Source organism: Ochotona curzoniae, unplaced genomic scaffold (genome assembly GCF_017591425.1).
Source record: "Ochotona curzoniae isolate NIBS_2020 unplaced genomic scaffold, NIBS_Ocur_1.0 contig_2688, whole genome shotgun sequence".
Lineage (NCBI taxonomy): Eukaryota > Metazoa > Chordata > Mammalia > Lagomorpha > Ochotonidae > Ochotona > Ochotona curzoniae.
The window spans coordinates 6,249,445-6,364,967 of record NW_024465553.1 but is presented as its reverse complement, the minus strand read 5'-3'; the positions used below and the strand labels follow the sequence as shown (position 1 = coordinate 6,364,967).

General features: G+C 46.6%; 4 protein-coding genes and 1 long non-coding RNA gene across 8 annotated transcripts; 3 read left to right on the top strand and 2 right to left on the bottom strand.

The window, feature by feature from the left end:
* The first annotated feature begins 19,251 nt into the window (after positions 1-19,251).
* Positions 19,252-20,588, top strand: TMEM251 (transmembrane protein 251). 2 transcript variants are annotated; one of them, XM_040975576.1, is made up of 2 exons: positions 19,252-19,295; positions 19,891-20,588. In XM_040975576.1, exon 2 carries the CDS (start codon positions 19,907-19,909, stop codon positions 20,300-20,302), a length of 396 nt encoding a protein of 131 aa, XP_040831510.1. In that variant the 5' UTR covers positions 19,252-19,295; positions 19,891-19,906; the 3' UTR covers positions 20,303-20,588. The 2 variants fall into 2 exon arrangements, with proteins under 2 accessions (XP_040831510.1, XP_040831509.1); XM_040975575.1 differs by lacking the exon at positions 19,252-19,295 and adding an exon at positions 19,373-19,552.
* Positions 20,589-31,689: 11,101 nt separating this feature from the next.
* Positions 31,690-34,107, bottom strand: GON7 (GON7 subunit of KEOPS complex). Of its 2 annotated transcripts, XR_005883323.1 has the most exons (3): positions 33,886-34,107; positions 32,125-32,785; positions 31,690-32,072 (listed from the first exon to the last, which is right to left on the bottom strand). XR_005883323.1 is itself a non-coding variant. In XM_040975126.1 (2 exons), the coding sequence occupies exons 1-2, from the start codon at positions 34,082-34,084 to the stop codon at positions 32,682-32,684; spliced, it is 303 nt and encodes a 100-aa protein (XP_040831060.1). In that variant the 5' UTR covers positions 34,085-34,107; the 3' UTR covers positions 31,690-32,681. The 2 variants fall into 2 exon arrangements, 1 of the variants encoding a protein (XP_040831060.1); XM_040975126.1 differs by having other exon boundaries at positions 31,690-32,785.
* Positions 34,108-34,301: 194 nt separating this feature from the next.
* Positions 34,302-54,795, top strand: UBR7 (ubiquitin protein ligase E3 component n-recognin 7). Its single transcript, XM_040975125.1, has 11 exons — positions 34,302-34,474; positions 37,404-37,537; positions 37,977-38,037; positions 39,173-39,268; positions 44,159-44,212; positions 44,382-44,487; positions 46,791-46,978; positions 47,125-47,274; positions 47,736-47,898; positions 48,842-48,903; positions 52,820-54,795. Exons 1-11 carry the CDS (start codon positions 34,325-34,327, stop codon positions 52,910-52,912), a joined length of 1,257 nt encoding a protein of 418 aa, XP_040831059.1. The 5' UTR covers positions 34,302-34,324; the 3' UTR covers positions 52,913-54,795.
* Positions 54,796-58,332: 3,537 nt separating this feature from the next.
* On the bottom strand, positions 58,333-112,384 carry BTBD7 (BTB domain containing 7). Of its 2 annotated transcripts, XM_040975123.1 has the most exons (11): positions 112,162-112,210; positions 98,016-98,203; positions 95,684-96,763; positions 78,092-78,300; positions 76,372-76,447; positions 73,889-74,049; positions 71,424-71,567; positions 69,770-69,959; positions 66,199-66,377; positions 64,573-65,019; positions 58,333-63,354 (listed from the first exon to the last, which is right to left on the bottom strand). In XM_040975123.1, the coding sequence occupies exons 2-11, from the start codon at positions 98,095-98,097 to the stop codon at positions 62,536-62,538; spliced, it is 3,387 nt and encodes a 1,128-aa protein (XP_040831057.1). In that variant the 5' UTR covers positions 98,098-98,203; positions 112,162-112,210; the 3' UTR covers positions 58,333-62,535. The 2 variants fall into 2 exon arrangements, with proteins under 2 accessions (XP_040831057.1, XP_040831058.1); XM_040975124.1 differs by lacking the exons at positions 95,684-96,763; positions 98,016-98,203 and having other exon boundaries at positions 112,162-112,384.
* Positions 105,378-110,734, top strand: LOC121152888. The gene is made up of 2 exons (XR_005883322.1): positions 105,378-105,665; positions 110,217-110,734. It is a non-coding gene; the product is annotated as an uncharacterized LOC121152888 (long non-coding RNA).
* Positions 112,385-115,523: the final 3,139 nt, after the last annotated feature.

Sequence of the window (115,523 nt, the reverse complement as noted above, 5' to 3'; positions counted from 1 at the left end):
AGAAGGAGAGACAGAGACACTCCATCTCCTGGGTCACTTCCCAAATGGCCAAAGAGCCAGAGCTCAACCAAGCCTCCTCCAGGTCTCTCACATGGGTGCAGGGGCCCAAGGACTTGAGCCACTTGCCACTACCTTCCCAGGCACATTAGCAAAGAGCTGGATAGAAGCAGAGCAGTCGGGACATGAACTGGTGCCCATATGGGATACCAGAGCTACAGGTGGAAGACTAACCAACTGAGCCATCACGCCAGTCCCAGACACTCCCTTCTATCTGAAGGGATAACTCTTCCCTCTAGTGGATGATGAGGGTACTTCTTGTTCAGAAGGTTCTTTTCAAGAAAACAGCCCAGGGACTGTGGCACTTTGACATTTGCCTAATTCTACACCTCCAAGTGCTGGGATCCCATATGGATCTCAGCTTGGACACGAGTTTGTGTCCCAGTTGCTCCACTGCCCTGCCCATCCAGCTCCCTGCTTGTGGCCTGGGAAAGCAGCAGAGGATGGCCCAAAGCCTTGGGACCCTGCACCCACATGGGAGACCTGGAAGGAACTCCTGGCTCCTGGTTGCAGATTGGCCTGCACTTTCCTCTCTTTCTACTCTAGACACGAACAACTGTTATCTACTTTCAGAATTCTTGCACATCAACAGTGAGTCCTTTACTCCCCTTCCAAATGGACTGCCGGCTCTTGCTCAGGCCACAGCTGAGCTGAGCGGGTGCAGAGCTGGGCACGCAGGCACTTACCATGTAGATGATGACGAACACGCGGGCAGTGGGGTACCTCCGCAGGAAGATGCCCAGGCGGATGCTGCGCAGGTGGCCGGGGGGAGAGAAGAGAGTCAGAGGCCACACAGCCTCCCCACGGGCCTCGACGCTAGCTCCTCCCCCCACTCAACATTCAGAGGAGCTCTGGCAAAGTGTGCTTTTTCTAGAACGCTGTCAAGTGCTACCTTGAAACAACCATGTGGAAATGTTGGAGGGATTGGCAAAGCCCTTCCTCGTGGCTGGAGAAACACGGGGCGGCTCTGGGCAGCGAGAGGGGAAGCGGGTGCACGTCCTGACCTCACGGCCACGCCTCCTGGTGACATGTCTCTTCCCACGAGGACACGCACCTTCTGCTGCTTTCACGGCCGCTGACAAGGGCCTGCCTCACACGTGGGCTCTCCAGCGACAAACTGGGCCGTGTGGTGAGCACGACTGCCCGACACGCAGAGCACGCAGGGGCTTGTGCAACTGGGATCGGGAACTTCAGGGGTCTCAATGCCTCAGCCTCCAGCTGCTGAACGCCTCAGTTCTGATGCTCAGCGGTAAGAAAAGATTCCTGCTCCGTGCTAGTTCATTACAACCTTGCTGAATTACAAACCCCAGGAGGAAGAGGGGTACAGCAGGTTGTTTAAACATGGACTTTATCAAGGGTACATGTAAACTGTTCAAATACTTTCATGATAAGGAAAATTCCTGCTAACTTGAAATGAATTATATAAACGTACACAATGATTACACTATTTATGATTTGTGTGGTATCTATAAAAGATACAGTAGAGCCTGGCACAGTGGCCTAGTGGCTAGAATTCTCGCCTTGAACGCACTGGGATCCCATATGGGCACCAGTTCTAATCCCGGCAGCTCCACTTCACATCCAGCTCTCTGCTTGTAGCCTGGGAAATCAGTCGAGGACTGCCCAAAGCCTTGGGACCCTGCACCTACGTGGGAGACCCAGAAGAGCTTCTGTCAGAGCAAAGGCATGTTCCTGAGCTGAGCCAGGCGAGGGTTCGAACCCTGGCTCTGCCCCTGCCCGACCTGGGGTAAGGAACCATCCACAACTATCGAATGAGGACCCAGGTGCTCCCTCACAGGGTTACTGCAAGGAATACACTTCATCATTCGAAAGATAGAGCAGGTAGGAACAAGTTTAGCATCTACCTAATTTTCTGTTCATAGGACTAAATGCATAGGCACTCGAGAGATTCACAGATTTAGAAAATGCTACTTCAGGGGCTTGTGTTGTGACACGGTGGGCTGAGCCGTCACTTGCCATGCTGGCATCCCATGTGGATGTGCTAGCTGGAGTCCCAGCTGCTGTGCTTCCAATCTCTTTCCTCCTGCTAGTGGGGAAGCAGCAGCAGAAGGTCCGAGAGCTTGGGCCCCTGCTGCCCACGTGGGAGGCCAGGATGCAGCTCCCCACTGCTGGCATCAGCCGAGCCCATCCTGGCTGCTGTGACCATCTGGAGAATGAATCAGGGGATGGAAGCTCCCCCTGCCCTTTTTCTTTGATACCCAGCCATATAAATAAATAATTAAAAATTACTAATAACTGAAACTAAAAAATAAGAAAAAAACAACCCAGGGATAAGAGGAGCTATGGTTTGCTGAGGTGCCAACCTACGTCAGGAACAAGGTGAGCCCGTCACTCAGCAGCCAAGAGGGATGGAGAGCCTGTGCTCACCGCACCGTACGGACAGGACCACTCAGGCTCCGGTGAGGGGGAAGTTGCCCTGGGTGGGCAGCATCTCCCTAGCATGTCCCAAAGGCAGGCTCCGTGCCCAGGTCTGTCTGCTAGCAACAGCAGGTAGGCAGAGCTGCCCACTGTGCTGGGTTCTCTCAGCTCTGGTCCCAGCACCTCAAGAATAGTGGGGTGCTCAAGGGGCACCTTCTTCAATGAAGCAACACTCTGTTGTGGGTGACACAACAGTAAGAGCAGACATGGTGTGATAAAAGCTGGGAGTGGGGGGCTAAAGGGACACAGTGAACAATGGCTGTGGGGGTGGGGTGGACATTTGGTGCAGCCGGTTAAGCCACTGCTAGGGACACCAGGCATCCCACAAGAGTGCAGGTTTGAGTCCTGGCTGCTCTGCTTCCAATCCTGCTCCCCATCAAAGTGTGTGGGAAAGCAGATGATGGCCCACGTGCGTGGGCTCCTGCCACCCGAGTGGACACCTCCATGGTGTGCCCAGCTCCCAGCTTCAGCTGGCTACATCATTTGGGGACTGAACCAGCGGGTGGAAGATCTGTCCCTCTTTCTCTCTGTGTCACTCTGCCTTTCAATTAAATCTTTGAAAAAAAAGAAAAAGGAAAAAAACCATTTTGGGGTTTCAAGCTTAATTCACAAAAACATAAAATTCACTCTTTTATAGTTTAACATTATAGTAAATACACAGTTACATGCACACCATCAGCCGCTAGGCCACCGCGCCGGGCCCTGGTAAATACTTTTGTCATCTGCTAGTCAATCTTAAGTGAAAAGCCATGTTTTAAATTCTTGGGAGGAGTGAATTAATTGTTGATGATTTTTGATTAAAAACTGAATCTTCAGTTGGAGGGGTCTGAAGACACTTTCCACAGTGAGTCGTTTATTTTATCTGTGCCCTAATGAAATTAGAAATCTATCCTTAATTAAGAAAAATCAGATTGGATCAACTAATCATTTTAGCACTGTAAATATTTTTTTCATATTCAAAAATTTTTGTTCATTCTAGTTCCTGTTTAACTAGTGTCATTGGCTGAAGGAATGAACTGGCTTTGCATTTTTAAAGTTAGTCTGATATGTAATAAAAAAAGACAATTTTCTACTTTAATGGAAAAAGTTTGGTTCTTCAAATTTTTCCTAAGTTGAAAAATTCTGTTCTTATTCAGAAATGGTTTGGCATTTGAGAGTTAATGCAAATAACTTCTAATCTCATGTTTACTAATTGGCATGTTTAATCATGTACCAATTAATATTTTAAGATGGGGTTCCTAGACAAACAGCAGGAAGCCTGTCCAGGCAGGAATTCCTGATTTATGGAGGAGGTCCCTGGTGTAATTCAAAGGTAAATGATGCCTTTTTTTAAAAAAGAGGAAAATACACATTTGAAATGTGATTGTTAATTTCCACAGCACTGGGCTACTAGGAATACCTGTTTATTTGTTGGTTTTTGTTTTTTTTTTTTTTTACTATCATGTATAAATATTTGAAGTATGAAAACTCTCCCAGCCAGTGGGTCACTCCCCACGTGGCCCCAACAACCAGAGCTGAGCCAGGAGTTGGGAGCCTCTTTGTGGTCTCCCACGTGGGTGCAGGGTCCCAAGGCTTTGGGCCAACCTCTACTGCTTTCCCAGGCCACAAGCAGGGAGCTGGATGCTAACATACACTGGCTTGACCATGAGAGATGGGCTTTTGGTAAACAGGGGTAAGCTCCTCCCAGTTGGGGACCACTGTCCTCATAATATGACAGGTCACAAGCTTGCCCTCTGAAATGAGCCTCTTGAGAAAAAGATTACTCGTTTCAGAGATTAGATAAGGAACAAAGGCTTGGGCTGAGAGATGATGTATGCACAGCCATCCAAGGTGAATGGACCTGGTGGCTTCAGAGTAATATGGCAGGTGTTCCTCTGGACCGCTCTGCAGATTTCAGAAGCGAGGATGCCTTGCCCATAAAAAACACGCAAAGCATGTAACAAACACTTCCAGAACAGGGTGCGAATTTCTTTTAAAAGGCATCCACCCTGCAGAGAGGGCAGTTACGGTCTGTGTCTCTATGATCCCCGCCACTTGGAGAGCGAGTGTCACGGCGGCCGGCGTCGAGTTGGCAATAGTGTCCCGCGGAACTGGGCAAAGTCATTAAAGCCAGGGCAGAAGGACGTGTGCCTGCTCGGACGGTGGGACGTCTTGGGAAGGAGCAGAAGCAGCTCGCGGTGACGCCGTCACGAGGGACTGGGTCACGGGGCAGTTGGTGGGCCCCCCTCGCGCCGGCGTTGCTTAGGAACTCCACATTATGCTGTCACCTCCGGAACCCCAAGTTCTGGATTAGTTCCACCAAGATCGCGGTTGGAGAAGGTTCAGGGGGATGGCGGGGACGCAGACTATGGCAACTTGATGTTATAAAATCGGTTCTCAGAAACCCGCAGCGATGTCTTCCTGGCTAGGGGGCATCAGCTCTGGTCTAGGCAGCATCAGCTCTGGCCTAGGCCATTCTTTGGGCCAAGTGGGGGGCAGCTTGGCGTCCCTCACTGGCCACATATCAAATTTTGCAAAGGACGTGCTGCTGGAAGGAGCGGAGGAAGTAGCAGGTAACAGCTGGAGGGAGGGAAAGCAGGGAGGGCCGGTTCCCACGGGCGTCGGTCGGGACACGGTGCCCCTCCGTCCTTTCCCCTTCGTGCTCCTCTTGCCTCCTGCCCAGCCCCTTCTCTCCGGGGCGCAGGACGTGTGTGTGTGTGTGTGTGTGTGAGAGAGAGAGAGAGAGAGAGAGAGATCTGATCCTGTAAAGTGTTGGGTGCCTCTGTGGAGAGAGAGAGAGATATCAAGAGTTCGCATTTTTAATCTGCATGGAGTATCTCCCTCGTAAAAGGGCCAGGAGTTGGGAGATTTAAGGGAAGGGAGGGAGGGGCAGGTGGTGGACATCCGCATAATCCTTTAAATTGCTCTTGGAAATAATTGTAGCTTTGAACAGTTACCTTCCTAAGCAGGTTATACTTTGTCCTCTTCAGAAGCAATTAGACCTCTCAGGGCTTAAAGGGAGATGTACAAACCACAGAAGCAAACCTACCTGGTCATTTTCAAAACAAGACATGCAGGTGGCTGCGATTCTTACATGCCGCTTGAATTTTCTTTGATTTAAACCGTAAGGTGTTTTTGTTTTGTTTTTTATTTATTCATTTATTTGTTTTTGATTATTTATTTGAGAGGCAGAATTGCAGAGAGGGAAAGACAGAGAGACAAAAATCTCCCATTTGCTGGTTTACTCCCCACATGGTTACGTCAGCTGGAAGTGGGCCAGGCCAAAGGTCAGAGCCAGGTATCCCATGAGGGTACTGGAGCTCAGGAATGTGGGCCGTCTGCACGGCTTTCTGAGGAACATTAGCAGGGAGCTGGATCTGAAGTGGAGCAGCAAAGACTCAAACCACCACCCATCAGTCAGAGGTTTATCTTTCCACACCACAACCTGTTACTGGAAGTTTTTTTATAATATTAAAATCCTGGCTGGCACTTGGTAACTTGGGGCTGGCACAGTGGTTCAGCTAGCTAAACCTCTGCCTACAAATGCTGGCATCCTCTATGGGTACCTGTTTGTGTCCCAGCTGCTCCACTGCTGATCCAGCTCCCTGCTTACAGCCTGGGAAAGCAGTGGAGGGTGGCTCAAGTCTTTGAGGTCCTGCGTTCAATCAGAGACTTGGAAGAAGCACCTGGCCCCTGACCTCAGATTGGTCGTTGTAGCCATTTTAGGAGTGAATCGTAGATGGAAGATTTTTCTTTCTCTCTCTCCTCTGTTTCTCTCTCTGTAAATCTGCCTTTCCAATAAGAATAAAAATAGCTACAATGTTATGTAAGTAGTTTAAAACATGCTAGTACCTAGGGGGAAAAAATCTCCTGACTCTGGATGAGGGCTTTCTGACAGCTTCGAGGATGTCATTTTAGTGTTAGTACGCTCTGACTCTAGCTTGCCTACTTTTAAATGTTCATAACCTTAAATAAAAATGCATAAAACTATGCAAAATGAATAAATTACCATTTTAAATCATTTGTGTCTGTTACTGTCTTTTATTGCATGTTTAGAACATTATTTGATAGTGCTGGAAACAGTTGAGTAAGTTAAGTCTCATCTAAGAATGCAACATATGCCAGCAGAGAAAGTTTCAATTGGAAAACCTAATTTCCACAACAATGCTGTGTTTTTTTTTTAAGTATTTGTTTGAAAAGCAGAATTATAGAGAAGGAGAAAGGCAGAGAGAAGTGTTGGTTCACACTGCAAATGGCTACAGTTGCTGGGCCTGAGCCAGATTGAAGCCAGGAGCCAGGAACTCCTTCTGGTTCTCTCACGTTGAGTTACAGGAGCCCAAGAAGTTTGGCTGTCCTCTGCTGCTTTCTCAGACTCATTAGCAGGAATTGTTTGGATAGAAACAGAGTACCAAGGACTTGAACAGCAACCTGGTAAAGGATGCTGCCAGGACAAGCAGTAGCTAAATGGGCTGTTCCACAGTGCTGGCTCAGCAACTAACAACAGAGGTTTAGGGACACTTCCAAGGGGCCAGGGAAGCTGGAAGCTGCAGGGCTTAGAGGACACGAGCGATTCCTGTGACCGGTGATTAGTAGCAATGGAAAGTTGTGATGAAAATCCGGTAAAGTGTGCTGTGAATTTACTTTCATGCAAGCCTACCAGTCTGTCGAAACTCAATGAAAGTTATTTTCCGCAAAACGCCTGTTATTACTTCAAATGGCATTGATCAGATTTGCTCAGGGATTCTGTTTCTTTCATAACAGAATTATCAACTACTAGAAAAAGTGATGTTAAAGCCCTTCATTCAAAATTAAAGTCAGAGGTAAGGAAAATTTAAAGCCACACTGGCACTTTATTTCAGTCCTCTCTTTTTAAAATGCAGTGTTCTCTACTTTTTATTTCCTCTTATTTGTCTTGTTTCCCCCACCCAGAGCTTTTTATCACTCTTCCTTGATGAAGAAAATATTTACATTTTACTGCAGTTCGCTATTTTTTAAATAAATGCCCATCTGTATTTCTGTATCCTGGAAAGTAGAAAGACTGCCACATTTTTAAATAATATTAGCAGCAAATTATTATTAAGAATCACTATGTTTGAACAGTACGTGGAGCTGTAGAAGTGCATTTATGTATAATGTGAAGAATGCAATCCTGTTTAATCTGCAACTCTCGAATTCTCTAACTTTAAAATACCGATAATATTTGTGTGCAAAGAATTTAAGATTATAGGAATAGCAAATTAACTTTTTTTTTTTGTAAAGATTTATTTTTATTATTTTTTTATTGGAAAGGCGGATATACAGAGAGGAGAGACAGAGAGGAAGATCTTCCGTCCGATGATTCACTCCCCAAGTGAGCGCAACGTCCGATACTATGCCGATCCGAAGCCAGGAGCCTCTTCCGGGTCTCCCATGCGGGTGCAGGGTCCCAAAGCTTTGGGCCGTCCTCGACTGCCTTCCCAGGCCACAGGCAGGGAGCTGGAAAGGAAGCGGGGCTGCCGGGATTAGTACCGGCGCCCATATGGGATCCCGGGCGTGCAAGGCGAGGACCTTTAACCACTTGCGCCACGGCGCTGGGCCCAGCAAATTAACTTTTAAAGGACAGAATTTTTTTTACCTTGCTTTTTTTGTGAAGATCAATGTTTTTTTATAATGCCAGATATATAACTATTACTTTCAGTCCTTTTGTTGAAAATAGTATTTTCTTTGCTTCTAGAATGAAAGGCTCAAAAAACTATGTACTGATCTTGAAGAGAAACATGAAATATCAGTGCTTCAAATACAAGAACAGTTAGCAAATTACAGAAGCGAGTTTCAGGAGAAAGAGGTAAGGTCATTGCATTAGCACGTAGATCTGCCATCTTCCATCTGTGGTTCACTCCCCACGTGGCCGCGATGACCGGAGCTGAGCCGATCCGAAACCAGGAGCCAGGAGCTCCTTCTGGCCAAGGCTAAGGCCAGGATCTCTGACATCATTTCTCTTTGAGATCCTAATCGTGGCCCCTTGTGTTTTCTTATCTAAAAAGATTGAATTTACAGACCAAAGCATTCTTCTAGCTGTGTTTACAGCCTTGTGCAAAGTTACCTGTCACTGACAGTGGATGAAGTGGGACTCCAACGATGGTCAGCCATAAGACTCCCACACCAGAAGTGTTCCATGGATACAGACTGACGCAGCTTTTACTTTTCTTCTCATCCTATGAGATTGATAGGAAACAGAACACTAAGAAATTGCTGGCTCTTTCTCTCTGCTTTTGCCTTTCCCTATAAATTCCACCTATAAATTGTATTCATTCATTTGAAAGTGTTACAGAGAAAAGGGGCCTGGGGAGAGATCTTCTGTCTGCTGGTTCACTCCCCAAATGACTCTGATTGCTGGGACTGGGCCAAGCCAGAGCCAGGAGCTTCATCTGGGTCTCTTACATGGGTGTAGGGACCCAAAGGTCTTACACCATCCTCCACTGCTTTCCCAGGTGTGTGGGCAGTGAGCTGGAGCAAGGTGGGGCAGCTGGGACTCCATCAGCACCGGATGGGATACCTATGTCACCGGTGGCGGTTTTACCTGCTACACCATGGTGCTGGCCCCTTGCATTTACTTTTTAAAAGCCATTTTTAAAAACTGCTTGCATTCTATGTGAAATGTAGAGAGAAAAAGAAAGAGATCCTGTATCTGCTGGTTCACTCTCTAAATACCTACATCATCCAGGACTACCAGGCTGTAGCCAGGAGCTGGGGACTCCATCTGGTCTCCCCTGTAGGTGGCAGGTACCCAACTCCATAGGCTGCCTCTGGGACCTCCCAGGATGTGCCTTAACAAGAAAGCGGAAGAGAAGCAGGGCTACAACTCTGATGTGGATTGTGGGCGTTCCACACAGTGAGTTGACCACTGTGCCCAATGCCTGTCTCTCATATTTAGTTTCAATAAAAATATGATTAGGATATTACAAATTCAACTAATAGAGTATCATTACTGCATATCTTGGACAAATTACTATTATCCCTTTTAGTATTACTTAATTAATTTAAAAAAGTCAATAGTGGTAAGTAAGTGATCTCAAATATGAATTATAAATACGCAGGTGGAAATCAGCCACCTTAAAGCCAGACAGACAGCGCTGCAGGACCAGGTACGAAAGCTGCAGGACCAGCTACTAAAGCTGCAGTCGGTCCTCTCGGGAGCTAGCAGCGTCCCTGCCACATCATCCGCGTTCAGCTACGGGGCCAGTCATCACACGTCAGCATTCCACAGTGACGACATGGAGTTCATTGACTTAATTTCCTCACAAGAAATTAGCCGGTTGTCCAGTGAAGTTTCGAGGCTGGAGTCTGAGGTTGGCCACTGGAAAAACATAGCCGAGGTAGGTGGAAATTTTCAAGAGCTTTTGAAAACTACAATAAAAATATGGTGCTGCCTTGACAGCTGTCTGCAGAGCTCCCCTGGAGGAGGAAACAGAAAGCCTGTGTTTCAGTGCTCAATCCATCAGGGACTGGGAGGGCTTTGCCCAGGTCGTTTTCCTTTCTGTTCAGGATTTGGGGACATTTTTGGTTGAATTTTTTCTTTAAAATTGTTGCAATTCCAGGACTCTGACCCGACATCTTTCGCCTAGAGTCTCTGAGGATTCTCCCGTGGAGACCACAGGTCCCCCAGGCACTGTGCTTGAAGCTGCTGCTGGGCTGTTGGTGGGGGTTCTGTCAGCTGGGATAAGATGAAATGGAAAATTTTGATAAAAGCTGCTCTAGGATGTATTAAGCTACTTTGGTCATTTCTCACGCATTAGAACGAAATCATCGTGGAGTATGCCTTTGGCACAGCAGTTGAGGTGTCTCCTGGAACACCTCATCCCATATTCAACTGCCCAGGCATTGCTGTCTGTTCCACCTTTCTACGAATGTGCACCCTCCGAGGCAGCAGGTGAAGACCACGTGTCTGGGTCCCTGCTTCCAATTGGGAGATCCAAGTTGAGTTCTAGGACACTGGCCTCGGCCTGACCCAGCTCTGGTTGTTACGGGCATTTGGGAAGTGAAGCGGTGGGTGGGCGATCTCTCGCTCTTACTCACTTTGTCTGTCTTTGAAGCGAAGAAGCTTTCTTTTCAATAAGACTGTTTATGTATTTCAAAACCAATTGCAGAGAAGAGAAACAGATCTTCTATTTACTGGTCTACTCCCTAAATGGCCACAATAGCTGATGCCTGGCCAGGCAAAGCATGGAGCCTGGAGCTTTTCATGGGTACCCTACAAGGGGGCAGAGGTCACTCGAAGTGACATATCTATTGTTAAGAGTTGCAGTTCATGTACATGTGTTTTTTACTCCAAATTTTGTGGTCTTTCTGCTAGACCTTGTTCTTTCAGCCCTGGTGCAGCTTTTGACCCACTAACCTGATTATATAGTCATTGGTAATTAAGACCACCATATGAGTGGTGACCAGGGTCTTGGGTGAGGGAAAAGGTTGGTCAGCAAGTATAAGAAGGTGAAAGTTAAGACATGAAGTTACGCTGTTCTGTGGCCCAATAGGGCAACCATGATAACAATGGATTCTGTATTTCAGAATAGCTACAACAAAGAATGTTGAATATCTTTACCACTAAGAAGTGATAAAGGGTTAATTTGGTAGATAGTGCCAATGACCATGAATTAAACATTACACAAAGGTATTGAATCATCACATTATACTCCATATACTCCAATCTGTCCCACATCCTGTTAAGCTCTCATATATGTTAATGGGCATTGAAACTTAGTTCAACCCTACCAGCCCCACTACCCAGCCCACACATCTGGCAGCAGGTGGCATTCTCTGTCTAGCCATGCCTGGCCCAGTCCTGGTTCTCATGCTCACCAGTCAGAGTGGCAACCAACAGGGAAGTGCCCACTGTTTTTCTAATGGGCCCACTCCCATTTCTGGATCTTGCACTGTCCAGGTGGCTCTGAAGTTTAGCTTGACAAAATTTGTCCCCTGTGCCAGCATCTGCCAGCTGATTTATTTATATATTATATATAATTAAGATTTTATATGTTTATGTGTGTGATAAATATATATTTATATGATCTGATTTATTATATATTTATGTATCATTAAGGCATATATATCTTAATTGTAGATTACTCTCTACTGAACTAGATTCTTTAAAAGATATTTGCCTTTCTATAATTAGAATCTGTTCAAGAAATATCCATTTAAAAAATATTTTTTTTTGGAAAATCTTTACATAGTTTATTAGGGTAAAAAGGTTCAAGGGCTGTAGGGAAGTGGGTAAGACTACCTTTTCCATATTGATTATTTCCTTCATGTATCTGAGGTAAAAGCAGTTTTAAGGGAGAAGCCCCACTCAGTTTCCCACCCACCCCAGGTCCCAGATGTGGGGCATGCTCCGAGGGTCTTGCTCAAGTGGCTATGATAGTTCACCAGTAATGAATCACTGCCAGTCTCGCGATGAGGTTGTTGAAGAATCCACTGACTGACATGGGTCCATCATAGAGCCTCCGTTTGCCCAGTATTTCGCTGCCAACATATAGCTGAGGTGGTTGATTGACTTGTTCTATCTTCTGTCTTCTCTTGGTTAGGGTTCTGAGTCCAGCATTTAGATTAGGAAGATCTCCAAAGAAACTTTGTCTGAGGTGTTCTCAAACCATATTCTTGTATGTGCTAACAAGTACAGGGCCTGACACAGTCCATCGCCCTGATCAGCTGGTGGTTGTAATTCCTGGGTCGGTTCTGTTTTTAGCTCTGACTTCCACTGGAACCAATGGGTGTTGCAGTCCAGTCTGGTTCTGGACTTAGTTTGTGCATTTCTATTTTATAAAAGAGATGGTTTTCTTGTTTGTTTTTAAAGATTTATTTTTATTTTTATTTTTATTTTTATTTGGAAAGGCGGGTATACAGAGAGGAGAGACAGAGAGGAAGATCTTCCCTCCAATGATTCACTCCCCAAGTGAGCAAAGGCCGGTGCTATGCCAATCCGAAGCCAGGCACCTCTTCTGGGTCTCCCACACGGGTGCAGGTTCCCAAAGCTTTGGGCCGTCCTCGACTGCTTTCCCGGGCCACAGGCAGGGAGCTGGAAGGGAAGCGGGGCTGCCAGGATTAGAACCGGCGCCCATATGGGATCCCGGGCTTGCAAGGCGAGGACCTTAACCACTGTGCCATCGCGCCGGGCCCAAAAGAGATGTTTTATTTTCTAATTCTCTTTTTCTGATCAAAATGAAGTCTATAAACTTCAGTGTATCATTAATGTAAGTCAGCTGGTTGATAATGGTTACTCTGCATATAAAAATCTGTGTATTAAAAGCATGCTGGGACAGACATTTGGTGCAGTGTTAAGATACTGCCTTCACAAGGCTCAAACCCCTACTGAGCCAAGTGTGAGCCATATGTGGGTATGGACAAATCATGGCTGGGCTGAAACATCCAACAGTAAGAACCAAATTGGGTTGAAGGCCAGTCAGGAAAAGCCACAGTTCCTGCTATGACAGGAGATGGACTGAGTAGGGCTGGCTCATGGACCCACTGGTAAGCGTGAAACCTGGCATTGGGAGAGGTTCTGATGGAGGAGCCTGGGCAACTCCTCTGGCAGGACACAGACCCGGCAGGTAAGCGCAAGAAACATGATAGGAAACAGCCCAGAAAAAGTCATGGAAAACTACCCACTGGCATACAATTGGCAGACGTGGGGGCAAGACCAGGCTGAATCTGTCCACGTCATCCACTGGCAAATCCAGGCACCAGTGTGGGTCGACCCAGGTTCGGTCGCAACAAAGACTAGTGCACATTATGGAATGCCGAGGTGAGGTTGCCTGTACCGGAAGGGACCGCAGCGCCCAACCAGCCTGAGAACAAGAAAGGAAGTGGGCAGAGCTGGCAGGGGAATAAGGGAGGGTTCCTTTGCTGGACAGCTACTTCCACAGGAGAGCATGGGCTGGGATGGGGGCAGACCAGACTAGGCAGAGCTACCACACCTGTGCGCCTCATGTGGACTAGATCAGGGAAAGGCCAGGCTGGGCGGATTATTCCTACTGGTGCAAACAAAATTAAAGTGGGCGAGGTTTGTTTGGGCAGCATCAACTGGAATCTGGGAGTGGGAGAGGCCTGGGAGGGAAATAGTGGGCTCATCCCTCTTGGGTTACCACTTCCATGGGAGGACATAAAACTAAGACAGCGGCTGGGGTGGAATGGGATGTGGGACAGACTGGATTACTGCTACACTTACTGGCAAACCAGGGTAGGGGGTGGGCCTGGTTGGGGTTATTGTGGGTCGCTCCAACCTAGGCTACAGCTCCCGCTGGTTTATGTGAGGGCCAAGTATGTGCTGGGCAGAACCAGGCTGGACTGCAGCACCCATTGGTTCCAGTGGAAGTCGGGAGTGAAAACAGAACCAACCCAGGAATTGCAACCACCAGCTGATTGGAGCGATGGACGGTGCCAGGCCCTGTACTTGTTAGCACATACAAGAAGTTTCTTTGGAGATCTTCCTAATCTAAATGCTGGACTCAGAACCCTAACGAAGAAAAGAGAGAAGACAGAACAGGTCAACCAACCATCTCAGCTATGATGGACTATGTCAATCAGTGGATTTTTCAAAGATCTCATAGTGCTTGGAGTGGCAAGATTGACAGTGATTCATAACTGTGGCAATATCAAGACCACTTGAGCAAGAACCTCAGAGCATGCCCTATATCCGGGACCTGGGGAGGGTGGGAAATTGGGTGGGCTTCTCCCTTAAATACCCCCCTTTGAATATGAAGCTAACAATATGGAAAACATACTAGTATTATCCACTTTCCTGTAGCCCTTGAACCTTCTTACCCTAATTAACTATGTAAAGAATGTCAAAATAAAATTTATTAATAAGAAAAAAAAAATAAAAATACAAAAAAAAAAAAAACAAAAAACGAACATTTTATTTAGGCAGAGCTTTAGACTTACAGAGGCTCCGTGCTTTCCTCTTTTAATTACAGTACACTTCCTGTGTACTTAACTTTGCCCTGGCCACGGTGTGCATAGCACATCCAGGATTCTGACACAGAAACATTACTATGAATTCAACTCCTTAGTGTTTCTGGGTCTCACTTTCCCATCAATGCCGACTGTTCCAGAATCCGCTCCCCCTCAAGTCATCACTCTTAGGTTCTCAGGGTTTCTCATTTGTTTGTTTGTTTTTTCCACAATCTCAGTAGTATTGGCCACTCCTGGGCAGGTACTTTGCATAATATTCCTCGCATTGGGCTTTTCTGGCTTCTTTCTCACTGATGAGACTGGGGTTAGGGGTTTTAAGGTGGAACATATTCACCTTCTCACCCTTCACGAGAGCTGTGCTGTCAGCATGAGTCACCGGTGCCTGCTGTGCTTCTCCGCTCAGAACGCACTGTGTCCCCTCCTCAGTGCCCTCATCTGGGAGTCACTAAGTTGCCAGCTCCAGGCCCTTTTCGGAGGGAAAGGGAATGCATACCCCTGGTTGGGGAGTCCCCCTAAGTTATCCGGAATGAAATTCTTCAGTAAGAAAGGTCTGTCTCTTTGCCTGTACCTCTTTATTTGCTCTTTGTTTATATCAGCACGAAGTCACAGGCATTTGCTTTACTCTGAGACTGTGGTGGCTTTTGCCTTTAAGAACTTTCAGGCTGGCTCCTGTGGTCACAGCAGGCTGGCAGAGGCCGAGATGTCCTGGTCTGCTGGTGCTACGAGGAGCTTTCGCCTGCTGCCTCCCACAGTGTGCACTGATGGGAAGCTAGAAGCAAGCCCCTCCATAGGAGATGCAGGTGTTCCAGGCAGTGTCCTGACGGTGGTGCTCCACACCCACCCTGCGCCCCTGCTTTAACAATTACGTGCTGTTCACGAGATGTGTGTCATCAGAAAAGTTCTACAAAATCAAAATGTGCACGGAATCTTTCCAAGCCTCAGGCTTCCCCTCCGTGAAACACGGGAAATGATGGTCTGTTCCTGACAGGCTTCAGGAGGCCCGGGGCATAGCCACAGAATAGATGGAGGATTCTGGAAACCGCCTGTAGTTGCTTCTCTGTGCTTCAGCCTCACCAGTAAACGGGGGAGAGGTAAGACAAGGGCTGCTCTGGGATCAAATGTGTCCAACGGTGCTCAGCGTCTGGCCAACACCAGTACCCGACACCAGCCAGCGCTGTGGGCCCTGAGTGGGTCCGCAAGGCAGAGATCGCACCCTTTGGGTGTACACACTCAAACGGCAGCTGAACACACTAGGGCTTCTTCCGACGAATGGCCGACCTGTGTGATGGGGACTTGTAAGCTCTGAATGGTGACACAGGCAGAAGCAGAAGCAGACTGGGGCCAGTGCCTTGACATTTTCGGGCAAGCTTCTGCATTCTTTCCACCAGCATCCCATAAGGGTACCTGTTTGACTCCTGGCTGCTCCACTTCCATTCCAGTTCCCTGCACACGGCCTGGGAAAGCAGCAAAAGATGGCTCAAGTCCTTGGGCCCATGTACCCATGTGGGAGATCAGGAAGAACCTCCTGGCTCCTGCCTTTGGCTTCTCTTTCTCTTTGTCTCTTCTCCCTGTAACTCTGCCTTTCAAATAAAAATAAATCTTTAAAACAAAACAAACAAACCATGAAGCAAGAGCAAACTCATATATATATATTATATATATATATATATTTGCAAAGTCAGATATATAGAGAAGAGGAGAGACAGAGAGGAAGATCTTCCATCCTATGATTCACTCCCCAAGTGACCGCTATGGCCGGTACTGTGCCAATCCAAAGCCAGGAACCAGGAACTTCTTCCACGTATCCCACACAGGTGCAGGGTCCCAAGGTATTGGGCCGTCCTTGACCGCTTTCCCAGGCCACAAGCAGGGAGCTGGATGGGAACTGGGACCATCAGGATTAGAACTGGCACCCATATGGGATCCAAGTGCATTCAAGGCGAGGACTTTAGCTGCTAGGTCACCGCACCAGGCCCAGACTCCCATCTTTTAATTTATCCTGAGTCCATGCCATCATCTTTCACTATGGAGAGCAGGGGAAGTTAAATGAACGCAGTCATGACATTCTGTCCTAGCAGAAACAGACTAAGTTTTTTAATCTAAAATGGAAGTTGCACATTCCAATTAGGTTCTTTTATTAGACTTTACCCTACATTTCAGCAACTTTCCAACTTTCCTCATGCCATCACTTCTGTTCTTTTTCCCCAAATTTTTATCTATTTCAAAGGCAGAGACAGAGATACAACCCTCCCATCTGCTGGTTTGCTCCTCAAATGCCTGCAACAGCAGGGCTGGGCCAGGCCACAGCCAGGAGCCCCGGTTGCCCACGTGGAGCGAGGGGTCCCAGTGCTTGTTCTTTCAACTAACGAGGTGTGCCTGAGAAGGAAGTTGCAATAGGGAGTAGAACCAGGACTTGGACCGAGTACTCTAGCAGGGAATGTGTGTGCTCCAAGCTGAGCCCTAAGTGCTGCACCCAACATACACCCCACTTCCATTCATTTTACAGAGTACCCTCCCAGCTGCCCTGGGACCCCCTGGGTTCTCTTCCCCTGCTACCAGGTGTGGTCTGTGACGGGGCTCTGCTGCATTGGAGCACATGGGGATGGAACATGGTCCACACCTTCCCATGGGAGGCTCTGGGTAGAGCAGCCCTCAGGGTCAGTGACAATGAAGGCCCTGGAGTAAGAGGGAGGACAGGTGGGCCCGGTGCAGTAGCCTAATGGCTAAAGTCCTTGCCTTGCGTGCACTGGGATCACATATGGTCAATGGTTCTAATCCCAGTGGCCTCTCTTTTCATCAGCTCCCTGCTTGTGGCTTGGGAAAGCAGCAGAGGACAGTTCAAAGCCTTGGGACCCTGCACCTGTGTGGGAGACCTGGAGGAGCTCCTGGCTTCAGATCAGCTGAGCACCGGCCATTGCAGCCCTATGTGGAATGAACCATTGGACGGAAGATCTTCCTCTCCATCTCTCCTCCTCTCTGTATATCTGACTTTCCAATAAAAATAAACAAATCTTAAAAAAAAAAAAAAAAGAATAGAGGACAGGGGTCTGGCCCAGCTACTCACTCTGCTTTTCCACCTTGAACAAGTTTTTCCTAATCTGTGCATTTTCACACACATGCTTCTGAGTTTTCCTTTAACAGAATTTTAACGGGAGGATGACGGGAGAAAGTGTCCTGACAGGCTCTCTGCCTGGCGTGCCCTGGTGCGTGCCCGTCATCTTTCCTGCACTTCTCCACGCTCAGCACGCTGACATGTCTGCACTGCTGCGTGTACTACTCGGGAAGCGTCTTGTTTCACTTCATGGTTTTATTGCTTCAAAAGACTCCTCCTGCCGCGTCACTCAGCCTACTTCCTGCTCATGGGCTGCAGGACGAAGCAGGCCAAAGAACTGTGTGGGGAGCTCGGTGATTTCCAGACCCAGGCTTAAGGAAACCTTTGTTGCAATGACATCTTGCTTGACACCTGACATAAGCAAAAACAGACAAGTTCCTTTTACTATCCATTTTTAATTTTATAACTTCAGTTACAATTTTTCAGTTATAATTTTATAGTATTATGCAGATGGTTTAAGAACTACAGACATTAGCTAAACATGTCAAAAATGTAGGGCTAAAGATGGCAGTTGCAAATTTATCAATCTCAGTACTCAATTCTGTATTTTTAAAAACGAATGAGAGGAGATGGGGGAGGTGAGAGAGAGGGTAAAGGAGAGAGAAGCACAGGTCTCCCATCATTGGTTCACTCCTCAAATGCTCTTGACAGTCGGTCCTGGGCCAGGAACTGCAGCAGTCTCCCATCTGGGCAACAGGAACCCAAGTCCTTGAGCATCGTCTGCTGCCTCCCAGCACATTAAGAGGAAGCCAGATTGAAGCTGAGTAGCCACAACCTGAACTGACACTGATGTGGAATGGGGGTGTCGCAAGCTGTGGGGTAACCTGCAGTACCACAACATCTGCCCTCTATCTGCCTTCTTTTCTGATTAAACAAAACACAGGTCTGAGTTATGCAGAAAATAATATATATTTTAAATAAAGATTTACTTATTTATCTGAAAACCAGAAAGAGAGAGAAATCTTTCATATACTCATTCACTCTCCATATGGCACCAATGGCCAGAGCTGAGTGGATCTGAAGCCAGGAGCTAAGAGCTTCTTCCAGGTCTCCCAAATGGATGCAAGGGCCCAGGCACTTGGACCATATCATCTTCTGCTGCTTTCCCAGGCACACTGGCAGGGAGCTGGATTGGAGGTGGAGCAGCCATGACTTGAGTTGATACCCATATGGAATGCCAGTGCCATGGGCATAGCTTTACCTGATATGCCATGATGCCAGCCCCCTTAATATCTTTACCACTCATGGTCACCATCAAATATGGGGCAATACGAACCTCAAAACTACGGACGGCACAAGAGCAAATGTGATATGCCACATGTGCACCTGTTATCAAACTAGCCAACTCAATCAGCTCTGGGCGGAATAACCACCTACGCCTTGTCTGACCTTGGGGGCTATGCACACAAGTGAGCGATAACAATGTTGTATGACAGAAAACAAATCATAGGCAGTGACTGTAAGTTATCAGTGTAGAACTACTTTCCTAGTCAATGAGCTTTAAGGACAAGGGCTCAGACTGAGAATGGCACAAAAATGTGATTTGGTACCACAAGGCAGAGGATGGCCGAGGTCCGTGCGTCGTGGGTTCGGGTCTCCGTGCCAGTTGCCTGCAGGGAGCTCGCTTCCGGGCCAGGCCAGGTGGCCGGCGGGGCGCGCTGACGTCACGAGGGGGCGGGCACTGCAGGGCGGGGCGCGAGCGCTTCCGGCCTGACCCGGAAGTCTCGGCTGCGGCGGCATCCGGGCCCCTCGGGACAGGAAGGTGAGCGGTGGGAGTCGCTGGCGACGGGCGGGCTCGGGGTGCAGCGCTCCGGGCGGCGGCGAGGCCGGGCGCTCGGCCGGAGGCCCCGGCCCGGGGCGCGTGGCCGCCGTGCTGGGTCAGGCTCGCCTGCTCCGAGCCATTGACCCGGGCCGTTGGTGGACGGTGGCTCTCCGTGAAATGCCCACGTCACCCGAGTACTCGGAGCCGGGCGATGCTTGGGCGCTGGCCGTGGGGCCGGCACGGTTTTCGGGACCACTGTAAGTTGAGGGGTGCCTGCCTTCCCCGGGGGGCGCCTGCCCAGGGGTCCTGCCACGTCAGGGGAGCCTCCAGGGTGCAAGTGAAAGGTCCCACGGGAAACCAACTAGTTTGGTTGCAGTTTCGAACGGAACGTGGTCGGGCTTCCTTAAGTGGGATGTAACGGTTAATTACCCTGTGGGAGTCACATACAAAGCAGAACTCTGTACCCCGAAGCCCTTGATACTCTTTTGTGACATTACATAAAACATGCTTGCAGACACAGGCAGCGTGGGGGTGGCTGAGGGCCCGGGAGCTGTCGGACAGTCAACCAGACCCTAACCTGTTGGTTTCATCCAAGGCACAGAGCATGGAGAATGATGAACTTCCGCCAGCGGATGGGATGGGTTGGAGTGGGACTGTACCTGCTGGCCAGCGCAGCCGCCTTTTACTACGTCTTTGAAATCAACGAGACCTACAACAGGCTGGCCCTGGAGCACATCCAGCAGCACCCGGAGGAGCCCCTCGGAGGAGCCACGTGGACACACTCCTTGAAGGCGCGGTTGCTCTCCCTGCCTTTCTGGCTGTGGACAGTTATTTTTCTGATCCCTTACTTACAGATGTTTTTGTTTCTTTACTCCTGCACGAGAGCTGACCCCAAGACTGTGGGTTACTGCATCATCCCGGTCTGCCTGGCAGTGCTGTGCAATCGGCACCAGGCGTTTGTCAAAGCGTCGAACCAGATCAGCAGGCTGCAGTTGATCGACACGTGAACTGGGCGCTCACTGGCCCAGGAAGCTGCGCTGGGCGGAGGCTGTGCAGCAGTGTGACTGCAGCCTGACACAGGACAACACAATCATGCTGATGACTTCAGACTCTGGAAGTAAAATTGTGTCTGTTATTTGCATTCTTTAGAAACTTGAACTGAGATTTCTATTCTGTACAACAAAAGTGATGACTCAAAATTTTCCTTTAGGGAGGAAAAATGAATATGAACATTTCCATTGTGTTAAGTGTGTAAAGGTCCAAACATGGTCATAAAATTTAAATTTTATACAACTACTTGGTTTGCTTTAAAATTTCTCAAAAACCAGTTTGTCCTGTTGCAGCTCGGCCAGCCATTGCTGGTCCTTCCCCAGCAGCCCAGGGGACACGGGTGTGACTGATGGCTGTTTTGGTAAGCGGAGTTTGTTCTTAGCAATGGCTGATCACCGACACTGTCAAAGCTGATGAGTAATTTATACAGAGGACAGGAAGGAGGTGGCTCATCTTATTTTCTTCTTTACTTAGAGATAATCTAACCCAAGTTGTTATCAGAAGCATATCTGTCTAAAATACTTCATCTTGGGCTGAGGTCAGACTGCCAGATGTCATATTTGTGCCTCTTCCTTAGTGTTGTTCTAGCTGTGTGTAGCACCCAGGTAGACAGTGGGGAGGCTGGGGTCGGGGAGAAAGGGGAGGTGAGATTCAAGATATCCCCTCTTTTTTTAAAGGTTTATTTTTTATTGGAGAGTCAGATATACATAGAGGAGGAGAGGCAGAGAGGAAGATCTTCCGTTTACTGATTCACTTCCCAAGAGGGCGCAGTGGCGGGAGCTGAGCTGATCAGGATCCAGGAGCTTCTTCTGGGTCCGCCACTGCTTTCCCAGGCCACAAGCAGAGAGCTGGATGGGAAGCAGGGCCACCAGGACACGAACCAGTGCCTATACGGGTTCCTGGTGCATGCAAGGCGAAGACGTTAGGCACTAGGCTACCGTGCAGGGCCCATGACTTAAGATATACTTTTTAAAAAGTAATATTGTTGGGCCCGGCAGTGTGGCCTAGCGGCTAAAGTCCTCACCTTGAACGCGCCGGGATCCCATATGGGTGCCATTTCTAATCCCGGCAGCTCCACTTCCCATCTAGCTCCCTGCTTGTGGCCTGGGAAAGCAGTCGAGGACGGCCCAAAGCTTTGGGACCCTGCACAGGTGTGGGAGACCTGGAAGAGGTTCCAGGTTCCTGGTTTTGGATCAGCATAGCATCGGCCGTTGTGCTCACTTAGGGAGTGAATCATCGGAGGGAAGCTCTTCCTCTCTGTCTCTCCTCTTTGTATTTCTGACTTTGTAGTAAAAATTAAATCTTTAAGAAAAGAAGTAATATTGTTAATACTAGGAAATCTTTGATACTGCTTTAATCAGCATAAGTTGTGTTACTCTGTTGGGCGCTGAATTAAGTTAGTAATGCAATGACTCCATGAGGTAGCAATTAGGCAGATTCTGACAGATAAGGAGGGTGAGGTAGAGCTGGTAAGCAATCTGCCAGTGGTCACACATCCAATGAAACGGCAGAGGTCAGCACATGCTTGGGCACCTTGATGCCTTTGCTCCTAACCACTGAGCTACTCAGGTCAGCACTGGACACCATTGGCCTGGATGTGCCAAAGAATGGAAATGGCAGTATTAGAGAAAGGTTTTTCTCAGTTTCTATGAGGGACTGCAAATCTATTTCTTAGTAATGTCACCTTTTACTCTATCAATTCCAACCAGAAAGGAAGGAATTCCTGGGGAGCCGAGGCAGCAGGGTCAGGCTTGCTCCACCATGTCTCCACCGCCTCCCTCTCACCTCCAGAGCAATGGTGGTCATATCTTTGAGAGAATATGCAAGCAGCAGGTGCCATACGTTTTGACGGTCAGTTGGCAGACCACTGGCATCTTGTGAGGACTTACTATGCCCTCTGCAGGTTATTCCTGTAGGAATGGTTTACATCCATTAGTCCCTTGAGGCACATACGGTACAGACAAGGAAACCTGAAGCACATAGGAACCAACGATTTATAAGCAGCAGAGCCAGGATTTGAACCTAACATGTCCAGCTTTACCACTCCAGCTCTTTGTTATTCTATTAAAAAAAGGATTTGAGGAAAGTCCTTGGTCAATTTCTGGTTTCATTCATTTTGAGGCAGCAATAATCTGGAAATGACTGAAGAAAACTATTTCCATTATTTTTGGTTTTTTTTTTTATAAGAGCTTGATATAATACAAGATTTAATGAAATTGTCCCTTGGGAATGGGTCATTTCTTTTCCCTTTATCTTAATATAACTAGTACGTGTCCAACTTTTTTTTAATGAGATTTTTTTTCTTGGAAAGGCAGATATAGAGAGAAAGATCTGTGCAAGTGGCCACAACAGCCAGAGCCAAGCTGATCCAAAGCCAGGAGCCAGATTTCTCTGGGTCTCTCATGTAGGTGCAGGGTCCCAAGGCATTGGACCATCCTTGACTGCTTTCCCAGGCCTCAAGCAGGGAGCTGGATGGGAAGTGGAACAGCCAGGATATGAACCTGCACCCACATGGGATCCATGGATGCAAGGCGAGGAATTAGCCAAGCATCAGGCCATCCCACTGGGCCCAGCACATGTTTCTGGGGCACTCGGCCCACCACCCTGCTCCTCCCCAGGCCCTTGCCTAAGTGTGTGGGCCTCATTGTGCACTACCACAGCCCTGCCTTGTACTCTGCAACACTAGAACTGTTTTTGAGTGCTTCCTTTTTGTTGAAGTAGATCTTGTTTTTAAGATTTATTTATTTTTATTGGAAAGTCAGATGAGGGACAGAGAGGAAGATCTGTCTCCTGATTCACAGCCAGGAACCTGGAGTTTCTGCTAGGTCTCCCAAGGCTTTGGGCCGTTCTCTACTGCTTTCCCAGGTCACATGCAGGGAGCTGAATGGGAAGCAGGGCCACCAGGACATGAACTTACATGGATCCTGGCACGTTCAAGGTGAGGACTTTAGTCACTAGACGACTGCGCCAGGCCCAATCTTATCTCACTGATACCTCAAATTTTAGGTTTTGGGGATCTGGCTAAGTACATGTTCAGCCATCCCTGTCCACAAAATCATGCTACCTTGATAGCAGGAAACTAGAATAGCGTAGGGTTAGTGTAATATTCCTAAATGTAATGACCGGATTTCAGTTTATCATGTTAGTCTGCTTTTTGATTTAGGAATTACTTATCTAATAAAAGGTGGTTATTTATTTCAGGGTCACACTATAGCACAAAAGTGGTGAGTACAGGAATATGCAACAAGATAAGGAATCCTTACCCAGTAAATATTTGCTCGCAGAGATAAAAGCTCTAGCCCACAGTGACTTAGTGTAACTCCTTTTGTTTGCAGCTACACCTGAAATGAAGTAACCTTGTCCAGTGTTTTTCACTCAAGGTCCTAGTGGAGGGGTGGCTAAGCCACTGCTCCATGCCTGCACCCCGTGCCACAGCCTGAGTTCAAGCCCAGCTTTGCTCTCCATTCTGGCTTCCTGCTTACGCATTCCCGAGGAGGGAGCAGGTGCTGGGTCCCTCCCACCCTGGCTCTTGTGCAAATCTGGGTGGTGAACCATGGAGGGGAGATCTTTGTTTCTCTTGTTTTCTGCCTTTCAAATAACTTGCCAATATAGGCCAATATAAGGAATAATAACTGAGAAACATGGAACTTTAGTCACCACATAAAGTTTCTGGTTTTAAAGATGTTATACATTTTAAAGTAAAAATGTGATTCTTTGAAGTTAAGCATTTGATTCTGTTCCAAAGTTCTTACAAAAACCAGCATACTTGTTTGTCAAGGCAGTGTTACGACTTTTTTGTTATCTAGTGCTATCTCCTTGTGGTGGACTTAGCAAACTAGTGGAAAAGCTCCCTATGCTATTGCATGGCTCACTTTTCATGAAATAGATACCACCTGGGAAATCAGGCATAGTAGTAGCTAGGTTCTGATAGAAGGCAAAGAGTGAGCCTTGAACTGTGGCAGTATATGAGAATTATCTGAGGAAACAAAGAAGGTAAACCTCACAGAGAAGCCATGCCAGGCAGTCCCGTCAGGCTGGGGTGGGTCCCAGGCCATTCTGTTTGGGAGTCACTGGCAGGTGGTGTTTTCTTTATGGGCCCTTTGCTTGGGTCCTCAGAGTTCTGCTTATCTCTGAAGTAGCCTCAACAAGGTCACCCAGCAGCCACTCTAACTGCAAACTTCTAGTCACCTGGATATATTCCAATTTCAAGTTTGCACCCCTCAGCTTATTCAGAGGCCATCATCACTTAACAATTAAGTGCCATTTTTGACACTCCTTATCTGTGAGCTACTGCTTTCTTCAGCCGGCTTCTGGAACAGCACTGTTCAATAGAACTTCAGCAGTACAGATGGTCTCCCATCAGTGCTGTCCAGTTCAGTACCCACTAGCCACGTGAAAGGAACTCCTGACATGTGGCTAATATGATTGATGGTTCACTCTTTAAGCAGCCACAACAGCTGGAGCTGTGCCGATCCGAAGTCAGGAGCCAGGAGCTTCCTCTGGGTCTCCCACGTGGGTGCAGGGTCCCAAGGCTTCAGGCCATCCTTGACTGCTTTCCCAGGCCCCAAGCAGGGAGTTGGATGGGAAGCAGGGCCACCAGGATTAGAACTGGTGCCCATCTTGCACATTCAAGGAGAGGACTTCAACCACTGCACTATCACGCTGGGCCCAAGAATTAAGTTTTAATTAAAAACAGCCTCATGTGGCAAACAGCTGCTGTATATGGGAAGCCCAGGTCTAGATTCTTTCTTATTTGGTCTTTTTCCTCCTATCTTCTTTGTTTGGCTCTCAACTTAGGTTGAGGGGGCCAAGTTCTCTTTTTATTTTTTTAAGAATTATCTTTTTTATTGAAACAGCATATTTACAGAGAGGAGTGACAAAGAGAAAGATCTTCCGCTCACTGGTTCACTCCCCATGTGGCTGCAACGGCTGGAGTTGAGCTGATCTGAAGCCAGGAGCCAGGAGCTTCTGGGTCTCCCACATGGGTGCAGGGTCCCAAGGCTTTGGGCTGACCTCAGCTGCTTTCCTAGGCCACAAACAGGCAGATGGCAGGCAAGTGGAACACCTGGGACATGAACCAGAACCCATATATGATCCCAGCAGATGCTATGCAAAGATTTAGCCAATAGGCCATTGTGCCAGGCCCGGCGCAGTTCTTTTCTATGCTTAATCCCTTGGCCATCTCATCCCAACTCATAGTGTGAAACTCACCCCCTCCCCTTTTGTCTCCACTCTCTCCTGAGCCTCAGACTGGAATATGCAACTGCTTACTGATTGGTCTTACCAGACACAAATAGTAACTGGCCCAAACCAGGCTGCTGATGCCCACTGACCAAATGTGCTCTCCAAGTGGCCAGGGATCCTTCAACATGCTCTCAGAACCTTCCCACAGGGTCTCTTCTCAGAAAAAACTTTTCTACATGTCTCTCTGCTCCTGACTTAATCCAGCCATTCTGGTTTTCTTGATGATTCTTTCAAACAAAGATTTATGGGTCCAGCATAAGTTTACCTAGTGGGTTAAGTGGTCATTTAGGGATGGAACTAGTGAATGGAAAATCGATCTCCTTACAGCTTGCTCCCTCTGGCTGCCCTATTTAAAACTAGGCAACCACGGTGGCTTTTTCCAAAGCACTTACCATCACATGATATGTCATAGATTCTGTTAGGATCTAAACTCCCAGAAGGGTGGGTATTTTGTTTGTTCAGTCCCACAGGCCCGTTATGGTGCCTGGAACATAGCAGGCCACAGTGTTGGATCAATGGACACTTCTCACTAGACAGAAAAAGAACCTGTTTCACATTCCAAAGAAAAAAGGTTAAAAGTTAACATTTACTGTTAAATACATAATATAATGTCAAGTGATTAAATTCTGATTTCAATTTGTACTGATATATTCTATAAGGCATCTATTTTTGTCAATAGTTCTTTTGATAGTATCCTGGAAGTTTCCTTACAGACAAGGTTGTAGGTGGTGCTCAGAGCCCATGAAGGATTCAAGTTACAATCCTGAAGGTAAGTTTCCTAACATACACCATCAGGATTCCTACAGCTACAGCACACAAGTCTAGCACTCTGGCATTCGAAGCAATACCCTGGACCCATGAAGCACTCACTCCAGCAGCTACTTCTTACCTCTGCCAGTTTTCCTGGGGCTGGCCTCATGGTGCAGCACGTTAAGCTACCACTCATAATACAGGCATCCCATATGGGTGCTGGTTCACACCCTAGCTGCCCCCTTAACTATTCCCTACTAATGCCATCGGCAAAGCAGCAGCAGATGACCAAGTGTTTGGGTTCCTGCACCTTTGTGAAGGACCTAGACGGGACTCCTGGCTTCAACCTGGCCCAATCTCAGCCACTGTGACTGATACAGCTCTGCCTTTCAAATAAATAACTCTTCAAAACAAAACAAAGAAAAAAACCTCACAAGCCATATCAATAACATGTTGGTGTACCAACATGAGCTGTTTCTTTTCAAAGGGGTTTATTTCCAGCATTCACTGTTCCTGGGGCAGGTCTTTAAATAGAGCAATTTTGACCCAAAGGTCACCTGAAAACACACAGTTACAGCAACATTTTGAAACTCACTTTGTATTTCAGACACACTGTTCTTGCATGCACACACACCCTATGGTACTTCATCTCATCCCAGTCCTTCATTTCTAACTTTCAGAGTTTGTCTAATCTGTCATCTGTCAAAGCAATTGGGTGGAAAATTTAGAATTAAGTCTAGATTTTTCTTTTGTTTTGAGTTTTAAATGAAATAAAAATTTAAAAATAAAATTTAAAAAAGCTCAGAGAATGGAAGGATAAACAATGGAAATCTTTTTAAATTTTAAAAAATTTGTTTATTTTGTTTGTTTATTTGTGTGTTTCACTTTTACATGATGGGGACTGACTGTTTCAATCCGGGCTGGATACCGTTCAGTTCAGAGCAAACACTTTTCCACCCAGGCTGAGGCAGTTTTCCTGAATGGAGGGAGACACAGACAGGGTTAGTTCTACAGAGAAGGGGAGGGCTACCGCAGTCAGTTCCTCCCAGACGGGCCAGCTGTACACCAGCTGCTGCAAGCAGAACTCCCCGAACAATAACCCCTCGACACGTACACACAGATACACCCACGGTCCTCCTGATTCTGGCTCCATCTCACTAGCCTTTTAAAAGTTTTTTTATATTTGTTTTTATTGGAAAGGCAGATCTCCCAACTGCTAGCTCACTCTCCAAATGGCCACAATGGCTTGAGCTGAGTCAATCTTAAGCAGCGAGCTTCTTCCAGGTCTCCCACATGATGCAGGGTCACAAGGCACTGGGTCATTCTCCACTGCTTTCCCAAGCTAGAAGCAGGGAGGCAGAAGGAAAGGGAAGGATTAGCCAATTGAGCCATCATGCCAGATCATTCTTCCAGGAGGCGGTTGAACTTTCAGCAACACTGCAAGCATATCCAGCTTACACGCTCCAGGAGCAGCTTTCCACAATCCTGCATCATGCTGGCCTTCTTTTAACGTATTACAGGTCGGTCCTCAGTAGCACACACAGCTGCTGGTCTTTGTCATGCTCACATGATAACAGTATCATGTGGTAACAGTATCAATGCTCTTCGAGCTAATTATGACTTTCTGCTAATGGACATCGATGTTATTTATAATCTCACTAAGAAAATGCTGCAACAAATACTCTGGATACAATCCTTGTGCACACACGTTACCATCTGCAGGACAAATTCCTGAGAGAAACTGCTGAGACAAAGAGTACACACACTCGGGGGGGCTTCTGTCATCTGGTGCAAATAAACTGATTTTAAAAAAGTATGTACATTTAACATTTTAACAGAACCAACGATTTTTAAAAATATTTTTTTGAAAAGCAGAGATAAGCTTGATGCAATGACTCAACGGCCAAATCCTCACCTTGTAAGCACCAGGATACCATGTGGGCCCCAGTTCGTGTCCCAGCTGCTTCACTTCCCTTCTAGCTCTCTGCCTGTGGCCTGGGAAAGCAGCTGAGGACGGCCCAAAGCCTTGGGACCCTGCACCCGTGTGGAGACCTGGAAGAAGCTCCTGGCTCCTAGCTTTGGATCTGCTCAGTTCTGGCCACTGCAGCTATTTAGGGAGTGAATCAGTGGATGGAAGATCTTTTTGTTTCTCCTCCTCCCTCTAAATCTGCTTTTTCAGTAATCCTTAAACAGAAAGGAAAGCAGGGATAGAGTGGGGACGCAAAGGGAGAAGAATGGGGAGGGAGAGCCTCCACTGATTGGTTTACTCCGCAAATAGTCCCAATGGTCCGGGCTGGGCCAGGCACAAGTGAGGAGCTTCAGCTGGGTCTCCCACACGCGTGCAGGGGACAAAGAACTTGGGCCACCTTTCGTTGCTTTCTCAGGTGCACTAGCAGGGAGTTGAACTGGAACCCATCTTGGATGCCAGTAATGCAGGAGGTGGCTTAACCTGCTACACCACAGTGCTGTCCCCATCAACCTGATTTTCTAAGTGCTTAGAGCAATCTATTTTGTGACCACCAATACATTACAGACCTTCCATTCTCTGAAGGTTCATATTGGTCAGCCTTTCAGTTTTTCCTTATCTTGCAAAATGTTATAACCTATCACACAAAACAGCATGCTCAAAGCACATGGAGCTCTCTAATCAAGTAAAGGATTCCTGGAGAAAATGTTTAAAGTGAGAGCTACGCAGAGGAGGGCACTTGACTGGGGACTTGACAAGCAATTAGTTGCAGAAACATTAACCTTTAATATTAACACCCATTCCTAAATGATGGGGTTGGCGATGTGAGCACAACACAAATCTCTTTCCCCATGCCTTTTTAAAAAAAGATTTATTTTTATTATTATTTTATTTTATTGGAAAGGCGGATATACAGAAAGGAGAGACAGAGAGGAAGATCTTCCCTCCAATGATTCACTCCCCAAGTGAGCACAACGGCCGATGCTATGCCGATCCAAAGCCAGGAGCCTCTTTCGGGTCTCCCACGCGGGTGCAGGGTCCCAAGGTATTGGGCCGTCCTTGACTGCTTTCCCAGGCCACAAGCAGGGAGCTGGAAGGGAAGCGGGGCTGCCGGGATTAGAACCGGCGCCCATATGGGATCCCAGGCGTGCAAGGCGAGGACCTTAACCACTGCGCCATCGTACTGGGCCCCCTTATGCCTTTTTTTTTTTTCCATTTATATCTAGTATTCAGCACAGTTTTAGATTAAAAATAAAACTGGAATAGTTTCAAGTAGTAACTGCTATGGCTAATATTTGCACCATCAGAATGCAGCACAGCACAAAACTAGGCATTTGTTTCTCTGTCTTTCTGATTGTTCTTGTCAAATATGTGGCTCACTTATGAAGATACTATTAGAATTAGCATCAGTTCTGCAACTAAATAAAAAAAATGAAGCCTATAACCTAGAACCAAACTTCAGAACAGAAGCACAATGACGTACAGACTGAAGCAACGTAACATTCAGGAGCAATACTCATTGATATATTTAACAATATGATCTCTATGTATGGGAAGCAAGCGTTTTCTGTGCCTAAGCAATACAGTGGTGTACTATTACAGTGAGATTAATATTAGGAACATTACCAAAATCTAAGCAGTAATTGCTCATGTATGACTTTGCCCAGTTGGCACTGTTTTGACTACACTGGACTACTCAGTAGAAGGTTTATGTTCCAAGCAAAAGTATTTCAAAAATATGGGGCCTGCATAGTGGCATAGCAAGCTAATCTTGTGCCTGCAGGACTGGCATCCCAAATAGGTATGTGTTCGAACTGATTCATTTTCCACCCAACTCCTTGCTGACGGCCTGGAAAACCAGTGGAGAATGTTCCAAGGCCCTGGGGGCCCCTGCACCCACGTGGGAGACCTGGAAGAACCTTTTGGATCCCAGTTTTGTACTGGTTTACCTCTGGCCATTGCGGCCATTAAAGGAGTGGATCAACAAATGAAGGATCTCTATGCTGTTAAAAAAAAAAAAAACGGTTATTTTGGGCCCGGCGGCATGGCCTAGCAGCTAAAGGCTTCGCCTTCAATGTGCTGGGATCCCATATGGGTGCCGGTTCTAATCCCAACAGCTCCACTTCCCATCCAGCTCCCTGCTTGTGGCCTGGGAAAGCAGTCGAGGATGGCCTAATACCTTGGGACCCTGCACCCATGTGGGAGACCTGGAAGAAGTTCCTGGATCCTGGCTTTGGATTGGCATAGCATCGGCCGTTGCGCTCATTTGGGGAGTGAATCATCAGAGAAAAGAGCTTCCTCTGTCTCTCCTCCTCTCTGTATATCTGACTTTCCAATAAATAAATAAATCTTTTTAAAAAATTGTTATTTTTATTGGAAAGGCATATTCATAGAGTTCCATCTGCTAGTTTACTCATCAGACGGCAAAGGGTGGTCCAAAAGATGGTGCCACCTCCGCAGGGAACATGGTCAGTCTCAGTGTCTTGGCTGTCACCTGGCCACGTCAGCCATTTGGGGGAGACACACCTTATCCCAGCCCAGAACTCTTACAAATAAACAAAATAAATCTTTTTACATTTTTAAAAGCTTTACTTAAAAAATCCTTTTTAAAAGATTTATTTATTTTTATTACAAAGTCAGATATACAGAGAGGAGGAGAGATAGAGAGGAAGATCCTCCGTCTGATGATTCAATCCCCGAATGGGCGCAACAACCAGTGCTGCGCCAATCCGAAGATAGGAGCCAGGAACTTCCTCCAGGTCTCTCACACCTGTGCAGGATCCCAAAGCATTGGCTGTCCTCGACTGCTTTCCCAGGCCACAAGCAGGGAGCTGGATGGGAAGTGGAGCTGTTGGGATTAGAACCAGCGCCCATATGGGATCCCGGCGTGTGTAAGGTGAGGACTTTAGCTGCCATCATGCCAAGATTTATTTTCACTGGAAAGTCAGATATACACAGTAAGAGAGAGGAAGATCATTCCTCCACTGGTTTACTCCTCAAGTGACCACAACAGCCAAAGCTTAGCCGATCCAAAGCCAGCATCCCAAAGTCTCTTCCAGGTCTCCCACGTGGGTGCAGGCTCCCAAGGCTTTGGGCCATCCTCGACTGCTTTCCCAGGCCACAAGCAGGGAGCAGGATGGGAAATGGGGATACTGGGACATGAGCCAGTGCTCACATAGGATCCCGGCGCATGCAAGGTGAGGACTTTAGCTACCTCTCTACTACGCTGGGCCCAGTATTCACATTCTTAGGCATATGCTATTTGATTTCTTTGCATTTTAGCTATGTACATTACTCCAGGAAGATGCCTAGTGAACAAAAACGCCCCAGTCCCCCTTTCAAGCAGAAAAGAATACACACTCACATGTATTTTTGTTTTATATATATATAAAGGGATTTAATAATTTCTTAAGAAAAGTAAAGCATGGCTACAGGAAAAAGGAAATATCCATGTTATTACCAACTTAGCTTGTTTACTTAAGGCCTTTTACTTGTATTTGTAGGTGTAACACATCAGAGTATTGAAACCACACGCCTTCAGCCTCTCAAAAACAGCAGTCCATGCCATCAAATGAGTGGGCCACCTCTGGGTGGCTGGACACGGGGCACAGGTGTAACGTCGAGGGCACTAAATGAATGGGTCACCTCCGGGTGGCTGGACACGGGACACAGGTGTAACGTCGAGGCCACTGAATGAATGGGTCACTTCTGGGTGGCTGGACATGGGGCACAGGTGCAACGTCGAGGCCATTGAATGAATGGGTCACCTCTGGGTGGCTGGACACGGGGCACAGGTGCAACGTCGAAACCATCTAGCACCTCTGGGTGGCTGGACACTGGGTGCACGTGTGAATTCAAGATTTTCATCGTTTTCTGTCAAGGACTCTTCTTTCTCTTCAGTATTCTATCCCTTCTGTTTCTTCTAAACAGCTGACAGTAAACCAGCTAACAGCCAATTTTCACCATTTGGCTCAGGCCAGTTCCTTACAATGCTACTGTTCAGGAATCATGACCTGCACTTTTTACAACAGAAGCTAAAAGGTGCAGGTATCCCAACCTAACGATGGTTTTAAAAACAGGAAACAAAAGTTCAACTGGCAACCTAGAGGATTTCTATACACTAGTAAGTAGTCTATTGAATTTCAACAGCTTCACTTTAGTTTCTATTTTATTTCCATGACCTGGATTTCACACTTGTGAAAACGAACTTCATTTCTAAACAACCTATTTTATCTTTCTTCAATAGAAGCAGTTTTCTCTTTGGCAAATCTATCCTGGAAAACAAACACTTTTTCCAACCAGAGCCCACATCTTTTTAAAATATCAGTCATGATAATGGACACAAAAGCAGTTTCTAAAATGTCACAAAGCTACTGTCAGGGTGAGGATGACGACAGTTTGGGCCGTTTTGCAGAGGGTCCGCCTGCACTAGCTCTGTTACCAACGTGATTTTCATCTTCTGCACCATCTTCATCACCACCTTTTAAAATAAACATTTGTTGTACGACATTATGATCAGTGGTTGAAAGAAGTACTGACAGCTAAGACGGCGGATAGAGACCGCTCTAAGGATGAATAAAACCATGCATACTTTAAATTGGAAAGAAATGCAATTCCCAGCACTTACAATCACTGTTGGAAGAGCTTTAAATCATTTACCATGAGAAATTTACTCTTGAAGGTGCGTAGGTCGGCGGGTTTAGCAGCTTGTGCAACCAGTGCTGCTACCTGATTCTACAACAGTTTCCATCACCCCCAAAAGAAGCCTGGAACCCATCTGCACTGGGTCTCCCTCGCCCCCAGCCGCCACCACAGGCCATGGCTTGCCATCTGCGGACTGACGGATTCTCCTTGCTTCCCGCACGTTCCGTGCTGGCTGATTGCTTGGTTCACTCAACGCTGTGGGGGCGTAAACCCACTCGAGGTGATGGACTTGGCTGTGAATACCTGCACCTTTTCTGCAGGAACTTCACGGGAAGCGGGAACACCATCTCACATTCCCACCAATCACATACAACATTTCCCATCTCCTTCGGATCTAGACAACGACTGAATGTTTATTTTTGATGACTGCCAACCTATATGTTATCTTCATGTCCCGTATTAGTATTATCGTAAACCAGGGAAATGCACTAAGTCCTGTAGATTGTTTTAACGCTGCTAAACAACGTGTTTGAGTCTGGTCAACACGCACCTCGTGAATTTTGTATTCAGGACACGAGTATTTTTCTCTTTTAAATCCACGAAGCGAAACACGTTTCTGTTTTGAAACTGTCATCTCCCCAAGACTGGGAGAAAGAATCCTTGGGAGCTAAGACTCGCGGATTTTTATTGGTGACAGAAACAAAACAAAACAAAAAAAGCGTTTCCAAAGGACGCCAACGCGCCTGGGAGCCAGCAGTCCAGGCGACAGGGCTCAGGTGAGGGTCCCCTCCCAAGGCGCCCCTTCTCCGCCCCGCCGGCCACAGCGCGGGGGTCCCCTCCCAAGGCGCCCCTTCTCCGCCCCGCCGGCCACAGCGCGGGGGTCCCCTCCCAAGGCCCCCCTTCTTCGCCCTCGAGCCACACCTCCTCACAGCTCACCGTCCGAGGCCTCGTCGTCACCCTCCGCCGGCTGGTCCTGTGCCTCCCGCGGCCCCGGCGGGCCCAGGAGCTCGGTGACCAGCTCCTTCATGCGCGCCACGCCGACCAGCAGGCCCTCGAGGGCGTCGGCGTCGGCGCAGGGCACCTGCAGCCTCCGCGGCTGCCCGTCCTCCCCGACGTACTCGGCCACCAGCTCCATAGCGACCACGGCGCTTCAAGAGCGCGCCACAGAGCAGCGCGCCCCGGAAGAGGAAACCAGCCCGCGGGCCAGCGCAGACGGCCTAACGGGAACGAGCGACTTCCTTCCCCTTCCCCGCTCGCGGATCCTTTGTCGGGATTGGCTCCTGGCGCGGAGGCCCCGCCTCCTCCGGCCCCGCCTCTCGCGGCCGCTTTTCCCGCCTCCGCCGAGCCCGAGCTGCGGGGCGGCTGACAGTTGAGGATGGCCGGAGCTGACGGGGCCGCCGGGCAGCAGGCGGAGCTGGAGCCCGTGGTGTCGCTGGTCGACGTGCTCGAGGAGGACGAGGAGTTGGAGAACGAGGCGTGCGCCGTCCTGGGCGGCAGCGACTCGGAGAAGTGCTCCTACTCGCAGGTGGGCGCGTGGCCCGGGCTTCCCCTGCCCCCTCCGGCTCCGGCGGAACCCGGTCTTCCCGGCCGGCCTCTCCTCGTCCCTGCAGGCTCTGCGCTCTCCCTTGGGGTGAGCCGAGGCGGCCGTTTCTCTCGGCCCGGCTGCCTCCTTCCTCCTCAGTCCGTTTCCAGCAGGGACCTCCCCGCCTCCCTCAGTCCGTGTCCGATTTCCCCAGGACTCCCCGGCCTTGGCCCCACGAAACCGATGCTCTGTCCCCCCCCCCCCCCCGGCTGATTTCCCATAGAACCCTCCCCCGGCCCGGTGGCCTCGCTCACCCCCACGTCTTTGTCCTCGTTTTTCCCCCTCCCGAGGGTATTTGTTGTAGGGTTGGACGAGAGAGCGCTCCCGGAGTAAGGGACGGGCGGCTTTGGAGAGGTATAGGTGCTACTAGGTGGTGTTTGGGGCGGAATGAAGTCCGGACCGCGTCCACCTGCCCCTCCTCGGGGAGGGTTACGGGGGATGGATGAAGCCAGGACCACGTCCACCTACATTCTTCCCCTCGTCGGGGGGCTTGGGGAGTGGAAGGAGACCAGAACCGGGACAGCAGGTGGTTCAGGCCAGGGAGGATAAGTGAAGAGGCGGGGATGGGGGAGGGTCTCTTGGACATTGGGAAGGGCTTATGACGAGGGCAGGAGGGGGCGTGATGTTCTCGGTGGAGTGACTCATCCTAAATATTTCTAGGTACGAACATGGAGGAGGGTGGGTAGGGAGAAAAACGGACGAGGGCCTAGAATGGGTGGCACACGGGGAACGTGATGAGGGTCGGGCGTTTCGTGGCATGGACTGTGATCATAATGCCGCCGGTCACTGCTGACCCTGCCGAGCTGACCCTGCCCGGCGGTTAGATAAGTGAGAAAGCCCGGCTGCCCGGACGCAGTCCCAGATGTTGCCTGGGATTTAAACCTTTGGTCATCGCTAGAAATAACTGGAAAAAATTAAAGGCTTAAGCCTCTTCGTGAGCTATTTTGGAAATAAAGTGAGCTTCGTTGAACAAATTCATCTTTTCCCTTTTATTGTAAAACCAAAGGCCCATTTGCACAAGTGCTGTGTAAAGTGAGCACGGGAGTCCCCACATTGTGGCTCTGGGATCAAGTCTCAGCCGACATCCAAGGAAATACTGACCCTCCCCACCTCCCTCCCCAGAGTAGAATTAAGCCATTATGGAGATTTTATTGGCCTTTTAAAAAATATTAATTTATTATTTGAAAAGCAGAGAGGGCCAGTATGGTGGCTTTGCAGGCTCATTCTCCACCTCACAGTACTGACATCCCCTGTGGGAGCCAGTTCTGTCCCGGCTGCTCCACTTCCCATCCAGCTCCCTGCTTGTGGCCTGGGAAAGCAGTGGAGGACGGGCCCAAAGCTTTGGGACCCTGCACAGGTGTGGGAAACCCAGAAGAAGCTCCTGGCTTCAGATCAGCTCGGCTCAGCTCCAGCTGTTTAGGCCATTTGAGGAGTGAACCAGTATATGGAAGATTTTTCTCACCTTTTTATAAATCTGCCATTTAAAAAAAAAAACTCAAAAACTAAAAAAGAGTTACAGACAGACCTTCCATCTACTGGCTCACTCCCCACAAGGCCACAAGGGTGGGGTGCAGCCAGGAGCTTCATCCATATCTCTGAAATAAGAGTAGGCCCCCATGCACTTGGGCCATTCTCTGCATTCCCTGGTGCATTAGCAGGAAGCTGGATTGGAGCTGGAGCAGCCAGGACTCGAACTGGCATCCACATGGGATGCCTATTCTTGTTATGCCACAATGTGGGCCTCCGTTGTGGAGATGTCTACAAGTTTTGTATGCTTTTACTTTAGCTTTTTGCTTTGGAACTATTTTTTTTTTTCTTTAAATGAAAGATTTGTTTATATGAGAGATACATGGGACAAATCTCCCCAGAAAGCTGGAACAAACCCTGATGGGCCAGGCTGAAGGCAGGAGCCCAAAGCTTTATTTGAGCCGCCTGTTTAGGCAGCAGAGACTCAAGCCACTTGTGCCACCGTCTGTTGCTTTGCCAGGCTCACTAGCAGGAAGCCAGAGTCCAGCTGGCACTCTGATAGGGGATCAGAGTGTCCCATGTGGTGTCTTACCCTGTGCTCCCTTTGTGACGCTGAGCTGCACTTGCCTTATTTCTCCTTTGCTTTCTGCTTTGCACAACTTCAAATAAGTTATGGACATCAGAATCCTACATCTCTGTCTCAACACGCATCTCCTAATAAAAGGATTTTCTTTCTTTTTTTATGCATTGATTTTTCTCTTTGGTGGAATTATAATCATTTTTCAAACCTGAAAGTAAGATATTACTTAGACTTCCATGTAAAAAAAGGTTTATTTATTTTTTATTGGAAGGGCAGATTTACAGAGAAACAGAGAGAAAGATCTTCCATCCACTGGTTCACTCCCCAAGTGACCGCAACAACCAGAGCATTCTGAAGCCACAATCCAGGAGCTTCTTCGGGTCTCCCACATGGGTGCAAGGTCCCAAGGCTTTGGACCATCTTCTCTTGCTTTCCCAGGCCATAAACAGGGAGCTGGAGGGGAAGTGGGGCAGCTGGGATATGAACCAGTGTCCGATATGGAATCCTGGCACATGCAAGACAAGGACTTCAGCCACTAAGCTACTGTACCGGGCCTTTGAAATTTTCATTGTTAAAATAAGTCTGCAGACCAACTCATTCACGTGATGGACAAGTTTAAAACTTCTTCTGACTTTTAAGAAAAAATTGGATGAAATATAGAGTATGTCTCAATATTCCTGTATAGACTATCTTAGTCACCACAGTGATTTTTAAAGGAACCTGTTAACCACAGACTGTGTGATTTTCACTCTCTCTCAGATCTTGATACAGGTGTTAAGTAAATAGACCAAGTCATTAATTCATTTGCTCTTTTGTTGCTTCTAGGGCTCGGTGAAGCGACAAGCTCTGTATGCTTGCAGTACCTGCACCCCAGAGGGAGAAGAACCAGCAGGAATTTGCCTCGCCTGCAGTTACGAGTGTCATGGGAGTCATAAGCTCTTCGAACTGTACACAAAAAGGTGTAGAGATCGTGACGAATGCTTTCCACATGCTTAGAGTCTCCCGGCTGCACTCTGTCCTTAACCTTGTGCTGCCGTTCAAAGAAATTGTGCACTAGTGAAATTTAATTTAGTTGTTTAGTGTAATAAAATATACACATGGTTTTAGGAGCTTTTAAAATATAATTCTAGTATGTGCTGTAACCACCACAACTTGTCTGTCAGCATTTTGTGTATCTGTGGTAACGATGTTTGTCTTACGCATATTTTACAGAGTTCTAAAATGCCTTATTGTTTTATATTTGGAGACATTCCAAATTGGCTAAATGAAGAGCAAGCAAAACCACTTTTTAAATCTTAGAAATGAGTCAGAAAACAAAGAGGTTATAATTTGAGTTTTAAAAAGTACTTCGTTAGAATTTAAGGAAAAATAAAATTGTGTCTTTTTTTTCCTCCCCAGAAATTTTCGTTGTGATTGCGGAAACAGCAAATTTAAAAATTTGGAATGCAAATTATTTCCTGTAAGTAAGCACTGAGACTATAGACATTTAAAGAAATTAAACTGATACTAGACAAATATTTTTCAGAAAAGATATTTCTATGCTTCTTTTTTGCAAAAATGCTCTCTCTTGTTTTGTTGGGTAAACTGCAGAACCCGCTCAGAGCCTACCATAGGGATTGTCATTAACAGGAGAGGCTTTGAATGACAATGTTCTTTGGAATCAGGTCTGTTCATGGTGGTTGTGCGCACACGGAAGCTTTTGCTCTGTTCGTGCATTTTTATTTGAAAGGCAGAGAGACAGACGGGCAGCGATGTTCCAACTAGAGGTTCACTCCCCAAGTCCTGCCAACAGCTGATACTGGGTCGAACCGGAGCCGGGAGTGTTGAGCCCAGTCTAGCCCTGCTGCCATGTGGGCAACAGGATCTGGTACTTGAGCCATCCCTGGCGTCTCCAAGCGTGCTCATCAACAGGAAGCTGGCGCACCTGGCATTCTAGTCAGGCCTTCGCTTTGGGGTGCAAACCCTCCATGCGGCACCCCAACAGCAGTTCCCTCTATGCTTGCGTGCTCTCTCTCTGAAGCTTTAAAACAAATGGTCTGTTGTAATCATGAAAGTGGACAAGGTGCACTCAGGACTTTTTTTTTCTATTGCTTTTTGGCTAATAGAAGTTATGGGTCCATGTAGGAATGTTCCGTTTCTCTCATCATTGCTGAAACTCATGCTTTCCCCTCCTTTGCAATTGGCTTTGGACATTTCTTTGCTTCTTTTTGCCTCCTGGTAGGTAAGCTGGCAGCCTTGCTTATCACAACTGGCCTAAAGAAGTACTTTGGAATTCTAGGCCATTGACAGTGCACATAGGTTGATAAATCAATGTTCATAATTAAGTTTCATCTCTGTTTTATTTAAAAATATATTGGGTTTCCCACAGTAGCCACAAAAAAGGTGTAAGAAGTATGTTTTATTTATTTTCTGTCCTGGAAAAGGTGTCCGGTTAGAAAGAGCGACTTTTCTTCCCTCCATACTCTGAAAGTTGAAGAAACCACCTTATGTCAGAGAATTTTAATGCAGAACTTTATTGAATGTTTGCATTTTGTGATATATGAAGCTCTAATTGAAATTTTGACATACTGCATATTGAAATTGGTATCTTTTAGGATAAAGCAAAAGTAAATTCTGGCAATAAGTACAATGACAACTTTTTTGGATTGTACTGCACTTGCAAGAGACCTTATCCTGACCCTGAAGATGAGGTAAGCGAATTGGAGAATAAACCCCGGAACTGTGTTCTCTCACAGCTTTGATTTCTCAGCCTCTTGTCTCATCTTGTCCTCTGACGCTTTTCAGGAGGAGTTTTGGGAATGTGGAAGGGGTCTAGATTTATCTCTAATACATCTGGATTGGATCTGTAACTGCTACAGAGTTCAACTATACCCATTCCTTCATCATAGAAATGAAATGCTAGAGGGAACTTTCCTAGGGCCAAAATGCCTGTTCTCTCTAACATTCCTGCCTACCTGCTGCACCATTTCCAAAACACTTTTAAGATTTATTCATTTTTATTAGAAAGATTTACAAAGAGGAGTAAGACAGAGGAATATTTTCCATCCACTGTGTCACTCCCCAAATGGACTCAATGGCAGGAGCTGAGCCAATCTGAAGCCAGGAGATCAGAGCCTCTTCCAGGTCTCCCATACGGATGCAGGGTCCCAAGACTTTGGGCTATCATCTGCTACTTTCCCAGGCCACAAGTAAGGAGCTGGATGGGAAGTAGAGCAGCCAGGACACGAAGCAGCGCCCACATGGGATCCTGGTGCGTGCGAGGGGAGTGGTAGTCAACTGAGTTATGGTGCCTCCTTTCTCCCACCACACACACATTTTCTAAGAAAGCTTCAATTTCTTGCCTCTTTGAAAGGAAAGAAATGGAATGTACAGACCTGACTTGATTTGTGGCCATTTGGGGAGTGAACTAGTGGGTGTAAGATCTTTCTCTGTCTTGCCTTCTCTAAATTTGCCTTTCCTCAGCTGGCAGATGCTGGCACCGGGGGCTAATTCTGTCAAGTTAAACTGCAGAACCACCTGGAGAGTGCATGATCTGGGAGTGGGCCCAGGAGGGAAATAGTAGGCACTTCCATCTTGGGTTATCACTCACACTGGAGAGCATGAAAACCAGAACTGGGGCAGACCTGGCTGGACAGAATGGCACCAACTAGTGTAGGCTAGAGAGTGGGCCTGGTTGGGTTGAACTAGGCTTCAGTGCCCATTGACGTGTAGGAGAGCTGAATGGGATGTGGGACAGACTGGACTAATCTGTGGTACATACTGATAAGCATAGGCCCCAGGGCAGGGTGCAGGCCTAGTGGGAGTTATTGCGGGTCGCTCTGACTAGGCTGCAGCTCCCACTGGTTTGTGTGAGGCAAACACACACAAGAATCTGGTCTGGGATTACCTCAGACAAAGTTTCTTTGGGGATCTCCTCAATCGAACTGCCGGACTCAGAACCCCAACCATGAAGACAAGTGCAGGTTCTATCGTCTGACCATGGAGTGCAAGTGTCAAAGCTGAGCCTCCTGAGAGGCTCAGACAGAGCAGTGGACAGCATACCCAGGTGCTCGTGGAGGATATGGCAGTCCATCAGAACCTGCAGAGGACACCTGGTACCACAACAGAGGATGGAGGACAGAACAAATCAATCATCTACCCCAGTCATGTGTTGGCAGTGAAGATCTGGGCAAATGAAGACTAAGGTGTTCTATGTCAGCCAGTGGATTCTGCAGCAATTTCATTGTGCTTAGAATGGTGAGATTGGCAGCAATTCAGAACTGATGAATTACCAAAACCACTCGAGCAGGGCCCTGAGCATGCCCCACATCAGGGACCAGGGATGGGTGGGAGACTGGGTGGAGCTTCTGCCTTTATCTCCCTCTTTACCCCAGATACAGAAAAAAAAAAAAAAAACAATAATAGTGTGGAAGCAACAGTCTTACCCACTTTCCTGTACCCCTTGACTCTTTGTACCCTAATCAACTAAGATTATCAAAATAATTTCAAAAAAAATCTGAAAAAATTGCCTTTCCAATAAAAAGGAATAAATTTTAAAAAGAAGAAATGGAAGGTCCTGACTTTCTAAGAAGGACGCCAAAAGCAATAGCAGTTAAGAACAGAATAAACAAATGGGACCTCATCAAACTAAGAAGCTTCTGCACAGCAAGGGAAACAATCAGCAAAGTAAAAAAGCAACCCACAGAATGGGAGAAGATCTTTGCGCACTATGTGGGAGATAGTGGGCTAATCTCCAGAATATACAAAGAACTCCAAAACAACCAAAAAACCAAAACAAACAAGCCACTCAAGAAATGGGCTCGGGAAATGGGCAAACATTTCACAAAGGAACAAGCCCAAATGGCAAACAAACATATGAAAAAATGCTCCAGTTCCCTGGCAATAAGGGAAATCCAAATTAAGACATCGATGAGGTACCACCTAACACCAGTAAGATTGGCCCACATAAACAAGAACACCAACGACACTTGTTGGCGAGGATGCGGGGAAAAGGGAACCCTGCTCCACTGCTGGTGGAGCTGCAAGTTGGTACAACATTTATGGAAATCAGTCTGGAGAACACTCAAACAACTCAAAATCTGCATACCATATGACCCAGCAATAGCACTCCTAGGAATATATCCAAAACACCTGTTTCACGACAAACCAACATGCATCCCTATGTTCATAGCAGCACAATCAGTAATTGCAAAAACATGGAAGCAACCAAAATGCCCATCAGCAGAAGATTGGATAAGAAAGCTTTGGTTCATCTACCCATGGAATACTACTCAGCTATTAAAAAAAACAAAATGCAGTTCTTTGTGGCTAAATGGACCCAACTGGAAACAATAATGCTTAGGGAAATGAGCGAATCCCAAAAGGTTAGATACCACATGTTTGCCTTGATTTAACCTGTAATTTTTGCTTGATTGTTTATTTTTTGAACCTGTCATTGATACTGTCTCAACCCAGGTGTTTTGAAGAATTGAACTTGCATTATTTTTAACATATTGTTTACTCAATACTATGTCAATTAATTCCATAAAAAAAAAAGAAGAAATGGAGTATTTAATTAGAAGAACACACAGATTTTAAAGTGGATTCTTGCTGCTGTATCCCTTGTTTCCCAGGCATGATCACTGTATGTTCATGTGTTTTGATAGGTAAATATATCCGTATATATATCTAGATAGGTAGGAGCTGGAAGGAAACTGGAGCAGCTGGGACTCGAATCAGCACCTGCACGGAATGCCAGCATTGTAGGCAGTGGCTTTACCACTCTGCCACAACACCAGCCCTCCTGTATCAGTATTTGTTTATTTCAAAGTCAGAATTACAGTGAGAGAGGGGAGAGAACGAGATCTTTTATCCATTGGTGCACTCCACAAATGACTGTAACAGCCAGAGCTGAGCTGGGCTGATCTAAAGACGGGAGCTTCCTCGGACTCCCCAGGAAATGCAGGGACCCAAGCACTGGGCCATCACCTTCTGCTTTCCCAGGCCATTTAATAGGAAGCTGAATCAAAAGTGGAGCAGCTGGGACTCGAACCTGCACCCATGTGGGATGCTGGCATTGCAGGTGGTAGCTTTACTTGCTGTGCCACACTGGCCTCCTCTTTGCTTTCTCACTGTTTTGCAACTGTAATTCTTGAAACAACTGCATAGAGGAGTGAACTAAAGATATCCTTTGGGATTATCAAAAGTGAAAATTTAAAACTGAATGTTTTAAATTATAACTTCTAAAAAAATATTTGTTTTTCTGAAAAGCTAAATGGCAGAGAGAGGAAAAAAAGACAGAGGTCTTTTTTCTCTTAGTTCACTTCCTGAATGGCCACATCAGCTTAGGACTGGGCTGGAGTAAAGCTAGGAGCCCAAAGGAGGGCTGGCAACCAAGTGCCTGGGCTGTTTGTTGCTGTTTTCAAGGCACATTAGCAGGAAACTGGATCAGAAGTGGAGCTGCCAGGACTCTAACCAATACTGATACAGGAGGGCTGGTGTTGTGGCAGAGTGGGTAAAGCCCACTGTCTACAATGCTGGCATTCCGTGGAGGTGCTGATTCGAGTCCCAGCTGCTCCAGTTTCCTTCCAGCTCCTTGATAATCGCCTGGGAATAGCAACAAAAGGTGATCCAAGTGCTTGACCCTTGCTGCCCATGTGCGAGACTTGGAAGAGTCTTCAGGCTGGCCATTTGGGGACTGAAGCAGTGGGTGAAAGTTCTCTAACTTTGTCACTTTTTCTCTCTCTGACTTTTTGTTGTTGTTGCTTATTTTTATTGGGAAGGTAGATATACAGAGGGAAGGAGATTCAGAGAAAGATCTATTCGCTGGTTCACTCCCCAAGTGGCTGCAACAGCCAGAGCTGAGCTGATCTGAAGCCAGGAGCCAGGAGCCAGGAGCTTCTTCTGGGTCTCCCATGTGGGTGCAGGATCCCAAGGCTTTGGGCCGTGCCCTACTGCCCTCCCTGGCCATAAGCAAGGAGCTAGAAGGGAAGTGGAGCAGCCAGGATAGCAACTGGCGGCAATATGGGATCCTGACACACACAGGCAAGGACTTTAGCTACTAGGCTACCTTGCTGGGCCCTGTTACTGACTTTTCAAAAAGAATAGGAAGGACAACATTGACATGTTAATGAGCAGACAGGAAAGGTTGTGAAAATAAAGGAAAATCTCATCCCCTAGTTAGTCTGAGTCTTTTGGTGCATAATTTCCTAGGGCCGATATTTAATTATTGAATTTATTAAAATTAGAGAAAAAATTGATTACTTGTAATCAGCAGTTGTGACACTGACTTGGCAATGCTTGGCAACGTGGGTGGTTAAATCTAAGCTATCACCTAACAGATACTCTCATTGCTGCTATGGGCTGGGTCTGTCTGAAACAGAAATGCTTATTTACCTCCTAAAATTTTGTGAGAAGCAGGTATTAGGTTTCTACTTGAGCTTTGATAACTGCATGTGAAGTGCCTGCTGCAGTGTAGGCCTCTCAGAGAAGCTCACGTGGAGCAGGCCTCTGCCCTGCGTGCCTGCTGCACGGGCTGGGGGCTCACGGTGTGTCCAGCAGGCAGTGCGGTTGCTAACACACACACTGTCTTTCTCTGCTAGATTCCAGATGAGATGATCCAGTGTGTGGTCTGTGAAGACTGGTTCCACGGGAGGGTAAGAACTTTCACCTTTAAAACTTGCTGTCTTCTCAAAAAGAGAATTGTTATATTATAGTTCGGCTTTTAAGAGTAAGGATACTATCCAGGTACAGTTTCAGTATTTGCTTGTAACACCATGGGTATTTTGTGCACCCTGATGGAACGCTTGCTCTGTGTGTTTGCAGCACCTCGGAGCCATCCCTCCCGAGAGCGGAGATTTCCAGGAAATGGTGTGCCAGGCATGCATGGAGCGCTGCTCCTTCTTGTGGGCTTACGCTGCGCGGTTGGCAGGTAGGGATCGTGAGATTCGGATGTTTAACCCAGACTTTTTGCACCTAGCTTTGGTTGGACTCAGATACGGAAAACCCTGAAGGATGTGTTCCTTCTCGGTGTGTTTGTAAATTGGTGGGGAGTCTTAACTGGTAAAAGCATCAAATTTGTACTTAAGTGGTGTGGTGCAAAGCATGGATGAGACCAGAACTAGAGAAAATGGAGGCAGTAGTATGAGTTGGACTTTGAAAGATAAATCTAAAACAAACTATGATTATTTGTAAGACATGCTATCGAGGGGTGATTCTTAGTCCCTTTAAGGTGCTATAACCAAAATACTATTGACAGCATTCCGTAATCCATCAGTCAGAGAAATGTTCTGCCTGTAGCTATGGTGGCTGGGAGTCCAGGGCCTAAGCCCCAACAGTGCACTTCCTGGTGAGGGTCCCTGTCTCCTAGCTCAAGCTTTCTGTGTATTCTCCTGTGGCACAAGGGGACCTCTTCTGTTCATATGAGGGCAGTGACCCCAAGTACGAGGTGAGCAGTTGTGACTGTCACCTTTTAAAGGACTGTGACTGTTGGAGGTCAGGTTTTCACACACGAACCGGGAGACACAAACGTTGAACTGTAACAGGTGGTGAGACTTTTTCTCACACTGAGAAGTTGAATTGAAACAACTAGGCAGCACTGAATGGTTTCCTAAATATTCAGTGTATTCATAGTGATGCTAAGTGTGCGTGTGGCTGAGTTTAGTATCTGCTGCTGTGGTCTGTGTCTCACCTTTAGGGGCCACTGAGCATTCAAGCCAGGAGCAGCAGAGCCATACCTAAGACCTTATCCGACACATAGGTTTGTCTTTAATTGCTTGTTTTATGTATATGAAACCAAAGAGAGAGACAAAGGAGAGATCCTGTCCACCTGGTGGCTCACTCCCAGGAAAAGCGGGGCTGGGTCAGGATGAGGCTAGTAGGAGTCTGCATCTCCAGGCTTCCCACGTGGGCGGCAGAGAGCCCCGTGCCGGAGCCTCGCCCGCTGCCTCCTGGGCAGTGTTAGTAGGAAGTTGTCTCACACTTTGATTTTGCCTCAGAGCTCTTAAACTTAGTGCTCCCTCGTGTTCATATCTTCCAGGTGCAGCGCTTGCCACAGGCACTGGACCTGGATATGTGTGTCTCACTGAGTGGGTTTCTTAATTGATCTTTCCCTGTCTGCTTTCATTTCCTTCCTTTCGATAAAGCAGATAGCTTCATTTCCTGCAACATCATTTTTTTTAAAAGATTTACTTATTTATTTATTTTTAAAATTTTCATTGCAAAGTCAGATATACAGAGAGGAGGAGAGACAGAGAGGAAGATCTTCCATCCAATGATTCACTCCCCAAGTGAGTGCAACAGCTGGTGCTGTGCCGATCTGAAGCCAGGAGTTTCTTCCAGGTCTCCCACACAGCTGCAGGATCCCAAGGCTTTGGGCCGTCCTTGATTGCTTTCCCAGGCCACAAGCAGGGAGCTGGATGGGAAGTGGAGCTGCCAGGATTAGAACTGGTGCCCATATGGGATTCTGGCGCGTTCAAGGTGAGGACTTTAGCCACTAGACCACAGCACCGGGCCCCTGCTACATCATTTTAAAAACATTTATTTATTTACTTGAAAGGCTGAGTGACGGAGAGGGACAGACAGATCTTCTATCTTCTGGTCACTCCCTAAATGACTCCAATAGCCAGGTCTGCCCCAGGCAGAAGGCATGAGCCAGGGACTCCATCCTGTTCCTCCACGTGGGTGGCAGAGACCCAAGGACTTGGGCCATCCTGCAGTGTCTTCTCAGGAGCATTAGCAGGGAGCTGGATCTGAAGGGGAGCAGCCTCGATGTCAGGTGGCACTCTGTTATGGGATATGAGATGCTGTGCCACAACACGGGCCCTTCCTGTTACCATGTGATGCCATATCCAAATTGGAGCTCCCTACTGCTTCACAGTATGTTTCCACAGCCATCCTTTAGTTCTTATTTTTTTCCAGAATGATGCTTTTACCAGTGTTTGTAATTTTTCTTACTGCCGGTTGCCTCTTGCGTTTTCTCTAACATATACAATACGTCATCCTTTTACATGTAAATGCTTACAAAGTGATTGGTATTATTCAGAGAACTTATCAGTTATTTGAATTATTGGATCATGCAGGCATAACTAAAAGGTATTGATATTTCCTTTCTCAATATTGCAGACTTTGCTTCCTCTCTAGATTCCGAGAGATTTTTCAGTCAGGATGAGGAATTTCGTTGTCTGCGTAGATTGGAGGATGTGTAAGTCTATTTGTTTCTCGTTGAACCCGCAGTAACCAAAACGTCTGCTGAGGATGATGGCTTGGTGCTGAATGTTGAAGGACCAGGTGATCAGGAAGTTAGTAAACCTGGGAATGGGGAGCACCAGGCGAGTGCCCTCAGAGAGGAGGCCACCGCTGGAGGGAACGCCGAGCAGATTGAAGAGCCCTGTGCCACTTCTAGTTCTGAATCCCATCCTCAGGTAACGATGGAGAAGCCAGCAAAGCTAATTCTGAAAGCACTGGAGCTTCAAGATTTCACTTGCTTCTTGCCTAAAGAAAGCCCTTTATAAAATTTCTGCTCTGTAAAGCTGTGACACTTTATAAGTGTTTCAAAATTTCATTTCAGAAAGTGCTTAAGAATCAAAGCCTCAACACAGAACTACAGTCTGGCTGCAAACTCGAGGCTCTGAAAGCTAAGCCGTTTATGAAGAAGGACAGTGCCACCTATTGGCCCCCAAACTGGCGCAGCCAGCTGTGCACCTGCCCGGAGTGCACGGTGAGGGTCTGAGCTGTGGTGTCAGCGTGTTTTGTGTCCTGAAGGTGTGTTTGTGGAATTGGCGTGTGTGCAGAGCTTCAAAATGTCTATACCAAGTGAATGGATGGAGCAGTGCTTACGGTTTGAATGCTTGTGGAAGACATGAAGAGTTACGTCATTTTTAAATTGACTTTAATTTTAGTGGAAAATGGCAGTTTTTTTGTGTGTCTGTGGGGTTGGCTTGAAAACATACATTGTTTGTAAGTTACAGTAAATCAGTGATTTTTGAATACAGCCCATATAGACCATATAGTGTCGGCTAGGAAGCTGAGAGATTTCTAGAATAGATTTGCACAAACAGAATGAACTGTGCAGAACTCTGCTGTTTTCAGTAGAACTCATTACATTTTTAGTTCTGCTCACGAGGTTCACTTGAGGAGGATGTGCACTCCTAATGAGATATGTGGTTTTATCTCTTAAAGAAAATGTATGGAGAGCTGGATGTGCTCTTCCTGACAGATGAATGTGACACGGTGCTGGCTTATGAAAACAAGGGCAAGGTGGAGCAGGCGGCCGACCGGCGTGACCCCTTGATGGACACCCTGAGCAGCATGGACAGAGTGCAGCAGGTGGAACTTATTTGTGGTAAGTGCTGTTTGTGTGTGAAAATGAAGCCAGCAGCTTCTCCCGAGTCTTCCACACAGCTGCAGGGTCCCAAGGACTTGGGCTGTCCTCTGCTGCTTTCCCAAGCCACAAGCAGGGAACTTAATGGGAAGTGGAACAGCTTGGACATGAACTGGTGCCCATATGGGATGCCAGTACTTACAAGGGGAGGATTAACCTGTTGAGCCATTATGCTGAGCCTATGGTTTCTTTTTCTTTTCTTTTTTTAAGTGCAAGAAATATTACTGGTTGGTCCTGGTGCTTTGGCCTAGTAGCTAAATCCTCACCTTACATGTGCTTGGGATCCTGTAATCTTGAACTATCCCGTCATCTTGATAGTTCTTGAGACTGTCCCACTGGTTCACAGCGAACCATCAGAGGGGAAAACTGCCTTAGTTGTCAGCTGCTGCATGTCCTTCCTGGCACGCCCAGCCCAGCTGCTCTCCACCCAGACACCACTGTATTCCTGTCCTCTTAATGGCACTGACCATTTCTTTTGTTACTTTGATTAATTTTTTGATTTATTAGAGTAAAAGCTCTTTGAGAGTGCATCCGGAAGTAGTGTTCAGAAACGCCTTCCCTAACACACTGCGCAGCTGACATTCCGTGGGTCCAGGGCCTTTACAAGTGCTAAGATTGCATAGAAATAGGAAACTTTCAACAAAAATCTTCGCTAGTATTTAAGTGAGTGAGGGATAGTTGTGTTTTCTGTGGGTTTCTTTGTTTGCTTGAAGAAAAAAGATCCCGGAAGTCCAAATGAAGGCTGCTCAGAGGAGCGTAAGTAACTGGGACGTGTTTTGTGCAGCTTTGCCTGACAGTGCGTTCCATGCTCGTAGATGTCAGTGGCGGGGAAATAGTTGGTCTTTAGAAGCAAAGGAGTTGTCTCAGTTTTTAAATACTAAATACACATGTGGTTTTGTTTTAGAATACAACGACTTGAAGAGCGAGCTTAAGGACTATCTCAAGAGATTTGCTGATGAAGGCACGGTATGTTGAGCTAAAAAATTTTATTTTTTTTAATGTTTTGAAAAAAAAAAACGTTGATTTTCTTCCACTTTAAAGATAGAGCATCTCTCTTTCCTCTCCTTTCTTCCTCTCAAATACACATAGACAGGCGTCTTCCACCCACAGTCCACGCCCAAATGCCCAAATGTCTGCGACAGCTAGGACTCGGCCAGGCTGAATCCAGGAGCCAGGATTTCTCTGGGTCTCCCGTGGGTGGCATTTGAGCCATTGTCTGTTCTCTCCTAGGAGTGTGTGAGCAGGAAACTGGATCGGAAGTCAAGCAGCCAGGACTTGAGTCAGTTGCTTCAGTGTTGGATCGGAAATGGGATGTGGAGGTCACAGTCAGCAGATTAACTTACTATGCCACAGTGCCCTCCCTTCAGTTCATTAATTTTAAATAGACGGAGCACAAAAGCAAGTACTCCCATCTGGTTGTTCACAGATGCCCAGGAGAGCGGGCCTGGGCTGAGGCCAGAGCCTAAAGCTGTCACAGATGCCCAGGAGAGCGGGCCTGGGCTAAGGCCAGAGACTAAAGCTGTCACAGATGCCCAGGAGAGCGGGCCTGGGCTGAGGGCCAGAGCCTAAAGCTGAGAGTTGAGTTCAGGTCTCCTGTGTGGGTGGCAGGAACCCGGTCACTTAAGCCGTCACTGCGCCCTCCAGGATCTGCATTGGCCAGAAGCTGGTGTCAGGAGCCGGAGTTGATACTGAACTAGGGGATTCTGACACAGCCCTGCATGCCTGCTTGGTTGAGCTCGGCTGTGCTCTGCTGTGCTCGGCTGTACTCAATTGTACTCAGCAGTGCTTGATTGGGCCTTTTAACTGAGTGCCTGCCCTGAGTTAAAGAATTGTAATCATAGCAGTGTAAGTTTTGCATAAGCTGCTTATTTTTTGTGATAGTTTAAGAAGGTTTAACTGAATTGTAGTATTTGAGAATACTGCAGAAATGACTTGTAGCAGTTTTGGCAGAAGAGAAATCAGTGGTCTCCTAGGGCATCTTTCCCAACCTGGGTCAGAACAGAAAGGCAGAGAGCCGCGCCATAGGACTGAGGGCTGCTAGTCCACAGAGGGGAACGCTGGGGACAATCCGTGAGGGTGACCGTGCAGCCGGCCCACTGAGTGAGCCCTGGGCGTGCTGGGAGGGTGAGCAGGAGGCCGGGCAGGGAAGAGCAGGCCTGGCTGGTGGGTTCTGCACGCCACAGGTTAGGACAAAAGAACTTTATCTTTGCGGGCTGAACAATAGAATCTGTTTTATTTATTATTATTAACATTTATTTATTTGAAAGGGAGAATTAAGGAGAGACAAAGAGAGAAAGATCTTCTGTCTGTTGGTTCTCTCTTCTAATGGTCACATGGCCAGGGCTGAGCTAGGCATAACCCAGGAGAATCTTTTGGGTCTCCCACACAGTGGGCAGGGGCCCAAGCATTTGAGCCGTCCTCTGCTGCTTTCCCAGGCATATTAGCAGGGAGCTGGATCAGAAGTAGTGGCACCAGGTAAAAAAAAATAGAGCCAGTAGGACTTGAACTGACAACCATGTAACATGTTGGCATTGTAGGTGGCAGCTTAACCCACTATGCCACAAAACATAATTTAACTTTTCTCTTTGTAGTCTAAGATTATCTACAAAAACAGTAAATGTTCTGTTTGTCACACCAGATCTTGAGACTTAGGGACCTCTGAAATAAAACGATCTACTGAGTCATTAGACGTGTTAGTGGAGAAGGTCCAGGCTTGGGGAATGAACCAGTGAATGGAAGATCTTTCTGTCTCTCCTTCACTCTGTAAATCTGACTTTCCAGTAAAAATAAATAAATCTTTAAAAATGTGGAAGACCCAGGAATCTAAACTGCAGGGCCAAATGCCTGTCCCTGTCTCCTTCCTTCTTTTTCCTTCATTATTCCTTCGCTCTTTCCTTCCCACCTGTCTTCCCCCTTCTCTCTGTCTGATTTCTTTGAGGGCAGTTACAGAGAAAGAGAGAGACCTTGCAACCGCTGGTTTACTTCCCAAAATGCCACAAAAGCCGGAGCCAGGAGCTTCAGGCCCCCTCTCCCTTGCAGTCTGCCCTGCAGGTGGCTGGGCTCCAGACTCCTGGCCATGCTCTCTTGCCTTCCTGGGCACAGTAGCAGGGAGCTGGGTTAGAATTTGAGCTGCTGTGGCTCGCCCTGGGGCTCGGGGAGGGGGTGATGACTTAAACTGCTGTGCCGCAATGCTGCCTGCTTGCCCTCTTTTTTTAGTTTAATTTCCTGAGAAAGGTTTATGACAAATTTGCACACTCAGTTCCCCTGCCCTCACCGCCTGACATGACGAAGTAGAGAGGCTTGCTCTTTTCCCTGTCCAGCTTCAGTCTGGAAGTTCACCTCAGAACTGGGGAGCATCCAGGCTGACCCCTGTGTGCAGGGTGGGGCCACCATCCGCCGGGATGGGCTCTGTGAGCCCCGGCACTACCACGCTACCCCACCCGCACCCAGCCATCGTCTCATCCCCCATGGATTTTAGTCAGACCTCCATGCAGAAGGTCCAAGCCTCTGTCCTCAGGATCTGGAGGTGCAGTTGGTCCCAATTTCTACATACAACTGAGGGGAGTCTGAGGGTAATCTTGGAAGATGTGAGAGCCCATCTAGTGGATGGCTTCATTGAGCCACGTGGCCTTGGTCCCATGTGAGGCACAAGGAAAATGTTCCTGAACCTTAGTATACAAACAGAATGTTGGGAGCTTGGGGGGCTTTAGCACAATGGCTCAATTGGATAATCTTCCCTTTGTAAGGCCTGGGATCCCATATGGACACCAGTTCGTGTCTTAGCTGCTCCACTTCCCATCCAGCTCCCTGTTGTGGCCTGGAAAAGCAGCAGAGGACGGCCCAAAGCCTTGGGACCCTGCAGCTGTGTGGGAGACCTAGAGGAAGCTCCTGGCTCTTGGCTTCAGATTGACTCAGCTCTGGCTGTTGTGGTCATTTGGGGAGCGAATCAGTTGATGGAAAATCTTTTTCTTTCTCTACTATGTAAATTTGGCTTCCAATAAAAATAAGTAAATCTTTAAAAAGAGAGAGAAGAAAGAAGTAGAAAGCTGGGAATTGGTTGTGGACAGAGAAGAAGTTTGATTTGCGAAATGAGCAGGTGAAGAAGAGAAGGAAGAGGAAGGCAGCTCCTGTCGGGATCCTGGGGATGGGGTGTCTCCTGGCAGGAGGGAAAAAGACTTTTTCTTATTTTTAATATTTTATTTTGCTAATATAAACACTTTGCTATAATGTTAAAAATAAGTTTTTCAGCAAAACTGAGGATAGAATTCTCATTTTTATTGCATAAAGTAGATTTACTACAAGTAGTGCTTCTGTAGTATTTTTTCAGTTTTGTTTATGTAGCAAATGTTTTCAATTTTGAACGCAAAGTGGGAGGTTTTTAAATTCAGTTTTTGTTGAAACATTTTGTGCTGTTGATGAAGAGGAAAGCTCCAGTCTGAAAGTGGCACGGGCTTGGTTCCCCAAGGGCTTTGGCAGAGCCCGAGGGCGCTGCCACGGGAGCGGGTCCTGCCAGGCTCTCCATACCAGGCAGCTGCTGCTGGCTTTCCTTTGGCCTTGGGAAACAGGAAGGAGGCAGGCCCTGGGCTTCCAGCCATTCTGCGGGCTGAACCCCAGAGATGGCATCCCAACTTCCTCTGGAGTGGAGACTCCATACGTTGGCATTTGAACGGGTCTTTTCCAGATAGCTCTGTGTTGGGCTGGGTGCTGGGTGCCACGGTCACAGGCACGCGGGGAAGCAGCCGCCCGGTTGTGCCCTGTGTTCAGGAGGCTGCTTTCTCCCGGCAGGACCTGTTGGCAGTGGAGCAGTGTTGCTTTCATTAACAGTGTCTTGGCCTCTTCGGACATTGCCACTCCCTGCTCTGACTGCACTTTTCTCCCACAGGTTGTTAAGAGAGAGGACATCCAGCAGTTCTTTGAGGAATTTCAGTCCAAGAAGAGAAGGAGAGTGGATGGGATGCAGTATTACTGCAGCTAGATGCCGGCGATGCTGTCCCGCGCAGGCCAGCTGACCGCCCTTTGTGTTCCCCGAATAAAGGAAGCGTCCATCACGTCTGGTCCCTTGCTGTCATCCCCTCCTCCTCTGCAGGGGCCGCCATGTTTAAGCTCATGTCCCAACCAGTGTTCCTTTTCGACTAACTGCAGCTTGGCCCCTAGACCTGTGCCCGTAGCCCTCCTAGCCCTAGGGTCACTTGCTTGTAAGTTGTGGGATGTTTGATTTGGTTATGAGAAAGTGAGTTGGTTTCCTGTTGTGACGATTCATTCCTTAACTCCGACTGCCTGTACTTGGCTGTGGGGCTATCGCCTGCCAGGCTCTCCTCCTTCAGGGTCACGGAAGGTGCTCTTCCGGTCAGCCAGCCCCTCAAGATCCCCTCACCCCTGCAGTCACGGTGCCTTGGGTCAGCGCTTCCTCAGGCCTGGTCTCTCCCTCAGCCACACCCCTGCTTTCTGAGCTGTGGTCACAGCCTAGAAGCCATCTTGGCCCAACCTCTGGAGTCAGCAGGATGGAGCGGACGTCTGTCACAGCAGGGAGATGGGATGGTGACGGGTTGAGGAAGCATGTGTTTGTCACAGTGACATCTCCCTTCCGAGTCTCCTGGCCCTGGGACGTGAGGCTTGGAGCAGCGCAGTGCTCAGGGACTTGCAGAGAACACCCATGGGATTGCAGGCTCTCTGTGCCATCTCGCCAATCACCGACGTCCCCCTTGAGATCTGGGTGGGTGATTTACGAAGTCCTCTGGATTTCTTTATATTATCAGGGATATTCATAAGCATATATTACAAATGGACCTATTTTGATATTGTTCTGTTATAAAAATGTTATTAGAATCCCAATAAATTATTGTTTTTCTCTGTGCTGAAGAAAAAGTTTACTGTGAGTGGGCAGGGTAGGACTGCCCTGTTGTGGAAGATTCCAGGCCAGGCCACAGGGACAGGACAAGTTTCAGGCCTGTGTGTGTCCTGAAGCTGCAGGGCTCCCTGGTGATGGGCCCCCTGTGGAGGCTCCGTGTGCAGGGGTGTGTGCGCTGTGCCCGCGCTGAAGGGGTGGGCACTGCTTCCATTTGCTCCCAAGGAAGTCCATGCAGCCACATGGTTTAGGTGGCAGGACCTTGGTCATCTGCTTGGGCAGTTGATCCCTCTGCAGGAACAAGGCCTTTTGATACCAGGCCACTCTGGGGCCCTGTGGGCATGTTGATGTTCCTTTTGTCCCACAGGCATAGATAGGGTATCCAGTAGTCCCTAAGCAAGGGCAGCTTGTCCTGCAAAAAGCACCTTCTAGAAATGGTGAGTCATGGTTTCAGGTGCTCAACCTCTGATGACCGGTGGTGGGAGCGCCCCAGCCAGCGCTGTCTGGTGAGGGTTCCAGCCTGGCAGTGCCCAGGCAGAGGACATTCTGAACTAGTTCTGCAAAGCTGCACTATTAGTGCACCATGGTGCCCTGAAAGCTGACCCCAGGCCCTGTCGGATTCAGCTCTCAGGAAGTTCCTTCTGTCCTGGGGCAGGTCAGGACCTGGCCTTGAGCATTCCTGGGCAGCAGTGGTCACCCAGTGCCAAGGGCTTGTTTTCCAGAAAGTACTGCTCCTTTTACATTAGCTGGAAAACTTTTTTTTAAATCTCTTCATAACTAGTTTTCTTATCACTTGTATCAGACTGTCTCTGCCTACAGAGACTGATTTTGGCCAACATGTGGCATTGATAATTAATGCATGTTTTATGTAAAAACAAAAAATATGGTATTTGTCGCTTTTAAGGAATTCTGACATTATGTGTGCATTTTTGTAGAAACTGTTACTGGGCTTAATAACATACTTAACTCCAATCAGGTTTCTGTAACATTTAAATAAAGCCAAATTCAAAATAGTTGCTTTCAGATTGTTGTTAGTCACATCTAAATCGTCGCAGCCTTCCTCCACAGGCTCTAAGAAAAGGGGTATAACCGGAAGGCAGGCTCCCAGCTCCCTCTGCCCTGGGCGCCTGCTCTCAGACCCGACCGAGTCCCGGCACACCTCCTTTACTCCCTGGCTTTCCCACCGCCCCGGGAGGGAGGGCTGTAATTACTGTTGGGATAGGAAGCAACAGGCTGGTTTAGCTGTAAGCACGGTGTGTTCAGGCACAGAGGAGCGCAGAATGAGAGGGCTGTGGGCTCAAACACAGCCGAGAGAAAAGGCAGCGCTCCCTTACATGGTCTCAGAAGGCAAACCAAACGCTGGCATCCAGGCCCCCCTTTGGGTGCTTCTGACCCTTGTTTCCTTGGTGGTGGTCACAGCTGGAGGCTGCCCTCAGTTCACTTTCAGCCCTGGAAAATCCCATTGTCATCAGCACCCGAGGACCGCGGTTCTCTGGCTCTTACAAGGACCTCGGTGGGGCAGAAGAAGTTGAAAGCGCAGCCCCATGTGGTTAGAGGCCCAGGGAACAGGCTAGCCCAGCTGCTGAGGGTCCTGGGGAGTAGGTTAACCCAGCTGCTGAGGATCAGGGCCGTGGGTGTGGGATGGGATGAGGCAGGGGCAGCCCAGGAAAGGCTGCCTCCCCCTCGGCTCCCTTGAAGCTGTTGCCAGCACCAACTCCTGCTGGTCCTTCACGACTGCCCTTGGCCCAGTGGGCACTGGACGAGTCTGCATCCTGTCTAGTTTTGAGATGCTCTGGGAGGGATCTGAGAGGCCAGCAGGCTCATTCCTGCAGGGGGGCCTCCGGGAGACGTGTCGGTGTCTGCGTCCAAGTGTCCATCTCCCCATGTTCTTATTGGCAATGCCCCAGTGCTTAGCTGGCTCTCTGTGTGATTCAGGGACACTGACTGTGGGCCATAGAGGAGCCAACCTCAGGAGGAAGTCAGTATTCTAGAAGGCAAAAGAGAAAACAAAACAACCCAGACCTTTCACCATTGAGACATTGAGCCTCACCTGAAGCTTGCAACCAGGAGACGAGGCCATAGTGCAGACTGTTCCCAGCTCCACGACCTCACACTCCAGTGTTCTCAGCTCGGAGGGCTTTTCCCACAGAAAAAGGCTGGGCGTTTTCTCCGGGCGTCCACGCACGCTGGTTTTCTGGTCTTCTCCCAGCGTGTGCTCTCCCATACCTGCTGAGCAGCTCTGCCTGACTCCTCCCACCTGGGGCCACAGCACTTGCTCCTCCAACCCGGAGGACCATCATCCTGGCTTCCCTCTCTGTCTTGGGTTTCAAGGCTCCTAGACTCAGCTGGCCAGCAGGTCCATGGACCAAAGTTGAAAAGTTCAGAACTGACCTATTTGGGTCTCCTTGCCCTGCAAATATGGCATAAAAGGTAAAGCAGGCCTGTGGGTACCCTGAGACACTGGGAAGAAGAGCGGCCTGCCTGTCCATAAATGTTCAGGTCTTTCTTTGCCTGGGCAGCCACACAGCTGCCACAGGGAGGTGTGCCCGGGGGCCCATGGTGGTGGTGTGACCATGGCAACGTCACAGTGCTGTGGACTCTGTCTCCTCAGGCAGCAGGCCGAGAGCTGCCAACACAATGGGGCAGCGGTTTGCGAGACAGATGAGGAGTCACTTTCTTTTCATTTTAAAGTCAGCGACTTTTCGTCTACTCCAAAAAGCCGCAACAACCAGGGCTGGGCCAGGTGAAGCCAGGAGGCTGGAGCTCCATTCGGGTCTCCCATGTCCCATGAGGGTTTCAGGAACCCAAGGACTGGATCCACTGCTGGCTGCCTCAGGTTTGGCATTGGCAGGGAGCGGAGCTGGGGTTGGAACTGAGGAACACAGATGCAAACAAGGATGAGGGTATCTCATCTGGCATCTTACCCGCTGTGCCAAACGCCTGCTCCTTCCCTCCTTCTAGTGCAACAATCCCGTCTAGGTTTTCGAAGCACCCAGGCTCTGCTGGTTTTGCTGCAGCCCTTGCCCTCCATCTCCCTCTAGTGGACTTCCTCCTCTTCCCCTTGGGGGGTTCACCTCCTGCCACCCTCAAAGCTGTTGGTGAAGGACCTCCACTGCCAACTCTGGGCCCTCTTACTCCTAATGCAATCACGTTGCCAGCAATGAGAGAGAGGTCAGCTCTCCCCGCCTCACAGGCCTGCCAGGATGACTCTAAGCCTGTGGTTCATTAAGGCCCTGCTGAAACCTTGCGGTGGCCTTGGTTTTCCAGTCAGGGTCAACCTGGAAACGCTGAGCTGGGCCACTGAAGGCCCCTGGGTGTCAGCCAGCCATGTCACCGTCACTCAGCTCCCCCATCACCTGTCACCACAGGGAATCCTCCCCATCCCCGGCATTTACTGCTGCTGCTCAGCATCTGGCAGTCTCTGGCTGGTGATAGCATAAAGGTCTGTTTGCATGCTGAACAAATGGATGTCACGTGGGACCTGCTTCCACCCCCCTGCGTGCCACGGTCCCCTGCCTGGGCCACTGTCCTTGCTGGTGCATAGCACATTGTGATGGTCAAGAACTTGGGGTGTGAAGCCAGACCACCCGGCCTTCTGTCCAAGTTCTGACAACTGACTTGGGCAAGGTCATTGTAACTTTTTTGCTTCAGTTTTCTTTTTTTGGAAAATAACACCAGTAGTACTCAATTCACAGAACAGTACATGACTCATTGAAGGATAAAGAAAAAACATCAAATGCTTAGCATTGAACGTCTTTGTTTAAATCTGAGGCAGAGATCTCCCTTGCGCTGGTTCACTGGACGCCAGCACCCCGGCCTCCAGGGTCCACATGAGCAGGAGCTGGAGTTCACAAACACCCGTGGTGTGGATTGTGGGCCAGCCACCTGCTCTGCCTCAGATCTGTAAAAAGCTCACCCCAAAACCTTATTTATCTGGATACCTTTAGATAGTCACAAGATATAAAGGGCCCGGTGAAGGGTGAAACGCCAGGTGAGGTCTTGCTGGTGAGATGAGCTAAACTCTTAAGGCGCTGCCATCCTATAGCAATGTTTACAAGGAAATGACCAATTTGGTAATCTGCCTTTTATATCTGGACCTTCGACTCTAGACCATGGCTCCATTTCCCTTTTAAACTGAAACACATTGACAAACCTGAGAGCTCGGGGCCTCCTGCTGCGTGGAGCTCCGGGACCAGCAGGGCGTGCCATGACTCCCAGGGGCTGCTGCCAGCCCTGCCCGTTCCCGGGCCTGCTGTACGGGATCAAAGGCTGAACTGCCCCTGGAGACGCCCATACACTCGTAAAATGAGATCTCTCAGAAATTCCCAAATAACAGAAAACAGCAAACTTGACGATTCAGAGTAAAACATTCAATTGTCATGAAAACCATGAAAATAGTACCAGTAACAAATGCCTGGAATAACAGATCCCAGGAACACTCAGGAGTTCTGTTTGGAAAACTCCCAACTCCACCCTCGAGGGGCAGCAGCACGCACGGAGTTGAACACTATGCATTGTACTGTGCAACAGAACGCGTCCCACTCAGCAGATTCTATACAAGCCATTTATTGGAAATGCCAACTCTATTAGGATAAAGTTAGTGTTACATGCGTCTCAGTAACAGTAGAAAAATAGAACCAGTGAAAACCTCTGCACAACTGTAACGGTACTCAAAAGAGAAATGTATCATTTTACAATGCTTCACACAGACCAATTCAAGTTTGGAGGTACCTAAATAAAAATACTATATATTTCTTTAAAAAACATTATGTACAATTGAAGCGTAAACAAGTTTTACAAAGTACTGGTTATGCAGGTTGTAGAAAACACTTGCATAGGACATGAAATCAGTTTAAGAAAAAATTCTGAGCCTTTAGCATCGAAGGCACTTGACTTATACCAGTAACAGCACAACCACAAGAAACGCCGCGTGGCAGAAGACCCCCTCTGTTCAGGATGCAAGTGGCACGCACACAGCAGGAACCTGCACCCGTGAGCCACCGACGGCCAGAAGGGCTCCGTACGACCCGCCCAGGTAACCCAGATGCATGGCTGCCTGCAGGTGTGCACGAAACTTCCAGAGCTTATATGGTCTCAGAACCCACATAAACACACAAACACAAGGGTATTTTCAAGAGACGGACACTTGCAAGTAATCTTTCTACAGAAACAACCACAGCGTTATCATGTTCAGAAGATGGAAGGGCCACATGTTGTCCGAGACTTTTTTCTAGAGGCCAAAAGTATATCCAAGACTTGCCCAGGTGGTAACAACACTAAGAGTTATTGCAAGTGCTAGGACAAAGACAACTTATTTCATAAAACACTGTTCATACAACAGGGCTCATGAAGAAGAGGAACAGTAAAATTCCCGTGAGCGGTGTGCCTGGTGACTGTCAGTAAGATTATCTCTAATGAGGTTTGAAAGTCAATCACCGAGTGGACAGAGTGAATGGCCGCAGGCCCGGGAGTAGCACCCAGCGCTGCTGCAGACACCAAAGTCAGCTGACCCCTTGACCCAGGGGCAGCAGGGGCTGCCCTCCGAACCCAGTCCCAAAAGAACAGCCGCTAAGACAGCATCTTACCAGCAGCTAATGGCCAGGAAGGAAACGTGTGTGGTTTTGAGCAGTGACCCAGGACCCTGGCCTGGAGGCGGGTTCTGAGTCCCCTGCACAGCTCGCTGTGGGGAAGGAGGAAGGGCGAGGCGGCCTGTCCCGGGCCCACTGCTAGAACCTGAGCAGCAGGGCTGAAAGAAACCCAAGTGCAGCCAGAAGCAAAAACAAGAAATGGATGAAGTTTCAATGTGTTTTCTACAAAGACAGTTGAATACTTTAAAACTTGACTAAAAGCCCCAAAAGCCCGAGAAGCCACCGAAAGGTTAGACTCGCTCGGGTCTAGGCACGTGTGCCTGGACGAAAGCAACAAGGGAGAGAGGATGCAGCGCGGGGAAGCTCAGCAGCGCCCTCTGCTGCGCCCTCTGGGGAGGCGCTCTTCCTGCTGCTATCTTTTTCCTCCTTAGGAGCCACAGGTGACTTTGAACTTAAATTTACTCATCAAAATCACACAACTGAAACAAGAAAACAAGCAATTGCCATCAGCATCTTTAAGCAGCACGGCTGTTTTCTTTGCGTGCTGATGTGGAGACAATGGCTGTCGTCACCAGCACAGGGGCGGGCACTGGCCAGAGGAGGCGGCTGTCCCAGTGGCCTGATTGTCCACAGCCTCAAAAGGAGATCTGGTTGATTTTTGTGATTTGTTTTTATTATATTTCTATACCAAGTAAAAGGCCAGTTCCTGGGGCCTAAGTGGTGTTGTATACACAAGTCTAGATTTTCTTCTGAGAGCAACCTTACTCAGACTTCGTATTTGTCTCAGCACAGCATTTTAAAAAGATGCAATAAATGGGTCCCCAAGCCAGAGGCACAGAGCTACAGTCATCTTACCCTATTCACGATACTTCACAAACGCGGTGCAAGCCCACTAAGGCCTACCCTAACCCACACAGCACCCACACCTGTTCACCTTCAGCAAGTCACACTGCTTCACAACCCCACAGACCAGGGTGAATTTCCCCTCTATACACAGGCTAGTCAGGTAAGCAACTTATTAAATGGGAACTTCACAAACTAAGTAATATTATAAACAGTTGCCAAAATTCATAAATTTGGGGGACGTGAAGGAATATTTAAGGAATTTTCGTAAAAGCGAATGTGTGATACTCAACAGATCTTGTGTAACGTGTGGAAATAAAACCAAAACAAAACCGGAGCAGGGCACAGGAGAGAAGGGTTATGGCCCAAATTCCACCTGCTCCTCTTGTACACAACCAGTACAGGACAATCTGAGTCAGAAGAACAGGCAAAAACCATCGTAACAATTCATGTCAACACAAGCACAGATACACACAAAGCAACACAACGGAATCAACTTGTGTTTCAGAAGGCTGGCAGAGGCATGGTCATCTACCCAAGTTAAACCTCTCCTGCCCGAGAACAGAGTCCTACGTTTGTCTATCTTTCCTAAGAGGAGCTCGACAGGCGACGGCACAGCCCACCTCGTGGCAGCTTGGGATGTGAGCTGACCAATGCCCACAGGTGCACGGGCAGCAGCTGGCGAGGCAGGCGGCGGAGCACGTGGCGGCAGGCAGGCCAACAAGTTCTCAGCCTTGAGACCCTCTATTGTCAGACTTTTCTAAAATGCCAGATTATTCCTGAGTGTGTATCCACAGGGTAAAGTGGGAAAAACCGGAAGAGAAGCTACAGTTTCAGGAGAAATTAAGAGTTGGTGACACCCAATAGAAATTATTTCCTTCAAGTGCACAGAATTAATTTGTATTGTAGCTTGTAAAGGCTCCCTCGCCCTGCATAGTTTTAGAGTGAGTGTGAGTCTGAGTTTATATATATATATATATATATACACACACACACATACAGAGGAAAGAGGCGCCCCAGCATCTGGAAGGCTCTTTCTTGCTAAGTGCTACAGCTGTGTGTGGATGTGTCTGGAAAACTACAAAGTAAATGCTCAAATAATGTGGAAGTGACTTAAAAACTCAAATACCATCATATTTACATTGGAGTGTTAGGAAAAACAGTCCTCAGCGTACACATCGCCCTTCCGAGGGAGAGGGTCTCGGGAGACCCTACGTGTGCTCAGTGGTTCAGTAAACGGCAAGCAGCATCCCCACTGGAGTTCAAGTAGGACGTGTCGTGTTTAACTGAAAACAAATGTTTGTCAACTTGGTTTTTTTTGGTGACAGAGCATCATACAACTTTTTATAGGACACCAAAATTCAGACACACTTTGGAAAACATATAAAACAGGACACATGCTTACAAACACCGAATGACATCCGTAAGACTGAAGCCCTTTGCATTGTTGTGTTGCCACAGAGAGCAACACAAGTGAAGGCAGCAGGCAGCCTCTCCTGCTGCAGCTGGAGTCCGGCCTCAAGGCCAGATCCACCCAGGGCAGCTGTGGCGTCGGCAGTGCCCCACTGCCAGGGACCCGCAGAGCCTCGCCGACAGACGCGCTGACCCACACACACCACCAGGATCTGCAGATTCCCACGGCGTCCACGCTGTGGCTGAAGCAACAGCTTTCATCTGGGCCTTTGTCTTTAAGAACCAGAACCCTCCAGGGCCCTGACTGGACCCCTGGTGGAGGAATGAAGACCAGCTTCCAAGACGTGTTAAGAGAAAAATGACTTTAGATTGACCAAGACTGAGCAGGGAGCGCTCGGAACGAAAACGACTGCTGAGAAGAGAACATTGTGATGTGCTGTTCTTTGGAATTTCTATAATTAAAAAATAAACACAGAACTATTTCATAAGAAAATACATCTCAGTGTGCAACCCAATGCACATGGAAATTGGTAGATGAAAGATAAAATGCAAAAAAGTATGAAAATACAGTCCTTTAAATGTGGCAATAAATTTTAACATACTGATATAAAATCAATACACATAAAATGTACAAGTGCAAAAAAATTCCATCATTTTGAAAAGAAGAAAAAAAAAGTGCCAGCTTGCTTGCTTGTTCCTAAAAACGCTTCCCCACACAATCGCTCAAACAAAAAACAGACAGACGCAGCATTCAACACAACCCTCTCAGCACACCATGTCTAATGCATACACACACACGGAAACAGAATCAAAGGATGGGACACTCGTCCTCAGCTGGCACCCACAGATGGGGCTGCACGCTGCTGGGCCACAGCACAGAGTGGGTGCTTCCCATCTCAGGCACGGACATCAGAGGGCAGATTTCCTGTAGAGGAAGTCGGGCTTGCTGGGTGACCTCCTTCCTCTGCTGACCGAATCTTCCCTTTCCACATCGGCACCTCTCTGTGCTCCAGGACCCAGGGACTCACTGCCTGCCAGTCTCCGACTGGATCTCTCTTCCGGAGCTTCGGAGCTGCATGCCGAATGTGAAGAAGGCCTGTTGGGCGTGAGCCCGAAGGTCCAGTCAGCTTCTGCTGCGGTCCGTCCCCTGACGTGGGCTGGACCGCTACCAGCGCTTTCCGGGGCCGCCAAAGCAAAGTCAGCTCGCGGGGGAGGCTGCTCCACGACGTCCAGGCGGATTGGCTCATTCTTCTGCCTGTGCGGGTGCCCGTCCGGGGAAAGTGGATACGCTCTCCTAGCTTCCTCCTGCTTTTCAGGAGAGGTCTGGCTGGGGACGCAGGCTGACTTTAAGCCACTTGGTGATGCCTTATTGTGGCTGTACAAATCAGGACCAAAATATCCACCTTGCGAAGGGGAAGGGGTGCGTCTGCTAGGAGCAGGAGTTGAAGGTCTGCAAGCAGCACTGGAGAAGTCATAGAAATCCGGATATTCCTGCTGATTTTCTCGAAGCTCTGTTTTTTGCTCTAGCATGTGTTTCTTTCGAGAAGTGTGTGTATGCCTCTGCGGAATACATGAAAGATGCTGGGGAGGCCCAGGCCCCGCTTCAGATACTGACTGGCTTAACTCTGTGTCCACCGCCAGCTCTGGAAGCCTCCTGTCCTTCAGGGACATCGTGGACACACCCATGGCGATGTCCGGCACCAGATCGTTTAGCACAGGCTGTGGGCCCTGAAGAAACCAATGGGAGGAGAGGTTGGAAAAAAAAGAGCCCCCAAATTCTCCTTGGTAAAAGTGATGTCTGCTGGTTATGTGTCCTCAGATTGCAGAAGTGACACACAATTATTTTCAAGAATTACAGAAACACAGATAACCAGCAGGCAGATCCCCCTGGAGCCTCTCCTATGCAGTGTTTGAAGGTGCTTCTCTCACGCTTTTTCTTTGCACATTTATTAATTTTCACAAAGTTTAGTGCATGTAATTTTCTTCAGTCACTATTTCAAATTGTTATGTAGCAACCCAGCACGGTGATTCCACTATGACTTACTAAACCGTCTCCTCCTCTGTGGATATGTAAGTGCAACGAACATACAGTGTGAACTGCCTTCTGGGGAGCAGAATTGAGGAGCCAAAGCTGGGCTAGTGTCAGGCTAGGAACCTGACACTAACTGTGGGTAACTTCATCAGCTAGCCAGTTCTCAACAGTAGCACTTGCCGCTGTTGGGAAGAGGTAGTGGGGAGAGGAGGAGGGCAGGAAGGGTTAAAGGGGCCCCATGTGCCTGCTGGTCCGTGGCTCTCCCTGAGCCACGCGTTAATGATGCCCCTGAAACCACAGCTCTAACTCTGGTTTCCATCTGCTGAAAGATGTGGACAGCACTGGATTGCATACAAAGACAAAATCAGTTTTGTTTTTAAATTTTCTCCCAAATATACTATATATAGAACACAAGTTACTGTGGATTTATATGTTTTCATGGTAAAGTTCAGGCAAGGCAGCCTCTCTCTCCATGTTGCCCTAGCAACTGAGCTTCCCAAACTAGGGTCTGAGGGCTGAGCAGCCCGGAGGCAGACAAGCACGGGGACCACTTGTGTCCACTCTCCATCACTGACAGTCTTGTCCCATCCAAGTACTGGTGGATGGATTCTATGGAACTGCAGAACAGAAATGAAAAGCAGATGCCACGGGAGTGCTAGACCAAGCATGCTGCAACAGGTGCATGCTTTCTCTGCCTGCGGATCCCACTGCTACGCCGGGCCCGTGAGCCCTGACAGGGACAGCACTTGGCTGTCCCGCCATCCTGGGGTCTCTTGCTTTCCTTGCCTCCACCAGATTTTCTTCTTCTTTCTCCACACCCATCAAGTTGACATTTTCAATTTTAGTAACAAGGGACCACTTTCACTCTTCCCTGAACTTCCCACTGCAGGCAAGGCACTCCAGTGTTCACTTACCACTTGCTTCTCAGATGTTCCTGCAGTGATGGCAGCAGCAGTGGCGGCAGCGGCAATGGTCTGTCTCCCCAGCCCTGTGATGTTGGTGCAGTCAGGTGGCGCTGCTTTCACGCTGGGCAAGTAGACTGGGGGTGGGCCAGCTTTAGGAGCTGTTCTGGAGTGAAACAGCGACTGATTGCACGGGTAAGAGAAAGAGCGGGAAGGCTGCTGGCTGGGAGGTCTCTGCTTCCAGCCTGCTTTGAGTTGATTATGGATTGGGGTGGCTGGAGGGTGGTACGGAGGCGGGGGAGGCGGCAAGGGGGGATGGAAGGCCACAAAGGAGTCCAGCTCTGTAAACGTGGTCTCTGCAGCAGGGGTGCTGTTCACGCGGCATCTCCCAGGCTGTCTCATTGTTAGCAGCGGGCTTCCATCGCCAAAGCGTTCATCAGGGAAGAACTTGTGAGGATTCTATGAGAGATTACAAACAGGAGCCTAGCAGCAGGTTTCACAGGCAGAGTCCAGAGAGGCCCCTGAGGACAGAGTCAGCGAGAGGGAAAGGCACAGCACAGTTTGCAAGGACAGAAGCCCGACAGGAAATGACCTTCACCACAGCGCAAAGTCAGAGTCCAGCCCGGGGAGCTCAGGACACGGCTACCAAGGACAGCTGCTCAACTGCACACCCTGGCCACCAGTCAGCTCTCGCAAGATGATAAGACAGCACAAAAACAGGCAATAAATCCTAATTCAGGAGTATCTTCGCTAAGAAGATAACAGACAGACTCTCCCCAGAAGCTTTCTGACAAACATCCATCCATGTTGTCTCATGTCAAACCACAAAACACTACTCCTTACCCACGGCATGACTGCTAGATTGATTTCGATAAACACCAAAAGAACAAGTATTTTTATGTAATTTAAGATACCAAATTAAGATACAACTTAAGATGGCAAAGGGAATAGGGTTGAAAATTAGAGCACATTATGTATTTGTAGGAATAGATGAAAATAAAACAACCTGCTGACTTGCTAAAAAAACACTGTAGTCACACTTCCCCTTGGAAAGGGCACAGGCGGTGGGACCTGAGTCAGCTGGCAAGGACAGCGTCTAGGTCCCCAGACTAGATAACCTCATTTACAGCTCTGCTCAGTGATCAGACTACTTTATAAATTCTATCGTAATTGTAATACTGATATTGCATTTATGCCTGATCATTACTAGAAATAAAATGAAGAAGGCAAGAGCCCCCTCCCCCAATCTGTTTATGCTTGGATTTGAACCGCTGTCTGCAGCGTTTCTTCCCAGGGGTACACACATGGGACAAGGGGGAACCTGGAAGTCGTGCATGCAGGCAGGAGGCCAAGGCCACTTGGGCACCCTGGGGATGACAGCAGAGTGGGCACAGCCATGTTTGTGCGACACGCTCGTCCGGGAGCGTCTCAGAGGGCTTCATTTGTATGCCTGCAGGCACAGGCAGAGTGGCTCTACAGACAGCACCTCGCATAGTCGTGACAATCCACTTTGCAGGCTAGGAACCTGACACTAACTGTGGGTAACTTCATCAGCCAGCCAGTCAGTAAGTAGCAAGATGGGTTCGCGTTGCAGAGCTGGCCCTGGCCACCTCCCCATGTGTCTGAGCCACATATTACCTGCAAGAGCTCTGCGGCAGCATCTGCGAGACCAAACTCCCTCAGTACTCGGATCTGAATCTCGTAGCTGACGGTGGCGCCTTCCCCACAGTTGAGCGCATAGGCCCTCTGCACCTGCTCGGTGTGCCGCAGTTCCTGCAGTCGTCTGACCATGTCTTTCATAATGAGCAGACGAGGAACTAAAGGGAACAAGATAGTAAGTAGGTAAAATCTGTCTCCTCTACAAAGAGGCACCCACTCACACATGAGGAAAAAGCAGGTGCTCTCTACCAGAATATTCCCATCATTTCTTAGTTTTTAAAAAAATTTATTTATTTATTTTGGAAAGGCACTTTATAGAGAGGAGAGACAAAGATCTTCCATCCACTGGTTCACTCCCCAAATAGCCACAATGGCAGGGGGATGAGCCAATCTGAAGCCAGGAGCCTCTTCCAGGTTTCCTACGTGGGTGCAGGGTCCCAAGGCTTTGGGCTGTCCTCCACTGTGTTCCCAGGCCACAAGCAGGAAGCTGGATAGGAAGTGGATCAGAACTGGGATTAGAACTGGTGTCATTTGGTATCCTGGCAGATGCAAGGTAAGGACTTGGCCATTAAGCTAACATGCCGGGCCCAGGCCTTGACTTTTTGAAGCTGACCCTTGTGCATGACCTGCAAATGATCCAAGGTCCACCACCAGGGCTTTCTTTAGTTCACAGTTCGAGTATATCCCTGTACCTATTCTTTTTTTAGGGTATTTCCTAAGTCTTTTAGATCATTATTTTATGCAACTAATTTTTGGGTCTTCACCATGCATCAGGAATGGATTTGGGTGTTAGAGTGTACAGAATGAAAAACATGACCCCTGACCTCAAGGAGATGTGGACTGGGGTCAGCACTGTAGCACAGTGGGTTAAGCTGCTGCCTGCAAGGCTGGTATCCCACGCCTGAGTGCTAGCACAAGTCCTGGCTGCTGTGCCTCCAATTTAGAGCCCTTCTAATGTGTCTGGGAAAGCAGAAGATGGCCAAAGTGCCTGGTTCCTTGTCATTTGAGAGGAAAACCGAGTTGGAGTTCTGTGATCCTGGTTTAGGCCTGGCCCAGCTCTGACTGCTGTGGCCATCTTACGGAAGAACTAACAGATGGAAGATATCTCCCTTGACTTCTCCCCTGGCCTTTCAAATTAAGTATCAACAAACAAACGAAAAACAGCCCTGGCTTTAGTGATGCATACAAGGACAGTGCGATGATGAACAGGTGAATGGAGAAAAATATAAAGGCTCCTGCAGGAGCTGGAGGGAGGGGTGTCCTCTTATCACAGAGCAGATCAGAAGGGCTTCCCTGGGAAATAAACTCAGCCAGCCCAATCTCCCAATCTTGAAGAAGGAGAATCAGGTAATATGTGAGACTTACAAGGGAGAGGTGACATGCCAACCAGCCAACACGGGCAGGAGACCCGAGCTGTGTGACAGCTCCAAGCAGACAGTGTTCTGGGAAGACGCTACAGATGGAGGCAGGGGTAGATGACACACAAGGAATCTAAATTCTCTCCTGTCCACCGAGGTGGTCACCTGTGCAGGCGGTGACAGGTTAGAGCCTGGACTAGGAAGTCAAGTCTGACTAGGTGTCGGAGAGCAAAGCCAGGAAAGCAAAGATGCCTCCAATGTGGTAACAGCTGGGGCTGGGCTAGACCAGAGCCAGAAGCCAGGGCTAGACCACAGCCAGGAGCCAGAAGCCAGGGCTAGACCAGAGCCAGGAGCCAGGAGGCAGGAGGCAGGAGCCAAAGCTGGGCTAGACCACAGCCAGGAGCCAGAAGCCAGGGCTAGACCAGAGCCAGGAGCCAGGAGGCAGGAGGCAGGAGCCAAAGCTGGGCTAGACCACAGCCAGGAGCCAGAAGCCAGGGCTAGACCAGAGCCAGGAGCCAGGAGCCAGGGCTGGGCTACTAGAGCCAGGAGGCAGGAGCCAGAGCTGGGCTAGACCAGAAACAGGAGGCAGAGCTGGGCTAGACCAGAGCCAGAAGGCAGGAGCCAGGAGCTTCTTCTGGGTCTCCCAGGCAGGCACAGAGTCCCAAGGCTTTGGGCCAACCTCTACCACTTTCCCAGGCCACAAGCAGGGAGCTGGATGGGAAGAGGAGCAGCTGGACACGAACCAGTGCCCACATATGATCTCAGCACCTGCAAGGCGAGGATTTTAGCCACTGAGCCATCATGCCAAGCCCCTTGGACTACACCTCACTGCTTTCTCAGATGCATTAGCAGGGGAGTGGATCAGAAGCCAGGACTAGAACCTGTGCTATAAGGAATGCTGTTGGTCTTGGCTTAACATGCTATGCTATATAGTGGTGGCTCCTTAAATAGATACGAAATGATTGATACTATTTGCAGTGCTTGCTGCTTTTTCTTTTGTATTTTCCAACAGTACTTGTCAAAAGGTACAGAGCTCAGACCATCCAATCTCGTTTTTCTTTAGAAACTGACAACGAATTCTTGGGGTAAAATAATGATTAACTGATGCTCAGGTATTTCTGGATGTGACAATGAAGACTACCTGTAAGCAATTACCCAAAAGTCCTAAGACATAAGCTGGGACCATGATAAACTTTCCAGAACAGATTTTGTGGACCTGACTGTCCTGGAAACCAGTGCTGGTCACATTTTGGGGGAACACAGGCAGCCTCAGAAGCAGAGATCCACGTAACCTGGACAGTGTGTTCAATGAGATGAAAAATCTGAATTCCTCTAAGCCAGCGGTCCTCTATAGGGATGGACTTGCCCCAAAAGCACATCTGGAAGTGTACAGAAATTAAAAAAAAAAAAAAAGTTTCCAAAAAGCTGTTCCACAGGGAAGGCTTCTGCTCCACCAACATGATGCGCACACACCAAGCGCCTGGGCTGGACTCCCACTCCTCCCGCTAGTCCAGGGCACGAGGGGCAGTGGGGACAGCCTGAGTAACTGGGCTCCTGCTAACCATGAGGGGATGGGGACCGAATTCCTGGGCCTGCTCCTCAGCTGTGTGGACTGGGGAGGAAATCTGCACGGGAGAGCTCTGCCTCAACAAGTCTCTTAAATAAATAAGTGCAAGCAAAAACAGAGGGTGGGCGTCGGGCACAGCGGTGACACAGGCTTTAGGCCACCCTCTCCCACTTGACCTTGCACAACGACAGGTCAGTGCAGGGGATGCCCACATGGAGTGCTAGGCTGGAATCTTTGCTTCTCCATCCCAGCTTCTTGCTCATGGAATCCTCAGAGGCAGCAGGTGGCAGCTCAAGTACTTGGGTCCTTGCCACCACAGGGGACCCTGACGGAGTGCTGGGATTCTGGCCCTGGCCTGGCCCAGCGATGGCTGTTGTGGGCACTTGTGGGGGTGATTCAGCAGATTTTCTCTCTCTGCCTTCCAAGTAAAACAAACAAATAAAAATTTCACAAGAGAAAGAATTATTCAGCTTTTAGCTTTTCAACAAGGCCAAAGTTGATAAATCTTAGGCCCTGTGAAAAACCACGTTCATTCCTTAGTAACGACCATGCATCTGAAAGGTGACAATCTGGCACATTTAAGGCAATTATAAAAACCAGTAAGGTTAGTCATTTCAATGCACACCTGGAATGTCGTTGGCCACCACTGACGGGGGACTGGCTTGGCTGCTGCTGACCTGCTGGTGGCTGACCACGTGACAGCACTGCGGCACAGCGTTACTGACCATGTACAGCGTGTCCGGCACGTTGGACATTCTAACCATCCGCAGACGCACCAGATCTGTCTGCTCCACCATCATCTCGTCCAGCACCGACTGAAACAGTGAGTTAACAGACCCAATCAGCCTTTCACCCATGGTAAACCACATCTGGAAAAAGATGCTTACTGTCTCCACATAAAAAGAGAATTAATTTACTATTTCTAGTTTTTGGCGTTCAAAATAGTACTAAAAGGAAATAGTATCCCTATTTCTTTAATTTTTAAAGGTTCCTTTTAGAGTATCTTTAAAAATCCCATCTTCTCAAAAGTTAGCATTTAATGAGAAGTATTTAGAACTTGAAAATAAAAAGATGAAACTCATCAGAAACCAACAATGCACAGTCACAAGGAAAACAATTCACACTAATACATGTGCTAAATATCAGATCCAACAAAGAAGGATAAAAATACACACATTCAAAGATGTTAAGTTAGCAGACTTGTTGTAAATTAACCCAGTTTCAAAGCTAACTTAACTCAGATGATTCTCCTCACCAAACTGCAGAATAGCTGAGAAGAGCTCGTGTCCTAGAGATGCTGACCTCAGGCATGGGCCCAGAAGTCCTGTGTGATGGCTGGACAAGCTCTGGGACCCCGGCTTGCAGGCAGATCTAGCTCAAGCTAGACACAGCCTTTGGAAGGGCCTCGCAGTGCGGACTGCGCTACAGCACTCACTGAAGAAAGATCAGACCCAGCCACCCTGCTATTACATCTAGGGACTATCTAAAATGTCAACTTCCCAAAAACAGGTTTCCAACTTGGTAAAACCTCAAATTCTTCCATATATCTTCAACTAGGAATTCTGGAAATAAAACTGTGGCATTTCAGGACAACTTAATTCTTAATGGGAGTTCAAAATAATATTAGAAGGAAATAGTATTCCTTTTTCTTTAATTTTTAGAAGGGAACACAACATTTTCCCTTCTAAAATTTATTTTAGAAAGCTTACACTTTCAAAGATTATCAATTTTTCAAAAGACCACCCCAAAGTTCTTACAACCAGCTACATCTATAGAAATTATAGTTTCAATTTTCTATTACCACATTCCTAGGACTATTTTTCATATTACAGTATTCACAATGCCAACTATTTATTTAATGTGCCTGAAACTCATTTTGTCCATTTGTCCTAATTTGCACAATGCACAATTCCCAACACTCCGCTGTTACAGATGTTACAAAGGCTCATGGCTTTTTTTTTATGAAGGAAGATAAAAAATGAGTGCAGTGTTCCTCCAGAACATTCCTTTTCCTCAAGATCACAAAATGCTCAGTAAAACAATAGCAATTTGAAAAGCAATCAAAATGAGAAAAACCTAAAGTGCAATTCCACGTGACCGAAGTTTAAAAACATGCTTGACAAACATTCAGGGAGCCATTCTGTTGAGCAAACTAGGACGCAGCGTTCATTTTCCCAGTTCCTAGATATTTAAGCTAACTGCAAGCTCTGACATGACACCACAATCAACAGCTCTGTGTGTAGTTTAATATCATTTAGGATGTTCACATGGCTTTTCACCTTTGCCTCTTCCACGTAGGGCGAGAACAGCCGGGGACGGACATAGATGCCAGCATTTTTTTGCCGTAACCAGGCATTTGATTTTCCACCTTCAGTTGTAGGAAGCATATCCGAGGGAGGAGTACTAATCAAGCCTCTTTTCATCTTAAAACAAAACAAAACAAAAAGTCTTGTTAGATAAAGTAGAGATTCATGTGGTATTATGACACCACTAAGAAACTAGAGATTGAGCCTGGCATGGTGGCTCAATTGGCTAATCCTCCCCTTGCAAGTGCCAGGATGCCATTTGGGTGCCGGTTTCTGTTCCGACTGCTCCATTTCCCACCCAGCTCCCTGCCTGTGGGGGGAGAGGCATAGGGGCATGGTAGATGGCCCAAAGCCTTGGGACTCTGTACCCACATGGGCTGAAAACAAAGAAATGAGAGATCTATGTGGCATTACAATATCACTAAGGTATCAGTCGGGAACATAACCCGAGATGATATCCACAATCTGAGGGGAGGTTGTACAAAACAGAGCAACGATTCATTAAGAGTTTTTCAAAATGATTTGTCTTTTTGAAGATTTATTTTTTTATGTGAAGGGCAGATCTACAAAGACAGGAGAAACACAGAGATCTTCCAACCGCTGCTTCACTCCCAAAATGGTCATAACAACTAGAGCTGTACCTGCCTGAAGCCAGGAGCCAGGAGTTTCTTCTGGGTCTTGCACATGGGTACAAAGGCCTAATGACTCCGGCCATCTCTGCCCCTTACCCAGGTACGACAGCAGGCAGTCTGACTCGAACCAGAGATCACATGGGATGTGCTAACCACAGGTGGAGGCCCAACCTACTACACTGTGGGCAGGACTCCATCAAAATGACTTATGTCTTGTTTTTTTTACATTTATCTATTTTTATTGGCAGGCAGATTTACAGGGAGAGGAGAAACAGAGTCAAAAATCTTTCATCCTTTGTTTCACTCCTCAAATAACATCAACAGCAGGAGCTGAGCTGATCCAAAAAGCAGGGGCTTTTTCCAGGTCTCCCATGTGGTAAAGGGTCCCAAGGCTTTGGGCCATTCTCCATTGCTTTTGCAGGCTACAAACAGGATGCTGGACGGGAAGTAGAGCAGCTGGGACATGAACTGCACCCATATGGAAGGCTGGCACTTTTGAGGTGGAGGATTAACCAACTGAGTCATTTTGTCAGCCCCCCAAAAGGATTTTGTCTCAACATCAATTCTGTTAACTCATTTCTTAGAATCTCTGATATACAAATAAAAATATTTCTTGTATTTAAAGAAATCTATTAAGATAAATATAGACATCAATTAATATTTTTAAAGATTTATTTTATTTCTTAAAAATATTTATTTATTTTTACTGGAAAGGCAGATTTACAGAGAGAAGGAGAGAGAGAGAGAAAGAAAAAGACTTTTGCCTGCTGGTTCACTACCCAAGTGCTTGCAATGGCCCAAGTTGAGCCGATCATAAGCCAGGAGCCAGGAGTTTCTCTCTGGTCTCCAATGTGGGTGGCAGGGTCCCAAGGCTTTCGGTCGTCCTCCACTGCTCTCCCAGGCCACATGCAGGAAGCTGGATGGGAAGTGGAACAGCAGGATGTGAACCAGTGCCTGAATGGGATAACAGTGCCTGCCCCTTAAAGTTTAATTTATTTTTATTGGAAAGATAGATCAGATTTATGGAGAAAAGAAGACAGAGAAATACTTTCCATCCACTGGCTCACTCCACAAATGGCTGCAATGGCCAGAGCTGAGACGATCTGAAGCCAGCAGCCTGGAGCTTTTTCTGGATTTCCCACAGGAGTGTAGGGACCTGACGCTTTAGGCTGTTCTCTACTACTTTCCAAAGACATAAGCTGGATGGGAAGTGAAGCAGCTAAGACATGAGCTGGCACCCACAAGGAAACCTGGTGCTTATAAAGTGAGGTTTTAGCTGACTGAGCCACTGTGCTGGGCCGAGACATCAACAGTTCACAGCGAGGCTGGTGCAGTGGCAGAGTCATCACAGCAGGTTTTTTTTTTTAATTGCACAAAAATGTTATAAAAGTTATCTTGTATTTACTTTTCCCATGCATTAATTCAACCAATTAAAAATTAGTTTTTCAATTTCCATCCAACCAGAAGACCCACATCTTGCTATAATACTGGACCAATACAAAATTCTGCTGTCTGATTCTGCCTTCCTGAAGAGTCTCCAATGGTCTAAACAGCTGCATTCACTCCCCTAGAAATGCTGTTTGCACAAAACTCAGGCCTATTTACTCACTCAACGCCCTCTCCTCCTCTTCCCATTTATCTGTACACTGTGACAAACAGCAGGGACACGGTATCGTATGTAGCACACATCTGTTTCTGACTCAAGGAACTTTCAGCTTTGCAATACTTCCACTAGTACAAAGTATTTACAGTGCCCGAAAGAAGAAACAAGACCGGCGTTTTTGTGGAAGCAATAAAGACACTTACTGCATCACTTAAGACTTCACTGTTTATAGGTAAGATATGCTCAATCCGCACAAAAGGTAAGAGAGCAGACAGGATCTCTCGCAGCTCCTCAATGTCCAGGTCTCGCCTCTTCACACCTCTTTTGTTCACACTATGGGCAGTGCCACTCAGTAGATTTGGCTCTAAGACAAAGAGAATGAAAGAATCTAATCAAGTTTGGATTCTCAGAGAAGAGCCTGTTTTCTTCCCGGCACATACAAGCTCAGCACTTCACACGCAAGTACACCAGCTATTCTTCAGTCATCAGAACTGTATTTAATAGAGATGTTCTTGACAGAGGAACAGCATTGGGTCAACAATACAATGACACTCTTTTCTGATTGTTTTGCACCGAAGAACAAAAGATTCTTTTCTGGATGTTAACTCAAAGGAGAGAAGATAAATTAAAATCTAATTTGATCAAGGGCTCTAAAGTTTTCTTTCTTTTATAACAGTTTCTAGTACAAAAGGTCATGGCAAGGCATATGCTATTTTTTGGTAGCTGCAGTTTATCAACAGGTTTATTAGACTACCTCAAGTTAAACAGCAATTTAAAAACATTACTAGGTGTCCAAGCAACACAAACTAATGCACACTCCAGTGTTAAGACTTTAAGAAAAGTCTTAAATGTTGTCTGGCTGCAATTTGGCTTAATACATATATAAGGCATTACCTTTCTAAAAAAAAAAAAACTTTTTCTTATAGTAGTGGCATCCTGCTTTCATGTGACACATTGTCTAAGAGAGAAACCCTTGTACATGAAGGTGACTGACAAATAAAAAAGTGTCCGGTTCTTCCCTTTTTTTTTCTTTTTAATAGAAACCTTTTTAATAGAAACCACCCTGTGATACCAGCATCCCATATGGGCACCAGTTCGTGTCCCAAATGCTCTACTTCTGATCCAGCTCCCTGCTTATGGCCTGGGAAAGCAGTCAAATGCGGGCCAAGGACTTGGGACACTATACCCTATGGGAGACCTGGAAGAGGCTCCAGGTTCCTGACTTTAGATCGGCTCAGCTCCGGCTGTTGCAGCCACTTGGGGAGTGACCAGTGCATAGAAGATCTTCCTCTCTGTCTCTTCTTTCTGTGAATCTGACTTTACAATAAAAATAATTTCTTAAAAGATTTATTTATTTTTATTGGAAAGTCAGATATACTGAGAGGAGGAGAGACAGAGAGGAAGATCTTCCATCCAATGGTTCACTTCCCAAGTAACCGCAACGGCTAGAGCTGAGCCAATCCAAAGCCAGGAGCCAGGAGCTTCCTCTGGGTCTCCCACACAGGTGCAGGGTCCCAAGGCTTTGGGCCGCCCTGAAAGGGAAGCAGGGCTGTTGGCATTAGAACCAGCACCCATATGGGATCCTGGTGCATGCAAGGTGAGGACTTTAACCATAACGCCATCACGCCAGGCCCGAAAAATAAATAAATCTTTAAAAAAATTGAGTTGAATATTTTAGACAGGTGAACTTAATGGTATATAAATTCCATCTAAATAAAGCTACTGTGAAAAGTCAGAAATGGAAATTGCACTTAATTACTTTATCAGAAGTTTGTGATTTGGGTTCAGTACCAACGAGGGAAAGAGGGCAGGAGGGTGGGCTGACCCTAGATCCAAGGAAAGGCTGCCGACTGAGAATCTGACTTCCTGGGTGTGGTATGACGCTACTGCCGCCGCTGCAGCGAGCCAGGTGGAGGTCACCAAAAGCATTCTTTCATCCCATAAAACGTGTGAAACACAATGTGCTTTTCCAGGCGTGTGTTAACAACTGAAGTAATACTCACTTAATACTAGATTCATCATTTCAACCATATCAGGGGCTATTAGTAGATACTTCAATGTGACTATCAACTCCAACCACTACTCGGGACATTTTTGTCAACAAGATGTTTTTATAACATTTTAATCATTACATGAAAATTTCCATTGGAACACTTTCTTGATTTAGCCAACATAGATTATTAAGCACAAAAAAGTAACATTAAAATTTTCCTTTTTATTTATTTTTTTAAAGATTTATTTATTTTTATTACAAAGTCAGATATACAGAGAGGAGGAGAGACAGAGAAGATGATCTTCCGTCTGATGATTCACTCCCCAAGTGAGCACAACAGCCGGTGCTGTGCTGATCCAAAGCCAGGAGCCAGGAACTTCTTCCAGGTCTCCCACACGGGTGCAGGATCCCAAGGCTTTGGGCTGTCCTTGATTGCTTTCCCAGGCCACAAGCAGGGAGCTGGATGGGAAGTGGAGCTGCCAGGATTAGAACTGGTGCTCATATGGGATCCTGGTGTATTCAAGGCAAGGACCTTAGCTACCGTGCCAGGCCCAAAATTTTCCTTTTTAAAGCCACAAAAGTTTCTGATATATTTACTTTAACAAACAATACCCCTTCTCTTTAGTAAAGGATAAGGTCTTTTCTGCAGGACTGAAGAACAGCGCACCTGCACAAGGAATGGTCTGAGCTTACCTCTGTCCGCTATTCTTCTCATCAACTGATGCTCTCCCCACTTCACCAGATACTTAAGGATGTCTTGTTCACTTGCCTGTAATCAAAAACGGTTCACAGCTATTTAGTGAGAGCAGATAAATGGTAATTCCATGAACAACTTTTTCTAGACCTTAATGTAGACAGAAAATGCAGTGTTTTACTCTTTATACTGCCTGTCAGAACGTCAGAGTCAAATCTGTGGTCAGACAGAAGCTAACATACACGACGCCACATCGCCTGTATCTAGGCAGTAACCTCACTCCTAGCTCCAACTACACCTTCTATTCTTAATTCTATCTTTGTTAGGCATCCTGTTCTCTTTGAATCATAAGTTCATTTTATCTTGCTGCATCGATTCCATACAGTTACCTTAGGCTCTTCTTTTTGGAATGAGACAGAAATAAACGGAGGTAAAAGGACAGAATCAGGGAACGACCACTATTCCTGGAGGGACAGGAAGATGGGACTGGTGACTAATTCCGGTACAAGAGCCCACGATGTCCACAACGTCTGCCACTGCCTGCACAACCTGCGGAATGGCACAGTATCCTGCATTTCTTTGTGTTTTACTTAAAATCTTAGAGCAACTAGGCTGTTCTTCAGGTGTTTCTACCTTATAAGCAAGAATGCAAAGCTCCTAAAGACAATCCCCAAGAGAATGGATACATCCTAACCTTTGGCCCTGATGCGGACAACAGGCAGGCTCATGAACACAGGTGCAAGCATGACAGCGTCTGCACCGCGGTGGGCGCACGTGATTCCTTTGTTCTTCACTGCCCCGTCCTTCTTGTGCGGAGAGGGGAAACAGCTCGATGGACTTACGTCTCTGTAGTCTCTAAGATGCTCTACAGGAGCAGGTGCTTAGCCTAGCAGATGAGATGCCTGTGTCACATTGGAGTACCTGGCCCTGGTCCCTGACCCCAGCTTCCTGGGAGACCACAGTGATGCTCAAGCAATGAATCCATGCCAGCAGATGGAGATCTGCTCCGAGCTACCCACTGCTCCCTCCCAGCCTCGGCTGCTGCAGGCGCCTGGGTAGTGAACAGTACAGGTGAGTGCTCTGTTTTTGTGTCAAAAAAAATTTTTTTATTTAAATTCCTGTAGCTTATACTACAGAATTCATGCAGCCAATGTAAGAGAAAACTAAGCTTGAAAACCAATTATCCTATAAGTTTTTTGGCAGTATTTAAAACTATCTGTTAAATTACCAAATTAGATTAACACATAAATGAAGACCACAAGAATCTGTGAGAAAGTACCTGAAGACATTATTATATCTTGATAGAACACATGCAAAATTCTTTGTGTTCTTTAAGCTGCTGTCTGCAACATGAGTGCCTAAGACTCCAGCAAAGGAAAGGGAACTGAGAACAGCGAACTGACAATTAACCAAGAAAACCACGTGGGAATGTGCTCCTGATCTTCCCTACTGCCTCAGCCTTTCTGTGCTGAGTCAAGACAGCAGTGTGTGCAGGGAGGGTCAGGGAGCCCCAAGGCTTCCGTTGCATAAATATGAAGAGGGCATTCATAGATGGTTTGATCATATTCTGTTTTTTCCTCCTGCCTTGTGCTCATTGGAATTTTAGAGGACAGATGGATTTTCAGCTGCACATATCAGTAACAGTCAATAACAAAGTACAGATGGATTCCTGCTGTGTACATGAATGACAATGAATGTGAGAGGTGCAAAAATGGTTACCTGTAGGTAGTCAGACTGGATTGCAGTAAGCAGATGGTCTTTGCTGATTTCATAAAAAACATCCGAAGTCATGACCTGGGAAAATTCCTCACAGAGGAAATGTAAAGCTTGTCGGTGGACCCACTTAGAGCCATATGGATGAGAACTCCACTTGAGGATGGCAATTAAGGTATCTAATGAGATGCTCTCAGCAATGATATCCTCACAGCCTAAAAGAGAAGGCAAATAACTTCTTGAGATTCATCATATATATTACTGTTGAACATTAGAATGCTAGGCACTATACTTAAAAATCAGTAGTTAAAAAAAGGAGTCTAGGTAACTAGTCTCATGAAAATCACCAACACTTGGTGGGATGGGGTAACAATAGATTATGACATCCATGGAATCTACTGCCCTACCGAGACAGATTCTAAAAAAAGGCAGCAAATCTTTCTAACTGTTCAAGGAAACAAATATCTATGTGCAAATTCAACAATGTAAGATGTTATAGTGGAAGTCAACGGACCAAATCAGAAAGAAGGACAGGTGGAATCAAGGTAACCATGGAACTGGGCAAAGGAAGCAGAGACGACACCTGACTGAGCAGACAGATGGGCTGCCAAATACAAAGACATGTTTGCTTTTTGCATCATCCCGTGAAGGCACAACACCTTGCACTGTTTCAAGTTTATGCCTTAGAAAGCAAAATGTCAAAAGTATCATGCTCATCTGGGTTTAAATCTGGCAAATTTGGAAGTACACAGCTTAAAGAGAAATAGAACCAGATCCTAGAAAGAGCAATTGTGCCATTCAGAGAACTCAAGAAGTAAAGAAGAAAATCCAAGATAGTTAGCTATTCTCTTCAGCAAAGATCATTTCAGCAGATAAAATAGAAGTAAAACCCAAGTGACCGAAGTGTGGAGGGGAAAATGGCCTGGCAGCAATTTCACACTAAATTTCTAAAATTTTAAAAAATTCTGATAATGTGAACAAAAATTTAGCCAACATCATCATTATCACAAGTATGGCAATATAGACTACTGTCTAATAAGTTCAGAATTTTAAAAGAAAGGGCTTTAGCCAGCCCCAGAGTTTCAAAATTCCAAGTTATTTGTCAAACAATGAAAGCTGAAAAGACAAAGGGATGAATTCCAACTGCAGATGTAAGACGGCTAGTGGCCAGTAAGTCCTCTACAGAAAGTAATGCCTCATTTCCTTTTATGCTAAGATACCAGAGAGAATACCATAGATGACTGGTGTTTTAACAGAATGAATGGGGGTGGGGGAAATTTGCTAGGGCTGCTATAAAAGCCAAGAAATCTCCGGCTTTTAATATTCAGACACTTGCTCTTCATCAAGGGCCGGATGTGGCCCTGCTCCCTGAAGGGGTGCTGTGTTGTTCCAGGTCCTGGTTCGATGGACACTACCAGACTGCTGGACTCCGAGAGCTGGAAGAGCTATCCTTTAACAGCTGATGGGTCTTGCTAAGGCAGCAAGGAAATGACTTCTCTGTGGTTCCAGTATCAGCTCCTGGGAAACAGATGTTACAAGTAGGGAAACTTCTGCCTTGGTGTTAGAGAATTTCTCTCTTCTCCTCAAAAGAAGTGCAGGTGCAGAGGGAGGGAGGCCAAGAATACTTTAAGCTGGAGAACCAGAGCCAGACACACACAGGCTCCTTTCGTTACAAAAGGCAAAACCATTTTTGCAAAAACAGTAATAAAAAAGAATGCAAGATTAATGTATCTACTCTAACATTTAAAAATGACACCTTTACAAGGAATTCTGAGACCACCACAGAGAGATCCGCATGTAAAGAATACGGAGGCAGCAATCTGCACTACTAAGAGGCGGGAGGCAGGGAAGAGTCCTGAGGTCGTGAGGCCTGCTAAGCAGAGGACACACATCTCTGGCAGCTGCTGCTTGGCCGTTTCCAAGCAGCCACTGGAGTGGAACTGAGTGGGAGGAGTCAGGCTGGTGGGAAAGGCAATCTCCCAAGACGTGTCTGGAATGATGATGAAGGGGGAATCCAGATAGAAGGTGTTTATTTAAAATGACCACACTACATTCCTACAAAACCAGTATGTTGGCAGAGGTAAAGAAAAGAGAATTAAAGATAGTATGAGCATACATTCAAATTTCTGAGGTTTAACAAGCAGCAGGATGTGGAAGGAAAAACAATAGCCCCGTCTTTCACTAAGCAGCAAAGTGACTTGGGCAAGTCACTTAATTCTTTAAGCCTGAAATTTTCTCATCTGTAATAGTGGGACTGTATTCCTAACTCACAGGTTGTTAGGAGGTCTAAATGAAACTGTGCTCTTGTTGTTCTTCATTTGCTAAAGCGTTCTCATGTGCTTAATTTGGGGAACCTGGCATAGCCCTCTCTCTTTTTGGTGTCATCTGTCTCCATGACCCTCCGCGTCCCCGTGTCTCTGCAGTCTAAATTCCCAGAGCTCTCTTTCAACCAGGACCACCACGCCTCACTTCCACTGGGCAGCTCCGCATGGATATTCCAGATGTGCTAGTTGTAAATCTGCTTGCTTCCTCAGAGGGAATCCGTTAGCTTCCTCTTCATTCTCTTTAGAGAAGGATATTACACTTGGTGTCCTATCACCAAAGCCAGACACCTAAGCACTGTTACTAACTCCTGTTCTTATTTAAGTCCACGTCCACTCTCACCAAATGTTGTCACTCTTCTTCTGTATCAATCTCTTCCACACAACCTCCACCACTTCATAGATTCTTTACACTTTACTAAAATGGCCTTAAAAAATTCTATCTCCAGCTTTTTATCTTTGATTGTTTTCCAAATTGTTACCAGAATCTTTTGGGAAAAAAAATGTTATATATAAATCTGTAAAAATGTTATTCAACAGCCTGACTTCAAAAAGAAAATCCAAAGGACACAACTCTAGCTGATCTAGCCCTGACCATATTCTTCAGCTTGTGCCTGTGCATAATCCCTGCTCCAGTCACACTGCATTGTTCACAACCCCCCACACTTTTTAAAAACATATTCATTTTTCTTTGTATTTGAAAGGCAGATCTACAGAGAGGAGAGACAGAGAGAAAAATCTTTTCCATCCAAGTTCACCCCCAAATGGCTGCAACAGCCAAGGTTGAGTTGATCCAAAGTCAGGAGCCAGGAGGCTCCTCCAGGTCCTCCACATCAGTGAAGAGGCCAAGGCTTTGGGCCATCATCCACTACTATCCCAGGCCACCAGACTAGAACTGGCACCCACACAGGATGCTGGCACTACAATTTCCTTAAACTCTTGTACTCCCAGGCTTTATATATGTTAGTCCACTTTTCCAAAGTGCTCCTCACTCTTCTCCTTACTCCACCACGGCGTTTAAGACTTGCACTTTGCCCCTTTGCAGAGCCTATCCGAGTCTCCCCAAAGCCTATGCGGATGTTAAGCAGGGTCAGGCTCTATTTCAAAGATTTTGATGCTCTGCCTCTCTTGACAACTCAGGGCAGAAGCTCTGTCTTCTCCGAGTCCGCAGTGTCCAACGCGGAGTTGATTACTTAGCTGAAAACATAGGCAATAACAAAGAGAACATTCTGAGAAAAATACTCTGTGTATGGATCAAGCTCTGTGCTACAGACCTACCTTTGAATGTATGGCAACAAATGTGGTATTGTTAGTTTCATGTTGAGGACAAGAAAGCTAAGACTCATGAGAACTAAGTAAGTTGCCCAACGCCCCACAGCTAGGAAGAGGGCAAGTCACACAACACATCCGTCTTTCCCTCCTTGCCTAAAGTTCCCTTCTTGCTACGTCTAATCCTGGCTCTAGATTCTACTAATCAATACTCATGGGAACGCATTCATTTAGAACTGCTTCTCCCAGGAACACAAAGGCATCTTATCAACACATCAAAATGGTGAGCTCAACTTAAAAATATATAAAAAGACAATGAGGCGAAAAACTGAAATGCTGGAAGGTATGTTTTTTTTTTTAAAGATTTATTTTTATTATTTTTTCATTGGAAAGGTGGATATACAGAGAGGAGAGACAGAGAGGAAGATCTTCCCTCCAATGATTCACTCCCCAAGTGAGCGCAACGGGCCGATGCTATGCCGATGCTATGCCGATCTGAAGCCAGGAGCCTCTTCCGGGTCTCCCACGCGGGTGCAGGTTCCCAAAGCTTTGGGCCGTCCTCGACTGCTTTCCCAGGCCACAAGCAGGGAGCTGGAAGGGAAGCGGGGCTGCCGGGATTAGAACCGGCGCCCATATGGGATCCCCGGCGTGCAAGGTGAGGACCTTTAACCACTTGCGCCACGGCGCCGGGCCCTGGAAGGTATGTTTTTAAACAGCTATATCTTACTTATTCAAATTAACATTTGGACATTATGGTAAAAAAAAAAAAATGTCCATTAGTGGCAATATGGGACTTAAAGGAGCAAACAGAAAAAGTCATTGTAATTCCTTCCTATGATGACTGATTCTGACTACGGAGGAAAGCAGTTATGGATCATGCTAGAAGGAAGGGTGCCAGGAAGTAGAGCCTGGGCAGTTTTATTATTCATTACCTCTGTGACTGTGCCATTTGCCAACCATTCAAACCCACCTGGCTCCAAGTCTGTCTCTGCACGGAGGATGAAATAATCCACCAGTGTCCTGAGGGTTATCTTGGCTGCAGGGTGCCGAAGTAACTATATACTGTGCCTCAAAGTGACTGTATACTGTCCCTCTTGTAGGTTAGAAAAATTAAAATATCTGCTGTGCTTACTTTCTCTGCTTCAAACTTCTTTAAAAAGATTTTATTTATTTTTATTGGGAAGGCAGATATAAAGGGAGAAGGAGAGAGAGAAAGATCTTCCTTTCGTCCACTGGCTCACTCCCCAAGTGGCCACAATGGCCGGAACTGAGCCACGAGCCAGGAGCTTCTTCCGGCTCTCCCACGCAGGTGCAGGGTCCCAAGGCTTTCGGCCATCCTTGACTGCTTCCCCAGACCACAAGCAGGGAGCTGGATGGGAAGTGGAGCAGCTGGGATATGAACCAGAGCTCATATGAAATCCCAGCAGATGCAAGGTGAGGACTTAGCCATTAAGCTATCGTGCCAGGGGCCCAACTTTTTTTTAGTACCTATTTTTATTAGAAAGGCAGCTTTACAGAGAGAAGAAAAAAGATCTTCCATCCACTGGTTCACACCCCCAAGTAGCTGCAAGGACCAAAGCTGAGCCAATCTGAAGCCAGGAGCCAAGAGCCTCTTCCACGTCTCCCACACAGGTTCAGGGTTCCAAGACCTTGGGCCGTCCTCCACTACTTTCTCAGGGCATAAGCAGGGAACTAGAAGGAAACTGGAGCAGCCAGGACATGAACCAGCATTCCTATGGGTTGTCAGCTCTTGCACATGGGGGATCAGCTGATTGCACCATCTTGCTGGCCCCACCTTTTCTAACTTCAGTATCTTACTGGTCTGCATGTCACTGACTCTTTTTTCAAAAGGCAGCTAAAGCTAGCATCTTTATTTTTTATTCCCTTGTACGCCTTCTTTGTTCCAACCCCTGGCACCTCACACTGCACAGCTTCCCCCATGTCTTTTCCTCCAATGTTCCAACCCACACTGAGCACACAGCTGAAAAGTTTACATTTCCTTGTCATCAAACCAAATCTAAATATCATTATATTAGAAAGTCAAGAAGAATTCCAGCTCCAAGGCAAAAGAGTCGGACATCTGGGCAGAAAGATCAATCAATGTCCCCCTGCAATGATCCTGGTAGCCAATCTGCACTTTCGAAGTAAATGACTTGCATGCATGCCTTTGTTTACGCCTGTGCTCAGAGTACAAATTGTAGGGAACATGGGATATCCAATGATAGCAGGTTAACCAGAAATGGTCCTTGGAGTCAGGATTCATCAGACTACTCTCCCAGAAATTACAAAAACCAACAAAACAAGACACCTTACCCCATTCCTACTGGTAATGGGGGTATAATACCCCTGCACACATCAATGAATTAAAATAAGGTGTAAGTGGAAGGTGAAATAGTAGCTCAGCAATGGTGGTGGTACTTAAATGGAATGGGAGCACTAGCAACTATGAGGTATGGCTGGCTATCAGCCATTTTGTAGCAAGTTGTAGTAAATGAAACAGAGATTCATCTGAATGACTGTGATGTCCATTTCACATCTGCTCTGCCGTTCACTGAGAGCATCTTGCCTCAGCTGTACCATTTTACCTCCTGTTTTCTGATACGGAAACTCTGACACCTTGAAGTAGGTACCTCTGGGAATCTGCTGGACACATGTGCACACCAGGAGATGGAAGGAACAAACGAACCAGCAAGCACTTTTCAGGCAGTGGAGTAGAAGCTGCTGGATAAGAGGCATCTTCTTTCTCCCCTCATGTTTACAACTGTGAAGTGTATTCCATAAAGCTCACCAGAGAGTTCCAGCAAGGTTAAGGCCAGCTGCCCATAGCAATGATACGCTCACACTTGATTTTGGTTCTTTCTCATTTTGTTTGACTTCTCTCTGGCTCCTGCTCCTGGACTGGGATAATCTCTGAAAATACATGATCTGTATGCAAAACCTCTCTGAGCCTTTCCTTTCTGGCAGAAATCTAGGCTACAAAGAGGAAACATTGTTCTAGGAAAAGTAATTTAATATAATTTGAATTATTACATGTATTTTGGTCAAATTAATGGGCCATCTAGCCCTGGATTCCAGGTTACCTTTCCAGACTGAGAGACCGAGACAGAGGGAAAGAGTGCAAAAGCTTGTGAATGCCAAGTTCTGTCCCAGATGCACAGAGCTTCCTGCTAACCTAATACAGCTCTGGATCATGATGTTAACAACCTACCAGAACAGGTGGAAAAGGTGTGAGCTGAAGCCTTTGCAGCAAAGTGACATCAGAAAGACACTTCCAGGGGACATATGTTTGATTCAGCAGTTAAGGCATCATACGGGACAACTGCATCCTCATACGGAGGATGAGTCTGTGCTCCACTCCTCATTCTAGTTCTGTTAGGGTGTATTCTTGTAAGAAGAGAGTAACGGTTTGAGTACTTGGGTCCATGCCATTCACCTGGGAGACTGGGATTGAATTCCAAAGTCCTGGCTTTGGACTGGCCCAGTGGTGGCAGTCACAGGCATTTGGGAAGAGTGCTCTTCTTTCCGTAAAAACATTAAAACATTTTACCAACCAAGTAGGCATTACGGCAAAGTGGGTTAACAGCTAACTGTGCTGCCCACACTCCACTCCGGAGTGTGTGTGAAAGAACCCTACCTCTACTTCCAATCCAACTTCCTGCTAACGCACCTGTAATGCAACAGGCTACAGAAAGTACTCAGGATCCTACAAACCACACGGGAGAGCCAGAAAGTGTTTTTGGATCCCAGCTTCGAGTTGGCCCTGCTCCAATGGTTGCTGGCATCTAGGCAATGAGCCAGGAAGTAAAGCTCTCTCCTTTCCAGTGTCTTTCTTGTCACTCTTTCAAATAAATAAATCCTAAAAAATATGTACCTTATGGGAATGGGAAAGAACATTATGGGAATATACATTAAGGAAAAGGCAGAAAAACAACAAGCTTTGCATGATGGTTACTATCATTAAAAGTGCTCATGAGGAGCCAGCACTGTGGTACTGCAGGTACAGATGCCACCTGCAATGAACATTCTAGCTGTTCCACTTCTAGTACATATTTTAAGATTTATTTGATTTTTATTGGAAAGGCAGATATATAGAAAGAAGAAGAGACAGAGAGAAAGATCTTCCAACCACTGGCTCACTCTCCAAGTGGCCACAATGGCCGGAACTGAGCCAACCCGAAGCCAGGAGCCAGGAGCTTCTTCCGGCTCTCCCACGCAGGTGCAGGGTCCCAAGGCTTTCGGCCATCCTTGACTGCTTCCCCAGACCACAAGCAGGGAGCTGGATGGAAAGTGGAGCAGCTGGGACATGAACCAGCACCTATATGGGATCCCACCGCATGCAAGGCAAGGATTTAGCCACTAAGCCATCGCGCTGGGCCCAGAACATACTTCTTAAAAACCTACTTCAGAACATTTTTTATGATCTCTTATGTCCTGCAGCCAGAGATTTCAGGAAATGCAACAGTGATAAGAGCCCGTAGGATCTGCTGCAGGGGTGGGGATCATCTGGCCTGCAGCCCACCCAAGGCCTGGGAAATCATTTGGTCTCTCCCTGCCAAGGCAACCACAGGAGGACCTGACATTCAATAAATCCAAAGCAGGCTAATTTTTAAGTTGATAATTTGGTGTGGCTTTGAATGTTATAAACATACAAACAACCCTTGTCAGAAAACAAGTTCCCTTTCCCTACTGAGAGCTACAATAGCACCCACTGGGTCAACATGGTATTCCTTACTCTTAGCCCTGTCTGCCTCAGCAGCTTCACTGTTACCACACCTCTCTTTTTAACTGTAATCTCACCAACCAAAAGGCTCTGCTCGCATGTGTCTCTAGGCCTTTGTGCCTGCAGTTCCATCTGCCTTTTACCTTTATTTAATCTGAAAAGCAGATACAGAAGGAGGATAGGGAGAATGCGGGAGGGCAGTGGGGTAAGCAGCCCAGAGACAGACAGAAATCTCCCTGTCTCCTGGTTTACTTCATAAATGCTGGCAATCAACAGGAATGCAACACTGACAACACAGACCTAATACTTAAACTAAGTCATTTCCAAAATGCATAATTTTATTATGGTTAAAACAAAGACATTTAAATGTAGAAATATAATTTCATGTTTCTAGCATTCAGTTGTCTGGATTTTTTTTTATCTTCAAATAACACAACACATAAAACATTTATTAAAAGTTTTATAAACATTTCAATATGTGAACACAAAAATGTTTTAGTGGAACAACCACAACAAAGCTCAAATTCTTTGGCCCCTGTAGCCACATGGGAGACCCGGAAGAAGTTCCTGGCTTGGCATCAGCTCAGCTCTGGCCACTGTGGCCACCTGGGGAATGAGCCACAGGTGAGAGACCTCTGTCCCTCCTTCCTCTGTACATTTGTCATTTCAAATAAAAATGAATCTTAGAATACCTTGTTTAGGCCCACCTATTTCATTTGAATTGGCAGATGTACAGTGGAAGGAGGGACAGAGGTCTCTCACCTGTGGCTCATTCCCCAGGTGGCCACAATGGCTGGAGCTGAGCTGATGCCAAAGTACCTGAGTACCTGACCTTTCTGATTTTTTTTTTTAAGCCAAGTTTATACTGACTAGAGATATGTAACTACAGAGTTACCTGACCTGCCATTCACGAAACCAATTAGTTCTTTGTCTAGGTGGCATGTTTTATTGAATGTTGATAATGGCCTTCAGTTTAGCTCCATTATTCACTGAAGAGTATTTTCAGAATAATTTGCTAAAGAGGAAACAACGACAGAGTGAAATGAACTGCCAGTTCGAGTGAACAGAGATGGAGAAGAGGGTGAATAGTAGGAGGGGTGGGAAACGGGAGGACACCCGAGCAGGGACAGAGGGACCGCTATTCTGCGTTTGCTCCAACCACACTCTTGGAACCTGACCAAGTCACTGAGGGAAAAATTAGGTCACTGCTTTCAACTGCTCCTCTGTTTACAATTTTATATTCAATATAATTGCCCCATTATGATTAAAAGCATGGACAAACTCAAGATTTATTTGGGAATAAAATTATAAATAAGTATTATACCCCCAAGGTTGCAAAATATGTCTTTGATCAAGCTGAAAAAATAGACTACAGTTTAAAGTCTACAGTAAAATGTGCTTGTTAGATATTGGTGTAAATATGGAAAGAAATCTTAAAGTTCTCCTGAAAAGTGAAGTTTTCCTAAAAAAAAAAAAATTAGGAATCAAAAATGCATGCATACTGTTACTGCCACACTGCCAAGCTCCGTGCATGCTGGGATCACGGTGAGAAGCACACGAACCCAGACACCAGGCAACTACTTTGGAATTTCATACATTATCAACAAGCTCCTTATACTAGCCCCATGGAAAGCAACTCTGGTTGTTTACAGAGAGGGAACCGATCTGAAAGGGCATGGCTGGGCCACAGCATTGCTGGGAAAGCTCAAGACCTGGCTGAGCAAACAAACCGGGACAAAGGCAGGCAACAGATCGAGGACTCTTGAGTTCCCTGGGACTCTGGCCATGGCAGCCCCCGTTGCCCTTGGACGGGAATGACATCACTGGCACCACCACATGCTGTCCTTTCCCAGGAGACGCTGCTTCCCCTTCACGCGTCCAGGAACTCCCTGCTTGTCTGTTCCCAGAACTTCTAATTCCCAAGCCCAGCTTCTACTCCAGTCTCACCCACAGAGAAGGCCAGGGAAACAGGAAGCTGACCTTTCAAGCTTTCCTACTGGGAAGTGGGCCCTACTTTCTATAAACTTGCACAGTGAGGAATTTCCCAAAGTAGGAAGAGAGTTCCAGTGCTGAGTAGCCAAAATCATCAACAGTCAATTCAGGGATGCTGTGTATTGAGACAGTGTAAAGCCTTGTGCTTCCTGGCTAAGGCACCTGAAGCCAAGTCTGTGGGGCTGCCTGCTCAGGACCCCGCCCCCTCAGGTTTTAAACAGCATTGCTAGGCTCACATACCCCCCCACGCCCAAGTGGCTCAGCAACCCACTGGGGTCACAGCTGAGATTCTTGCGTCTCAGTTTCAATCATTACTATCTACCAGTTGTCCCTCTGCCTGGCCATAGCCTCCCACTCCAGACCTGGAAGCTAGTTCTCACCTTGCTCCTTCTCCCACCATGTTCAAGTCTCACTCACACGGAGGAGAGCTGGCCCGAGTCCCACTTCCCCAGCAGCACACTTCCAGGCTGTCCGGATGATCAGAGGAGGTGAGAAAAGGCCCTTTCAGCAATGACAATCACGATCTCCATCAACAGACCTCAAAGATTGCTGGGCTAATCATAAAATTTTGATTTTAAAATAATTTGCCATCAACTTTTTCAAGGTACTATACCAATACACTGTAGTATTTACTTGTTATGAAAATATAATACAATGTGATGCCTACATCTTTATATGGAACCTAAGTGTTTCTTTGCAACATTTTAGAATAGTTTCTTTTCCCCCTAGTCTTCTGAAAAGGAAGGAATCTTAATATGGACATTCCTTTAATTGTGGCCATCTGTCTTAAAAAAAACAAACAAAAAGACCCAACTTTTTATTTGGAAGAGTAACAAGGGGAGGGGAAGGGCAGTGAGGGACGAGAGAGAGAAAATTTTCTATCTGCTTGCTCACTTCCCCAAATGGCTGCAATGACCAGAGCTGAGCTGGCCTAAAGCTGGGAACCGGGAGCCTCTTCTGGGTCTCCCATTTTGCTTTCCCAGCCCATTAGCAGGGAGCTGGAAATGGAAGTGGAGCAGCCAGGACTCAAACCAGCACTCCTATGGGACACTGGCCCTACAGGCGGAGGATTAAAGAGCTCTACCACCACGCCAGTCCCCGGACATGTTTCTTATAATTATACTTAGACACTGTCTTCTCTTTGCCTTTCTATAGTGTACATTTCTGTTTCCTGTTATCTATGCATGCATTCTTTACTTTTCACAATTCTTTACCTTTCTATTATTTTCACTTTTATACTTTATTTAAAAGAATATTTAAATTTGAATTGCAGAGCTGGTGGCGGGGGGGGGTGGGGAGACAGAGACAGAAACTGGTTTAATCCATAATTGGCTTCAATGGCAGGGATGCGCCAGGCCAAAGCCACGAACCTGGAATTCCTTCCAGGTATCTCCAATGGGTGGCAGGGACTCAAGTACTTGGAGAACCTTCCACTGCTTTCCCAGGCCACAGGCAGGGAGCTGGAAGGGAAGCAGAGCAACTAGGATACGAACCAGTACCAATATAGGATCCTGGCGCATGCAAGGCCAGGACGTTAGCCACTAGACTGCTGCACTGGGCCCTCCTCTACTTTTTTTTTTTTAAAGGGAGATTTACAGAGAGCAGGAGAGATCTTCCACTTGCTGGTTCACTCCCCAAATGGCTTCAACAGCTGGCACTGAGCTGATTCAAAACCAGGAGTCAGAAGCTTCTTCTGGGTCTCCCCTGTGGGTTCAGGGTCCCAAGCACTTGGTCCATCCTCCATTGCTTTCCCCGTCTTAAGCAGGGAGCTGATGGGAAGTAGCGCAGCAGGACAAGAACTGGTGCCTATATGGGATGCTGACGTCTGCAGGTGGAGGATTAGCCTGTTAAGCCTTGGTGCTGGCCCACTATTTCCTCTATCACTGTGTTGCTTCTGTTCTGGAATTCAGAGCAATCCTGGGATGGGTTTTCGTACTTAACAGCCAGGGCAAAAGCAGCTGTGTGGAAGCTCTACTCCACAAGCAGCCCTGCTTCTCTTGTAGAACAACTGCAAAGGAAACTGGCTTTTCATTGTACAGCTCCCAACAAACTCAGTGTGGAGCCCCAAGCAACATGTCTTACAGATGTGTACACCTCGGGATGTTCACCATTTCCAATGTTCCAATGTCCTCCGGTATCTGCTTGCCTGGTCCTGAACTTGGAAAAGGGAAGTGGTTAACTTCACCACCGAGTGTGTGGACTTTCACAAAATTCCAGATTTTAACTTAGTGCCTTTTCTCCCCTACAGCTATGTCCAAATTCTGACTTTCTCTAGCTCATTTGCTTTAGAAAATTCAGAAAATCCTGGGCACTCTTGGGTCTCTTTTGTCTGGATGGGGAAAGGTAAAGGAGAGGAGACCTGAGGGAGCAGGACAGGGTGTGCCACCTGGCTACAGGTGCTGATCAGTGCCAAGAGCAGACAGAATAAGGAGACCACGCAGTCACTCACGCACATAACCCCTGGAAATGGAAACAGGAGTGCAGGGGTGGGAGGCAGATTATTTGACACAGAGTACTCAGTTTGCTGTGTGGAAGGAAACAAACCCACACCCCTTTGCCCAACCAGGTGGGGGAAAGGCTGAGGAGAGAATCCCTCTCTTCATTTCTACATCGAATTCGCCCTTCTTTCTGGGGCACTTCCTGTCAGCACCTAGTAACTGTGAAAGGAGAACTGCTGCCCCCCTCACCAGCCCCTCTGAGGCCTCTAGTTACAGACCACTCCTCTGGATCAAGGCAGCACCACTTCTCAATCTGCTTTCCATCCTCCCAAAGCACAGCACCCTTTTCCCAATGTTGTCTTCTTCCAGGTATTTGTTTTATGTTGTTACTGTGCAAATCCAGTGAAGTCAAAAGTGGCCCTACAATGTCAGGTCTGTAGTTAAGGCTTTCTGCCTTTTTCCAGAAAACAAAATATTCTTTGTGTGAGCAAAGAGCCCTCTCTCTTCTGAACAATTCTCAAACCATCAGGTTGTCTGCTATATTCTCTGCTGAATGATGCTCCTGAAGCTATGAAACTAAGTCATCTCTTTTTAAGAACCAACCAACCACAAAGAGTGTATCTTAAGTCTTGAGTCTTCCAGCCTATATTGGTAAAATTTGTCAAGTTTACAAATTGACTTGAAATTTTCATTCAGGTTAAAAAATTACAGTAAAATGCATTAATTTTTTTGTTTTTACATTACAGTAAAATGCACATGAAGCTTATTGACTTAGGGGCCGGCACTGTAGCCTCTGCTTGTGGCAATGGCATCCCATGTGGGCACCAGTTCATGTCCCAGCTGCTCCACTTCCAGCTTTCTGCTTATGGCTGACAAAGTGGAGGAGGACGGCCCAAGCACTTGACTCCTGTGCTCACATGGGGGGTCCTGGAGGAAGCTCTTGGCTTCTGCTTTCATATGGCTCAGTAGCCATTGTGGCCATCTGGGGAATGACCCAGCAGATGAAGACCTCTTTGTCTCTTGTTTTGTCTGTAATTTTGTCTTTCAAATAGCTCTTTTAAAGATCAGAGCCCAAAGAGCTAAACATATTCATGATCTTGTGCAGTAAGTACCACTATTTCTCTCTTGTCCTTTTATGAAATTGAAACTCTGTATACCTATTACACAATACTCCCGTTTCCCCTTCTCCAGCATTTCTGGAAACCACCCTTCCACTTGTGCCTAAAATTCTGACTGCTCTACCTCACACAAGTAGAATCAGAGAGTATTTGTCATTCTGTGACTTTTATTTTGCACAATGCTTTAAAGGTGCTCTTTGAGTCACTGCTTAAAGACTGTTTTCTTTAATTTCCATAAATATGCGGATTTTCTTGTTTTACCTGTCACAATCTCTAACTTCATCCTGCTGTATATAGGAAAGACATTTTATAAAATCCTACTGAGACTTGATCTGTATGCCAACCAGAAGTCCTGGAAACTGTCCTTTGCGAAGGCATGTACTAGGTTGGGTAGTCAGTACTGAGCTAACAGGCTTGTTAAGGCTTGTATTCCTTTATGTATCATCTGCTATTTTTAAAGTTTTAAAAAATGTTGTTATTATTTTCCATGATACGGTTTGGTAGGTATAGGGATCACCTTTTTCCCTTTATGCACCTTCTGTCTTGTTATTCTAACCATTATAGGCAGGAAGATATTGAATATCCAACAATCCTAGAGCTGCCTGTTGAACCTTTCAGCTGTCAGTTCTTGCTTCATGTACTTGAGAAGGTAAGTAAATGCATCTAGCTACTACATGTTTTTTCTATATAACCATCTGCCTCTTGTCACCTTTTGAAATTTCATCTGCTATTGACACAGCCAGCCCATTCTGTTTTGGTTACTATTTGTTTATAATACTGGGCTATTACTTACATAATTAAATTGAATTTCAAATAAAAAGTTAATAGTTATTGTCTTAAAAACACTTGCCTACTGTGCCCTGGACACTTGAGACACAAAGATAAGGCCAGTTTTATCCCAAGGTGTCCAAGAGTCCAGTCTCAGAATCTGGCTTACCTGATTCCCTTTCGAATAACAGAGTATTAAGCAATTACTGAGCCAATTCTCTTCAAAACGGTGCATAAACGAAGCAGGCTGTGGGCACAGCAGTTTAGAAACCACCAGGAAGCTTGCATTTCATACTGCAGGGGCTGGATGTGCTTCAAGGCCTGCTTCCACCGCTGATCCAGTTCCCATTCAAGCACAGTTTGGAGGCAGCAGGTGGCAGGGTCCTGGGACTGCTGGCTTTGGCCTGGCCCACCTCTGGCTGCTGTGGACATTTGGGGAGTGAACCAGTGGTGTATGTATGAAATGTTTGCTATGCATCAGGCACTATTCAGACCATTTAACTTTTATTTAATCCTCATAATTTTATCTTACAGGGTTACTATTCTTATTTTACAAAAGAGAAAACAAGACTTGTAGGTCAAACAAATCATGAAATATAGGATAACTTTCTGGAAATTGAGCTCTAAGTATAATAGCATAAAATGTCTCCAAGTGACCAAACACTGTGCAGCCCCCGAACGGAAATGAGATAAAAACGAGAGTGAAGCCTGTATTATAAACCCCGTCAGCAGTATCACCGTGGGTAAGCAGGAGTGTACACACAGAGTATACAGAATAAAAGAAACTCAAACACCCCTAAACGTATTTGCACTGTTAAGGAAAACAAGAGAATGCACACTCAAAATTAAGAAACCACATACATAACTTTTTGTTTATTAAATTTCAATTTCTAGCTAAATGACAAATAAGGAAAATTATATCATGAGCAGATGAGTTAGTAACCAATGACATCAAAGATGCAAGCGCATGCACACAATTTTACTTTTCATTCAAAACTTGAAAAACAAAAGACACTTTTTGTTTTGAAAAATAGTATATGTGATAGATTCGGATTTGCTGTTGAAACTCCTCAAAACTACAAAGCATTTAGGGATGGTGCCGTGGTGCTGTGGTCCCCGTGGCTCTGCGCCAACATGCAATGAGCAGCAGCTGGCGTTCTAGTGTTTCCCTGCTGCTGTGCCTGGGCAAGCAGAGAGGACAGTATCTGGACCCCTGCGTCCACACGGGAGACCTGGAAGAAGCTCCTGCCTCCCAGCTCTGTGGCTATTTGGGGAGTGAATGGAAGATGTGTTTCTGTCTTTCAAACAAATAATTTTTAAAAATGTGAGAAAAATGGAGAGTGTCATGTTTTTGTTAACGCTATAAATTTACATTTTCTGGTAGTATTTTCTGACAAACGTTTTAGAATTAAAAGAATAACAGGCCAAATGACTAGGTTAACCTTTACATCTTTCCTATAATTTAAGTAGCCCACTATTGCAAATGATAAAAATTCCCATTTTTTAAAGTATTTTAATGACATTTTCAGTTACTACAACAAAATCTAATCTGTTCCTAAAATACTAAAGATTTTAAGATTTTCTTTAGCCTTTTGTTTTTAAATTTTACTTTTATTGGAAAGTCAGGTAACAGAGGAGAGAAAGGAAGATCTTCCATCAGCTGATTTATTCCCAAAGTGGCCGCAACGGCCAGAGCTGAGCCAATCCTAAGCTAGGAGCCTGGAGCCCCTTCCGGCTCTCCCACGCAGGTGCAGGGTCCCAAGGCTTTGGGCCATCCTCAACTGCTTTCCCAGGCCACAGGCAGGGAGCTGGATGGGAAGCATGTCTACCAGGATTAGAACCAGTACCCATATGGGATACAGGCCAGGACTTTAGCCGTTAGGCCACCGCGCTGGGCCCCATTTTAATTCTTTAAAACACAGACCTCTATTTTCCATCCACTGGCTCACACCCTAACTGCCTGCAATAGCCAGGGCTGGACGAGGCCCACGCCAAGAGCCAGAAACCCCACCCAGGTCTTGAGTGGACAGCTCGGGACCTGAGCCATCACCTGCGGCCTGCCAGGGTGTGCATTAGCAGTTAAGTGGATTAGAAGTAGAGGTGGTAACAGGAACAATCCCAGGCCCTCCAGGACATGGCGTGGGCATCCCAAATGGCTGTTTCATCAACTGTGCCACAACACCTGCCCTAATGGCAGCTTCTAATATTCTTTCAATAAATATGCATTAGCTAGACTAGATTTCTAAGGTAATCTGCTATCATGCAGCTTGCTCTTCTTTCACAGAATAGCAAATTCCCTTTGATCTCCCCAGGAAGGTATCTTCCCAGTTCTGAAATATTGATTCCAACATTTACCAATAGACGTATGCTTCTTTTAATATAACATTCATTCATTTTTCAGTAAGACAACAAAGGTATTCTCCTCATTTAAAAATTTCAGTTTAACTCAAAAAGGCACCTGTGCTTTACCATGGGCGTTTGCTATGCCAAGACACGGCAGTCAGGCCCAAAAGAAGACAGAATATCTGGAAACAAGAAGCCCTGTCGAATGTTGTTTCTAATACAAATGCCAACTATCTTTATCTTTGTAATAAAATGTTATTCCAAACATTAGTATCAACAATATATCAAATGTAAATATGAGAATTTAACCTTGAAACCTGGGCGACAGGGCTAGTTCAAAGCTCAGGTGGAGGTGGGATGCATATGGCTATCTACAGATGCCACAGCCATCAGCTCAGCAAGAAGCAGCCCCGAGTCTCAACTAACACTCTCAGTCACAAGCACTGAATGCTCGTTTTAACATGAAATGAAGACACGTTAGGACTGGTCCTTCCTCTGACTCAGATGTCTTAACAGCAGATTTAAAAAACCAGATCCTGTCTTACCCTCCAACCCTCAACTCACACAACACCCTGCTCTTGATGACAAAGGTATAACGTTGGAAATCAAAAACAACTGGAATTTCGTACCTTGTGCAAGCATGTTGAACTCCAGGAACAGTGCTATGTGGTAAAGCTCCATGGCTTCTTCCGCCCTGGCCATGTTGGGCTTCCCTGCGACCAGGGCCTGAACTTCTCCGAGACTCCCCACAGAGGGGCTACAGTGCAGCACGGAGAGGTCCACCACATCAGTGTACATGCAGTGTAATATTACTTTTGCATATTTTTTTGGTATAATGGACTCATCTAGTATAATTCTCGTGGGAGTCCTCAAAGTGCGGTCCGTGATTTCCTCACCAGTCCGTATTCTCCTTTGTAATAAATTTCGGAAAAATGGGGATCTTGCAGAAATAACAGCCTTGTGGGCTTTGAGCTCTTCATCTAAACAGTTCTGATTTCCACCAAAAGCTTCAACCAGTTCAGAGTCTGAAGAAAAACTAAGAACAACATCATAGTAACACATGGAATCGAAGAGTCCTCGCATATCTACATCGAGGGAATTGGGGGTTCCAAATTCCTCACTAAGCTGCACAAGGATATCAACGTTCTGAAACCTTGAGTCTTCCATTCCAAACTCTCCAGTATAAAGGTAGTGTAAGAGTGCAGAAAACATGGGCATGTCAATACCAGCCGTAGCGATGTCCATTATAATCTCTGCCCCATACTCTGGCGAGGAAGAAAGCAGTGTTTTAAAAAATGGACATCTTGCTGCCAAAATGGCACGATGAACAGGAAAACAAGTTTCTTGAAATATTAAGTCTACATCAGTACAATACTTGTACTCATAAAGATCAGCCATATCTCTCTGTAACGTCCGGGCCTCTGGTCTAGCCAAGCTGGCTTGTAGAGAAAGCTCCTTTAAGGCTGAAGTTCCCTCATATTCCTCCACCAAAGCGTTGACGTCTCTAACGTCCCACCCAGAGAGGAGTTCTCGCATCTGCTTGGCGTGATCGGCAGACCTATTAGATTTCCGACGCTTAATAAACTTCTTTTTGAGGGTGGCAAGGCCAGAGGTTCTCTTTTTTTTGTCTTGTGGTTTCTCGTGGCCATGGTCAAGGCTATACAATTTTGATTCACAACCAAAGCCTTGCTGGGAGTAGGATGATGTCCCTAAGAAGAGAAAGAAACAAATGAAAAAATCCATTTCTTTTTAAACATTAATTTTCAATGTGTAACATTCTTCATGCTAGGAAAAATTTTGCAAACAGACATTTCCAGTCAAATAACACTGACTTTTATGAAAGTTCAAATCACTCATTTTTATATTAAGTAAAGGACAGACAGTAAATACTTTTTTTCTTTTTTAAAGTAAATATATACACACAAAAGCTCTGCTGGTTCACTCCCCAAATGCCTACAACGGACAGGAATTCAACCCGAAACTCTTGCAAGAGAAGGAGAAGGCCAACATGTGGGTCATCACTGCTTCTTGCCAGGCCCGCAACAGCAGACTCAAGTTAGGAGCAGCGCCGAGTACAGAATCTAGGTACTGTGACGTGGAGCATAGTGCAGCAGGGCAAAGGGCAAACTCATAGCATGAATTTTTTTAATAGCTTTTTTTAAAAAAAGACTTATTTTATTTTTGTGCCCGGCGTGATGGCTTAGTATCTAAAGGCCTCGCTTTGAATGCACCAGGATCCCATAGGGGTGCCAGTTCTAATCCCAGCAGCCCTGCTTCCCATCCAGCTCCCTGCTTGTGGCCTGGAAAAGCAGCCAAGGACGGCCCAAAGCCTTGGGACCCTGCAGCTGTGTGACAGACCCAGAAGAGGCTCCTGGCTCCTGACTCCTGGCTTAGGATTGGCTCAACTTTGGCCACTGTGGTCACTTAGGGAGTAAACCTGTGGATGAAAGATCTTTCTGTTTCTCCTTCTCTCTGTAAATCTTTCCAATGAAAATAAAAAAGTCCATGGGAACCCTTATACTTGCTTTCTTTAAAAAAAAAAAAAAAGAAAGAAAGAAAGAAAAAAAAGGCCAAGTGGTAAGTGAAGAATGTTATAAAATGTTTCTCATTTAACTACACCAAATATACACTATATATACACTATATCTGTATAGGCAAAGTAAGTGAACCAGGCAACACCTATTTCACTATTTTTAGACTAGCAGAGATTAGACTGCTGGTTTACCTAAGATATCGACAATTATGGTTAAGACATCAAAGAAAACATCAGTTTGGCTATACAAAGTTTATTAAGGATAAAACACAAACATAATTTACATTTGCTGAAGTGGGGAATTTATATGCTACAGAATTTTTTGCAAGGTGTCCGAAGCTCAATTCTTTCTTCATTCACAAAACATACTGAATACAAATCCACTTGTGGTTATAAAACAAAATTAAATTAGCAAAACTGAAAGTTACCTATAAAAGTCTGTTGGGCCTGTGAAGCTCCCCCTACCCTCGGGGAACAGGAGTGAGGATAGTTAGACGCATTAGCGCCCATTGTCTTCAATCACTTGGGCATTCCGTCTGCTGGTTCTTCAGAGGGAGATCCCAGAGGCCTTCCTGAACCTTCAACCCTGGATCCAGCAGCCTCCTTGCATCCATTTCTTGATATGAAACAAAAATAATTATTTTCAAAAATGTATCTCTTATCACACAGTTAAAGAAGCTACTATTGACAATTGTTTACATTTACAAATGACAGTGCCAAATTTACAAGTAAATTTCTTGGAAAATATAAACAAGTCTCTACAAGTCTGAAATATAAATCTATGTTAGCTACAATTTTTAAAAATAGATTTTATTTCTTTATACTGGAAAGTCAGATTTACAGAGAGAGAAAGCTCTTCCATCTGCTGGTTCACTCCCCGATAAGCCACAACAGCCAGAGCTGAGCTGTTCTGAAGCCAGGAGCCAGGAGCTTCTTCCTGGTCTTCCATGCAGGTGCGGATTCCCAAAGCTTTGGGCCACCCTCGCCTGCTTTCTCGGGCCACAAGTGGGGAGCTGGGAGGGAAATGGAGCAGCTGGGACATGAAATGGTGTTCATAGGGGATCCTAGTGCATGCAAGGTGAAGATTTTAGTCACAAGGCTATAGCATCATGCCTGTTAGCTACAATTTTGAATCACAAAATTTACAACTGCATACTTTGCATGATATTAGAAACTAACACATCAGATAAATTTTAAAATAAAAGTATTTCAAAACATGGGAGAAAGTACTTGGTCTAAACTAAAAATAAGTATTTCTTTTTGTGTGAATGTGTGTGTCCTTAGAGGCAACCATTAGGTATTATAATCAAACTTTCCAAACCACTTAAAAACATTTAAGATGCAAAGAGTAGATAATTGGGCTCAGCACAGTAGCCTAGTGGCTAAAGTCCTAAAGTCCTTGCCTTGCATGTGCTGGGATCCCACCAGTTCATGCCCCAGTTGCTCCACTTCCCATCCAGCTCCCTGCTTGTGGCCTGGGAAAGCAGTTGAGGACGGCCCAAAGCCTTGGGACCCTGCACTCCACTCCCCCTGCACGTGAGAGACCTGGGAGAAGCTTCTGGCTCCTGGCTTAGGATTGGTTCAGTTTCAGCCATGGCGCTCACTTGGGGAGTGAACCATCTGACGGAAGATCTTCCTGTCTCTCCTCCTCTTTGTATATCCGCCTTTCCAATAAAAATAAATAAATCTTTAAAAAACAAACAAACAAACACTAGGAAACCAGGGGCCACCACTGCGGGCATAGCAAGTTAAACAGCTGCCCAAGTACTGCCATTCCATACAGTGCTTGTTTGAATCCCAGCTAGGTACTCCACTTCTATCCAGCTCCCCGCTGACATGCCTGCCAAAGCGGTAGAGAATGGCCAACCAGCTTGGACTCCTGCACCCAGCTGGGATCCAGAGGCAGCTCCTGATTCTGCGGCCATTTGGGGAGAGAATCAGCAGATGGAAGACACTGTCTTTGTTGCTCACTGTGTCTTTTCCTCTCTGCACTCCATGCCCTTCCCCTTGTCCTGTACCCGCTCCAGCAAACTCGGCTTTTCAAATAAATAAAAAACAAATCTTAAAAAAAAAATTTGCTTGGGCCATACCAGTGACACATAGTGCTGACATCCCATATGGGTTCTGCTCCACTCCTAACCCAGCTCCCTGCCTGTGGCCTGGGAAATCAGTGGAGGACAGCCCAAAGCCTTGGGACCTTGCACCCGCATGGGAGACCTGGAGGAAGTTCTTGGCTCCTGGCTTTGGATCTACTCAACACTGGCCATTGTCGTCACTTGGGGAGTGAATCATTGGACGGAAGATCTTCCTCTCTGTCTTTCCTGCTCTCTGTATATCTGACTTTGCAAAAAAATAAATCAATCTTAAAAAAACAAAAACAAACAAAAAAACCACAACATTTTGTTGGGCCTGGAGCAATAGCTTACTGGCTAAACCTTCACCTTGCAAGCACTGGGAAAACAGGACAGTGTGGCCCAAGGCAGCAGAGGATAGCTGGTGCTAAACCAATCTGCAACCAGACAGGAGCTTCTTCCAAGTCTTCCACAGAGCTGCAGGGTCTGACGGCTTCGGGCCATCCTCGACTGCTTTCCCAGGCCACAAGCAGGGAGCTGGATGGGAAGTGGAGCTTCCAAGACAGGAATCAGTATCTATGTGCAATCCCAGTGTGTGCAAGGCAAGGACTGCGCCGGGCCCATACTGGTAAATTATAAACAGATCTGGAAAAATTATGTTAGAACGATTTCTCAATAGCTAATTTACATTTTTACAAATGCACACCATACTTTGTTTTAAGTCAAATATTAGCTAAAAGCAGTGTATTTGGCTCCTAATGTAAACACAAATTGCTTCAACAGTTACGAACATTTCCAAATAATGTTACAGCATTAGTAAATTTTCCACTGAAAAATGTTCTACAAGAGCCGGTGTTGTGGAGAACCAGGTGAGGACACTGCCTGAAATACTGACACATCACATGGACGCCATGTGATGTCCTGACAGCTCCGCTTTGACACAGTTCTGTGCCAGTGGTCTGGGAAAAGCAACAGAAAATGGTCCAAGTGTTTGGGTGACAACCAGCCATGTGGGAGAATTGGACAGAGCTCCTGGTTCCTGGCTCTAGACTGGCCCAGCCTTGGTCGCTGCAGTCTCTAGCGTGAATCTGTGGCTGGAAGATTTGTTTCTCCCTCTCTGTAAACTTACCTTTTAAACAAATCAAACTTCAAAAAATAGAATTTGATTATTTATTTAGAGTTAAAAATGATCAAAACGTATTGTGCATAAAAGACACAAGTCTGAGACTAACATCCTCAGAAAACCCTGTTCATGAGGTTGGCTCTGGCAGGTCCCTGGGAACCTGCGATTTCAAGTGTTTGCACCATGGCCAAAGTACCTGATAAGGGCCACTCAAACTGTGTCAACAACTGGCTTATCTGAGTGCCTGCTTTCTTTCTGGGAGCTTAGGATTTCTGTGTAAGATACGTAGAGGGGACCTGCATAAACAGACCTGGATAAAAACGTCAGGCATGGGGGTTGGCATTATGGGACACACGTTAAGCACACCATTGTGACTCCAGCATTCATATCAGAGTGCTGGTTTAAGTCCTGGCTGCTCAGCTTCCATTCCAATTTTCTGCTAACGTGCCTGGGAAAGCAGCAAAAGACAGTCCAGATGTCTGAGGCCCTGTAAACCACACAGGAGAACTGAGGAGTGTCCCAGGCTCCTGCTGTGGTCTGCCTAAGCCCAGCTGTTGCAGCATTTGGGGATTTTCTTTCTCCATCACTCCGCCTTTCAAATAAAAATAAGTCTTAATAAACAAGAAACTAAACCAAAACAAAAATGTCTGGCCATCAAGCATCTAAAGAGCCTGATGGTGGATGAGCTTCACACAGTCCCAAGTTGCTGCAGGAGAAATTGGTGTATGTCCCGGGCGGATTCCCTGGGAGAAGTCATGCTTCTTATGCTCACTGTGATTTTGCTCTTAACCATGAGATGACTATTCTGTGTTCTTATTAATCACAAAAACTTGAGGTGGTCTCGGGGGCCCTAAAGCTGGTACAAAACAGGATGTAACAAAGAGTTCCTATTTGTATTACCTTGGTACTCAACACCTGGTTGGCATTCACATACGAAGGCTATTGTCAAACCGGTGCAGAAGTCACCCAACAACTCAGAACAGCAGCCACCCTAAAGGAAAAGGGTGGTGCTGACGGGGAAGAGGCTCGCCAGGGGCTGCTGGGGTGCCCACAGCATTCTATCTGACAAAATGGCATCAGCTTTAGAGCCATCTGTCCTAAGAAAATGTAAATGGATTTGTTTATTGTACCTATTTGTATAACCATTATTACAGAATTTAAAAATGCTTTGTTGGAGTTAGCAAAAATTAGTTTGGAAACCAAATTCACTTCCTGAAAAAAAGGATACAGATGAATGAACGGAAAGCTAAGTGCTGTGAGCCACAGGAAACGCTGATGACTTGGGGCTTATAAGAAAGGAACTAGTGGAGTAAGCTGAGAAAACACTATCCACAGACCAGCTACTGACCAGGATCCGGGGCCTGTGAGAAGCCAGACTCTAATGACAGTTACTCCAAGCCAGGGATCATTCCAGAGTTTAGACACACTTCAATCTCAGACCTTCACACCCTGTGAGGCAATCTGATGCAGACTTTTATGTCCTCAAAAGGACTAATCTGCCAAAGTACTGGAACTACATCCTAACTTCAGTAACTAAGTATCCCTAGGACCCCCTTAGAGTCATAGCAGACCCTTAGTTTACCATAGCTCATAGTGGACCCTTAATAACCAAGGAGCTCAGAAAAAGCAGAATAATATTAGGAAGTCAAGAAACAGTAGGATGTAAAGAAATCTATTTACATTTTCTACATTTTCCTTCTTTATTACCTGCCTTTAGCAATATCACCACCTTACTTAAATCCTTTCCATCCTCCTGCTCCCATCTCATCTTTCTTTTGGCAAGTACTGGGCAATACCTATGAGTATGCCCGATACTCGGCCAGGTAGTGGTAAGATACATTCCAGGGCAGGTACATACTTTTGGGGACAGAGAACAAGAACAGGATCATGGCAAGGAATCCAGACTATGGGGATCAGTTTTCCATGCAAAGATGACATTTGCTCTAAGCCTTGCAGAATGTCAGAATTTAGACATGAGGAAGTGTAGGTAAGTGTATTTCAATAGAGCGAATGGTTTAAGAATGAATAAAATACAATGGCCAAACATAGAAACAACCTAAATGTCTAAATGTGGTATATAACAAAGGAATATTATTAAGCCTTTAAGACAGACATACAGGTGTACATGGAAAACATGATGGACAGTCTCACACCGCCCAATTTCACTTACATGGGGTGTGTAGGCCTGGTTACTACCAGAGAAATTCATAGCATCAAACTATGGAATGGTGGCTGGAGTGGGAAACAGATGATGAATCATTAATCAAGAGTTTCAGTTTAACAAGATGACTAAGCTCTGGGGATCTGCAGTTCAACACTGCACCAGGCTTACGACACTGGATTGGACACTTAAAAATTTAAGAGTAGATCTTGCATTCTTATCACAATAAAATTAAATCAGAAATATATATATACATATATAATATAGAAGTGCTAGGAAATAAGGCAAGGAAGGAAGACAGTGAAGACAGAATAAGAAAGAAGTCAGGTTATATTGCCTGACTGTCCAATCAGGTGGGGTTGAAAAGGGAGATCAAAAGAGCAGTGACAAGTGAGAGGAAATGAGCAGAAGGTGGTCTCTGGAAACTCAAGGGGAAAAAACTGGACTGAAGGGTAACTTCCCAAATGTGGCTACAGAAAACACACAGAATTGAGGCACTAGGAGAAAAGGGTTTGGAAGTCTTGATGTGTGAGGAGGAGAAGAAGGTGTGAAAGCCAATGAATAAGTGAACAGTAATGATTTAACAAAGTTCTATTTTCAAGTTAGGTGAATGCACTGTTCTGGAGACACCTGGCAATGTGCGCAAACATCTTTGGCTGCTGCAACAAGGGGGAAACAGCAGGGTAAAATTGGCATCTAACAGAGGCCAGGACTACTGCTCAACATTTTGTAAAGACACAGGACAAGCCCCCCCGCCCCCTACCCCCCGCAACAGAGAATTATCTAGCCCCAAATATAAGTAATCTAAGGTTGAGAAACATGTAGTCACGAGTGTGAGGGATACAGAAGAAAGGTTAACCAGAGAAACAGAGCTTTTGGTAAAGTGAGACCATTCATGGAACAGAAGAGGTGTCAGGCTCTCTCTCTAATAACCTAATAGTCACAGCAGGGGACTAGAAATAGCCTCACAGCTTTTTTTTTTTATTTGAAAAGTCCATTGAAGTATAATGACATCACATCTATCCAATAAGCACATGAATATAATAGGTAAACTTTCAACTATGTGCTACATTGTGATTTGATATAGATAAGTTACTTATCTTCTGAGGTACAAAGTTAAAAATACAGGATCCTTAAAAAAAAAAAAAGAAAAAGAAAACAGATTTATCTATTTGAAAATCAGAGAGACACACAGTTTCCCTCCTCTAGTTCAATCTCCAGGGTTGAGTCAAAATGAAATCAGGAATTTGATCTGAATTTTCCATGGGGCAGCAGCCCCAACGTGTGGGCTGTCTCCTGCTGTTTTCCTAAGCCAGGAGCAGGGAGCTGGATTGGAAGTGGGGCAACTGAGACAGAAGCCAGCACTCTCGTGGAAGGCCAGCATTGCAGAGGCAGCTTCACCTGCTGTGACGGAGCCAGTCACAGAAATATGGAATACGTTGTAAGATTTCATATACACACAGAAGTTATATTCATTAAAAGGTTAGTAGAAATGACCATTTTCTGCTCAACTGGAGAATTTTTACTTTTTATTAAGCTATTTAGAACATTAAGCCAGTGTTATGCAAATTAAAATGTTATCACAAAATAAGTTAAAAAATGACCAGAGTCCATCTTCCAATGTTTAATTTTTAAAAATTTTGTTTTAAAAATAACTGCAAATTACTAAGTTGAAATTTCATTTTTAACTATAGTAACGAATGGCAAATGACACTTAGTCTGTATATTTTAACTCTCCTTCCTCCTGTCAGACTTTATTGCCGAAGCACGTGACAGAACTCTGACTCCATAATTAAGGCTATAATGAGACTGCTCTGTCACAAGCTATTACTAACATTTGCTACAAACCCATCTAGTTTTGCCACAAAGCATTTTGCTTACAAGAAAATTTTTACGTCTAAAAAAATATTTTAGGAAAGTCTGAACACAAGAACAAGCAGCCCTTACGAAGTATATTACAGAATTTTTCTTTAAAGAAATATTCACAAAATACATGGCCAGATAAAACTGACCAATACACAGGGATATTAGATGCAATCTGCACTTGAAGTTACCTAAGGGAGTCTACCCCCAAGAAGGAAGGGAACAGCACAATAGCACGGTTCACACGGTACCTCTGTAAAGGACTGCGGCAGGAAAAACGTATTTTCATTAAAAATTTGTATTAACAGGTAATATTTGTATATATGTCCCATTTTCTTGGCTACAGAAATTTTCCAGATAATAATGAAGTGCAAACAAAGTACTATGCTTGGGCTAAGTTTTCCATTTCCACTTCAAAGACAGTTAACATACCTCATATTTAAAAATAGCTTACAAAGCACTCTTTCATGCTATTTCATCCCAACAACTCACTTACTGAATATCTACTATACAACAGATGCTGCGCTATATCCTGCACATTTGGGTTTAAACAGTCACACACAGGAGTGAGACGCACATGCAAGTGACTGTAATCCGCTGTGGTAAGGGTTGGGAGAGAATCTATGACTATTGGTAAAGATGACAAAGCTGAAGAATACAGAGGACCACACCAAACAGGAGGTTTTTAATAATCAACAAATCCAAGGACTGGCTTAGCTGACCAGCGGTTCGTCAGTCCTAGAAGTCCCAGGGCAGCGAAGGAAGGCTGCAGGTGGCAGAAAGCATGGGGAATGTTGCCAAGAACCCGGATCTTGGGATCTGCCATCTCCAGGCACGGTCCTCACAGGCAGATAACAAGGTAACAGGAGGCCTTGGGTCCCCGGGGTTCATGTTCAACAGGGGAAGAATCCTTCACCAGAAACAGAATCTCCTAATCTGGGAGAAGTAACTATTCATGGGGTGCATTTCTGGAGTTGGTAGCAGTGTTGGGGGTTGGGGGTCATCTTTAAGATGGATTCCTATCTTTCTCAAGAGACTGGACTAGCTTTTGCAGAAGCAAGGTGTCATAAAGTGGGTGGGCTTCTCTGTCTCTTGCTTCTCTTCTTCACACACACCAACCCCGTGATGCCATCCCTCCAGTAACAATCCAACATGAGGCCCTCACAAGATATGAATGCCCTATCTTGAACTTCCCTGCCCCATAAACATAAGCCAAAAATAAATTCCCAGGTCTCAAGTACCTCTTTGACTACGAAACAAAAGCACAGGGAGTACCACGAGCTGACTGGCTTAGATTCACAATCTACACCTAAGGTTGGTATTGAATTCCTTTCTCCATCTCTGAAGGCATGAAAGAGCAGAGGTCTGCAAGTAAAGCAAAGTAGATTAAAAAAAAAAACAATATGCAGTTAGCAACGAATGACAAAGGAAGGGAGAACTATGAGCATTAGAATAAACAGAAGAAAAACAAAAGCAAACAGCAGAAACCGCTAGGGATTCTGGAGTGGCACCAGATCCAGGTAGGCAGCCTGGAAACCTGGACTTTGTATTACAGAAAATGGAAGTTAGCAATTTTTTTAAATAGGGAAGTAACAAGTCAAATTTGGTCAAGGAACACAACCGTGACAGTGATGTACACGGAGAGTGACGCAGAGTGCAGGAACAGGCAAGCCACACTCAACCAGACGTTTGTGCGACAAGCAATTCAAAGTAGTGAGGCAGGTGTAAGAGACCAAGAAAATGAAACAATAATAACTACACATGCAAGAGAGAAAGACGGTTCAGTAATGCACTTGCACATCTAGTTTTTTTAATAGATCAAGAAACCAAGCTTCACACAGGCTAAGAGATTTCCTGAGTAATTCAGAACTAGCAATTCAGAGTACTCTGGAACAGTGGCTAGAAACTGGAGGACTGACCCTCCACCCAGTTCTATTACATCACAATTATATCTAAAAACCCCAGTAATGCTCAAAAAAGCAGACTGCTTTGTATTTTGTGATTTAAAACATTTTCTGTGTATTGGATTAAAGGCAATTTTATATTTTATTTTTTAAAGATGTATTTATTTATTGGAAAGTCAGATATACAGAGGAGGAGAAACAGAGAGGAAGATCTTCCCTCTAAAGATTCACTTTCCAAGTGAGCGCAACGGCCGATATTATGCCGATCCAAAGCCAGGAACCAGGAACTTCTTCCGGGTATCCACATGGGTGCAGGGTCCAAAGCTTTGGGCCGTCCTCTACTGTTTTCCCAGGCCACAAACAGGGAGCTGGATGGCAAGTGGAGCTGCCGGGATTAGAACCGGCATCCATATGGGATCCCGGGGTGTTCAAGGCGAGGACTTAAGCGGCTAGGCCACGCCACCGGGCCCTGTATTAGATTTTTAAAACACATTTTGGGGATCCAGCACAGTAGCCTAGTGGCTAAAGGCCTCACTTTGTACGCACTGGGATCCAATATGGGCACTCGTTCTAAACCCACTTCCCATCCAGCTCCCTGCCTGTGGCCTGGGAAAGCAGTCAAGGACGGCCCAAAGTTGTGGGACCCTGCACCTGCGTGGGTGCCTAAAAGAAGCTCCTGGCTCCTTGGGAAATGAACCAGCGGACAGAAGGTCTTTCTCTGTCTCTGTCTCTCCGCTTTGTAAATCTGTCTTTCCAATAAAAATAATTAAATATATAAAAAAATACAAAGGATACCTGTTTTAGAAAAAAAAGGCTACTTGTCTTCTTTCAAGAATAAATGAGCTTGATTTTTTTTTTTTTTACTATCATTGTATCTTGACTTGGTTAATAGTGGAGATGGTTTAAAATAAAAACAAACATTCTCCGTTAAAAAATGATAAACAATATACTTTCTAGTTCACTGGATCAAAGCGTAGACTTCTGCTTCTTGATTTAATGTCATTTCAGGGGTGGGCATTTGGCACCACAGTTCAGATGCCACTCAGGACACATGCCTGGGTTGAGACCTAAGTCCACTCTGACTGGATTCCAGATCCCTGCCAGTGCACACACAGAGACGCAGTGGGCAGGGCGCAAGCACCTGAACCCCTGCCACTCCATGACATGTGGCCTTGGCCCGGCCCAGATGTGGCTGTGGAGGGCTTTTAGGAAATGAACCAGAAAGTGGAAGATCTCTGTCTGTCTCTGCCTTTAAAATAAACAGAAAGTAAAAATTAATTTTAATAAGCAACTGCATGTCAGGCTAGGAATAAAGTTATGAGCAAAACAGTTATGATAATTATTCAAGGAATATATTTGTATTATTTGATTGCCAGTCTTCCCCACTGCATAGCCACAGTACTATTTTTTTCTTCACTCAAAACAGGTCTCTAAATGTACAAAGATAATATTTAAAATGTCAGCTTCACAATAGCACAGCATTCTTTCAATGACATTACAATTTCCTCATTCATCAATCTGAAAACATTTTTTTTTCCAGCACCCATAACTTTTAAATATATAACTAAATATATATTTAAAAGCAACACATATACTTGCTAAAACATTCAACAGACCAGGATTATAAGGAAATACATATACACATTCATGCATCATAAAAAACATATATTTAGAAAATTCATACAGATACAATACTCAATGGTGAAAGATTAAAAACGTTTTTGTAAGATCAGGAATAAGTCAAGGATGCCAGCTTTTGTGACTTCAAGTCAGCACAATAAACAAAATCCTAGATAAGCAATTAGTCAAGAAAAACAGCATTTGAACCAAGCAGTAAGGACCTTAACTGTCTATAGACAACGTAAGCGTATATGCATAAAAGAATGCAAACATTCCAGGCCTGGCACAGTGGCCAAGCAGCTAACGTCCTCACCTTGCATGCACACCGGGATCCCATATGGGCGCCAGTTCTAATCCCAGTGGCTCCATTTCCCATCCAGCTCCCTACTTGTGGCCTGGGAAAGCAGTCGAGTGTGGCCCAAAGACTTGGGGCCCTGTGCCCACATGGGAGAACTGGAAGAGACTCCAGGCACCTGACTTTGGATCGGCACAACTCTGGCTGTTGGGGCCGCACAGGGAGTAAATCATCGGACGGAGGATCTTCCTCTCTGTCTCTCCTCCTCTCTATGTATCTGACTTTCAAATACATACATACATACATAAATGAATCAATAAATAAATCTTAAAAAACAGAATGCAAATATTCCACCTCAAATCTCTTAGAATAAATGAACTTTGCCAAGTTGCAGAAAATCAATATGCAAAAACAAGCTGTGTTCTCCCAGCCTAGCAATGCATATTCCACAGAGAAAACGAAGAGCATTGCCCTAGTCCCGGCAGCAACAGAGAGCATGAAACACTGCGGGTAAATGTAACGGAGGAGACAGAGCCTTCAATTCTGTGAGCACTCTGACACACTGGCAAACACATGGAAAGACACCTCCTTCACTGATTGGGAGACTTAACATTGTCACAAATGTCAGTACTCCCCAAAGCAACCTAAACATTCAAAACAATCCCTAACAAAAACCCAGTGGCTTAGTTTTGCAGAAATAGAAAAAACAAATCAATCCTAAAATTCAAGGAATTCTGAATGGTGGAAAAGAAAAAAAAGCCTGGAAACAGAACAAACTGAAGGCATCACACTTTTATTTCAAATTTTACTATCAAGTTAGAGTAATTAAAACCAAATGCTAGGCCCAGTGAAACAGGTTAGTGCTAAATCCTCACCTTGCACGCTCAGGGATCCCATATGGGCACCAGTTCATATCTCAGCTGCCCCACTTCCCATCCAACTCCCTGCATGTGGCCTGGGAAAACAGTTGAGGACGGCCCAAAGCCTTGGGACCCTGCACCTGTGTGGGAGACCTGGAAGAAGCTCTGGGCTCCTAGATTTGGAAAGGCTTAGCTCTGGCCGTTGTGGCCACTTTGGAAGTGAACCGGTGGATGGAAGATCTTTGTCTCTCCTCCTCTCTGTACAGAATGAAATAAATATATCTAAATCCAACGGAAATAAATACATCTAAAAAAAAGCAATTAATATCTAACACTGGATAAACAGATAAAATGTGGTATACACATGTAATGGAATACAAAAGTTTTAAAAAGGGACAAAAATCGAAACATCCTATATACATATAGACTAACTTAAATAAGCCCATCACAAATACTGTATGATTCCATTTACATGCAACACCTAGAGTTGTGAACTTTGCACTTACAGATAGGATAATGTAGCTAACGGGAGATGAGAATAAAGTTAAAATGGGGAATTGGTGTTCAACGGATACAGAATTTCAGTGTGGAAAGATGGAGGTAGTAATGCTTGCACAATGAGAATGTATTCAATGCTACTAAACTACACTTAAAAACAGTAAGATGGCACAATGCACCTGCTATGCAATCCTCCTGAGTATCAGGCTAGCACCTCATCTCTTCATCCGCAGGTAACTGCAACAGCTACTGCCTATGCAGGTGCACACCTCACTCCTAACGCAAGCTGCAGCTCTCCTCCAGGCTCCAGGCTTCCACAAGAGGATAAAATCCAACCCTTCCACAGACAATGGCATTTCTCAAAGAAAGTCGTTTCCCAAGGAAATTCAGCTATCACCTCTGCCTGGTCACCCAGGAAGCTAACCCGCCGGTGACACTCTCACTTTCCCCTCACAGTCCCACGTGTCCCAGGAAGTTCTTCAGACCCCGGTGGCTGCGCAAGTCTGCCTCTGCCCTTAACACTTGCAGCATGCCTTCTGTTGCAATCCACTAAGCTGCCTTCTAGCTTCACGTGGGTGCACCTCACCGTGTCAATAAGAACTTAAGGGCAAAATTCATGCATTCCATTGCTTTCGCTTCACCCACAGCACCAGTGAGATAAAAAACTAAATAGATCTTCAATGATCACTTGTGTAAATCTGAGCATTTCCGGAACTAGAAAGGGAAATAAAAATCCTTTGCCTTTACTATATTTCTGAAGGTTAACTTGTGACACATTACAAATAAAACTGCTCTGACTCAACAAGACGACACATGGAGACCTGGTAGCATGGCCAGGAAAACAACACAGGTGTTTCAAACTCTAAAATTACACTCTGATACCAAGAACTTGTTGAAACGTAGGTGTGGGGACCATCAGGCCTAAATGCAAATCACGGCTCTGCGAAAACCCTAAACAAAATGTCACCCAGTATTTCACTACATTTATGTTAGGAAAAAAAGTCTTCACTGGACACTTGCGGTAGCTATCGGCAAGCATCAAGGAGAGAGGCGCACTGTTCATTGCAGAATCCAACTTTACCACACACAGACCGAGGCATGGCCACGGGGCAGCTCGGGAGTGCAGAGCTCGCCAATCCAGCTGTCCAGAGTTCAGGTCCCCGTGTGAAGCCACTCAGCTGGTCGGGCCTGGCTCACCAGCCCCAAAAGAGTCACATGCGATCACCAGGGCTCCCCCCAGCTCGTAACAAGGTACGATTCTCGCACAGCAATTTCAAACCCCTCTCCCATGGATTTTGGCCATGTCCAGGAAACGATGCTGATCAGAGGATGCTATTCTGTTGCTTCTCGACGCTAATGGATCCTGGAGCAACGTCTAGTCCCCGCTTTCGGGAGGAGGTTTTCAACAGCAAACTGCTCTGGTCAAGCAAGAGCACCCAGACAGCTTCTGTGAATCGGGCCTGCTCCAGCACTCACTATCTGTGCTGGAATGTGAAGAGCTGCTGTGGCCGCCCGGCACACCAACAGCACTCCTCTCAGTTGCCCTCCACCCCCCAAAAACAAAGGACAGCGAGGAAGTTCTCATGGGGGGTTGGGGGCTGAAGGCGCTGCAAAATGCAAGCTTTTTGCCATTCAAGCACACAGTCGCCTCGGCTTCCTGCAAACACTCCGTAGGGTGTCCCTCCCAACCTGTCAACGCTCAGCTCCAGTTTTATCCCCCAAACAAGAACTTACCCGGACCGTTTTAACTTCTCCCTCCCGCGCCGCCAGCAGCCGGACCCAGGCCTTGCTGCCCGGCCAAGCCCCGGCCGGCCCGCCTCTCACGCCCACCCGGGCGGCAGCACCGGCCCCGCGGAGGGGGTCCCCGGGCGCCCCAAGTCTCGCCAGCGTCCGGGGAGCGGCGGCTCCCGCCCCTGGGAGCTCGGAGCCGGCCGCCGCGGCCACCTCCGGCCGTCTCCTCCGCCCGAGCGCCACACCTCGCGCCTCTGCCCCCGGGACGGCGGCGCGCTGCCCAGCCCGCCCCTCGCCTGCGCTCGGGGACCGGCCAGTCGGGCGCCGCCGCGACTCCCCCTGCCCCGCCCGGCAACCCGGCCCAGCGCCCCCCACGCCCAGGAGCCATCTCCTATTCGCCGGGCGGACCTCGGTTCCACAGCCTAGTACCCACCAAGGGACACTCACCCCAGAGGCTCCTCCCGCCGCTGCTGCTGCTGCTGCCGCCGCTGGGACCACTACCGTCGCCCCCGCCGCCGCCGCCGCCAGCACCGCCGTCCGTACCGGCGCCAGCACCCCCGGCCATCCTCCTCCAGCCGCCGCCGCCGCCCTCTCCTCTCCTGTCAGTGGCTCAAGCTCCGGGGCTGCTCCAGGTTCCCCTCGCCGCCATTTTGACTCCTAGAGGGAGCAGGAGGGGCTCGGCTCCGTACGGCCCTGAGGCGCCTGCGCGGCGGCGCGGCGGAGCCCACCCGGACCCCGCCCGCCGTCGCCGTCGCCGCGCCCACGGTTACGTGCCCCGACGTCGGCGCGCGCGCGCCTGGCGAGGCCTGGCCAGTGGAAGGCGCGTTCGCGAGACTCGCGAGACCGTGAGAAACGGGGGCGCGCGCGGGAGTGCCTCTGCCCTCCGGGTCGATGTGTTGGCCGCTTTGTATCCCGCTGATGGCAGGGCAAGGTGCCACAGTATTTAGGGTCTCACAAGGGAATGTTAGTCACTGCATCGCTACTCGGCCACTTCTTCCGACTGGGCGTTGTTTGGTCGGCTTAGTCGGCTGGTGAGCGAACCCGCGCTTCGGCGAAGTCCTCGCTGACCGCCGTGGCCAGTCCCTAGCGGTTCCGTGCAGAGTGTCTTTGGAGGATTGTGTACTCAGTGTAATGAAAGCCGTGACCATTGCTGCGAGGTTTTCCTCAGCGAGCCCTCACGAGCCAAGCGCTGAATGGCTGGAAGCAGCGGTTGCCACTTGGGGCAGCCAACACGCCCTTTCCCGGATGGGGGCTCCTGGTTTGGGACTTGCCAAACACTTCTTACCAGGCAGTACCTACAAAACACTTTGTACTTAGGGAGCGTCTTCCAGTTCTCACACCATTAAACACGGTTTGACTTGAACGCCACCAGCCACTCCTTGAGGTGACCGTTACGGGTGTTACTAGTGTTTTGCACGAAGCAAGTGGACAAGCCGCTGCTCGCAGCCTGGCATCTGGTTTGGCCACTCTGCCCTTCGCTAGGCCCCCCGCACTACAGGAGATTCTCTGGGATTTTATTTAAAAACATCTGCATGCTCAGTCTATACCCATCAACTGAGAAACACGTTTTCTCTTGTCTTGAAAAGAAAAAAAGAACTTAAAAAAAAACTTGCTCGAAGGGCATGGAAGATGGTTTATCTACTGGTTTACTCTCCAAACACCCGCTGACAGCCAGAGCTGAGCCAGGCTGAGACCAGGAGCCCAACGCTTGGAGCGCAAGCTATCTCCTGGGTAAGTGGCAGATGTAAGGCTGAGTTTGTGTTCAGAACCAGAGGTCCACACAGAATAAAGACTAGCTTAAAACAAGCTTTATTGGGAGCACTCCTGGGAAAGGTTTACTGGTCCAGCATAGATATCAGGCCAGGGAAGTTGCACCCGGGGGAAATGAGGTGTCATTTTTTTAGGGGGCTGTAAAGGTGGATTGGGGGGTGCTATAAAGCACAACAGGTTCCTTTCGATCTTGGTGAATCCCCCGCTGCTCAGCCGAGGAGGGGGCTGCATTGTGCAGGAGCAGCCTTATCAGTCGCCTCTCTCAGCCTCCTCCCGGGCTGCCCCTCACTCACCCGGCTGGGCCTTGCAGCAGGGACCCCAAGTCCTTAAGCTAAAGTAGAGGTGGGATTCCAGCGCCAGGTGTCTGACAGGCTTCTGTAAGAGCATGTTCACTGCGGCTCCAGACACACTTGTTCCTGTTGTTCTCAGCTCACCTCTAAGCATCAAGGGACAAGAGGAGCTTGGCGATATATGTTTAACCATGCTTTGATCCTCTGCTATTTTGTGCTTTTGGTATTTGGTGGAAGGGTTTTAGCCTGTTGCTCTTCTCTTGGTCGTCTTCTGATTTGGTACATGGTTGTTGTGTTCACTCAGCATTTATTTCCTTGAAAACAGCTCATTCTGGTTTGTATCATGTCATTTCTCCGCTTTCAAAAGGCTTTTGTGTCTTTCTGGCCTCACCTGCTGGAGTATGGAGATTGTAGTAACCCTTTCTGCGGGAAAAAAAAAAAATTCCTATAGCAAAGAATGGTCTTGGCTGAGTGGGAGACCTAGAAGAAGCTCCTGGATCCTGGTTTCAGATTGTCTCAGCTCCAGCCATTGTGGCCACTTGGGGACTAAATTAGTGGATGGAAAATCTTCCTCTCTCTCTCTCCCCTTCTCTGTATATCTCACTTTCTAATAAAAATAAAGTAAATCTTTAAATAAATAAATAAAAACAAATAAATCTTTTTTTAGAAAAAAAGATTAGTGGGGGCCCGACGGCATGGCCTAGCGGCTAAAGCCCTCACCTTGAACGCGCCGGGACCGGTAGGTTCTAATCCCGGCAGCTCCACTTCCCATCCAGCTCCCTGCTTGTGGCCTGGGAAGGCAGTTGAGGACGGCCCAATTCTTTGGGACTCTGCACCCGTGTGGGAGGCCTGGAAGAAGTTCCTGGATCCTGGCTCTGGATTGGCGCAGCACCTGCTGTTGGGAGTGAATCATCAGATGGAAAATCTTCCTCTCTGTATATCTGACTTTGTAATAAAAATAAATATATCTTAAAAAAAAAAAGATCAGTGGATTAATGTTCCTCCCCACAATATTTTTGTGGCAGGGAAAGAGGCTGAAGGTTAAGCTGATTGCTAATGACCAATGATGTAATGAGTTGTCTCTATGTAGTGAGGGCCTTCCAAAAGGACAGGGTCCAGAGAACTTGCACAAAGCCAGCTGAGTGGAGCTTCTTGGATGATGAAAACCCAGAGAGAGCAAGGAAGCTCCAGGCCTTCTCTCATACCTTCCCCCTCCATGCATCTCTTCATCTGTAGCCTTGGCAATAATATCCTTTATAATAAGCCAGTAAGCATGCCTCCCTGAGTTCTTCAGGAAATTAACTGGACCAACGAGGGGGTTGTTGGAAGGCCAGTTTACAGTCGGTTGGTCAGTAGCACGGGTAAAACGGCCTGGGCCTTGTGCTTGGCACTGGGAGGAGGCAGTGGTCCTGTAGAACTGAGCCCTCTACCTTGTCTCTGGCTAGACGGTCTCAGAGTCGGGTTGGATTGGAGGACACTTAGCTGCTATCTGCTGCTACACCTCAATCGCTCCCTTGGCGGGGAGTGCCCTCCGTGCGTTTTGTCACAGGAATCTCTCATTGTGTAGAGTGAGTGCAGGAGAAACTGAATTTTTATTTCCCCTCTGCTTCATCAGATGTGTTTATCAACATATAGATTTGTTTAATTCTCTTCATTTCAACAAATGTTTAAAGCACCCATCCAATACCATGTGCCAAACACAGGCCAGAGGCGAGGGGTAAAAAAAGGAAGGGAGGAATTTAGTGTTGA

What these genes read in the sequence shown, in the direction of transcription:
- TMEM251 (XM_040975575.1), top strand. Translation starts at nt 19,473, where the DNA reads ATGCCCACGTCACCCGAGTACTCGGAGCCGGGCGATGCTTGGGCGCTG. An exon ending in GCACGGTTTTCGGGACCACT is followed by an intron (nt 19,553 to 19,890) that starts GTAAGTTGAGGG and finishes GTTTCATCCAAG; the next exon opens with GCACAGAGCATGGAGAATGA.
- GON7 (XM_040975126.1), bottom strand. Translation starts at nt 34,084, where the DNA reads ATGGAGCTGGTGGCCGAGTACGTCGGGGAGGACGGGCAGCCGCGGAGG. An exon ending in TGACGACGAGGCCTCGGACG is followed by an intron (nt 32,786 to 33,885) that starts GTGAGCTGTGAG and finishes TTATTTTAAAAG; the next exon opens with GTGGTGATGAAGATGGTGCA.
- UBR7 (XM_040975125.1), top strand. Translation starts at nt 34,325, where the DNA reads ATGGCCGGAGCTGACGGGGCCGCCGGGCAGCAGGCGGAGCTGGAGCCC. An exon ending in TTCGAACTGTACACAAAAAG is followed by an intron (nt 37,538 to 37,976) that starts GTGTAGAGATCG and finishes TTTCCTCCCCAG; the next exon opens with AAATTTTCGTTGTGATTGCG. An exon ending in TTACGCTGCGCGGTTGGCAG is followed by an intron (nt 44,488 to 46,790) that starts GTAGGGATCGTG and finishes TTGAACCCGCAG; the next exon opens with TAACCAAAACGTCTGCTGAG.
- BTBD7 (XM_040975123.1), bottom strand. Translation starts at nt 98,097, where the DNA reads ATGGGCGCTAATGCGTCTAACTATCCTCACTCCTGTTCCCCGAGGGTA. An exon ending in GGCCCAACAGACTTTTATAG is followed by an intron (nt 96,764 to 98,015) that starts GTAACTTTCAGT and finishes TTCTCTTCTTAG; the next exon opens with GGACATCATCCTACTCCCAG. An exon ending in TCCAGTCTGACTACCTACAG is followed by an intron (nt 76,448 to 78,091) that starts GTAACCATTTTT and finishes TTTTGATTACAG; the next exon opens with GCAAGTGAACAAGACATCCT.